Below are 107,197 nucleotides of genomic sequence, written 5' to 3'. Positions count from 1 at the left end.
AAGAATTTTATAACATTATTCAAACTATTTTTCTATCTCATAAAATAATATTCTTTTACATGCTTCACTAATTGAGCTAAGTCCGAACAAATTGAAGATACAATGTCCTACAAATATCAACATCTATCAAGAACTTTATATTAATAAGTAGAATGGGGTATGGTTCAAAATAATTATTCTTAATAAGTTCATGTGTTTTTTTCACAAAAATTTAGTATATTAATCATTTTTTTAAATGTATAAACTCCATACTTTTTATAAATCAAATCCAAATAAGTTAATTTTAATAATGTGTCTATATTTCTTGAATCATTTTAATTTTTACATTGTTTTGTTTTCAATTTATCATTATCACATAATATTAACACAGGTTGTATTAATCCCATTCCTTTTTACATGCAGCCCCATTGTTTTGGCCAATGTTTATCGTGTCAGTTATGGCCGCCATTATTGTTAGCCAAGTATTGATCTCGGTTTCCTTTTCAATTATCCACTAATCTATGGCACTCAGTTATTTTTGAAGGGTTAAGATAGTTCACACATCAACTCAATTTGAGAGACAAATTTATGCGACAGAGATAAATCACCTTCTCATGTTAGCATGTCTTGGTGTCACCATTGGCTTCAGAAACACTTTAAAGATTGGCAATGCATACGGTCAGTAATTTAACTTGCTATATTACTAAATTTTTCCTCCGTATTCTTTTGAATTCTCCAGTTTGAATAATACATTATTCATGTCCTATAACTCATTTTCTATTGATATTTTTTGTGTAGGACTTGCCATGGTCTTTGTGTTTCAAGTTACATCTGGATTTCTTCTTATTGTGATGATTATGATATGGAAAACAAACATTGTCTTCATCATTCTCTATGTGGTGCTTATTTCTTTTAGTGAACTGGCCTTTTTGAGCTCAATCGTTTACAAGTTTGTTGATGGAGGATACCTTCCGTTATTATTTGATATCTTCCTAGTAACCATCATGTACATATGGAGTTATGGCTATAGGAAAAAGTACATGTACGAGCTCGAAAACAAGGTGTCATCAAGAAAACTAGAAGAAATAGAAAGCGATCCTATCATCCATCGTGTACCGCGTGTTGCCCTATTCTACACAGAAATAATCCAAGGCATATCCCCTATATCGAAATCATAAAGATCTCATCAAACAACCTTACACATCTTTTTAACCAATTATAGCATTAATCTATTACAAATTTTTTCAAGTAACTAGACCTTTGATGCAATCACCTTAGTCTCCCCCAATATGTAAACAATCCCTCCATTCTTCAATGCCTCATCCACTAGTCTTAGTTGTTTCTGAACTTCTTGATTGTCGAGATTCGCCTTTTCTTGGTCGCTAACTTCGTTATCTTCGCAATCGCCCACCACGAATGACTCCTTCTGTATGAAATCCTTCAATTGAGTTACCAGTATCTCCTCGAATGACTCCCATTTTGTCCTCGCATCTTTATATCCATACCTCATCACGCATTGGTACAAGGCTAGATCATGAGGCTTTAGTCTCCCAAACAAGAATCTCTCTTCAGGAGGGACTTTGCCAATATGGAGTACCTTAATTGAGACAAAGACTAAAACTATATGTAGAGTCGAGACATTCTTAATATAGCCCGTGAATATAGGGAATATGCCTTGGACTACTTTTGTGTAGAATAGGACAACACCCGGTAAACATTGGATGACATGATTGCTTGCTATTTCTGCTAGTCTGCTTCATGACACCTTGTTTTCGAGCTCGTACATGTACTTTTTCCGAAAGCCATAACTCCATATGTACATGATGGTTATTTAGAAGGCAACAAATAATAACGAAAGATATCCTCCATCAATAAACTTGTAGACGACTGAACTCAAAAAGGCCAGTTCACTAAAAGAAATGAACACCACATAGAGAATGATGAAGTCAATGTTTGTTTTCCATATCATGATCATCACAATAAGAAGACATTCGGATGTGACTTGAAACACAAAAATCACGGCCAGTCCTACAAAGAAAATATCAATGAAAAATGAGTTAAAGGACATGGACAATGTATTATTCAAAGTGGAGAATTCAAAGGAACACGGACGATAAATTTAGTAATATAGCAAGTTAAATTACTGACTGTACGCATTGCCAATCTTCAAAGTATTTCTGAAGCCAATGGTGACACCAAGACATGCTAACATAAGAAGGTGACTTATCTCTGGCGCATAAATTTGTCCCTCAAATTGAGTTAATGTGTGAACTATCTTAACCCTTCAAAAACAACCGAGTGCCATAGATTGGTGGATAATTGAAAACGAAGCCGAGATCAATGCTTGGCTAGCAATAATGGCAATCATAACTGCCACGATAAACATTGGCCAAAACAATGGTGCTGCATGTAAAAAGAAATGGGGTTAATACGACCTGTGTTAATATTATGTGATAATGAGAAATTGAAAACAAAACAATGTAAAAAATAAAATGATTCAAGAAATATGGACATGTGATTACAATTAATTTACTTGGGATTGATTTATAAAATGTATCGAGAACATTTTCGTTATGCTTTCGGAGATACGATATTTGACCAAAATAGACAAAAAGGATGGATGGAAAGACTAGAGAACATGAACTTATCCGAATCGATCGGACATTAAAATGACCCAAATCAGCAAACAATGCTTTAGAACCTACCATATTTTTTAACATAAAATTAAAGGAACCCTATATATTATATAGAATACAGAAACAAAATAAAGCTAATTGCTAAATTAGTCTAATACAAACAGGGTATTATGTAACGCCCGGGAATTGGAAGAGGGGAAAAAAAAAAAAAAGCCACGTCAGCAGCTACGTCAGTAGACCCAGCCAGCAGTCCCGGCCAACCAGGACCTGCCATGTGGCAAAACCACGTCGACCGGGGACGGGCCATGTTGGCGATCCGCGTACACGCGATCGGACGGTCCAGATCAAGCGTACGTACGGACGGCTCAGATGAAATCGCACGGACGGCCCAAATTTAATCAAAAAACGGACGGTCCAGATTAAAACAAAATGGACGGCTGAGATCAAAAGGCAAAAGGGTATAAATAGAACCCCCACACCAGACCACAAAAACCCTAGCCGCTTACCCTCGCCGGAGAAGACGAACCAGACGCCGGAGACGCCGGCCGCCGCCACCCGCCACCGCACCGGGGAGATTTTCGACCGCCGATCGAGGTAAATTTCATACCCCCAACTCGTTTTTCCACGCTGATTTCCCCTGTGGCCAAATCGGAGCCAAAATCCCAGCCAAACGGCCGGAAAACACGGCCGAAATCCACCGGCGCCGTCGCGCCCCTTCTCGGTTTTTGCCTCCGATGAGGCCCTTCCCGGCCTCCGTTTGATGCAATTTTTATATCACCGTGATCACCATTTTTTTCTCTACAGGTTGATCGGAGCCGAATCACCAAAACACGAACTTCATCGGAGAGCCGCCGCACCCGAGAGCACCGCCGCCGGTAAGCTTCGATTTTTCGTAATTTTTTGGCCCCCCGAGGGCCCTAGGGTTGTTTTATCGCAAGGATCGATGCAAGTGTGGCCGAATTCGGCCGAAAACGGCCAAACCGAGGCGAATCGCCGCCGCAAAGCGGCGGCACCGTCGCCGGAGCACGGCGGAGCCGCCATGCCGGAATTGCGATATTGGCCAAAAAGGGGCCCTAGGGCTAATTTGGAATTTTTTAGAACACGTGCAGGTACCAGTAGTGCGTTTCAGTTCCCCGGGAAAAAAATTCAGGAAAAATTAGGGACAGCCTGTAGGCGCACCGTGAAGCCGTGTTCGGACCCCGAAACGAGTAAGGACCCATCACCCTATTTCCTATCACGGTATTAAAGTTCAATAAATGATAAAACGGTATTTCATGAATCAACGAATGTGTGAAATTGCTTAAGGTCGCTAATGGAGCCCGAGTCTAGTGTGTTTGTCGGTTAACTGTTATTTGGCATGTTTTACAGTTTTAAATGCAGTATGAGGTTTGATGTTTTCATTTTATAATTTCGTGTGCATTTATTACTGTTTTACTGATTATGGATTGAATGACTGGGATATTGATGCTGTATGTTGTCTGTTTGGCATAAATTACCGTTTTTCTTGTTTGTATGTGGATTGATGATGCTGACTGAGGGAAAAGAGAATGAAAGATTATGTAAATGGGTAATTGTATAATGTGGTCAGCCTGACTAGATATCCTGGGAGATGGTGGACGGACTGGGTCCGTAGGGAACCCTACCGGGATTGTGGTCTCCCATACCGGACGGGGTATGGAGATCTTATGTGTTTTGGCGCCCATACTGGACGGGTATGGGGACGGCCCGTTTCACCCTCATACCGGACGGGGTAATGAGGTTTATAGTTTTGGCGCCCATACTGGACGGGGTATGGGGACGGCCTTGGAATCTGATTTCAAGTGTTAAGGATTAACAGGTAGCGGGACCCCTATGGATCCCCATGGATACTAGTGGGCTGTTAAATGAGGAAAATATGTTGTGTAACGATTGAATTACAAAAGGCTTGATAAGTATTATGTTATACAGTTCATATATGATTTCATGATGATGATAATGTTATTGCTTTCGTATACTGTTTTATGGATTTCACCGAGGTAAGTGGATGGTGAAGGATTTATTATTGATAAAAGAATTTGTTGTAAATTATGCTCCATTAGTCTTTTTGTGTTTTCTACCCGCCTTTACCTCCGTGACGGTGAGATATCGTGATGTCTTTACTGGGTTAGTGTAGTTCATTCCTTATTTAATCATTTTAGATCAGGAAGACATCGTTCCCGAGCTAGTTCCACAGGAGGACGACGAAGGGGACGCCTAAAGACTCCATAGTCATATTCGTAGCTTTTACTTTCAAGTTTCTCCTTTAGGTAGTGTTATCTTTTATATTTTGTGACCACGTTTTTGGTTTTAGTGTAAGGGATGTTAATCGAATTTTTGACTTCGCTTCCGCATTTGATATTTTTAATATATTTCATTTTAAATTTTCGGGGCCGTTACATATTAACACTGTTGCTGGAATTTCAGAGAAGTATTCTTAAACATAAGACACGAGTAAGAGTCGATATTCAGCAACAACGTCCACCAAGATCTTGTATGATCATATGTTTAGAACTCATATTCATCAAACAAGAATGTCCGTCAAAATAAATATAAACAAAGAACATAAGAATCATATTGTACAATGTACGGATCCTATAATAACAATATTTGTGAACTAATGATGTTAGCCAATTATTTTAAAACTTTGTAAAAAAAAATTCAATTTATTATTTATATACTTAGATTACTCTCACATGCAAATCCATTAAATTAAACTTGTAAATTATGCAGAGATCTAAATATCTTGTATTAGTAAAGATTCAAATACTAGATTTCTAATTTTTATTTTGATATCACATTAAACTAAAACCCTTATCTGTGAGACACAAAATAACTCCACCCATAGAAATCCAAGCGTCTTTTTTGTTCCTCGCAAAATACCTAACTATGTACCATGGATTTATGGCCTTGATTACACCAGGATCGTACTTGAAGAAGTTAAAGATACCTATGAGTGCAATTGAGACGAACCAAAGAGCAAGGATCGGTGCAAAAGAGTAGCCAACTTTATCAGTTCCAAATCTCTGAAGTTGGAACAAGAAAATCAAGATGATCACTGAAACCCACACAATCAAATCTTCTGTCATGTCTGGTGCAGCTACCTTTATTCCACCCATTGCCGACAACACTACATTAAAAAAAATCAAAATGTAACTACATAAAAACATAGAATGGTATGTAGCCCTTTTCCAAAATCACACTTCCCCTAATATTAGCCAAACTGTAACTTACCTACGTAGATATAAATCAATATGAATTTCTATATTGTTCCATGTGGGATTAACATTTTCTCCTAGAATTAATCAATTAATTAATTAACATGAACGAATATGTATAAACTTATGGAAGAAAATGTACCTGAAATGCAAGGTGTTAAGATGCCACCGCCAAGGACCATTGAGGTACCAAGTAGAGTGACGAACAAGAGAGTGTACTTGGCAACTTTGGTATTCTCCAGCATAGACTTGACAAATGAATCTCTTCTGAGGCCGGTACTTGGCACTTCAAGCTTGTAATTAGACACTTCATTGTCTTCTTTGTGGTGGTTTGGCATCAAACTAACCTTGCAATATCGGCATGTAAGAGAATACAGAGCAAAATTTCCTCCTACAATTCGTTCAACCAATCACAGCAACATAGCATCAATAATCCTAAATAAAAAACGATTCTCTGTAGATTTTACTTCTCTGATTTGATTTCTTATTTTTTTTTACATCACACAACCGAATTATTAAGAAAAAAAGTAATTAATCGATTAAGGATATATAGGAATGATAATTAATCATACCTTCGCCATTATCATTTGCAGCCAAAACGATGAACACATACTTGATTACGGTGATGAGTATGATGGAGTAGAAGATTAGAGACAATGCACCAAGAAGTTCTTCATTGTCTTTGATTCCATCTGGAAAAATTCCAGGCAACGCATACAGTGGTGATGTCTCTATATCACCGTACACAATTCCAATGCTCTGAAACGCAAGCTTCAACACGGTCCCCCAATCACTCGCCTGCAATTTATTTTAAAAATATTTTAAAATTAGAATGGTTCAAATTAAGGGGCAAAATAGTAGATTAAAAAATATTTAAAAAAAATCAACAATAATGATTGAAACTTAAGTAGTGTATTTACCAAATGACTCAAAAATTCGAATGAAAAATTCTGAATAAGAAATTTTGAAATTCAAGCAGCAATGACCCGAACAGAACTAAACAAAAACATAAAAGGAGAAACAAATATAATAGCTACATTATATATGTATATATATATATATATATGTCGTGAAAGTAAACAAAACATTAGTCGAGAGAGAGGGAAGCAAGAAACCTGGCGACGTTGATGATGATGAGCACTGCTGGTTTCATCAGTGAAAGAATCATAGCGACTGGGGGTTTTCTTTGAGATGGATTTATCAAATCCTTTGTCGCCATTGTTATGGTGATCCGGTGATCCAACGTCTTCTTCTTCTTCAATGCAATCACCAGCTTCAATTTCTTTCTCTTCTTAACATATACTTTCAGATTCGTTTGAATTCCATTTTTTATAGCCAACACAAGAGAGTTCAGACAGAAGAGGGAAAGACGCGTGAGACAGGAAAAAGAACGTGTGAGACCATAAATGGAAAATTATGATTTAATGAACTTTTTTCTTTTTATAATAATTAGGTTCAATTCAATTACGCTTTTGCTGTAAAAAGAAAGTAAAGTTAAACTTAGCTCACTCTAAATTTATGTTTGCATCACGGTAAATAATAAAATTTTAATTTATATTATTTTACGATAATAAAAAAATTATATTTGTTTCAATTTTTGACGGTAATAATAATATTTGACTTATAAATTTTAAAATAAATTTTTAAACAATTAAATTGTTGGTATTTGATGGACATTTTTATTTGTTTTTTTATTATACGCACGTCTAATTTAATTAATTTTATATATATTCTGATAATTAAAAATTTATTAAATTAATTTAAAAATTTATTAAATTAATGTGATAATATAAATAATTATTATTTATTTTATTAAATATAAAATTTTAATTTTATTATGTATAATAATTATTTATTTAAATATAAATATAATTATATCGATAAATTATTTTTTTTTCTTACATACTTCTTTTATACTATTTACTATTACATATAGTATGTAAGAATAAGTTAGTAATTTAACTAAAAATACAATCATATCATTCTATCATCTAAATAAAAATATGTCATTAACATACATTAATATACTATCATCCAAACGTAAAAATATTTTATCATTACAATCCTGTATTATTGTCATTCAACTTCTGTCATTACTATACATTAATTAACCATCACTTAAATTTATCCAAATAAAATCTAAGTGTATTTGTTATTAATAATTACTTAATTAATTAATTAATTAAAACTAATTACTTAATTAATTAAATCTTGATGATTGAGATACATGTCAACAAATTGGAATATGTAATTTGATTATTATATGTTATTGTTATCGTTGAAGTAAAAGTTCAGTGAGAATATTTTTAAAATCATTAAAAGATTAAGTTATATAAAAATCTAATTAAAAAATATATCTAAAATTACATGAGTTTATATTAAACTTTAAAAAGATACAAAAATATAAAATATAGATTATATTACTACTTACCAAGAAACAAAAAACTTATATATCTAAAGCTGAAAAACCAATACAAGTTCTCTATTTGAAGTTAGTTTTGTTAAGGATACGTATACATATATATGTGTGTGTGTGTGTGATGTAGATATGGCCATGAAAATTCAATCCCAAAATAAAAGCACAGGGTTATTATGGTTAAAATTGATAATATATTACAGACATTTACAACACACAAAATATATATATATAAATCCCTAAAACACTATAACATATAAAAAATTATGTCGTAGAAAAAAAAATTATCCATTCGAAGTGGTGACACATTAATCATTATACCCTCTACATAATAAAATGAAAAAATTCATAATTTTTCGAAATAACATGTCGTGCCACGATATATAGATATAATTGAACAAAGTATAAAAAGATATTCATCGAGAAAGCCGAGACATACATAAAAAACTTATTAAATAAAATACATTCTTATTTCTTAACAACAATTTTACCCAATTGATTTTAGAAATGATATTTTTGAGATAAATTCTTCAATGGTGTTAAACCTAACACAGGAGGAAAATGTTTATAAGAATCAAAATGGTAAACACTGTAACCCATCTCAAAACATCCCTACTAAATAAAAGACAAAATGTCATTTGCGTATATACATTTCAGAAAATATATATATATATATATATTAATGTACTAAATTTTTGTGAGAAAAACACATATGAACATACTAAGAAAACTTATCTTGAACCATACTCCATTCTACTTTATTAGCAAATTAGTGAAGCATGTAAAAGAATATTATTTTTTGAGATAGAAAAATAGTTTGGGTAATGTTGTAAAATCCTTTATACAATGAAGGATAAAAGAGTACTTTTACATTTATTTATATTTTTATAATTTAGCCTTCTAAAAATTTCATAATCTTCAGGATATGATTCTCATGCACTCATTATGATGGTTCAACTAAAAACCATCCATGAGCCAATCACAATGATCCTCATCCTTGGTTTGTCCGATTCCCTGCAAGGGGCCTTACCAACAATTGTTTTAAGTTTGCTAAAATACTTTTTTAGGAAAATTATTAAAAAAGTATACATATATATATACATACAGACATATATATTCGCACAGACCCAGAAACCTTTGGAACTCATTGATCATGATCAGTATCCAAATCCACTTGAAAAAAGAAAAGATTGTTGATTCACAAGTCAGATCGTGTAAAATCACTTGCAGGGATGGACATTAACCAGGCCACAAAGATAAGGAACAAAAATGGCCTTGGCACCTTTCTTCTTGTCCTGGAAGAAACAAAAAATAGACCAAGTGATCTCTTTCCAGAGCATCGGAACTCAGAAAACTACAAGCTGGGGACTCGCTCAAATTCATTTCATATACACGTCAAGAGAGATTTACACTAGAGAAGGGAAGGCCAGCATTTGCTCCATCATTGGAACTTACTTTTCGCCATTGCATACAGCTTTAATCATACAGAGAGCTTCAGTTGAATACAACCCACATCGAACATGAAGCATGTAAGCTTGAATCTTGAACTGTGCATCCTTTCCTAAAAAATCTTGACTTGTGTAATTCCCCCATTGATGGTCAGAGATCTTCTGCGTTAGCAACGGTTTCTTTCAGCTTTGATCGCAAAGAATTCATTGGTCTATAATCCTCATCTGGCATGCTGGCACGATTACATAGTTCTAGCATGCAGGTGTAATGTTCTAAAATAGGTTCAATTCCATAATGCTCTATCATATACCTGTAATATCTAAAACCCTCATCTACGTTGTTTATATGTACACAAGCAGATAAAACACCTACGAAAGTGATTGCATCTGGTTTTTCGTTTGCCCTTTCCATCTGAGCAAACAGATCAAGTGCTTCCTTTCCACATCCGTGGATTCCCAAGCTGGTGATCATTGCATTCCAAGTGGCCAAACTCTTTCTTTCCATTTTCTCAAACACTTGTTTGGCATCCTGCAAACTGCCACATTTGCTATACATGTCAACAAGAGCTGTTCCAAGGTAAACCCCAAGTTTAAACCCATTCTTGAGAGCAAAGTCGTGGATCCAGCAACCCAAATCCAGACTTCCCAGTTCAGCACAAGCTTTCAACAAACTAACAAGTGTAAATTCATTTGGCCTCACATTATTGAGCAGCATTCTTTGAAACAATTCAAATGCCTCCTGAGGGTCTTGATTTCTAACATAACCACCAATCATTACGGTCCAGGAAACAACATTTCTCACCGGCATTTGCTCAAAGGTTTGACGGGCAGCACCCAGTTCTCCGCATGCAAGAAGCCCGGTAATCACAGTAGTCCATGAAACCACATTTGTAACACGCATTTTCTGAAATACTTTAAACCCAGAGTCTAGATCTCCGGACTTGAAATAGAGATCCATGAGAGTATTCTGCAGAAAAGTATCTCGGAACAAACCAGTTTTGATAGCCAATGCATGGACTTCTTTCCCTTTATTAAGGTTAGATAAGGCCACACAAGCTTTTAAAACAAAGGGGAAAGAAAACTTATCAGGCTGGAAGCTCTGGCAGATCATGAGATTATAGAAAAGAAGAGCTTGTAGGGGTTTGGCATTGGTGGTAAAGGCCCTTATCATAAGATTCCAACTAAAGGTGGATGGTTGGTGGAGTTGGTGGAACACAAGAGTTGCATAATCCATTTTCCCATAAGAAGAACAAAGGTGAAGCAGTTTCCTAACAAGCAACTGATCATGAGAGAGTCCATGGCGAATGATCTTAGCATGAATCTGCTTCAGATGACTGCAACTGGAGCATTTCTGAAGCCAGAGGAGAGCTTCTTGGGAATCAAACCGTAGTCTAGAGGCAGAACATGCTATGCGGGATGGAGATTTCCAGGGAAGTGGATCATGATAGCAAGGAAGACATGCCAGCATAGATTGTGTTCTTCTAAAGCCCAAAAAAGTTGCAGTATTTTGCAAGATAACTCTGATAAATGAGAAATGAAAAGGAAAAAAAAAAATCAGAGTTTTCCAGATACAAACAGATAAACCCAACTAAAATTCATAAATTCAGATTAAAGCATTCAAAATTTCAACAAGAGAAGAAAATGAATGACTTTTGATTTCTTATGCACTAAAAAAGTCAAAATCCTAATTATTAAATTTATAAAATTTATCATAGTTTAGCAAACTCCACCCATTTCTTCAATTGTAAAATTATGAGTTTGCATTTCTTCTTGTCAAGTTTACTAACTTGAACTCTATAGGCTGTTGAGATAATATTTTCATTCAAATTTTTAGTCTACTTTCAAGGTAAAGTTGCAGCAAACTAAAGAACCCACAACTACAATGCATCAGCGGAAGAAGATCAGTGAAGTGAAAAGTGGGATTTCGATGAGTTGACGAAGAAAGAAAAGGAAAAGAAATACCTGCTGGTATGCTACCCGTCAATTTAAATACATTGCTGCCGTATCGGTTCCCAGAAACGACGTCGATTCGTTTCTGCAAGTCTAGAACATCCCTGATATTTTTGCTTATTCTCGAGATATTAACAGAAAATTTTATGGGAAATGGTGAGTCTCCGCTTCCATAATTCCCGCGTCAAAGGCTGCGGCTTCTTTTCATTTCCTGAAGCAGATGGGAGAGACGGAGGGAAGGAGAAGATGGTGCTGGACTTGGGGTTTTCGAAAATAGAAGAGATGCTCCTCTGGTGCTACTGGTCGAGTGAGAGAGATGAGAAATTGGTAAGCAGGAGGTCGAGCAAGGTGATTGAAAAGGTCGAGGAAGATGAGATTGAGATGGGAGAGGTGCAGAATGCAGAAAGGGTAATGGGCTTGAAGTTATTAATTTTGGGCTTTAATGGAGGATTTGAATTTGAATTTAAGAAGAAAGATCTGGGCTTGAAATGGATTTCTAAATAGAAGTTTAGTATAACATCATCTCATAATATATATACATGTATCTTAGTTATAAGGTTTGCAAATATAAATCAATAAACTTACTAATAAAAATTTATCCATCACTTGAGAAAACAGTGTGACATAAAGAACTCCATTTTGAAATGATATATACATACATACATACATAAAAAGGTTGACTACTGACTAGGTGGTATCACATTCATATTGGAATATTCAATTTGCTATGGCTATATAAATACTGAATCTAATACTTTGGGCGGCAAATCTTGAATGATATTTTAATTAACTTTTTATCATATAGTACATAATGTGGATTGTAACGTCGTATAAAAAATTTGTGTGAATATGATATGTATATGAATGTATAATATTTAAGTTAAAAAGAAAAATAGATGTATAATTATTTTATTTTATTCTTTCATTAATAAAATATAAAGAAAGAAAATGAAACTGGATTAGGGTTTCCTCATAGCTCTTCCTTTGTTATTTTGTTTCATAAAAATTCGTTGAAATCTATGTTTTTTTCAGAACTCAAGTAAGTATATTAAGTGAATATTCTTGTGTGTATATATATATATATATGAATCAATGCTGACTTTATAATGTGATGAAATGTAAATCTGTATAAAAGTAATATGTATGTATGTATGTATGTATGCATACACAGGGTGCCCCCACATGTCAAGTTTTTAAACTCCCCATTGACATATGTATATATGTATATGTATATGTATATGTATGTTCAACAAGGGTTCGACCTGTCCATAATAAAATATACACAGATCCAACCATAATCTTAAAAGTTAATTTCAGTTATGTAATTAATTAATTAATAACTAACCATTATTTTTGCTAAACAACAATTAATTAACTGTTTGAAAACACTTTTGCTGTCGCAAAGGATGACGCAAAACGAGCAAGTAAAACCTAGGAATTAATGAATTAATTATATCCCAATTTGCACTAATTGCTATCCTGATTTTAGGGTTTATGGTCGAATCCACTTATAATTATTTATCTTATTATATAAATCACACACCATCCCTACTCTAATCTCATTGCTCAACATTAAACTAAAGCTTAAACATCATACTCAACATCATTGGTGCTTATATATATATATATACATATATGGTGTGTGTGTGTGTGAGATATTTTAAATAATAATACTAAAGAGATGCCCTCAAGAAGCCTTCTCAGCATCCATTGTTTCAAGCAGATCACCTTCTTAACCCATATAATATATATGTATGTATGTATACATGTATACATACATATATATATATAATGATTACAAGCAATCTCATTTCTAGTTGGCTACTCAACCAACCCACATAATGACTATAGTTTAAGTGTGTACGGAATGAATGTCTCCAAAAATTTTTGGATACAAAGGAAAACAATTAGATACGGTTATTACACAATTTAAAATAAAAAACACTAAAAATATCCTCACGTAGAATACTCAGAAGTCCAGAAAGGAAATGCATTAAAAAGTGGCCCCCTCATTTTAGCGAATGGCAATTTATTTCATTTAATAAAATTGAAATTTAGTACATTAATTAATGTTAATAAAATTATAGTTTTTAAATAAGATTAAATTTCAAAAAATCTATTATATTTTTATACAAAATAAATATTTTATAACATTTAAATTATATAAAATTAATAACCCAACTTAACATTTTGAATATAATTAACACATTTTAAATTTTATTTACGTGTATTTTGTTTTACAAACCAAAAATTTAACTCTTGTTAATTGTTATATAATATATAATTATACTACATTATTTATTATAATATATACATAAAAAATAAAGAAACTATGGATCGTTCTTGATTGCCAGAATATTTTTAATATTTTTATGTTATGAATTAAGTTTTTTTTTTTTTTTTTTTCGTCCAAGTTTATTTATCAAAATTTTTATTATGTATTTTAAAATAAATTCATGAATTTTATGAGGAAAAAGAAGAGATTCAAACATTGTTCTTATATCTGTTTATTTCAATGGAGGCTGAGATTTTAGCTTGGAGTCTGATTTGGTCGGCATTATATACAGTGCATAAGAAAGCACACATCACCAACCATCATGTGATTAAATATTATATGTATATGTACTGCTAACCATTGGGGTAGACATCTTTACAAGAAAATATAAATATATATATATATATATATATTATTAACGTATAGTACAGCATATATTTAAAAAATAAATTATATATTTATAGGGGAAATGAGAGAGCTTTTGACCTAGAACTATCATCATTAAGTACTCTTGTCTCAAAGTAGAGTGTTTGCATCTAAACAAAATGGCAGACTATAGTAATAGCGGTGATGGTGGTGGTGGTAGCATCGGTAACGGTGGCGAAGATGGAGTTGTTATAGAGCACGAAAAGTTGTTGCCAATCGCCAACGTGGGACGGATCATGAAGCAAATTTTGCCTTCCAATGCGAAAATCTCGAAGGAAGCTAAGGAAACTATGCAAGAATGTGTGTCGGAGTTCATCAGCTTTGTAACCGGGGAAGCCTCAGAGAAGTGCCGGAGGGAACGGAGGAAGACTGTGAACGGGGACGATGTGTGCTGGGCGTTGGCGTCGTTGGGCTTCGATGACTATGTTGGACCTCTGAAAAGGTATTTGCATAAGTATAGGGAAGCAGAAGGAGAGAGATCAAGTAATAATGTTAGTCAAAATCATAAGGCTACCAATAATAATAATAATTTATATAATTAGCAATGTGCTTAGAAGTTAAATGAGGAAGCTGCTTATTGGTACAGCTCCTTTGATAATCAAGTTTAATTCCCATGACGATTTTAGTAAGTCTAGATTAGGTTGATTTTCATTATCTTTCAAAAAATTCTCGCTCTACCCAGCTAACTTTATAATCATTTTTAACCATGAATGACACATGCATATATATATATATATACATAAGGAATAAGATTCTTGAGGTTTAATTATACTTGTAATTCAGTATATGCATATCTGTTTTTACTTGTTATATATGTCTGCGTTTCGATTCATATATACAGATGCATATGGCTTTCTATTAATTTAGATTCCATATGAGTATTTTTCAAGTATAAACTGTAACAGGGTTTGATGGATACTGATTGATTTTTCAAATGGCAAGTATAATGGAACATATCTATATATATATATATATGTATAGATTCCATAAGGAGAAATTTATTAATCCTTCAATTATTAAGGAGTGTGGAGGCAGCGATTAACAATCTTGATTAATAATCTTCAATTGAATAGCATTAAGTTGGTACGAGATCAAATACGCAAAGTACCAATGAAGATGATATTAGTAAAACCTATTGGCATGTTCGTATTTTTAACTTAGAAACATGATTATCTCTACTGCCAAATTTAGTTGCATTTAGCATGTTTATGCATATATAGCGTACTAAAATGAAGTCTGGGTTCATATATTCTTTATATATATATGTGTGTGTGTGTATTCCCCTTATATATGATGTGTTTTTGGATTGTTTGGATCCAACCCATAATCAAATCTCTGTTCCCTTTGTTAGGGAAGAGTTTATATCTCCATAGCTCCAAGCTTCAAACTCTCTGTATATACATCAAATAAATACATATAAGTATCAAGTCATTGTTTACGGCTTCTTTCAGGTTCACATATATTGTATTGTTTGGGTTTTAGTGTGTGTGTGTGTGTATATATATGTATATATATTATAGTACAAGTTGACAAAGGATTAAAAGTATCTGTCAAGATCTAAAGTTTAGTTAACCCACATTTCTGGGAATTTTTGGACCACCACAATACACACACACATAGAAATCAATAAGCTAATATTGTTTGTATGTATATATATATAAAGAAATCCAAAGAAAAAAAAAAAGAAAAACAAAATTTTGAAAGATATTCATTGAATTAAAAAAATATATAGATGTCTTTCTTTCTCAGTAATTAACCATGAAGATCAATTGTTAATCTCGAAAAGAGAGAGATGGGGGGTTAGGGTTAGGATTTCCATATATATGTCTGTGTATATGTATATATATGGCACAACATTATATTATGTCTTTTATCACTAATATACATATTTGTATATTTTAGGTAATAAATGATTGTTATTTGCTAAGATTAGTATATATATGTATTTATATTAATATTTTTGGTGCATTGTTTAAGAAGTTGAAGATCTATATGCATATCTTTAATTTAAAATACAGGTAGAAGCAAACATATGTATATTATATAAATAAATTTGGGGTGTATAGCTTAGGTTACACATGTAAAGATGAGACAAAGAGAACCTTGAAAGCATCAGCCAACCAAATTATTGGTTTGATACTAAGTGACATTGTTTTCTTCTATGAGAAGAATATTTGTTTTGATGTAGTGAACACCAACATCAAATTGAATATTCCTCTTTAAATTTTTACATTCTTCCTCTCTTCTACCCTCATATTTCACACCTCTATTCCTCTTTCTCACTATATATATATATATATACACACGCACACACACAAATATTTATTTATAAAAATTTACCCAGTTGGGTATTATTAGTATGATTCATGATCAGTTGATATAAGTGAGAAAGTATATAATAATTATTTAATTTCAAACTCATGCATATATCTATAAGCTCGTGTAATAAAAAAATCACAGATACATGCCGTACAAAAATATGATACAAATTAACTAATGAGAAACATGTCTTATTTTCATAGAACCCACTAGAATTTATAACCAAACCTTCTCATTAAGCCCAAAACTATCACTCTTTGACATAAACGGATCCTTACAAATGGTCCCAGGGTTTGGCTTTTTATATGTAACTAAACATTATAGCATAATAATGTGTAAAATTTTATTTATTATTTATCTACTCGGATTTTAACATATAAAAATAAAATTAAGGTAATAATATATATATATATAATAGTCATTTATTTAAATTTTTTAAATATAAAAATAAATTTTTTTATTTTTAATTTATTACAAATTATGCACTATGTAAATTTTTAAATACAAAAAAATAACTTTGGTGATATATAAAAATAACTAGCTATCTAAATTTTTTAAATATAAATAAGATTTAATTTTTAGTTAATTATAACTCATGTAACAAAATGCAAAGTTTAATATCATTTATTATTAGTTCTGTATATGTATAAACGAAGAAACATTTTAATTAAAGAAATCCATTTCTGCATTTTGCCCATGTGCTAAGGGGTAAATATTTTATAAAAGAGTGCAAAAATTCTAATTACATTATGTACCGTAATAAACATTTAATAGGCAAAAAAAAAAGAAAAAGTCTGGCAGACTAAATAGCCATACATAAAGCATGAGAAAGTTTACAAAATTAACTTGAAAAATCCAGAAAAAGTCTATAAATTTTATCAGTACAAACTAAAGCCTATAAAAAAACCACGTAGATATAATACTTACTGGTGGTTACTGCAATTTACCTTATTTGTTTCTAAAACACCATGGGAGATCAGCTGAACATCATAATCGGAACTTAAACTTCAGCAGTCATTGCAACCTTGAGTAACCGCCTTCTCGGAATCATGAAGATCTCATCGGACTGCCTCACACATCTTTTTAACCAATTATAGCAGTAATCTATTACAAACTTTTTCAAGTAACTAGACCCCCGAGATGCAATCACCTCAGTCTCCCCCAACATGTAAACAATCCCTCCATTCTTCAATGCCTCGTCCACTAGTCCTAGTTGTTTCTGAACCTCTTGGTTGTGGAGATTCGCCTTTTCTTGGTCGCTAACTTCATTATCTTCGATCTCGCCCACCACAAATGACTCTTTCAGCATGAAATCCTTCAATTGAGTCAGCAGTATCTCCTCGAATGACTCCCATTCTGTCCTCGCATCTTTATATCCATACCTCACCACGCATCGGTACAAGGCTAGATCATGAGGCTTTAGTCTCCCAAACAAGAATCTCTCTTCAGGAGGGACTTTGCCAATATGGAGTACTTTAATCGAGACAAAAACTAAAACTGTATGTAGAGTCGAGACATTCCTAATATAGCCCGTGAATATAGGGGATATGCCTTGGACTACTTCTGTGTAGAATAGGGCAACACCCGGTACACGGTGAATGACGGGATCGCTTGCTATTTCTGCTAGTCTGCTTGATGACACCTTGTTTTCGAGCTCGTACATGTACTTCTTCCGATAGCCATAACTCCATATGTACATGATGGTTACTAGGAGGGCAGCAAATAATAACGGAAGGTATCCTCCATCAACAAATTTATAGACGACTGAGCTCAAAAAAGCCAGTTCACTAAAAGAAATGAACACCACATATAGAATGATGAAGATAATGTTTGTTTTCCATATCATGATCATCACAATAAGAAGAAATCCGGATGTGACTTGAAACACAAAAGCCACGGCAAGTCCTACAGAGAAAATATCAATGAAAAACGTGATAAAAGACATGGGCAATGTATCATTCAAAGTGGAGAATTCAAATGAACACGGACGAGAAATTTAGTAATATAGCAAGTTAAATTACTGACCATACGCATTGCCAATCTTCAAAGTGTTTCTGAAGCCAATGGTGACACCAAGACATGCTAACATGAGAAGGTGATTTATCTCTGGTACATAAATTTGTCCCTCAAATTGAGTTGATGTGTGAACTATCTTAACCCTTGGAAAGCAACCAAGTGCCATAGACTGGTGGATAATTGAAAAAGAAGCTGAGATCAATGCTTGGCTAGCAATAATGGCAGCCATAACTGCCACGATAAACATTGGCCAAAACAATGTTGCTGCATGTAAAAGGAAATGAGGTTAATACGACCTGTTAATATTATGTGATAATGAGAAATTAAAAATAAAGCAATGTAAAAAATAAAATGATTCAAGAAATATAGACACGTGATTACAATTAACTTACTTGGAATTGATTTATAAAAGGTATCGAGAACATCTTCGTTGTGCTTTCGGAGATACGATATTTGACCAAAATAGGCAAAAAGGATGGATGGAAAGACTAGAGAACATGAACTTATCCGAATCGATCGGACATTAAAATGACCCAAATCAGCGAACAATGCTTCAGAACCTATCATATTTTTTAACATAAAGTTAAAGGAACCCTATATATTATACAGAATACAGAAACAAAATAAAACTAATTGCTAAATTAGTCTCATACAAATAGGGTTTAACATTGCTGCTGGAATTTCAGAAAGTATTATTAAACATAGGACTTGAATAAGAGTCGATATTCAGCAACAACGTCCACCAAGATCTTGTATGATCATATGTTTAGAACTCATATTCATCAAACAAGAATGTCCGTCAAAATAAATATAAACAAAGAACATAACAATCATACTGTACAATGTACGGATCCTATAATAACAATATTTGTGAACTAATGATGTTAGCCAATTATTTTAAAACTTTGTAAAAAAAAAATTCAATTTATTATTTATATACTTAGATTACTCTCACATGCAAATCCATTAAATTAAACTTGTAAATTATGCAGAGATCTAAATATCTTGTATCAGTGAAGATTCAAATACTAGATTTCTAATTTTTATTTTGATATCACATTAAACTAAAACCCTTACCTGTGAGACACAAAATAACTCCACCCATAGAAATCCAAGCGTCTTTTTTGTTCCTCGCAAAATACCTAACTATGTACCATGGATTTATGGCCTTGATTACACCAGGATCGTACTTGAAGAAGTTAAAGATACCTATGAGTGCAATTGAGACGAACCAAAGAGCAAGGATCGGTGCAAAAGAGTAGCCAACTTTATCAGTTCCAAATCTCTGAAGTTGGAACAAGAAAATCAAGATGATCACTGAAACCCACACAATCAAATCTTCTGTCATGTCTGGTGCAGCTACCTTTATTCCACCCATTGCCGACAACACTACAATAAAAAAAATCAAAATGTAACTACATAAAAACATGAAATGGTATGTAGCCCTTTTCCAAAATCACACTTCCCCTAATGTTAGCCAAACTGTAACTTACCTACGTAGATATAAATCAATATGAATTTCTATATTGTTCCATGTGGGATTAACATTTTCTCCTAGAATTAATCAATTAATTAATTAACATGAACGAATATGTATAAACTTATGGAAGAAAATGTACCTGAAATGCAAGGTGTTAAGATGCCATCGCCAAGGACCATTGAGGTACCAAGTAGAGTGACGAACAAGAGAGTGTACTTGGCAACTTTGGTATTCTCCAGCATAGACTTGACAAATGAAGCTCTTTTGAGGCCGGTACTTGGCACTTCAAGCTTATAATTAGACACTTCATTGTCTTCTTTTTGGTGGTTTGGCATCAAACTAGCCTTGCAATATCGGCATATAAGAGAATACAGAGCAAAAGTTCCTCCTACAATTTGCTCAACCAATCACAGCAACATAACATCAATAATCCCAAATAAAAAACGATTCTCTGTAGATTTTACTTCTCTGATTTGATTTCTTATTTTTTTTACATCACACAACCGAATTATTAGGAAAAAAGTAATTAATCGATTAACGATATATAGGAATCATCATTAATCATACCTTCGCCATTATCATTTGCAGCCAAAACGATGAACACATACTTGATCAGGGTGATGAGTATGATGGAGTAGAAGATTAGAGACAATGCACCAAGAAGATCTTCATTGTCTTTGATTCCATCTGGAAAAATGCCAGGCAACGCATACAGTGGTGATGTCCCTATATCACCGTACACAATTCCAATGCTCTGAAACGCAAGCTTCAACACGGTCCCCCAATCACTCGCCTGCAATTTATTTTAAAAATATTTTAAAATTAGAATGGTTCAAATTAAGGGGCAAAATAGTATATTAGAAAATATAAAAAAAAAAAATCAACAATAATGATTGAAACTTAAGTAGTGTATTTACAAAATGACTCAAAGATTCGAATGAAAAATTCTGAATAAGAAATTTTGAAATTCAAGCGGCAATGACCCGAACAGAACTAAACAAAAACATAAAAGGAGAAAAAAATATAATAGCTACATTATATATATATATATCGTGAAAGTAACAAAAACATTAGATGAGAGAGAGGGAAGCAAGAAACCTGGCGACGTTGATGATGATGAGCACTGCCGGTTTCATCAGTGAAAGAATCATAGCGACTGGGGGTTTTCTTTGAGATGGATTTATCAAATCCTTTGCTGCCATTGTTATGGTGATCCGGTGATCCTACGTCTTCTTCTTCTTCAATGCAATCACCAGCTCCCATTTTTTTCTCTTCTTAACAAATACGTTCGCATTCATTTGAATTCTGCTCTTATAGCCAACACAAGAGAGAGCTAAGACGAGGGAAAGACGCGTGAGACAGTAAAAATACGTGTGACAGAGTAAAACCATAAATAGCCTAGAAAATTGTAATTAAATTAACTTTTTTATTTTTATACTAATTCGATTACCTTTTTACCTATAAAAAAAAAAAAAAAAGGAAAGTAAGGTTCAACTCAGCTGGACTATAGTTATTAATCATTAATTAATTAAAAGTAATTAATTAATTAATTAATTAATTCTTGATGACTAACATATATGTCAACAAGTTGAAATCTGTAATTTGATTATTATACGTTATTGTTATCATTAAAGTAAAAAAATCAGAGAAAATATATTTAAAACAATTAATAGTTTAAATTTACATAAAATCTAATTAAGAAATATATCTGAAACTAAATAAGTTTATATTAAATTAAAAAAAGATACAAAAATATAAAATATAGATTGTATCAGTACTTAACAAGAAACAAAAACCAACGTAATTAAGGATATATATACATATTACTATAGATTTAATTACAATTATTAGAATTTATATCAACGTAATTAACACTATAGTAATTTAATATATGAGTATTAATACGTAATATTACTCGATATATCTGCATATAAACTTTATTTAATATAAAAGCAAATTTGAGATTTACTACATGGTATATTTTTTTTAATTTTAATATTTTAAATAAAAATTCTATATGATAATTTATATATTTTCTAATATAATTTTATTTTTAATTGGCTATAATAGTATGAATATAATAGATAAACTACAAGTCAAGTACAGTTTATTTAAAAATTCTAATAATAAAAATAGAACATTAATTTTTAGTTAACTATATATATATATAATAGTTATGTATTAAAAGTTTAATTAATTATAAAATCTAAAATTATATACTATATAAGTTTTTTGCTCTACGTATCTTCCACCAAAACATAAAGTGAAATAATTTTTTTATATATTTATATTATTTTTTATAAATAGAGGAGCAGCACATTTGATTATTATATGTATACAACATTAATCATAAAAATAGTATTATAGTTAATTAATATTTTTATGTTGAAAATAGTTAAGGAATATATGTACTATCAAATATATAATAAAAAAAATATAGATTTACTGTAAAATATATCCATCATACCTTATTATTTCACCTCCTCTTTCTTACTATACTTCAGATTTTTCATTTCAATTTTTAGTACCTCATGGCTTAATTTCCATAAAAATTATTTGAAATTTATATCCTTTATAACTGTAACGATCCCAAAAATTTTAAAAGAAATGAATTATAAATTAAGTGTGGAAGTGAAATAAATAGTTATGATTTATATTTCTTACACAATAACTTAAAGTACCAAGTAGGGATACGGGAATGACCATTTTTAGAAAAATACGAGAAATTAAAAAAATTGTAACGGCCCCAGAAATTTAAAATGAAATGTGTATTAAAAATATCAAATGCGGAAGCGAAGTCAAAAATTCGATTAACATCCCTTACACTAAAACCAAAAACGTGCTCACAAAATATAAAAGATCAAATTAACTAAAGGAGAAACTCGAAAATAAAAGCTATGAATATGACTATGGAGTCTTTAGGCGTCTCCTTCGTCGTCCTCCTGCGGAACGGGCTCGGGAACAATGTCTTCCTGATCTGAAATGATTAAATAAGGAATGAGCTACACTAGCCCAGTAAAGACATCACGATATCTCACCGTCACGGAGGTAAAGGTGGGTAAAAAATACAAAAAGACCAATGGAGCAAAATTTTCAACAAATCCTTTTATCCATAATAAATCCTTTACCATCCACTTACCTCAGTGAAATTCATAAAACAATATACGAAAGCAATAACATTATCATCATCATGAAATCATATAAACTGTATAACATAATACTTATCTCGCCTTTTGTAATTCAATCATTACACAACATATTTTCCTCATTTACCAGCCCACTAGTATCTATGGGGATCCATAGGGGTCCCGCTACCCGTTAACCCTTAACACTTGAAATCAGATTCCAGGGCCGTCCCCATACCCCATCTGGTATGGGCGCCAAAACTATAAACCTCATTACCCCGTCCGGTATGAGGGTGAAACGGGCCGTCCCCATACCCCGTCCGGTATGAGCGCCAAAACACATAAGGTCTCCATACCTCGTCCGGTATGAGAGACCACAATCCCGGTAGGATTCCTTACGAACCCGGTCCGTCTACCATCTCCCAGGATATCTAGTCAGGCTGACCACATTATACAATTATCAATTTACATAATCTTTCATTCTCCTTTTCCTCAGTCAGCATCATCAATTTACATACAAATAAGCAAACAGTAATTTATGTCAAACAAGACAACATACAGCATCGGTTTCTCAGCCATTCAACCCATAATCAATAAAATAGTAAAATATACACGTGAAACAATGAAATGAAAACATCAGACTTCATACTGCATTTAAAACTGTAAAATATGTCAAATAACAGTTAACCGACAAACATACTAGACTCGGGCTCCATTAGCGACCTTAAGCAATTTCACACATTCGTTGATTCAAAAAATACCGTTTTATCATTTTTGAACTTTAATACTGTGATAGGAAATAGGGTGAGGGGTCCTTACTCGTTTCGGGGTCCGAACACGGCTTCACAGTGCGCCTACAGGCTGTCCCTAATTTTTTCTGAATTTTTTCCGGGGAACTGAAACGCCCTACTGGTACCTGCACGTGTTCCAAAAAATCCCAAATTAGGCCCAGGGCCCCTTTTTGGCCAATATCGCAATTCCAGCACGGCGGCGATTCGCCTCGGGTTTGCCGTTTTCGGCCGTTTCCAGCCGAATTCGGCCACACTTGCATCGGTCCTTGCGATAAAACAACCCTAGGGCCCTCGGGGGGCCAAAAAATTACGAAAAACCGAAGCTTACTGGCGGCGGTGCTCTCGGGTGCGGCGGCTCTCCGGTGAGGTTCGTGTTTTGGTGATTCGGCTCCGATCAACCTGTAGAGAAAAGAATGGTGATCACGGTGATATAAAAATTGCATCAAACGGAGGCCGGGAAGGGCCTCATCGGAGGCAAAAATCGATGCGGGGCACGGCGGCGCCGCTGGGTTTCGGCGGTGTTTTTCGGCCGTTTGGCCGGGATTTTGGCTCTGATTTGGCCACAGAGGAAATCAGCGTGGAAAAACAAGTCGGGGTTATGAAATTTACCTCGATCGGCAGTCGAAAATCTCCCCGGTGCGGCGGCGGCCGGCTTCTCCGGCGTCTGGTTCGTCTTCTCCGGTGAGGGCAGGTGGCTAGGGTTTTTGTGGTCAGGTGTGGGGGTTCTATTTATACCCTTTTGCCTTTTGATCTCAGCCGTCCATTTTGATTTAATCTGGGCCGTCCGTGCGCATGCTTGATCTGGGTCGTCCGATCGCGCGTACGCGGATCGCCAACATGGCCCGTCCCCGATCGACGTGGTCTTGCCACGTGGCAGGTCCTGGTTGGCCAGGACTGCTGACTGGGTCTGCTGACGTGGCGCTCTTTTTTTTTTTACTTAATAAAAATACTTAATAATAAAATACAAATTTTTCAAATTTTCCGGGCGTTACAAAAATAATCAGAAAATAATTAAAATTGACATCTTACTCGCAACCCTATTGTGAATCGGGCTATGGATCCTGGTCCTCTTGATTTGAAATTGTTAACAAATGAATGAGTTATACTATCCTAACAAGAATATCACGCTACTCACCGACACATAAATGAAGGTTGGTAGAAAAATCAAAACAACTAATTGGTCTCTTAATTAAGCAAATTCGTTTTGTAACAATCCTGAAATGTCCAAAGAAAATAAATTATAAATTAAGCGCATAAGCAAAATAAATAGTTAAGGTTTACATTCATTACACAATAACTTAAAGTACCGAATAGTATTACGAGAATTACCCTTTTAAAAGAAGTACAAAAAAAATAAGGAAATAAGCGAAAAATATATGAAACTAGCATCCTACTCGCAACCCTCTTGTAGATCGTGTTCTGGATCCTGGTCCTTTTGATCTGAAATGGTTAAATAACAAATGAGCTACACTAGCCCAGTAAGAATATCACGCTACTCACCGACACATAAATGAAGGTTGGTACAAAATCAAAACAACTAATGGAGCACTTAATTAAACAAATGCATTTATTAATAATAAAACTATTTACCGTCCACTTACCGCAGCGAGATTTATAAAAATAACCTATAGAGACAATAACATAGCAGTTACCATGATTTCATATGTAATCGGTAATATGCACACATTATAAATTCATATTCCATAAATTAAACAACAACTGCCCATTTCCATCAGCCCGCTGGTATCCACGGGAGTTCATAGGGATGTTCTCGTTACACATGAACTCTTTCCTTTAACATTCTCAATTAATGGGCCATCCCCATACCCCATCCGGTATGAGTGCCAAATTACTAAATCTCAATACCCCGCCTGGTATGAAGGTGAAACGAGACGTCTTCATACCATGTCCGGTATGAGCGCCAAATTATCAAGTCTTGACTCCCCATCTGATATGAGACAACATTCACAATAAGGCTCCCCATTATACTCGGTCCGTCCACCATCTCACAGGATATCCAGTAAGGCTGTCGTTTCATCCATTCACTTAATCACACAGTTTTCATTTACATTTAATCTCCAGTTTACCAATTCAACCGTAATCACATAAACAAACAAGCATGCATAAGGGAATGCAATTATATCTCAGTTTTCCAATTTAACAGTAGTTAGATAAGGCAGCAATACATGCATTCAAAATCATAAAATCAATAAATCAGATATTATTATGCATTCAAACTGTAACATAAATTGGCAGAGATCAACAGAGAATAATTTCTGGTTCTGCATCCATTAGTAACCCGTAATTAATTATAGATATTTTTTAAATTATACAAAATACCGTACTATTGTTAATTTAACTTTAATTCCATAACAGAAAATAGGGTGAGGGATTCTTACACAAATTTGATGCTCGAAATGCTAAGTTGTTGGCTACGCATACTGGTGGTTCCCAGATTCTCTGAATTTCTCTTTGGGGATTTAAAACATGTTATAAATACCTACAAATATCTCGAAAATCCAAAATCAATCTCATGACCCATTTTTGTCCAATTTCAGAATTTCAACACGGCGGCAGTCCACCTCGGGTCAGCTATTTTCAACCTTTTTTGCCAAATTCAACCGATTTTGCATTAATCTCTACAAAAAAACATGTTAAGGGGCCCCGATTGGCCCAAAAAAACAAAAAATCGAAACTACTAGCGGCGGGGCTCTCCAGTGCGGCGGTTACTCCGACTCACATTGTAGTTGGGTGTTTTACTCCGGTCAACATGTAGAAAAAAAAATAGTCATTCTAATGGTGAAAAAATTACGTAGAACGGGAATCGAGAATGGTCTCATCGGAGGCAATTTTTAAAATTTCCTGCGGCGGCACCACCAGGCTTCGCTTGTGATTTTCGACCAATCAGCCAGTCTTTTTGCTCCGATTTGGTCATGGGGGTGTTTAAAATTGAATTCCGAGAAAAGAAGAAATTTTTTACCTCTTTTGGCAATCGAAAGTAGATCCGGCGCGGCAGAGGGTAGCGGCAGCTCTCCTTCCCGGTGGCTGGAACTTTTTTCTCTGGCGAGAGTGTCTGGCGGCTAGAGTTAGGGTTTGGTGTGAAGAATGTTATTTATATCTATCCTCATTTAATTTGGGACGTCCATCGCGTTTAATCTAGACCATCCGATTGCGATTAAATAGGGAGTTAATCTGGACCGTCCATCGCAATCCAATCTGGATCGTCCGATCGCATTTAAATAGAAAGTAGATCTAGACCTTTGATCGCATTTAAATCTAGCCGTCCAATCGCGTTTGGGAAGGGAATGCATTTAGGTTGTCCGTGCGCACGGGAACGGATTTGGGTCATTCGATCGCGGGCATGTGGATTGCCCGCGTGACCTCTCGTGTGGCACTGCGTCAATGTCCGTTATCACGCGGTGCGTTCTGGTTCGTCGGGGCTGCTGACCGGGCATACTATATGGCACAAATTTTTTAAATTATATTTTGATCCTATTTTCTGATTTTTCTTTCAAAAATGCGCACATAACCCAAATTTTCACTCATTTTTTCCAAAATCATTTTCAATTTCATCTTTCATCAAATTTTCTTTATTTTTATACTAAATTAAAATTAAAAAATTTAAAATTGCAATTATAAATTACTTTAATTTATTATAAATTAAATTTGGGCATTACAACTCTCCCCCCCTTAAAAGAAATTTGGTTCCTTAAATTTATCGCTATCATTCACAATCAAACAGCTGGGGATATTGGGCTCTGAAGTCCGATTTTAGCTCCCATGTGGCCTCTCTGGATTTGTGATTCTGCCACATGACCTTAACAAAGAAAATTTTATGATTATGGAGTAATATGTTATTTCGGTCCACAATATCAACAGGTACTTCCTCGTATGACAGATCCTTCTGGAGTGGAATAGGCTCTTGGGCCAAGACGTGAGAAGGGTTTACGTTGTACTTGCGTAGCATGGACAAATAAAACACATTATGGACCCTGAAAAGTTCTAGAGGCAGTGTCAGTCTGTAGGTAGCAGTACCAATTCTGTCTAAGATCTCGAATGACCCAACAAACTGGAGGCTTAGTTTCTCCTTTTTGCCAAACTTACTAATTCTCTTGAAAGTAGTGACCTTAAGAAACACCCGATTGTCTTTCTTAAACTCCAAGTCCCTCCTCCGGGTGTCCGCATAACTCTTCTGTCTGCTCTGAGCCGTCTGAATATTCTTCCTGATCTTAACTACTTTAGTTGTAGTCTCTTCTATAAGGTTGGGGCTGAACAATTTTTTATCACCCACTTCTTTCTATTAGATCGGTGATCTGTACGGGCGGCCATACAATGCCTCGTACGGAGCTATGCCAATACTTATTTAGTAGCTGTTGCTGTAGGCGAACCTTATCAGGGGTAGATATCATCCCAATGGCCCCCGAAGTTAAAAATGCAAGCTCAGACCATATCCTTAAGGGTGTGGATCATCCTTTCTGACTCTCTATCGGTCTGAGGGTGGAATCCAGTACTAAGGGACAGTTTTGTTCCCATGGCTTGCTGAAAGCTAAACCAGAACTGAAAAGTGAACTTAGGGTTCCTATCGGACACTACCGTCACTAACACTCCATGTAATCTGACTATTTTCCAAATATACATTCTTACCAACTTGTTCAAGAGATCGGTTATCCTAATGGCCAAAAAGTGGAAAGACTTAGTAAGTCGGTCAATAATTACCCAGATGATATCATGCCCTGAGCGTGCCTTAGGTAATCCTGTCACAAAATCTATGGTGATATGTTTCCACTTCCACTCCAGAATTAATAACAGCCGAAGTAGCCCACCTGGGCGTTGATGTTTTGTCTTGACCTGCTGACATACTAAACACTTAAAAACAAAGTCAGTTATATCTTTTATCATCCCAGTCCACCAAAATCGGAGTCGCATACTTTGATACATCTTAGTGCTTTCGGGATGCATGACAAACTTTGAGTTATGGGTCTTTGTCATGATGTCCCTTTTCAACTCACTATCATCTGGAACACATACTCTGTTCTAAAATTTGAGCAACCCATCGACAGAGATTCAGAATTCTGAGTTAACTCCCTGTTCTACATATTTCTTGAGGGCTGCTAGAGTGAAATCGATGGACTGAGCTTCCTTTATTCTCTAGATTAACTCCAGTTGAACAGTCAGGTAGCCCAAACATGTGACCCTATTTAGGTCCTGAAGCCGTACTTGTTATGCGACCCCTATCTGCCTGCATTCTGAAACCATCAGATGAGTTAATGTACCTGCGCTTTTCCTGCTGAGTGCGTCGGGTACCATATTGCACTTACCCGAGTGATACATGATGTCACAATCATAGTCCTTAAAGAGTTCTATCCACCTTCTCTGACGCATGTTGAGATTATTTTGAGTGAATACGTGTTTCAAACTCTTATGATTGGTATAGATCTGAAAGGTCTCCCCATACAAATAATGACGCTAAGTCTTTAAAGCGTGGATAATTAGGACAAGTTTTAAGTCATGGGTGGGGTAGTTTTCTTCATAATTCTTCAACTGTCTGGACCCATAGGATATGACCTTCCCATGCTGCATCAAAATACAACCCAACCCTAGGTAGGAGGTATCACTGTAAACTGTATATCCATCCGATCCGCTTGGCAAGGCCAACACAGGTACGATAGTTAGTAGTTTTCTTTAGTTCTAAAAAAATTCTCTCACAGTCTTCGTTCTACTCAAACTTGACGTTCTTTTTTGTGAGCTGAGTCAGATGAGCAGATAGACTAGAAAACCCTTCTAAAAACCTGCGGTAATAACCTGTCATCTATAGAAAGCTTCAGATCTCCTTAACCAATGTCAATTTTTTCCAGTCGAGCACTGCTTTAACTTTTTCGGAGTTTACTGATACTCCATTCTTTGATATAATGTGTCCTATGAAGGTAGTCTGCTCAAAATAGAACCCACACTTACTTAATTTTGCATACAGTTTCTTTTCTCTAAGAATTTGCAAACCCTGAGTCAGATGGTGAGCGTGTTCCTCTCTACTTTTTGAATAAACCAAGATATTATCGACGAACACATTGACAAATTGATCGAGGAATTGTCTAAACACCTGGTTCATCAAGTCCATGAAGATGGTTGGGACCTTGGTTTGTCCAAATGGCATGACTAAGAACTCATAATGTCCGTACCTGGTTCGAAAGGCTGTTTTGAGAATGTCTTCTGCCCTGATGTCTATTTTGGAGAAAATCTGAACACCCTGCAACTGATCAAAGAGGTCATCAATCATGGAGAGGGGATATTTGTTCTTAATCGTGACCCTGTTTAGACCTCTGTAATCAATACATAACCTCAACGTCTCATCTTTCTTTTCTTACAAATGTGACTCCGGCACTCCAAGGGGACACACTATGTTGGATGAATCCACTGTCCTATAATTTAGTAATCTGTTTCGTTAGTTCCTCCATCTCAACGCGACTCATGCGGTAAGGAACAACCGAAATAGATTGGGTGTCTGGCTAAAAGCCTATGGTGAATTCGACTTCTCTGTCCACTGACAGTCCAGGTAGTTCATCTGAAACACATCTAGAAAGTCTCGGACTACCGAAATCTCTCGAATACAAATTTCTTTCTTAGGTTTGCCTAGTTAGAGAAAACAACTGGGATAAAGTACTTGATAATAAAAAAATTTGCCATGAGAGAACAAATGTTAAACGATTTTATTAATTTACAAATGACTCCTCATTAGGAGGGTTGAATACAATCTTCTTGCTAAAACAATCTACAGTGGCGTGATACGACGCTCGCCAGTTTATTCCTAAAATTACATCAAAGTCCTCCGTATCAATTTCTATTAGGTCCACACTCAGTTTCTTATCTACTATATTTATGACACAAGCTCTGTATACAACCTCCCCTGATAGTGTCATACTCCCAGAAGTAGACACAAATAACACAGAATCAAGTTTTTCAGTTAATACATCTAATTTTGATACAAAAACATGTGAAACAAATGAATGCAATGTACCAATATCAATCAAGACATGAGCAAGATGGTTACAGATAGTGTACATATAGGACATACCTTGTACCACGTCCAGGTTGGCTTCTGCATCCTGTTGAGTGAGATTATAAGCCATGCTCTACATAGGAGGTCTTGCCTGGTTCTGGTTCCTCGGGCACTCCCTTGCATAATATTGAGCACTACCAAATATGCGGTAGGTGTTGTTGAGGCGATAGCAGGGTCGGTCCCCATGATCCTTACCACAATACTAACAGATCTTGTCGCATCCAACTGTTGGTACCTGAGGGGGAGCTTGAGTCATCGGTCTGGGTCTCTTGTTTTGTTGAACAGGTGTAGAAGGTGTTGGTCTACGATATGGGGTTGAGGACGTAAGGTTCCCTATTGCTTAAGGGAAAGTGCGAAGGCTCCTATCCGCTAATTGTGCCTTGGCCAAAATAGCCTCTAACTCAAATAATTGTTGTCTGATCTCAAGACGGAGACCCCACTCGAACCTTCTAGCCTTCCTACCTTCATCCATCATGCTCTTAGGAGAATATCTACCTAACTCTAGGAACTTGTGAGCATATTCTGATACAGTCATGTCCCCCTAGACCAAGTGTGTAAACTCCATCTCCTTCAGATGTCGAAGATGCTTTGGGTGGTACTCTGTACGAAAGGCTATCAGGAATTATTTCCAAGTAATTGGAAAGGGCATGGTGGTTTACTTGAGTTGCCACCAGCGGTCTGCTTCTCTCACTAGCATGTAGGTAGCAAAGATGACCTTCTGTTCGAGAATCACCCCGAGGGTCTAGAAGACCTTCTCTGTCTCAGCTAACCAGAACTCGACCTCTTTAAAGGAGGATCTCCCTGTAAAAATAGATAGATTTAGTCTTTTATACCTTTCTATGTAGCTTGGATCCATCATGAGAGGAGTTGAATCCCGTGGATGAGGGACTAAACTGTGTTGAGGATGGACTGGATGACCCAACAGTGGTATTTGATGATACGATAGAGGCATCGGATTGAACTGTGGTGGTGCTGGGTGACGCAATAGCTGGGGCATCAAATCATACTGTGGTGGTGCCGGGTGGTACTGTGGAGGAGCAGGGTCATATTGGGGTGGCTCGAGATCCTCTCACTGTAAAGGTGGCTCAACCTGTGGCAGCAGGGGAGGGTCAGGTAGCTCCCTTCTTTCTTTCCGGGCCTGCTGGGCAGCAATGAGTCTCTCCACTATTTTAAATAACTGGTCAATATCCTCTCTAAGCGAACCCTCGCAAGCTGCTCAGTTTAGTGGGGGTCTTCCTCTCGTCATCTATTTGTACCTGCATTTCATAATGAATAGTTGAGTGACAATTCATTATTTTTGGTGTCTCCTAAGGATTTATGTAAGGAATGGGCCCGAGGAACGTGGCTCTGATATCAAGTATAACAACCCCAAAATATCCAAAAGAAATAAATTATAAATTAAGTGCATAAGTAAAATAAATAGTTAAGTTTTATATTCATTACACAATAGCTTAAAACACCAAAATGTGTTACGGGAATTATTCTTTTGAAAGAAATACAAAAAAAATAAGGAAATAAGTGAAAAATAAATAAAATTAGCATCCTACTCACAACTCCCTTGTAGATCGGGCTCTGGATCCTGATCCTCTTGATATGAAATGGTTAAATAAAAAATGAGCTACACTAGCTCAGTAAGAATATCACGCTACTCACCGACACAAAAAATGAAGGTTGGTAGAAAATCAAAACAATTAATAGAGTACTTAATTAAACATATGTATTTATTAATAATAAAATTATTTACCGTGCACTTACCGCAGCGAGATTTATAAAAACAACCTATAGAGACAATAACATAGCAGTTGTCATGATTTCATATGCAATCGGTAACATGCACACATTATAAATATATATTCCATAAATCAAACAACAACTGTCCATTTCCATCAGCCTGCTGGTATCCATAGGGGTTCATAGGGATGTCCCCATTACGAATGAACTCTTTTCTTTAACATTCTCAATTAACGGATCGTCTCCATACCCCGTCTTGTATGAGCGCCAAATTACTAAACATCAATACCCTGTCCGGTATGAGGGTGAAACGGGTCATCTCCATACCCCATTCGGTATGAGCGATAAATTATCGAGTCTCGATATCTCGTCTGGTATGAGACAACGTTCACGTTAGGGCTCCTTATTGTATCCGGTCCGTCCACCATCTCTTACGATATTCAGCAAGGCTGCCGTTTCATCCATTCATTTAATCGCATAGTTCCCATTTACATTTAATCTCTAGTTTCTCAATTCAATTGTAATCACATAAACAAACAAACATGCATCAGAGAATGCAATCATATCTCAGTTTTTCAATTTAACAGTAGTCACATAAGGCAACAATACATGTATTTAAAACTATAAAATCGATAAATCAGATATTATTATGCATTTAAACTGTAAAATAAATTGATAAAAATCAACATAGAATAATTTTCGATTCTGTCTCCATTAGTAACCTGTAATTAATTATAGATATTTTTTAAATTGTATAAAATACCATATTATTATTAATTTGACTTCAATTCTATAACAGAGAATAGGGTGAGAGATTCTTACACAAATTTTATGTCCGAAAAGTTAAGATGTTGATTACACCTACTGGTGGTCTCCGGGTTCTGTAAATTTTTCTTCGGGGATTTAAAACGCGCTATAAGTACCTACAAATGTCCTAAAAATTTAAAATTAGTCTCAGGACCCATTTTTGTCAAATTCTGGAATTCTGGCATGACGGCTCCACTGTGCTCCGGCGACAACGCCATCGCTCGGGTCGGCGGTCCACCTCAGATCGGCTGTTTTTTATTGTTTTTAGGCAAATTCAGTTGATTTTGCATCATTTCTTACGATAAAACACATTAAGGGGCCCCGATTGGCTGAAAAAATATAAAAAACTGAAACTCATCGGCACAGCGGGGCTCTCCGGTGCGGTGGCTCTTTTGGTTTACGTTGCGGTTGGGTGTTTTGCTCCAGTCAACCTGTGGAGAAGGAAATGGTGATTATAATGGTAGAAAAATTACGTAGAACGAGAATCAAAAAAGGGTTTCATAGGTGGCAGTTTTTTAAATTCCCTACGGCGGCACCAATGTGCTTTGCCCACGGTTTCTGCCCAATTGACCTGTTCTTTTGCTTCTACTTGGTCATGTGGGTGTTTAAAATTGAATTCTGAGTAAAGAAATTTTTTTTTACCTCTTTTGGCAGTCAGAAGTTGCTCCAGCGCAGCGGCGGGTGGTAGAGACTCTCCTTCTCGGCTGCTGGATCTTCTTCTCTGACGAGGGTGTCTGGCGGTAGGGTTAGGGTTTGGTGTAAAGAGGGTTATTTATATCTGTCCTCATTTAATCTGGATCGTCCATCGCGTTTGATTTGGACCGTCCGATCGCGATTAAAAAGGGAGTGAATCTGGGCCATCCGGTCGCGTTTAAATAAGAAACAGATCTGGACCGTTGATTGCGTTTAAATCTGGCTGTCCGATCTCGTTTGGGGAGGGAACGCATCCAGGCTGTCTGTGCGCGTGGGAATGGATCTGGGCTGTTCAATCCTGCGTGGCCTCCCGCTGACACTGCGTCAGCGTTCGTTGCCACTCAACGCATTCTAGTTTGTTAGGGCTGCTGACCAGGCATCCTATGTGGCATAAGTTTTCTAAATTATATTTTGACTCCCCATTTTCTGATTTTTCTTTCAAAAATGCTCACATAATTCAAATTTTCACCAATTTTTTCCAAAATCGTTTTCAATTTCATCCTCCATCTTCCTTCATTTTTACACTAAATTAAAAAATTTAAAATTATAATTATAAATTAATTTAATTTATTATAAATTAAATTTGGGCATTACACATTTATCATAACAAAATTGTTTACCGCCTATTTACCGTAGCAAGATTTACAAAAACAACCTATAAAGTCAATAACATAACTATATCATGATTTCATATGCAATCGGTTGGAATAACAATTTTTCTCGTTTATCAGCCTACTAATATCCATGGGGGTTCATGGGGATGTCCCCACAATGCGTGAACATTTTCTTTTAACATTTTCAATTAATGAGTCGTCCTCATACCTTGTCTATTATAAGTGTTAAATTACTAAACCTCAATACTCCGTCTGATATGAGGGTGAAATGGGCTGTCCTCATACCTCGTCCGATGTGAGCACCAAATTATCAAGCCTCGATACCCCGTCCGGTATGAGGCAACGTTCACGATAGGGTTTCCTATGTACCCGGTCCGTCCACCATCTCTCAGGATATCCAATAAGGCTGCTGTTTTATCTATTCACTTAATTACATAATTTTTCGTTTACCTTTATTTCCAATTCAACCGTAAATACATAAAACAAACAATACATGCATTCAAAACTATAAAATCGATCAATCAGATACTACATGCATTCAAACTGTAAAATCAATCAACTGAATCAACAATCAATAATTTCATGTTCTGGCTCCATTAGTAACCTGTGATTAATTATGGATATTTTTTAAATTACAGAAAATACTGTATTATTGTTAATTTGACTTTAATTCCATAACAGAGAATAAAATGAGAGATTCTTACTCAAAATGATACTCGAAATGCTAAACTTATTGAACTGCGCCTATTGGCGGTCCCCGGGTTATCTGAATTTTTCTCTGGGGATTAAAACGTCCTACAAGTACCTACAAATATCCCAAAAATCCCAAAATCAGTGTTAGGAGCTCTTTTTGGCAAATTTCAAAATTTTGGCACGGCAACTTCGCCATGCTCCAGCAACGGTGCTACCGCCCGCGATGGTGGTTTGCCTTGAGTTGGCTATTTTCGGTCGGTTCCGCATCAATCCCAGCGAGAAAACACGTTAAGGGACCTTGGTTGGTAAAAAAAAAACGAAAAATCGAAACTCACCGGCGGCGGAGTTCTCCAGTGTGACGGCTCCACTGTCTCACCTTTGTGGTTGTGTGTTTTACTTCGGTCAACCTGTAAAAAAGAAAACAGTTATTACAATGGTGGAAGAATTACGCAGAACAAGAATCGGGAAAGGTCTCATCGGAGGCATTTTTTGAAATTTTTCGCAGCGACACTGCTAGGCTTTGCCCGCAGTTTTCAACTAATCTACTGGTCTTTTTACTCTAATTCGGCCATGGGGGTGTTTAAAATTGAATTCCAAGCAAATAGGTAAATTTTTACCTCTTTTGGCAGTCAGAAGTGGCTCCGGCGCGGCGGCAGGTGGCAGCGACTTTCCTTCCTGATAACTGGCCGACGAGGGTGTTTAGCGACTAGGGTTAGGGTTTGATGTGAAAAGAGTTATTTATATCCATCTCCTTTTAATTTGGACCGTCCATCGCGTTTGATCTGAACCGTTCGATCGCGTTTAAATTTGACCGTCCGATTGTATTTAGAGAGGGAACGCATCTGGACCGTCCGTGTGTGCGGGAATGAATCTGGGTCGTCTGATCGTGGGCACGTGGATCTCCCGTGTGGCCTCCAGCGTGGCACCGCGTCAGCGTCTCTTGCCACGCAATACGTTCCGATTCGTCGGGACCACTGATTGAGCGTCCTATGTGGTACAACTTTTTTAAATTGCATTTTGATTTCTAGCTTTTGATTCTTCTTTTTAAAATACTTTCAGAACCCAAATTTTCACTTATTTTTCTTAAAATTATTTTCAATTTCATGCTTTTCCTATTTTCCTTCATTTTTATATTAAATTAAAATTTAAAAATTATATTTATAAATTAATTTAAATTATAATAAATTAATTTAGGTATTACAATAATATTTAAATTCTTTCGTCAATTAGGATTATTTAATTATTAACTAAATCAATTAAAATTATTGATATTAATTTCCATTAATTTAGTAAAATTCAATCAATTAACATGATCTGAAAATTTTCTTTATATATAATCTTATGGGACTGAGATTATTTAGTTATTAATCGAATTGATTAAAATTATTTAGTCTCATATATTTTGATTAATTTAGTTAAGTTAGATTAACTTTGATTAATTTTTAAGAGTATTGAATTGTTTGAATTTTTTAAATATAATCTTATGACGGTAAATTAGGCTAAAAAGAGAAAACACATATTATTTTCCCATTAAATTAAGAATTAAATCCTGGATATTTTTTTTTAAAAAGAATTTAATAAAATTGAAAATTTCATGAAATTACTTCGAAGATCGAAAACTCATAAGCGGCATAGTACATCTCACGTTTTCCCATCAATATCCTGTCGGAATTCGTCTTTCTTCCCCTTCATTGCTTCCTTTCAATCAGGTTCTATCTCGTTCCATAACGAAATGATTTGTGCGTTTATAGATGCATGCGACTTCTGTGTATAATTGTGTTACCGGATCTCTTTCTTTTCATTCTTTTTCGATTTTGGAAAATCGGGTTTTGTTGATTGTTTTATGGTTGTCTCCTAAGCTGTATTTCATGGTTTTTCCTTTTTCGCGAATGATTCAGGTCTTTCAGCCCTTTGATTTCCGAGAAATCGTGGGAAATGGATGTGGAAGAACCACATTTTTAGCTTTATGTTTGGCTTTATGGTGCCCTGTTATGTAAAATAGACGTTTCCTTTTGTTTTCTCAGCTTCCAGCAGAAATTAGGGTTTGCGGAGGCAACGTCTTTTTTCCAGCTTGTGATTTTCTGTTTGAGGAGTAATTGGCGTTGGTGAGTCTGATTGGGTTTGGATTGTGAAGCTGTGATTATCATTTGAGCTTGAAAGTGAGTTGAGCAGTCATGATTTGAAAGTTTAATTTGCAGATATTTAGGTTTTGCGGGTTGATAATTGAACTAGGGTGTGGCGATATGACAATGAATGAAAGGAAGACAATCGACTTGGAACAAGGGTGGGAGTTTATGCAGAAGGGGATCACAAAACTCAAAAACATTCTTGAAGGACTGCCTGAGCCTCAGTTTAGCTCAGAGGATTACATGATGCTTTATACGTATCCAGTTCTATAAAACTTTTCTATTTCTCTGTACCTTCATTCTTTGATAATGTTTTTCATCTAATGGTTTTATTGTGGACATTTTTTTTCCTTGATTATGTTTGTAGCACCATCTATAACATGTGTACTCAAAAGCCGCCTCATGATTACTCTCAACAACTCTACGACAAGTATCGGGAATCCTTTGAAGAATACATCTCTTCAACGGTGAGGAAGTTTAGATCACATTACATGGTCACTTTGCTTTAAAAAGTTCAATTAGACAACTACTGTAAATTGGAATTTGAGATGCCACATTTAGTTTGAACTTTTTTCCACCATGCATCTGATATTCTGATTCTGTTTCTCTAAACGATTGGATGTTACTGTCGTTTAACTCACAAATAGCAATGTGTATCCTTGCAATTCTGGCTCGAGTTTGTTTTGTTCTGTTTGTTTTCAAGGACTAGATACTACTTTTTAACACAATTATGAATCATATACGTGTTCATTTATTTCTTCATAAGTTTTCTAAAGGAGTGGATATTACTTTTAACACAACTATGAATTATATATCTATATAAGGAATTCAATGCATGTTCATTTATTTCTTTGTAAAGTGAGTCAGATGTATGTTTGGCCTTATCTTTTTTTTTTTTGGCTTTATATATTCTCCTCAAATTTTTGAGCATGCTGTTTTCTTTTGGAAACTTTCTCTTTTCTTGTTGATTCTGATAGTTTATTCCTAAAAAGTGCATACTCGCTTTAGGTTAATGAGAGAAGATGCTTATGAGGCATAACTTCCTCTTCTATTAGTAGGGATATATGAATAATCTTGATGGATATGTTCTGTACATGGGTCTCAAGGTACTTTAGCTGTGGGTTTGGGTTCAATGTCACCATTTAGTTAATGCATATTTAAATAGTTTTCATTTTTGAGATAAAAAGTATAGATTGTATATTCACAAGGTACTAAGCGAGTACCACCCATTTACAAAAATTTTATAATTGTGTTAGTATATCAATGGCATTTGCAAAATTGTCCAACCTATAAATGTCATGACCCAACAATAAGGAGGCAAAATAATGAAACCATCTACCTTTATTTCAGGCATCTCACCCTCAATATTCTTAAAAACCCTACTATTCCTTTCTTTCTATAAAAACCAAAAAATAGTTAGCAAAATAAGCTTTTTTTTTTCCTCTTTTTACATAACCCTTCCCAAGCCCAATCTTATCTCTCACCGTTCCCGCAATAACCCAGTTAATCCCTAATAGGTTGTAGACCATTGCCCATAGTTTATAAGTCAAAGGGCGCCAAAGACAAACGTGATTACAGGTATTTGTAGCCTTTTTGCAAAAGTAACACCAATTCACCATAATTTTTCCTCTTGTCATCAACTTGTCAATTGTCAAAATGCATTCACGACTCATCTGCTAGGCAAAGAAAGCAAACTTGGAGGTGCCTTCACTTTCTAGATTTGATAAGCCGGGAATTTGGCAATCCCGTTTGACTCTCTTCTCCCCAGATAATTGTAGTAAGACTTAAGAGTGAGCTCTCCATTTTGCTTCAGTTTCCATACAATCTGGTCCCTCTTTTTATTAACATGGATAATAGTTGAAGAGAGCTTCATATTCTTCAACTTCCCTGTGATGGATTGTAGTAAGATTTAAGAGTGAGCTCTCCATTTTGTTTCAGTTTCCATACAATCTGGTCCCTATTTTTATTAACATGGATAAAAGTTGAAGAGAGCTTCATATTCTTCAACTTCCCAGTGATGGATGATCTGGTTAGCAAAAGGAGGGTTGGTATTCCTTGTAAACTAGATATGGAAAAAACTTTTGACCATGTCTGTTGGGCTTGGAGAGACTTGTTTTCAGGCAGAAATGGAGGAGATGGATTATGGCTTGTATTTCCACCACAAGCTTTGCAACTTTGGTGGATGGAGGACCTTCCTCTTTCTTTAAGTCGTCAAGAGGTTTGAGATAGGGAGACCCTCTTTTTCCTTTACTGTTTATTATTACTGTGGAAGTTTTGAACAAGCTCTTGGAACAAGGGAGGGAAAAAAAGCTACTAAGGGGTATCATTATGTGGAGAAATGGAAAACAATTAGAAATCCCTCATCTTTTCTTCGGAGAAGACGCATTGATCTTACGTCAACCAGAAGCTGATATGCTACTTAACCTGCGATGTGTCTTCCTATCTTTCCAAGCTGTTTCAGGGTTGAAAATCAATTTGAACAAGTCTGAGTTAGTGGGTTTTGAGGAGAGTAGAATTAGAAACTCTCTTGCTTGGGTCATGGGTTGCAAAGCCGTAAAATTACCAATTAAATATCTTGGCATTCTTCTGGGGGCTAAATTCAAAAATAGGAGAGAAGTTGGAATCCGTTGGTTGAGATGTTTGAGAGAAAACATGCTGGGTGGAAAAGAAAATTCCTTTCTAAAAGGGGTAGACTGACCCTTATCAAAAAGAGACTGTAAAATTCGAGTCCGTAGAAATTCTTACAAAAACAGAGTGAAAATAGAGGAGCCATGTTTCTGATACATGGTCAACACATACTAGATCATATTACTAAGGTGGCTGAACAGTCAAACTGTTGGAATGAATGATGAATTTTTAATTATCTTTCAAAAATTTAAACTCATAGGTCTGATGTATTCACTTTTAGTAAGGCAACATTTTTGTTAAATAGCTCCGTTTTTTCTCCAAATTTCTATAAACTAAAATGCCTTTCCTTTCTGATTCAGGTATTGCCATCTTTAAGAGAAAAACATGATGAATTTATGTTGAGAGAACTCGTGAAAAGGTGGGCAAATCATAAGGTCATGGTTAGGTGGCTTTCTCGCTTCTTCCATTATCTCGATCGCTACTTTATTGCTCGGAGGTCACTGCCTCCCCTTAATGAAGTTGGACTCACTTGTTTCCGCGATCTGGTATGTATGGTTGAAAACCTGTATCAAGATATTCTGTTCTTCTTATGGTTGAAACCTGTATCATTCATTAACCCTGGGATACGGTTTCTTTGTTTTCAGGTATACCAGGAATTAAATGCAAAAGTAAGGGATGCTGTTATATCCCTGGTAAGTTTGTAGTTCTACTTCAATTTATACTGTAGGCTTCTCTTAAGGAATGCCCTGATAAGATTACAAAATCATCTTATATCAGATTGATCAAGAACGTGAAGGTGAACAGATTGATCGAGCTCTACTCAAGAATGTTCTAGATATTTTTGTTGAAATTGGAATGGGACAAATGGATCACTATGAGAACGACTTTGAAGCTGCTATGCTAAAAGATACCGCTGCATACTATTCTCGGAAGGCTTCAAACTGGATTTTAGAAGATTCGTGTCCAGATTACATGTTGAAAGTGTGCCTCATGTTTCTGTTGTTAATCCAGTTTATATGTTTCCCATTTTAAGTGATGCCTAATTATCTTGCTGCTGTTCTCTAGGCCGAGGAGTGTTTGAAACGGGAGAAAGATAGGGTTTCTCACTACCTGCACTCCAGTAGTGAGCCAAAGTTACTGGAGGTTTGTGCTTGTTTTGCGATGAAATCCACTTCATCTTGTCTTTATTCTTATATGTCCTCTCTCTATAATGTTTAGAGGCTAAAATTAAGATAGAGCAATTTGTTTGTGTTTTTATTTATCTATTTATCTTTTTCCTTTTCTATAGAAAGTCCAACACGAATTGTTGTCTGTTTATGCCAACCAACTGCTTGAAAAGGAGCATTCTGGGTGCCATGCATTGCTCAGAGATGACAAGGTGAATGCTTAATAAGGATTTATGGCATAAATTCTGAAGTTCATGTTTGATTTATTTGTAATTAACAAGCAGTTGTTTTCTTCTTCTTCGGAAATACTATTTTAGGTGGAGGATTTGTCAAGAATGTTTAGGCTCTTTTCTAAAATACCAAGAGGATTAGATCCCGTTTCTGCTATATTTAAACAGGTCAGTGCCATGCAGTATGGTAGTATACGAATGAGATCTTACTGCAGTAATATATTTTTCTTGCATTTATATGTTCTTTGTTATAAGATGTGATCCGATGTTCATGCTGCAGCATGTTACTGCTGAAGGCACAGCTTTGGTCAAACATGCTGAAGATGCTGCAAGCAACAAAAAGGTCTGTTTGCAACTATCTTGATTTCAATTGGCTTCTAGGGTATGGTTATGAGGGGTTGTTTTTAACTTATTATCTCATCCGCACAAAATACTGCCCATTTGTTTTATGGATGTTGGCATTTAAAATTGTAGTATTGAATTTCCATATGTAAACTCATCCGCAAAATATTAGCTGTTGTGGTTTTGTTACTTGGGCCCCTCCATGTCACCTGCAAAACCTGCAAAGCATGAGCAGCAGCAGAACTTTTTCTGGCAAAAATCCTCTATTGGTGAAGTCATCAGAGGAATTTTAGGAGAGATGGATAATAGATTCCGAAGAACGAAAAAGATGAGACTGGGTATGCCCAGAATTGAGGCTGGCACTTACAAAATGCCAAAGCTACCTTTCATAGGATGCTGTGTTATATATAATTATTGCCCTTAAAGTTGAGGTTTGGCATGTCTCTGTTGCAAGGTTGCAGGAGATATGCTGTGGTTTTACAATTGATTTGACTTAGAAAATGACACTTGATGGTATAAAGAGTTTCACCATTGTGTCCTCCTGGTCAGTAGCTGACTTGCCTAGTTCTACTGGATATATCCACCATCCAAGTCGTCAGAGAGGCAAGACCCCTAGGGTGTAGATCCACTCATGCTAGGGTAGGCATGGGTGCCTATGGGTGATGTCAGATTCAGTCATTTGAGGGTTGTCCAGCTTGGCTGAGGAGGTGGAAGGATTCAGATGTAAATTGCCCAGGGTCCACAAATTTGGTTGTGTTATTTGGAAGATGTGTTGGGTAGACTTGGTCGTGTTTATTGGGGAGAAGTTTTGGGGAGACTCAGGGGATGTGATTCTCTAAGAGGGATTTTGTTACATAGTGCTTTCAGGGTAGGTGGGGCATTTATGCCCTAATGGTAGCTTATATGAAATCTCTGCGATCACCGGCCACTCAATATACACTGACCATTTCTAAATCTTAAGTTTCACTTTTTTGTTTTATTTTATTTTGATGGAGGAGAAAACCACCCTGGTAAGGCTTGAACATAAGCACCTTATAAGGGGGCTGGGATGGATGACCACTAGGCTACTAGCCTGGGTAAATCTTTTGTTTCACTTGTAACAGAGAAACCTTCTTCCCTTCCCTGAAATCAATGATCACTCTCACTGTGTATGAGTGTGTACATCACTATCAACATGTCCATATAAATCAGTATGCTATGAAGTTTTTGAATATTTTGTTGTGTTTGGTTCAAGTCTACTCTATTCACATTTAATTACTTCATCTTAATTATTTAATTTAAACTTAATTGTAGCAACTCCACACATTTATTCAATTTCACAATAATAGATTTATATTCTTACTTATCAAGAAGAATTACATGAACGTGTAATTCGAATTGGACAATGAACTTATTGGAACTAGAATGCTTTCTATTTAAATATTTACTCCATTTGTTATTCTGTCCTCATTCCTAATATTTAGAATTGAAATTTGAGTAAAGCTCAACATGTTGTATATGGTCAATTATGTAGATGGTGAGTGGGCTATGTAAATTTTCTGCTTTTCATGTATCTAGCGAAGCTGTGGTTCTCATGAGAAATATGTATATTTTTGAAACAGGCAGATAAAAAGGATGTGGTTGGGCTGCAAGAGCAGGTAAGTTTTGCTTATTTATGTCGGTTTGATTGGTTGACTTTGTACCCACATTGAAATTTGACCAAAAGTTGTGGTTTACAGGTTTTTGTTAAGAAAGTGATTGAGCTGCATGACAAATACCTGGCTTATGTTAATGATTGTTTTCAGAACCACAGTCTTTTCCACAAGGTTGGTGGTGGAGAACTGATTCATGATTGTTAGATTGTTTTTCCGGTATATTTTGACCGCTATCTTTCCCTCTAGGCTTTGAAGGAAGCTTTTGAAGTCTTTTGCAACAAGGGCGTTGCTGGAAGCTCAAGTGCTGAGCTACTCGCAACTTTTTGTGATAATATTCTAAAGAAAGGTGGAAGTGAGAAACTTAGCGATGAAGCTATTGAAGAAACACTTGAAAAGGTCTGTGGTTTCTACATTCTGGTGCTTTTTTCAGATATTTAGATGTGATGTAAGACTATAATTGTATTTGTTATTGATTTGCAGGTGGTGAAGTTACTTGCTTATATAAGTGACAAAGACCTGTTTGCTGAATTCTATAGGTAACTCTATGTTGTTGGATGGATAGTTGCATTGGATATGATTTAGGCCTGTTTTTCTGATAATTTTTAGTTTTGCATTAATCCTGGCAGGAAAAAGCTTGCTCGGCGTCTTCTTTTTGACAAGAGCGCTAATGACGACCATGAGAGAAGTATTTTGACAAAACTGAAGCAGCAGTGTGGTGGTCAGTTCACCTCAAAGATGGAGGGAATGGTCAGTTGCCTTCAATTGTCCTAGTCCATTGGAAGTTATTGCTTGTTTGCTTGAGCTGTTGACTTATTGAGGTCTTATTTTCTAGGTTACTGATTTAACATTGGCGAGGGAAAACCAAACCAGCTTTGAGGAGTACCTAAGTAATAATCCAAATGCAAATCCAGGGATTGACTTGACCGTCACTGTCCTGACTACTGGTTTCTGGCCAAGTTACAAGTCTTTTGATCTCAACCTTCCAGCAGAGATGGTATGCAATTTTTGTAACAAAAATCTTTGGACAGGAAACTTTAGATTAAGTTTTGGCCTTTGAAGTCCAGGCAGTATTGCTGACACCTACACTTCTGCATCACTGTGGCTTCAGGTTAAATGTGTTGAGGTTTTCAGAGAATTCTACCAAACTAAAACAAAGCACAGAAAGCTTACTTGGATATATTCTCTGGGAACTTGTAACCTTATTGGGAAATTTGAACCAAAAACCATGGAGCTAATTGTCACAACCTATCAGGTAAAAAATGGGGGTATATATATGATTTTTATCTTTCCTTCCCTGTTCCTTCCTGTAGCTTTAGCAGAGTAATGATCCTGTCCGCTAGAATGAATTTCAAAATTGCTAATTTTTTCTGTAATTTGGGTTATAGGCCTCTGCATTGCTTCTATTCAATTCCTCGGATAGATTGAGTTATTCAGAGATCATGGCTCAATTGAACTTGAATGATGATGATGTCGTTAGACTGCTCCACTCCTTGTCGTGTGCAAAGCATAAGATTCTTAACAAAGAACCAAACACAAAAACTATATCTTCTACTGATTCCTTTGAATTCAACTCCAAGTTCACTGACAAAATGAGGAGAATCAAGGTATCCAAATCTTTCTCCCAGTTGAATTGTTTATTCTGGCAATACCATCCCGCGTTACCTAATGACGTCATTTGACTTTGTTCAACATGCAGATTCCTCTTCCTCCTCTTGATGAGAAAAAGAAGGTAATTGAAGATGTTGATAAGGACAGACGGTACGCAATTGACGCTTCAATTGTGCGCATCATGAAGAGCCGAAAAGTTTTGGGTCATCAACAGTTGGTTATGGAATGTGTTGAGCAGTTGGGACGCATGTTCAAGGTTTGTCACTGCACTTAGTTTTCTTCTACTATTTTCTTCTTTGTGGTACTTGGTTCTTAAAATTAAACTTCAAAATTGCAGCCTGATTTCAAGGCAATTAAAAAGCGGATTGAAGATCTGATATCTCGAGACTATCTGGAGAGGGACAAAGATAATCCAAACCTGTTCAGATACTTGGCATGAGGTGACTTAGATGATTATACAGACTAAACAGCGACAGTTGCCACTGCAAATAGCCCAAAAAAATCAAACTTTGTGGGAAGTAGCTTGAACACAGAAGATTCCATCGTAAGTGCATCTCTGGTGTTTGCAGGGAAGCATCAGGAGCTTATATGCTTGTACATTTTGCCTTCAGAGCCTGGTATGGACATAAGTGTGAGCCATGGCGGAGAAACTGTAGTTGATTCGATAAGGAATTCCAATTCGCCAAGGGGCCCTCGGTGGCTGTTTTAACAAAGCCATATTTCATAACTTATATCCTGCTTCTTGTTTATTAATTTGTTGTTTTCCTGATGCAAGAAAATCGAAAATTCTATTTTGGCTTGGCCGTCAATGTTTGTGTGAGATATATCTCGTTGAATATGAAATCCATGGCTCTGGCTATGTTCTATGCGTTTTGTGTATATTCTTATGTCAGAAACAGAATATGCCTTCGTTTAATGTAATGAAGATGCTATAGGATTGACAGATTGCAAATGTTGGATTCTTCATTCAGTGCATTAGATTTTACAAGGAGATTTTCAATGTCCCGAGTTCATGATCTCTAATTATTTCTCAATCCATTGAGATTATTGATTCAGTTCCTCCAATCATCTTGCCAAATAAGATTCTTCGTCTTGTCTACGTTCCAAGAAATGATACTCTCTACCCTTTAAAGACACCACGTGACCATTATTTATGGATGAAGTATATTTAAGATACTCTGTACAGGACATGGATATATATATATATATATATCTATACATACATGCTAGAGAGTGTGTGTGTGTGTATATATATATATATCTATATGTGCATTAACAGCAACTTGTGTGGTCCTGATTCTGCAAGTAAGCTTTATGTAACTGGGCCACAAGCGTTGTTGCCCGTTCTTATCTTTATAAGGGTTTTAAGCTTAATTGTAATTGAGTTTATTGGTTGGAAAAAATCTATGATTAAATTTTTGTACTTTGAACAAGCATTACAGATAGCTTTATTTAAAGTTATTACTAAGAAATACTGTGTTTCTTTTCTCTTAAAAATTATCAAAATTTTTTAGAACTGTGATAAGAGGAAATAATATATTCTCTTTAGAAAAGATTTATGACTTAAAACATTTTTCGTGGACATACCATAAGACACTTTTGAATCTAATAAAAAAGAAATTAGTACACCGTTTAGGTTAAGAGTTAAGTATCGACTGTTTTACGCAAGACACATTTTAAGACATTCGAAATTTTAATTTCTTAAGAAGAGATAAAGTACATCATTTAGATTAAAAGTGAAATACCGATTGTTTTATAAAGAATATATCTCGAGACACGTAAATTTTTAACCATTAAGAAAGAAAGACGTAAATACACCACTTAAATGAAAAAGGCGAAATTTGATGTTATCATGAGTTGTAATGCTTAAAACACAAAATTATATTGGAAATGTATTAGATGAATACGGTTGGAATTTAGATATAAAATGTAGGAGTTATATGAATTTTTTTGATCAAATATATATTTAAATGTTTTATTATAATATAATATAAGGTCGTACTTTTCATAATAATTTGATTTGATAGTTGGAATCAAATGGACGGAAAAATTGGAGTGGTTTTCATTATTAATTCCAATTTCACACGTCATCATTACTCATCGCTGGACGATGAAACTAATAATTGCTGGGTGCCCAACAACACCACTTGCTCATTTATTCATTATATAAGGATCTTAATTTTATAATTAATTATACAGTCTAATTTATAATTAAAATTTATTTTTATATTTAAATAATTAAATTATAAAATAAAATAAATTTAAATAACTTATGAATTGACTATAACTTAACCTAATTAAATTGTATTAAAAAATAAAAAATAATCATAACCTTATAAATAAATCCTCCTCATCATCTTTCTTCCCACGAGAAAAAATAATCATAATTAAATGAGTTGGTCGCACATCAATGGTGGAAGAAGGTTGCGTCTCGACTTCTTCTATAGTTACAAAAGTAAAAGTGATGTCTCGAGAAGAATAGAAAGATAACTTTAAAACTAATTTTAAATTTTTTTAAAAAACTAAATTTAAAATCTTATCTCTTATATTTTACATTTAGTATTCGTTGAATTTACTAATTCTTTCATAATATATATTTAAATTATTATATGTTGATATTCTGTCAATTAAAATAATCGATCCAATAAACTCCATTTACAACACCAAATACATTCAATTGAGAAGATTCCAAACCCGAGCTTTTTATGAACAAAGAACGAGTGCCTAGTTAAACCTTGAATTATTTTCCATCCTCTAAAATTTATTGGTTAGCTCTCGAGTATGTAACTTTATTTAGTAGTCAACACTAATTATTAGTAACATTACTTAATTAATTGATTAAGAGAATTATTATTATTAATTATTTGGAAAATGGAGTTTATGTGTGAGGAGACACTAAAAAGAAAATGCAAGTGGGTAAAGAAAGAATTGTAAAGTTGGAAGCACTCCTCCCAAAACACTAAATTAAGAAGAAAGGAGTGAATGAAGCACAAACAACGGTTCCGTATAATAAACTATTTAAAATTATTATTGCAATTAAATGAATAAAATGAAAAATATTTTTAATAAAATACAATTTTAGAATTTATTTTTTATAAAAGGTAAAATTAAAATATGTTTTTGATAGATTTAAAGTTATAATTTGTAACTTTAGAAAATAATTTTTAATTTTTAATAAAAAATTACGCTTGAAATATTAAAAATTATTTTTATTAAATAGGCCGTTTCTATTTTTTAAAGTGACAAACTATAGTCATTGTCATTCTCTCTCTCTCTCTCTCTACGAACGCTAACTTAGTTAAGTTTAGATTCTTTTTCTTTTAAAATAAAGTTGTGGATAAATAGTTTTATAAATATTCTTATGTTCGACATGAATAACATAATTTCAAAAAATTGATCTAAAATACTTTAAATAATATATATAAAAAAAAAATTTCTTGAAAAACATTTGTTATCTTAAGTTGAAAGAGCAATTTTCTAACTTGAATATGAATGAATGACTTAATGGAATTTTTTGTTAGAAAAATTCTTTTTAGTCTCTAATTTTTTTTTTGGGTTTGATTAGCCGATTAATCATTCATTAAAAGTTAATCATGTGATTTAATCTCACTTTAATTAAAAACAATATTATTATTAATATTATTTGTGGTTGCTATACATTACTCTTTCTTAGTCATGATCTCCACTAGATTGCATCATCAGTATTCAGTAGTCTAATTTGTCAAAACCTTTCAAAGATTTTTATTTTCTATAACAGCAATTTGTGGTGCACCTCTAAACCTATTAATTTTAAATAGTTGATTTTATATAATAATTAAAAAATTTTATTTTACTTATTATTAAAATTTAACTTATTAACGTGACTGAAAGTTTAAGTTATTAATATATTAGTGGGACTATAATAATTAAATTTAATTTAATTTTTAACAAATTTATTATGTTTTTAAATCAAATAAATATTATGTGGCGATTAGATCTCTTTATTACGGATAATAATAACGAGTTAGAACCTCACCTATCTATATCCACTTCATATAGGGCTGAGTATGAACTTATGTTTTTATTAGCAGAGTGGATATGAGATTGACATAACAATTCTATAATAATTAGAGTATCCGTGACGGTGACTGGTGCGTTGATCAGTTGGACGAGACGATGGTGCGTTGATCGGTTGGAGTACACGTACCGGTGTCTGGTTGAACTAGAAGGGTAGAATTCGTGGATGGAATAGAGGAGGAAGCGTGTGCGGGGGAGGATTGTGAGTCCATAATTGCAACGACACTGAGCTGACATGAATATATACAACATATATTCTCTAAATTATAAAAGCTTATAAATACGAAATATAAATCATTGTCCTAATTTAGAGGAATCAAGGAGAAAATCAAATTATACACTAAACATTTTATATAGGCAATATTCAAGATAAGATGTAAGGTAGATACTCTGATATTTTATTGCTATCTCATACTCATTCCATTATTTATGGAACTAGTCTCATCCTTTCAGTTTTAACTTCTAGTAGTTTTATATGATAGAAATTACTACTAAAAAAGTTCTAAAAAGCTTTTTACTTCAACTTTTATATTCCAGAAATATTTGTGTAATCAAATAAGTAAAATGTAAAGTATTTTTAATAAAAACTAAAGTCAAGATTCGCATGATATGTTTGAATATAAACACTATAATTTGTAGTTTTTAGAAAATAATTTTAATTTTTAATAAAAATTTATATATGAAATTTCAAAAGTTATTTCACCAAATACAATTTTTTTTTTAAATAATAATATTTCTACCGTTATTTTTACTAAACACTAATTAACTTTTGAGTAAAAATGCTTTTAATAAATAGTTATTTTGAACTTATAGCACAAGTTATAACAATTACAAATACTCATTAATATCACGAACAATATTTTGAGTGACATTTAATGAATTGATAATATTTGAGTTCAGATAGGAATTATATATGTTCCTCTTTGTTTAGTTGAGAGCGAATGACTTAAATTGAGACTTACGTTTTTATTTACTCTAGAAAGGTAAAAAAAGATTACAAATACAACTATTTTTTATAGAAGAGACACCTCATCATTCACCAGAATAGAAGAAGTATGTTTGATAAGGTCCACTCTTACAACTATATATTTTTTAACATATTATACTAATTCAAGTTTATGAATTATTTTTTAATTGAATTGTTGATATTTCTATATTTCTTTAGGAGAGTATGGATTCGGCTCAGATTATGGATCTGGTATGTTTTTATTGAAAGAAAATTTTGTTATATGAACTTATTTTTGTTTCTTTATTTTAGAATGGTAAAAAGAAAAAAAGATTATAAATATAAAGAAATATTTTGATAGACAAGACACGTTATCATCTATTAAAATAAAAGAAGTATGTTTCATAAGATTTATTCTTAAAAAAATATATATATATATATATATTAATATATTAAATTAGTTCAAATATATTAGTTATTTTTAACTGAATAATTGATATTTTTACCATTCTTTATAAAGATATGAATTCAAACTAGACAATATATCTTTTTTAAAAGGAAGCTTTGTTATATCAACTTTCACTTAAAAAAAGTAAGCTAAAGAGATTGGTTTTATGTGTTACTCAAATTTTAATAAAGTGCATGGCTATGGCGGCCCCCCACCCTTCAAACCATTATCACGATTTGCACCCAAACAACTAATAATAAACAATTTATTTCTTTAGAAAAAGTACAGTTAGGCTGCTCTCAACTTTCTTGTATAAATAAGTACAGAGCTTATTCTTGTTCAAGAAACAGAGGAAAGCTTTCTCTGGTTTTCTGTCCATTCGTCTCCTCCAAATCCCTCTTCAATGGCGCCAGTACCTCTTTCACCCATCAAAGTAGGTCATATATACGATGTTCAAGAACTCAGAAAGTCAAAACCAGCCACAATCCCTCGTAGATTTGTTCGTGGTATAGCCGAGAGGTCAACACTTGAACAACCCACAAAACATCCTCTTGACATTCCCATTATTGATTTCTCCAAGCTTAATCAACAAAACCCAGATGAACACTCCACTGAAATTTCTCACTTAGCAATCGCCTGTCAGGAATGGGGATTTTTCCAGGTTAAATATCATTCTTTCTCTCTGTTTTCAATTGGATATATAATATTAATACTGTAATAAGAAGTTGAAGAATATTTTTTGCAGGTGATTAATCATGGGATTGACCTGAATATGCTTGAAGCTATTGAGAAAGTTGCTAAAGAGTTCTTCATGCTGCCATTAGAGGAGAAAAAGAAGTACCCAATGGCGCCAGGGACAGTTCAGGGATATGGTCAGGCCTTTGTTTTCTCAGAGGACCAAAAGCTTGACTGGTGCAACATGTTTGCCCTTGGTCTTCATCCTCCAGCTATAAGAAACCTAAAGCTCTGGCCAACAAATCCTCCAGATTTCAGGTTCTAAATTTCCACCTTCCCCTACTCTCTCATTACAACTTAATATTCTGACTGGTAACATAAAATTTTCTTGTGGATTTTTTATGAATGTTTTGCAGTGAAACTCTGGAGAATTATTCACAGGAAATTAGAAAACTTTGCCAGAACCTATTGGAGTATATAGCAGAAACTCTTGGGTTGAAGAAGAATGTGTTTGAGGAAATGTTTGGGTTGGCTGTGCAGGCAGTGAGAATGAATTATTACCCTCCATGTCCAAGACCTGATCTTGTTATGGGTCTGAGTCCTCATTCTGATGGAAGTGCCCTAACAGTTTTGCAGCAAGCAAAGGGTAGCTATGCAGGACTCCAGATCCTAAAAGACAACAACTGGGTATCTGTTCAGCCTGTTCCAAATGCACTTGTCATCAACATTGGAGACACCATTGAAGTAAGAAATTAAATAAATATGAATTTTCTAATTAATTAACATTTACCCTTTTCATTTTGTCTAATTAAATATCTAATCACTTTAGATTAATATTATTGTGTAGGTACTGACAAATGGAAAGTACAAGAGTGTGGAGCACAGAGCAGTGACTGAGTCGGAAAAAGACCGACTCACACTCGTAACATTCTATGCACCGAGCTATGAAGTCGAGATTGGACCAATGGCTGAATTGGTTGATGAGAATGATTCATGCAAATACAGAAGATACAACCATGGAGAGTATAGCAAGCATTATGTGTCAAACAAGTTGCAAGGCAAGAAAGCTCTAGACTTTTCCAAGATTTAGACCCAACAGTAACTCTACCTCAGGAGGGTTCCACTAATTTTAGATTTTCTATACATACAAGTTAACTAAGAACTGTGCGTTGTGTAGGTTATAGAATTCAAGACAGAAACATAAGAATGATGATGCCATGAGAATGTTTAATATATTTATGTATCTGTATACAAACTCATGTGTAAGGAGCATATAACTATAAGCTTATTGGTTAATATTAATTGAAGCTTTGTGGGGTTCAATTAGCGAAAGAGAGAAATCAAGAATCAAACACAAGGAAATTGTAAAATGTTCCTGTTGCTTTTTTCTTGAGGGGTTTCTGATCAGATTCCTTGTTAGGAAAAAGGCAGGATAAATGTTGGGAAAACTGACACAATCATCATCTCCAATATTTTCCCAAAGAAACAAACAGAAAAGTTGGCAAAAGGAATCTTCAGTATTCATTCCTGTTCAAGAAAATGAAAAGCTTTTTCTTTCTTTCTTTCTTTCTCGCTAGTGGAGCTTAGAGAAGAGAGAGAGAGAGAGAGAGAGAGAGAGAGAGAGAGAGACCCACGATTATGTATGCACGTTTTAGTACATAAATATATTATTGGTGGAGAAAGAAGCACTAGTCAAGCAATTTGCAATGGCTTTTTGATGGTCCAAATTAGCTGAAATTTGGTGTGAGTGCAAAATTAAGAAGAGCTTTATGATGATTTCCAAGCTGAAATATGGGTCCGAGTGATGACAAAGTAGAGCACAGATTTACTCGAGCTTAATTGTAGCGCTGGCTCTACCGAGTGGATCAGGAGGGTACACAGTTTATAGTGATGCCTCCTATCTGGGCCTGGGTTGTGTCCTAATGCAGCGTGGAAAGGTTATAGCATATGGGTCTAGGCAGCTAAAGAATCATGAGAAGAACTATCCTACCCATGACTTGGAGCTTGCCGCCATCATACACGCCTTGAAAACCTGGCGCCATTATTTGTATGGAGAGACCTTTCAGATCTACACCGATCATAAGAGTTTGAAGCATATCTTCACCCAGAAGGATCTCAACATGCGTCAGAGGAGGTGGATGGAACTCCTCAAGGACTATGATTGTGACATCCTATACCATCCAGGTAAGGGCAACGTAGTGGCCAATGCCCTCAGCAGGAAAAGTGCAGGCACCCTAGCCCATCTGATGGTTTCAGAATGTAGGTCCATTGGGGCTACACAGCAGGTTCGCCTGCGAGACCTGAAGAGAGTCACATGTTTGGACCACCTAGCAGTCCAACCCGAGTTAATCCAAAGAATAAAGGAAGCTCAGTCAGTCGACCCCGCCCTAGTAACCCGCAAGAAGATTGCAGAACAGGGAGTGAGCTCAGAATTTCAGATCTCCGCCGACGGATTGATTCGTTTCAGGGACAGAGTGTGTGTCCCAGACGACAGTGAGTTAAGAAGAGACATCATGACAGAGTCCCATAGTTCAAGGTTCGCCATGCATCCAGGAAGTACGAAAATGTACCAAATTATGCGACCTCGGTTCTGGTGGAATGGGATGAAGAGAGATATAGCCGACTTTGTATCTAAGTGCTTGGTATGTCAGCAGGTCAAAGCAGAACATCAACGCCCAGGCGGGTTACTTCAGCCTTTACCGATTCCAGAGTGGAAGTGGGAACATATCACCATGGACTTCGTATCGGGACTACCCAAGGCACGATCGGGACATGATGCTATATGGGTAATTGTTGACCGACTCACTAAGTCTTCCCACTTCCTGGCCATTAGAATGACTGATCCCTTGGACAAGTTGGCAAGAATGTATATCCGGGAGGTAGTCAGACTACATGGAGTTCCAGTAACAGTGGTATCCGACAGGGATCCCAGATTCACTTCTCGGTTTTGGAATAGTTTCCAGCAAGCTATGGGAACAAAGCTGTCTCTTAGTACTGCTTTCCACCCACAAACCGATGGACAATCAGAGAGGACAATTCGTACGCTGGAGGATATGCTCCGAGCTTGTGTCCTTGATTCCGGGGGCCATTGGGACGACCACCTACCCCTGATAGAGTTTGCTTACAACAACAGTTACCAAGCAAGCATCGGCATGGCCCCATACGAGGCGCTATACGGGCGTCCGTGCAGGTCGCCGATCTGTTGGGAGGAAGTGGGCGATAGAAGATTTTTTGGCCCGGATTTGGTAGAAGAAACCACGTCCAAGATAGTTAAGATCAGGAAGAACATCCAGACAGCTCAGAGTAGGCAGAAGAGTTATGCCGATACCCGGAGAAGAGACCTGGCCTTTGAGAAAGGCGACCGGGTGTTTCTTAAAGTCACCCCCTTCAAGGGAATTAGTAGGTTCGGCAGGAGGGGTAAATTAAACCCCAGATATATTGGACCCTTTGAAATCTTAGACAAGATTGGTACCACTGCCTACAGACTTGCACTGCCTCATGAACTCTCCCGGGTTCATAATGTGTTTCATGTATCTATGCTACGTAAGTACAATCCGGACCCTTCTCATGTCTTGGCTCACGAACCGCTTCCACTCCGAGAGGACTTGTCTTATGAAGAAGTACCGGTCAGTATCACGGACCGAGAAAGCAGAATACTCCGCAACCGGGAAATATCATTTGTAACAGTCATGTGGCAGAACCACACGCCCAGGGAGGCGACTTGGGAACTGGAATCAGAATTTAGGGCCCAATATCCCTATCTGTTTGATCAAGAGTAATGAGGCAAATTTGGGGACCAAATTTCTTTATGGGGGGGAGAGTTGTAGCGCCCGGACCGAGAAAAAAAAAAAAAAAGCCACGTCAGCAGGCCCGGTCAGCAGTCCCGGCCAACCGGGACCTGCCACGTGGCAAAACCACGTCATTCCAAAAAGGGCCACGTTGGCGATCCGCGTGGGCGCGATCGGACGGCCCAGATTTAAACGCACGGACGGCCCAGATTCAATCAAAAACGGACGGCCCAGATTAAAACAAAATGGACGGCTGAGATCAAAAGGCAAGGGGTTATAAATAGAACCCCCACACCAGACCACAAACCCTAGCCGCCTGCCGCTCGCCGGAGAAGACGAACCAGAAGCCGGCCGCCGCCACCCGCCGCCGCGCCGGGGAAATTTCCGACCGCCGATCGAGGTAAATTTCATACCCCCGACTCGTTTTTCCATGCTGATTTCTCCTGTGGCCAAATCAGAGCCAAAATCCTGGCCAAACGGCCGGAATACGCGGCCGAAGACCAGCGGCGCCGCCGCGCCCCTTCTCGATTTTTGCCTCCGACGAGGCCCTTCCCGGCCTCCGTTTGATGCAATTTTTATATCACCGTGATCACCATTCTTTTCTCTACAGGTTGACTGGAGCCGAATCACCAAAACACGAACCTCGCCCGAGAGCCACCGCACCCGAGAGCGCCGCCGCCGGTAAGCTCCATTTTTCCGTGATTTTTTGGCCCCCCGAGGGCCCTAGGGTTGTTTTCTCGCAGGGACCGATGCGAGTGTGGCCGAATTCGTCCGAAAACAGCCAACCCGAGGCGAATCGCCGCCGCAAGCGGCGGCGCCGTCGCCGGAGCACGGCGGAGCCGCCGTGCTGGAGTTGCGATATTGGCCAAAAAGAGGCCCTGAGCCTAATTTGAGATTTTTTGGAACACGTGCAGGTACCGTTAGTGCGTTTCAGTTCCCCGGAAAAAATTCAGGGAAAATTAGGAACAGCCTGTAGGCGCACTGTGAATCGTATTCGAATCCCGAAAACAAGTAAGGACCCCTCACCTTATTTCCTATCACGGTATTAAAGTTCAAAATGATAAAACAGTATTTCTTGAATTAACGAATGTGTGAAATTGCTTAAGGTGGCTAATGGAGCCCGAGTCTAGTGTGATTAGTGATTTACTGTTATTTGGCCTGTTTACAGCTTTAAATGCAAAATGAGGTTTGATGTGTTCATTTTACAGATTTGTGTGCATATACTACGTTTTTATTAATTATGGGTTGAATGACTGAAAAACTGATACTGTATGTTGTCTGTTTGGCATGAATTACGATTTGCTTGTTTAAATGTGAATTGATGATGCTGACTGAGGAAAAGAAAAATAAAAGATTGTGTAGACTGATAATTGTATTATGGGGTCAGCCTGACTAGATATCCTGGGAGATGGTGGACGGACCGGGTCCGTAGGGAACCCTACCGGGATTGTGGTCTCACATGCCGGACGGGGTATGGAGATCTTATGGTTTTGGCGCCCATACCGGACGGGGTATGGGGACGGCCCGTTTTCACCCTCATACCGGACGGGGTATTGAGGTTTATGGTTTTGGCGCCCATACTGGACGGGGTATGGGGACGGCCCTGGAAACTGATTATGAATGTTAAAGGTTAACGGGTAGCGGGACCCCTATGGACCCCCACGGATACTAGTAGGCTGGTAAATGAGAAAAAGATATGTTGTATAATGATTGAATTACAAGAGGCGTGATAAGTGTTATGTTTTACAGCTTATATTATTCCATGATTATGATAATGTTATTGTTTTTCTTATATTGTTTCATAAATTCCACCGAGGTAAGTGGATGGTAAAGGTTTTATCATAAATAAAAGGATTTGTTGTAAAACATACTCCATGGGTCCTTTGTGTTTTCTACCCACCTTTACCTCCGTGACGGTGAGATATCGTGATGTTCTTACTGGGCTAGTGTAGCTCACTCCTTATTTAACCATTTCATATCAGAAAGACATGGTTCCCGAGCCCGTTCCGCAGGAGGACGACGAAAGGGATGCCTAGAGACTCTGTAGTCATAATCATAGTTTTATTTTCGAGTTTCTCTTTTAGTTAGTTTAATCTTTTATATTTTAAGTACGTTTTTGGTTTTCGTGTAAGGGATGTTAACTGAAATTTTGATTTCGCTTCCGCATTTGATATAATTAAATACTCATTTCATTTTAATATTTTCGGGGTCGTTACATTAATACATAACAACATACATATATATATATATATATAGATCGAGAGATATATAGAAATTATAAGTATCTAACATTAAAGACTAATTTCAATATAATGAAGTATATGAAAAAAAAAAATGTTTTTAGATATACATGCATATTGATGCAAATTTCTTTTTTCTTTTTTTTTTTTGTCAAATAAAACCTTTTTTTTTTTTAGTAATGCAAACAAAGTCTTGAACATTGAAAAAGCATCTTTTTGGGTCCCCTCCAAGTTGTATCTACATATATATACACATTAATATATACGTATATGTGTTGTAAGGTCTTTCATCTTTTAATGTATTGGATTCTCCATTCTTTAACATGGGAAAATTTCCTCCCCTCTAGTAAAATATACATATATGATTTCTAAATAACCTATATATACATTATATCATATTAGATATAACTTAACCCATGCTAGAAGAACGAGTTAAATTTTTATTGTCCTAGTTTAATATACTCTCGAATAATATGAATATATACATAAATTGCAATCTTGATTTCATGAAAAATCTATCTTCCACACTCAAGACAATGACATCATCCTCCTTTTTTGACTCTCACTCTTTTATTCCATCATCTACACCAAAGAGTCAAAGAGGACTTTTAATTAACTGGTACCCCCAAATTCAACACAGTACTCATATATATATATATATATATATACTAAAATTTAACTTGTACAGAAAATTCAATCATGGGAATTAACCCAGTTATGGTTTTTGGTTTTAGATTCTGGCAAAGTCAAGGTTTTTCTTGCCTCGTAGCTTGTTAGCCAAATAGTGCCTGCTGTATTCTCCATGATTATATTTTCTGAACTTGCATGGATTCTTCTCATCAACAAATTCAGTCATGGGTCCAATCTCAATTTCATAGTTCGGTGCGTAAAATGTTACGAGTGAAAGTCGGTCTTTTTTCGAATCAGTCACTGCTCTGTGTTCTATACTCTTATACTTTCCATTTGTCAGAACCTACACAGTGATATTATTATGAAAATTAATCTCAATCACACATATAATCACTTAAAATAAAGAGTAAAAGAAGAAAAGATAAATAAGATTTACGTGGTTTAACAGAAATGCATATACAATTGCGGATGAGAATGATAAATTTTTTTTTACTATAATGATAAAAAAAGTACAATCACTAATTAATTTGTAAACTTCAATATATCTAAAATACTAAAGTTTTTACAAACCGATTAAATATGACCTTAAGTAAAACCAAACCAGTTTAATATGACCTAAAACAAGTTAAACCAGTCAAACTAGAATTTAAAGCACATCAACAAATATTAATCTAAGTAATTATATATTGAAGAAGACAGAAAGAAAAGGGTAAGTATTAATTAATTACAATAATCAAATTTATTTAGTTTCTTACTTCAATGGTGTCTCCAACGTTGATAACAAGTGCATTTGGAACAGGCTGAACAGATATCCAATTGTTGTCTTTTACAATCTGGAGTCCTGCATAGCTACACTTTGCTTGCTGCAAAACTGTCAAGGCACTCCCATCAGAATGAGGGCTGAGACCCATAACCAGATCAGGTCTTGAACATGGAGGGTAATAGTTCATTCTCACTGCCTGAACAGTCAACCCAAACATTTCTTCAAACACATTCTTCTTCAATCCAAGAGTTTCTGCTATATACTCCAATAGATTCTGGCAAAGTTTCCTAATTTCCCGTGAATAATTCTCCAGAGTTTCACTGCAAAACATTCATCAAAAACCCACCAGAAAATTTTACGTTACCACTCGGAATATTAAGTTGTAATAAGAGAGTAGAGGAAGGTGGAGATTTAGAACCTGAAATCTGGAGGGTTTGTTGGCCAGAGCTTTGGGTTTATTAGAGATGGAGGATGAAGACCAAGTGCAAACATGTTGCACCAATCAAGCTTCTGTTCTTCTGAGAAAATAAAGGCCTGACCATATCCCTGAACTGTTCCTGGAGCCATTGGGTACTTCTTTTTCTCCTCTAATGGCAGCATGAAGAACTCTTTGGCTACTTTCTCAACAGCTTCAAGCAAATTCACGTCGATCCCGTGATTAATCACCTGCAAAAATTACTCTTCAACTTCTTACTACAGTATTAATATTATATTATATATCCAACTGGAAAACAGAGAGAGAGAACGATATTTGACCTGGAAAAATCCCCATTCCTGACAGGCGATTGCTAAGTTAGAAATTTCAGTAGAGTGTTCATCCGGGTTGTTTGCAGCTGCAAGCTTAGAGAAATCAACAATGGGGATTTCAATGGGGGGAGATGCAGTGGCGGAAAGCGTTGACCTCTCGGCTTCGCTGCGGAGAAATCTTTCGGGGATTGGAGATTTTGTCTTGGTGAGTTCTTGAACATCGTCAATGTGGCCTACCTTGATCGGGAAAGTGAGTGCAGACGCCATGAGAGAAAATGAAAATGCTCAAATATTCAAATTCACTCTTTCCTCACTTTCTTCCACAACATGCGCAAGCTCCATCTGTATTTATTTGTACAGGAAACTTGTGGGTTGGACAAACAAAATTATTGACTCCTCTAAATCACATGTCACTAAATTAATAGTTTACATCAAAATTACATATACTAAGTTTTCATATTTTTATTTAATAAAAAATTAATGTTATATTTGACGCGTATATGTTATATAATTAATAAAAATTATGTTATATAATTTTTTATAAAAAAAATTAAAAACAAAATAAAAAAATATACTCAGTATTTAATAAAATATGTCGACTATTTAGTGGCTAGACGGTTTGCTATTTTCATCTCTTCATATGAAATTAATTTTTTTTATGTGTTTTAATTAAAAATTTATGTTATAATTGATATAGATTAGTCAATTAATTATTAGTGTATTAAATAACATTAATTTCTACAGGGTAATCCTTGTAAGTAGTGCTTCATACTATATGGCTAACGGACAAATCATTTGACAAATATGTATTATATACTTTATAAACATAATAAAAACATAATTAGCTAACTAATTTTAATAAAATCATATATATATATATTGTAAAATAGAAATTTATCATGTGTTAATTTTTTATTTTTAAAAAAAATACTTTTTGGTTAATATATATATATATATAATAGTTACTTATTTAAATTATATTAATACTTAGTGGAATATATGTAAATAACTTAACGTAATAATATATAATAATAATTTTGTTTATAAAAAATAAATAATCAAAATTTGATTCCTTAATTTTAATGTTAAGATATTATTTGATTCTTCTTTGTCGTCATTGAAGTTCTCCTTCGTCATCTTGGCTGTTTGGAATCGGATTCCAATTGTCTTCTAAGTTATTATAATTTATTCTTTAATAAATAAAAAAATAATTAATTACTATAAATATAAAATAACTAAACACATGAATATTCAAATGCACATTTTGTTTGATTAATCCAAGTTGCCAAACTTAGATATATATATATATATATAATGACATCATTGGTAGACAAATGTTTTTTTTATTACCCAAAACTTATTAACTTTTCGTCAATTTTCATGTCTTAAGTTGTTCATTAACCGTTGGGACTCACAAAAGAAGAACATTAGGAATTTATTACTTCATTTTTCTACAAATTTGATAATTCTTTCTTTCATAACATTTTGTTTCTTTTAAATTTTCTCTCAATGCTTCATAATCTAACTTAAGCATCATAGTGTTTTTTGAATTAAAAAAATATCTTGAGAGAAGATTTGTTTGTGATTATAAGAAGAACCTCGAAATATTGACTCAACTTTTATATATATATATATATATATATATATATAAAGAGAGAAGAAACAACACAAGCTTGAGTATTACACATTTTAGGACAAGACACACTGACAAAGTCATCACTAGTGAGTGGAACAAGATCGGAAAAAAGCTGACGATGGAAGTGCAACCCAGTAGATTCTAAAAAAACGTGATTAGCTAGCAAGTCATCACAGCAGTTGCCTTCACGGTAAATATGCTGAATCTGAATCGTCCAACTCCTAGCCAAGCAGAGTTTAATAGTTTGAATGAGGTTGGAGCAAACATTGATCTGAATCGGCTCTTGTTGGATAACTCTGTTCAAAACTTGCACTACAAGCAGGTTGTCCATCTCGAGGATGACCTTGCGCACCCCCCAACTCCAAGCCATATTTAGGCTATCCAAAGCACCCAACAGCTTAGCTTGTAAAACAGAACATGTGCCGATATTCTGACTGAAACCCCCCAACATGTACCATTCGCATCACGACCCAGGTCACTCGCACAAGTCATGTTAACACCAGCACGAAACACACCATTAACATTAATTTTAATCCAGTCCTAGGGGGAACACGCTAGCCAACAAATTTCTCCGTCTTCTTATAAGACCGACCGTCGATCATAGCAACAACAAGAGTAGCCTAGAAGGTGTCATCAACCATACGAAAAATAACATGCTTCATCTCGTCGATACTCCAAGGATTACCCCCAAAAACAAGATGATTTCTCTGGTTCCAAAGCGACTAGCAAGTGATCCCAGATTTAATCCTCTAGTCTCTAAAATTCTGACACCACGACATCTATTTCTCGGGTTTTTGATTAGCCAATCATCCATATTCGACTAAAAGAAGTTAGTGGACTCATCAAGAGGTATGCTCTTCATCCAAAGCAGTCTCGCTTGATGACAATCTCTGAGCACATGATTGATATCTTCAAATCTCATAGCCCGAGTCAGTGGTCATATGCCTTCTCACACATTCACTATTCGTAAGGAGATGCTTCCGAATTGTCAAACAGATGAAATGTCTGACACATTGTGTAATGACCCAGCTTGCGTAAGTTAGAATTTGAATGTAAATTCATGTTGTAGAGAGTTTATTTAAGCATTAGGAAACTTTTTAGAAGTAAAAAAAGAGGGATCCTAAAAATATAAAATATAATCTAAAAATAAGTAAATAATAAATAATAAAATTAGGAAAATGATCAAATTGAAAGTAAATTTGGGAGTTTAGTCTACTATATAAATAAATAGAAGCCTAAATTATTGAAATTACAGAATTTGGGGTCATTCTGTAATTTTTAAAAAACAACCTATTTGCTTCAAAACGACACCGTTTGAACAGACGGCCACAATTTGATCTCATTTACCATATAAAAGTTCCTGTTCAAAAAAATAATAATAATAAGAAACTCTAAGAGCAAATGAGCAGCGGCAAAAATGAGGAGTAGAGGGGAAATGCATGAAAGTGAAAGGGAAGAGAGAAGATTTTTCGGTGTCTTGTCCGTTGAAAGGCTATGACTGTAACACCCAAATAAAAATAAAATTTTTTTATTTATTTATTTTTATTTTTATTTATTTATTTAATTTTTTTTAATTTAATTTAATTTAATGAAAATAAAAATAATAATAATGATAAAATTGAGTAAAAATATTATTTGGATTTAATTGAAATTGATTTTGGGAAAAAGGGGTGAAAATTTGGATTATGCGAATGTTTTTGAAAAGAAAATCGGAAACCGGGGGTCAAAACACAATTTAAAAAAGTTGTGCCACGTCAGCAGCCACGTCAGCGGCCCGGTCAGCAGCCCCGGCCAACCAGGATGCGCCGCGTGGCAAGGAAACGCTGACCAGGGGACGGGCCACGTGGGAAATCCGCGTGCGCGCAATCAGATGACCCAGATCCGTTCTCGCGCGCACGGACGGCCCAGATCAAACGTGCGCACGGACAGCCTAGATTCACGCGTACAGACGGCCCAGATTCAATCAGGCACGGACGGCCCAGATTGCATCGCGATGGACGGCCCAAATTTAATCCCAATTAAATCGCGATCGAACGGTCTAGATTTAATCTTGATGGATGGTTGAGATTAAAAGGCAAAGGGTATAAATACCCCCACCCACACCTGACCAAAGAAACCCTAGCCGCCAGTGCTCGCCGGAGAAGAAGAACCAGACGCCGGAGGAGCCGGCCGCCGCCACCTGCCGCCGCACCGGGGAAGTTTCCGACCGCCGATCGAGGTAAATTTTCTCCCCCTTGCTCATTTTTCGATGCTGAGTCCGCCTATGGCCAAACCAGAGCCAAACCACCGGCCAAACGGCCGAAAAATCCAGCCGAAACCCAGCGGCGCCGCCCCACCCCTCCTCAATTTTTGCTTCCGATGAGGCCCTTCCCGGCCTCCGTTTGATGCAAATTTTATACCACTTTGATAACCGTTCTTTTCTCTACAGGTTGATCGGAGCCAAACATCAAAACTCGACTCACGCCGGAGGAGCCGCTGCACCTGAGAGCACCGCCGCCGGTAAGTTTTGGTTTTTCGTGATTTTTCGGCCCACTGAGGGCCCAAGGGTTGTTCTATCGCAGGGACCGATGCAAGCGTGGCCGAATTCGGTCGAAAACGGCCAACCCAAGGCGAATCACCGCCGCAAGTGGCGGCGCCGTCGCCGGAGCACGGCGGAGCCGCCGTGCCGGAATTGCGATATTGGCCGAAAGGGGCCCTAGGTCTAATTTGAGATTTTTTGGGACACGTGCAGGAACTAGTAGTGCGTTTCAGTTTTCTGGAAAAAATTCAGGAAAAATTAGGGACAGCCTGTAGGCGCACTGTAGAGCCGTATTCAGACCCCGAAACAAGTAAGGACCCCTCACCCTATTTCCTATCACGGTATTAAAGTTCAATAAATGCTAAAAATAGTATTTCATGAATTAATAGATGTGTGGAATTGTTTAAGGTCGCTAATGGAGCCCGAGTCTGGTGTATTTGTTGGTCAGTTGTTGTTTGTTCTATTTTACCGTTTTAAATGCAGTATGATGTCTGATGTTTTTATTTCATAGTTTCGTGTGCATATATCACTGTTTTATTGACTATGGGTTGAATGACTGAGAACCCGATGTTGTGTGTTGTCTTGTTTGGCATAAACTACTGGTTTGCATGTTTGTGTGTGATTTGATGATGGTGATTGAGGAAAAAAGGAATAAAAAGTTACGTGAATTGATAAATAGATAATGTGGACAGCCGACTAGATATCCTGGGAGATGGTGGACGGACCGGGTACGTAGGGAACCCTACCGGGAACGTGGTCTCTAATACCGAACGGGGTATGGAGACCTTCTGTGTTTTGGCGCCCATACCGGACGGGGTATTGGGACGGTCCGTTTCACCCTCATACCGGACGGGGTATTGAGGTTCATGATTTTGGTGCCCATACCAGACGGGGTATGGGGACGGCTCTGGAATCAGGTTATAATTGTTAAAGGTTCATGGGTAACTGAACCCCTATGGATCCCCATGGATACTAGTAGGCTGATAAATGAGGAAAATGTGTTGTTTAATGATTGAAATACAAAGGCGTGGTAAGTATTATGTTATACAGTTCATATGATTTTATGATGATGATAATGTTATTGCTTTCATATGTTATTTTATGGATCTCACCGAGGTAAGTGGACAGTAAAGGTTTTTATGTTAATAAACGAGTTTATTATAAATTATGCTCCATTGGTCTTTTTTGTGTTTTCTACCTACCTTTACCTCCGTGGCGGTGAGATAGTGTGATGTCTTTACTGGGCTGGTGTAGCTCATTCCTTATTTAACCATTTCAGATCAGGAAGACATTGTTCCTGAGCCCGTTCTGCAGGAAGACGGCGAAGGGGATGCCTAAAGACTCCGTAGTTATATTTATAGTTCTTATTTTCGAGTATCTCTTTTAGTTAGTTTGTTCTTTTATATTTTGAGCACGTTTTTTGTTTTTATGTAAGGGATGTTAATCAAAATTTTTATTCCGCTTCCGCATTTGACATTCTTAATACACATATTTCATTCTAAATTTTCGGGGCCGTTACAAAGGCAGGTCGTGGTGAGGCTAGCCCTCAGTTGGTGAGCCATAGTCGCACCCTTTCCTCTCGATCAATATCTTCTTCTTTTGTAAATAAAGACGAATCGATGATGGGTTTTACAAGTTAAGTAAAAAAGAGTAGTTGAAACTGTCGTGAATCACCTCATTAAGGGTAAGAGTAGTTTGTACTCTAAATTCCTAGATTTAAGCTAATATATTTGATTTAGATCATTATTTGTTATAGGATCGTAATAAGGATTGACTGTTGATATTGTTGAAGGAATATGTGATGATTGAGCAAAACTTGAATTGGTTGTGTTATGTGATGAAGATGGCAGCTGGAATTGAATGTGAAGTTCAATTAGGGTTTTCAAAGGTTGAAGAAGATGAAAAGAGGCTTCATGTGGGTCAGGTTGATTGTACCGTGAGGCCCAAGCTTGATTTACCCTAACGGGTCTGAGCCCATAAGGATTTGTAGAACGGATTTAGTAATTAATTTGGAAGAGGAAAATGAAATTGAAATAAAAGGGTAAAAATATATCTAAATATATGATAAATGTGTAACCCATAAAGAGAGTCGGGTATATGATGTAATACCTCAAATTAATGTTAAAATATTTAAAATTAATGTATAAAATATAAATTTTAAATTTATGAATTTTTATTTAATGTAAAAAATTAGCAAAAATAGGTGGAAGATGAAATTGACAAATATTTTGGAAAAAAAGAGTGAAAATTTGGGTTATAGGGGTGTTTTTTTAAAAAAGAATCAGAAACTGCATGTCAAAACGCAATTTAAAAAAAATGTGTCACGTGGGACCGCCCAGTCAGTATCCGCGACGAACCGGAGCACTCTGCGTGGCAAGGCACACTGACACGGTGCCACGTGAGAGGCCATGCTGGCAATCCGCATGCTCGCAATTGAACGGTCCGAATTTGTTTCCGCACGCGTGGACAGTCCGGATCCGTTTCCTCCTCAAGTGCGATCGGACGATCGTGATTAAATGCGATAAACAGTTCAGATTCGTTTCCTCTTTAAACGTGATAGTACGGTCTAGATTAAATTACGATTAACGATCTAGATTCATTTCCTATTTAAACCCGATCAGATAGTCGAGATCAAACCCGATGGATAGTCGAGATCAAACCTGATGGACAACCCAAATTAAAGGGAGACAGATATAAATACCTCACTTCACACCAAATACTAACCCTCGCCGCCAGCCCCCCGCCGGAGAAGAAGAACCAGTCGTCGGAAATGGGAACCGACTGTCACCTACCGCCGTGCTGGAGCCACCTTCGACCGCCAAAAAAAGTTTTATTCGCTTGAAATTTGATTTTGAATACCTTCATGGTCAAATCGAAGCAAAAGGACTGGCAGATGAGCTAAAAATTTCTGGTAAAGCCTGACAGCACCGCTGCAAGAAAAATAAAAAATCGCGTCTGATGAGGCCCTTCCAAATTCCCATTTCGTACAATTTTTTACTATTGTATTCACCATTCTATTTTTCACAGGTTGACAAAAAAAAAACGCTTAACCGCGAAGATGAGCCAGCGGAGCCGCCACACCAGAATACCCTTCCTCTGGTAACCTTCTATTTTTCATCTTTTTTTGGCCAACCGAGACTACTTAATTTTTTTCCTCACAGGGATGAGTATAAAACTAGCCGAAATCGACCGAAACTGGCTGAAAATAGCCAATCCGAGGTAAACCGCTGCCATGGGCGGCGGTGCCGCCGTGCCAAAATTTCAAAATTGGTCGGAAAAAGGTTTTAACACCAGTTTTGGATTTTTTTTTGGGTATTTCTAAGTATTTGGATCGTGTTTTAACATCTGAAGAAAAATTCAGAAAACTTGGGGACCGTCAGTAAGTGTAATTGAAAGTTTAACGTTTCAGAAATCGATTCGAGTAAGAATCCATCACCTTACACTTTATTATAGAATTAAAGTTTAATTATAAATAATGTGGTATTTTGTGCAATTTAAAAAATCTCGATAATTAATCACATATTACTAATGGAGTCAGAACCGGTTATTTATAATTGTTTATCCTATTTTAACTTATTAATTGATTTTATAGTTTTAAATGCATGATAATCAGCTGGAGTTGGTAAAATGATTCAGTTGTGGTTTCTTGATGCATGTATTTTTTGTTTTGCGTGATTTACAATTAAATGGTGAAACTGGAAATTAAATATTAACGGAGAATTATTTGATTAAGTAAATAAATGAATAGTAGCCTTACTAGATATCCTGAGAGATGGTGGACGGACCATGTGCATAGGGAATCCTACCGTGAACGTTGTCTCATATCGGACAGGGTATCGATAATTGGTATTTTGGCGCTTATACCGAACAGGTTATGGGGACGGTCTGTTTTACCCTCATACCGGATGGGGTATTGAAGGATGATATTTTTGACACTCATACCAAACGGGGTATGGGACGGCTTGTTAGTTGTCAATGTTGAATAAGGGTTCACGTATAGTAAGAACATCCCTATAGACCTCCATGAATACTAGTAGGCAGATAAAAATAAAAAGTTGTTGTTTTGGTTAATTGAATATGAGATTATGATATTGTTTGTGCTATTGTCTCTATAGGTCAGTTTTGAAAATTTCACTACAGTAAGTGTACAATAAATAATTTTACTTATAATAAATAAATTACTTAAATTAAGAGCTTCATTAGTTATTTTTATGATTTTTACTAACATTCATTTTTGTATCGATGAGTAGTGTTACATTCTTACTGCGTTAGTGTAACTCACTCTTTCATTAACTATTTCAGATCAAGAGTACCAAGATCCAAATCTCGATCCATAAGAGGGTTGCGAATATGATGTTCAGTTGTTTACTTTCCATTTATTTCTTTGATTTTTTGTTGTTCTTTTAGGATGATCATTTCCGTAGCCCTATTGGGTATTTTGAATTATTATGTAAGGAATATAAACCCTAATACTATTATTTCGCGTTCGCATTCAATTTATAATTTATTTTCTTTTATGTTCTGGGCTGTTGTATATGAAGTTCATAAGTAAAGAGGGCCTAGTGAGGGGTCCAAACTTTTAGTGGATTGAATCTAATGAAAGGAAAAATAAATAAATAAATATAAAAAGAGGGAAAGGAAAACCCAACTCGAATGGGTTGAGCTCGTAGGAAGAATAAAGGAATTCCAATGATGAATTAGGCCAAACTTGAAGAAATTAAGCAAAAAAAAAAAAGGAAATTAAATCTAGTGGGCCTAGCCTATAAGAAGGGAGGGGATAAGAGATTAAAAATTTCAGTGAGCCCAACTCTTATGAATGGGTTAAGACATAAGGAAAAGATTTAGTTTGAGGAGGCACCGTCGTAGGCAACGGAGCCAGTGCCGAAGCACGGTGGCGCCGCCGTGCCAGAATCCTAAACCAGCCCCATAAAATTTTTAAACCCTTATTTTTTGCATTTTTTTGGATATTTCAAGATATGTGACGTATATTTTCGATTTTCGCAGAAAAAATCTAAGAAATTTGGGAACTGTCGAGAAGTGCAGTGAAAAAATGGTGTTTTGAACACCGATCCGAGATAAAAATCTCTTACCATTTCTCCCATTACGGTTAATTAAAGTTTAAATGATAATAAACGGTAAAATTTGTGAATATTGGTAACCCTTAATTAATTAAATACAGGTTACCAGTGGAGCCGTTAACTGGTCAGTATGTAATTGCTTATTTTATCTATATTGTTCATTTATTGCTAAGCTGTCATTGTTTGCTTACCACATGCACTTTAATTCATAGATTTAATTGGCTTCTCGTTCATTAGCTTACTTAACTGTTTTATCCTATCTGTTGATTGGTTAAAAATAAATGTCACGACAACGTTTTCTTAGTGATTAAAGTACCAAATTATATTGATCGTTCAATTGTCGTTATAATGTCCTAAAATTATAAAACAAGATTTTTATATGTAATTGATGATTAGCTGATGATGAAGATATATAAGTGGAAGGCTGACTGGGTGTCATGGAAAAGAGTGTACGGACCTGGTACATAGGGCAAACCCTATCATGAACATTACTTCAGTCGAACGGAGCTGAAAAATCTCATATCGAAAGGAGTTTGGAAGTATTTATTCACCCTCATATTGAATGTAGTATTGAAGCGGTGGTATGTTTGGCGCCCATTACCAGATGGGTATGGTGACGGTCGGTTGTTTAATAGATTGAATATTAGATCCACGTGTAGGAGAAACCCCCTATAGACCCCCATAGATACCGATAAGTAAATAAAAATGCAAAGTTTGACTATTATTTTTTCTTAGAATGTCTAATGAATTGTTATCTTGATTATTCCCTTTACATGTCGTATTTGAGAACCTAAAAGATGAGTATGAACTATGTTTCTAAAATTAAATGAATTTACCTAAAAAAGTAAATGGCTCCATTAGTTGTTTTGTGATCTTTACCAACTTTTAACTTTCCGTATCGATTGTTAAGTGTTGATATTCTTACCAGATTAGTGTAACTTATTCTCCTTATTTAACAATTTCAGATCATGATGATCAAGATCCGGATTTTGAACAACAAGAAAATTAACGACTAAAGGCTGCCTCTCATTGTTCATCAGAGTTGCGCTGTAGAGGTCGACCCAATAGGTTATAGTTGCAATTCTATTTCTATTATTTTAGTCTCCTTTAAGAGATATTCCGGTAATCTTATTGTGTATTCTAATTTAACTGTGTAAGAAATGTGAACCATAAATTCTTAATTGCTTCATCTTATATTTTATAAATTCAAGATTACCATTCAATTAAATTTTAGGTCTCTACACATTGGGCTCCGTGCCACTTCCACACAAGATCCTACATCCCACCTGCATAAAGAGAAACATCATTAATAAGGAGAGAATAAACAAAATTGACCAAAAATATATCGCTCGAGGAAAGACCCTAGTAGGGTTTATCAGGTCCCTTCTCTTTATAAGGGACAACAACAAGAACCAACTTAACCAAAACACTAGCAAGAAGCCTGGTGTGTAACAAGTCCCAAATTTATTGATCTTCTAGAGTAACCAGTTCCCGAACACTTTGGGAGAGTAATGAATCCTCAATAGGTTGTAAGGTCAGTAGTTTAAAAGGATCACAATCCCCCAACTAATTGTCAACCCAAAATTTAGCTCTAGTGCCATCACAGATATGCCAATAAATACCCTTCCTAAGATTGTCTCGCAGACTATTAAGGTTTCTCCAAAAGCGGCACCAGTCATTCAACTTCGTCGTGTGTCTAAAAGCACTATCCCAATTATACTTGTGCCTAAGATGTAAAAGTAAAGTTTCATCTTTTGCAATTGATAATTAACCCTTGTTAAAATTCTTTTCGGTAACTTTAGTACTATATATTCTTTAATTATTTCGTAAAGAAATAAAAAAACTTATTTTAGAGTACACATACATGTGTCTAAACTTCTAAACACCAACACATGAAACTTTAGGTTTAACAAAAATAAAACTAAAAATTAAGAAATATAAAATAATAATCTAAAAAAAAAAACTATACTGATTTAACACAAAACGGCCAATTATATGTGAATTAAGAAGAAAATTAGAGGTTATAATATCAATTTGAGAAGTCAACTAAAACAATTAATTAAGAAGTCAAAGAATGGTTCCAGATGTATGATTCATAAGTTTATTTTATAATTCCCCATCACAATCTTGCCAAATCATGAACATCTAAAAATAAGAAAAATCTTTGATTTATATATCTTGAAATAAAAAAAGTAAATTAAATTAAACCAATTAATTAATTAATCTTTTCTAAAGTACAGAAAGTAACCTAATTAATTTAGAAGTTAAAAAAAAATCATAAATGTGTGTGTATATATAGCGTTACAGATTCATTGGTAATATCATGAATCTCATATATATATATATATGAGATTCATGATATTACCAATGAATCTGTAACGCCCCGTTTTTTTTTTCCAACGGCGTGAGATAAACAATCCTATGACCCAACACGTAAATTTCATACCCATAGCATCCCACATAAACAAAACTTGTCCACAGTTCATTGTTCAAACCCAATGTAAACTTGCAGTCTACATATACATCAAATAACAACACCATATCATACATTTCCAACAAGTCAATATCCATACTAAGATAAACTTTTACAGACGGCAACCCGCCACAAAGAAACTCTTGCCCTATGGCGCTAAAGACCCTACGTAACCAGCAACTCAGATCCTGGCTCCATTCCTACTTTATCTGTGAATGACAAGAAGTGAGTTCACATAACTCAATACGATAAAAATCAAGTTGCAGGTGTAATATGCAGTGACAAGAAATTTAGTATATCTATATGCATTTCTCTTACACCACCCAAGTCATGCCTTAGGACCACCCTACAACTAACCGTCATTTACCTACCTCGAAAAACCAGCTATTCAATAACACATACAACAACAGTAAATCCAATACCCCCATAAGTACCCTGTCTATACCAACTACCTCCTGCCTCAAAACTACCCTAGTATAACACCAGCCCCACTTATCCCGGTAGACTATTTAGGTTGCCTATCAAACGTGACTCCCCGGCCGAAGTCACACCCTAAGCGCCCCTGTTCACATTCATCACCAATATCGACTACCCATACGCCATTCTCTACCCCTCAACCCTATTAGGCCACACACACACACCATTATCTCGTGTCACCAACATCGGCGACTCACATCCCACACCTCGACCCCAAGAGGCCACACACGCACACGAATACTATTACTGCACGTCACCAACATCGGCGACTCATACTCACACCTCCACCTCTCGACCCCAATGGCCACTCATACACACAATACTGTTCTCACATGTCACCAACATCGGCGACTCATGCTCACTCCTCCACACCTCAACCCCAATAGGCCACGCATGCACACAAATACCATTATCTCACGTCACCAGCATCGGTGACTCATACTCACTCCACCTCACGGCCCCAATGGCCACTCACACACAATATCGTTCTCACACATCACCGACATCGGCGACTCATGCTCACTCCTCCACATCTCGACGCCAAAAGGCCACGTACGCACATAGATACCATTATCTCACGTCACCAGCATCGGTGACTCATACTCACTCCACCTCTCGGCCCCAATGGCCACTCACACACACAATATCGTTCTCGCACATCACCAATATCAGTGACTCATGCTCACTCCTCCACGCCTCGACCCCAATAGGCCACGCACGCACACAAATACCATTATCTCACATCACCAGCATCGGTAACTCATACTCACTCCACCTCTCGGCCCCAATGGCCACTCACACACACAATACCATTCTCGCACGTCACCAACATCGGCGACTCATGTTCACTCCTCCACACCTCGACCCCAATAGGCCACGCACGCACACAAATACCATTATCTCACGTCACCAGCATCGGTGATTCATACTCACTCCTCCACCTCTCGACCCCAATGGCCACACACACACACAATACCGTTCCGCATGTCACCAACATCGGCGACTCATGCTCACTCCTCTACACCTCGACCCCAATAGGCCACGCACGCACACAAATACCGTTATCTCACGTCACCAGCATCGGTGACTCATACTCACTCCTCCACCTCTCGACCCCAATGGCAACACACACACACCAGTACTATTATCTCACGTCACCAACATCGGCAACCCATGCTTACTCCTTTACCTCTTGACCTTATTAGGCCACACACACCAACACTTCACGCATACGCGGGCGATGTTCCCTCGCCAACCTTTAAATTTATAGCAACTATACCAACCTATCTCCCCTCACCACACTCCCGCTACACCACTACCAATGCGCCCCTACTCTCCCACCCTAAACCACACTCTATAATCCCCTCATGTGCCATCCCCATCTCTAGCAACTACATTCTCATCCCCCTCTAAACCTACCTCTCCCTACTATTTCATATGCCTCTTCCCTCACCCGAAACTCCTCATACATATCGATTCATATTCCATGGTCCCCACACTCCTCACACGACCTCCCCTCTCTCCCACGGATCTCTCATACGCCCCAACAACTCCATCCTCTCCTTCCCACGGCTTCCTCCGCGAACGTCTCTGCCATTCCATCCTACACTCCACCTCTCAGCTCTGCCTAGCTACCTACGGACTACCTGGCCTCTGCAACCTGCAAATAACATCACAACTCACATAACACCTACACAACCAAAGTTTTTACCGTACCTCTCATTTCCATTTTCCTTCCTCTTGCCGATCGCACCGTTCGCCGTCCGCGACCCTCTTCTCTCTCCTTTCTGCTCCTCTCCGCTCCGATTCCCCTCTCTCTCTCTTCTGGAACCTTCTTCCCTCTCTTATTTCCTCCTTCCCGCTCTCTTCCTTCCTTGCTTTTCTCTTTTCTTTTTTTTTTTCCTCTTCTTTTCTTTCCTTCCCGACCCCCATTTATATCCTACCAGCTTACTCAAAATGACGTCATTTTTTCCTCTTCAAAACGGCGTCGTTTCCTCCAAACAAATTTTTTTTTTTCTTTTCCCTTTTTCTGGTTACTACAGAATCATAACTTATTAGTTGTTTTTTTCTATTAAAAACGAATAATCAGATTGTCTAAAAAAATTTAAGTTGAATTTTTAATTCATTATGATTATTCATATTACTATTTATTTAATTATTTATATATTTTAAATCTGTAAAATAAAGTATAATAATGAGATATATAATAGTGAGATAATCATTGTATACATCATTATTGATTGATACCAATTAATTTTTTTAATTATAGTATTATTGCAAGAGAAAAAAAAAATATATATATATATACACTATTATAACATATTTTAAAATATAGACAAATCTCACAGAGATGTCATAAAAATAAGCACTTGATACTAAGCATTCATGTATGTCAATTTTGTCATTCATTTAAAAAAAAAAAAAAAAAATTCAATGCAAACTTTTGTAATTCCAGGATATCTTTATATTATAAACGAGATAAGTTCAACTCTGTTCCCACAACCAAACAGCAGGCAATTTCTTGATTTATGCATTGGATCCATAAATTGTAATTCAGACTTCAACCCACCTACCCAAATTCCATTTCACTAGCACTACGATACTCATTTTGTCCTGTCATTGCTGCTTTGGCAATGGTGGACAACCAATATACATATATATATAAAATTAAAAGGATAATTTAAATTTTTTTAATTCATTCTAATTACTCTAATTAAAAAAATTTAATTGATAGAAAATATTTTTTTATTAACAAATATAATAAATTTATTAAAATATAAAATAATTTAGTTATTTTAACTCATTAACTAGAGTTATAATAACTATATATTCTATCATAATATAATATATATAATGTGGGATTGAAGGGTATGAAAATTTTGAAGGTGGGTTTGGTTTGTTTCTTATCCTAGAGTTCTGCGTGAGTGATAGAGGTGTGTTGTCTATATATATATATATATATATATATATAAAGTAGTACTAAGAGGGGGCCATATTTTGAAATTGTGCTATGTTAAAGTGTCTTCATTTCTCTAGACCAAATCTAGTGAGGTTGTCTATTTACCATCCAACAAATCTTTTCTCTCATAAAAAAAAAAAAAAAAAACAAGGGAGAGAGAAAGCTATCAAATCCTTCTTTTTATTATGTTTATCAAAATTAACCAAACACAACATATAAAAATCTAAAAAACCTAATCAGAATTTTCAAAGATATTTTATTTTCTTGAATATTTATTCAACTATATTTATATATTTTAATTATTTGATATATATCAAACTTAATGTGTATTATAAATCATTATATTATGTGTGCATTTATAAATATAATTTATATAATCTTAGAAAGTTTCAATAATGAAAACCGAAGGCCTTAGTTTGAGCCTCATGGCAGTTGCAGGCCCAAGGAAAATTCAGCTTTCGACAGATGAAGAATCTCTTTCGTACTCTTCCCATTTCTTTTCGTCTTTACCCAGAAAACCAATTCCTGGGTTTGCATACAAAAGCCCACTTCACTGATCAGCTTCAGAATTGCAAAGATTTCGTCTCTGCCACGTTTTTTCATACCAAAATCCTAAAATCTGGGCTTTCAACTGACACCTTCATCGTCAATAATCTCATCAATTGGTACGTTAAGCTCCAAGAAACTGAATATGCACGCAAATTGTTCGATGAAATGCCCGCACCAAATGTGGTCTCCTGGACTTCGCTCATGGCTGGGTATGTCCACGAGGGTCAACCACAGATTGCTCTCTGGGTGTTTAACAAAATGCGTCAATCTACCGTATTACCTAATGCTTTTACCTTTGCTACTTTGGTTAACGCTTGTTCCGTCTTGGCTGACCTCAAAACTGGGAGAAAGATTCATGGGAATGTTGAGATTTTGGGCTTGCAAGGCAACCTCGTTGTCTGCTCTTCTCTTGTTGACATGTACGGAAAGTGCAATGATTTGGAAGGAGCTCGGCGGGTTTTTGATTCGATGGGTTATAAAAACGTGGTTTCTTGGACGGCGATGATTGCGGTGTATGCCCAAAATGCAATGGGGAATGAGGCGCTTGAAACTTTTAGGGCATTCAATATGATGTTGGGTAGGCCAAATCAATTTATGTTGGCTAGTGTGATTAATGCTTGTGCTAGTTTGGGTAGGCTTGTTTCTGGGAAGGTAGCACATGGAGCTGTGGTGCGCGGTCAACATGGCTCGAATGATGTAGTTGCTAGTGCACTCGTAGACATGTATGGGAAATGTGGGTGCATCAGCTATTCTCATAAGGTTTTTAGTAGGATGGAAAGTCCTTCTGTAATCCCCTACACTTCTATGATTGTGGCTGCAGCCAAGTATGGATCCGGAAAGTTATCGATGGAGCTCTTTAAAGAAATGATTGATAAAAGAATAAAGCCAAACGAAGTTACCTTTCTTGGTGTTTTGCATGCTTGTAGCCATTCTGGACTTGTTAATGAAGGCCTTGAATACTTGAATTCTATGGACAAGGAGTATGGGATAACGGCAGATGTAAAGCATTACATTTGTGTCGTGGACATGTTAGGTCGGTCTGGTCGTCTTGATGAGGCTTATATGTTAGCCAAATCTCTCGAAGTAGGCTCTCATGAAGTGGCACTTTTGTGGGGTACACTTCTTTCTGCTAGCAGGCTTCAAGGAAGAGTAGATATTGCTGTTGAAGCTGGCAACCGGCTAATAGAATCCAATCAACAAGTAGCAGGTGCATATGTTACACTGTCCAACACTTACGTGTCGGCTGGGGAGTGGGAGATTGCTCGTAGCCTTCGCACTAACATGAAGCTTAAAGGTGTCTACAAGGAACCTGGCTGCAGTTGGGTTGAGATTAGGGACACGATTCACGTGTTTTTTGCTGGGGATGTATCACACGAAAGAGAGGATGAGATTGTGAGATTGTTAAGGGAATTGGAGAGGAAAATGAAGGAAAGAGGGTACAGCAGAGGTACCAAAGGATTGGTGTTTGTTGATGTTGAAGAGGAGGAAATATTGGGCTTGCACAGTGAGAGATTGGCATTGGCTTTTGCCTTGCTAACAGTACCAGAAGGAACTACCATTAGGATAATGAAGAACTTGAGAATGTGCATGGATTGTCATGAGGCGTTCAAGTTGATTTCCGAGATTATGGAGAGGGAATTTGTAGTCAGAGATGTCAATAGATTCCATCATTTTAAGGACGGATCATGCACTTGCCTGGATTTTTGGTGATAATTAAGTTCACTTCACATCGTATTCATGCAGTTATTTCCCACCAAAGGAGTGTAAAGAGAGAGTAGCAAACTCATAAGTTGAATCCTCTCGGAATTGAGGAAATCATTTTATTTGTACATCATACTTGTATATTTTGGATGATATACTCCGGCCGGGCTTTAAATTCTTGGACACCAACTTCTTCAACGAGTTGGTGACTACTTCTGGGAGAAATAACGCAAAAGAAAGAAGTGGAAAAAGGAGAGATATAACAAGCTACAAAAATTCTTAGCACAATTGATGGCTACTAAGATTATTTAGGAAAAGAATTTATAGAAGACAATCATTATGAATTAGCATATACTGACAAGAAGCGATGATGAAGAAACATAAATCCATATCAACACATTTCGTACGATGGTAATTCAAAAAGGGATGAGGCCCAATATAAACATTTATCATATTTTCACTAAAATATAAGAAATGGGAACATAAGTTTTATGTTTAATATTACCTCTACTCCAATATTGAATTTCCTAGGAATGAGAATTTTAAGTATCATGAATTCAACTAATAGTTAAGAGTAAGAATTTTCAAAGTAATGAACAATGTTCTTGTGATTTACAACGGGAAGAATTATATTTTATTATGAGTAATATTGTTTTGAGATATCACTTTATATAACCATATAACATTAGACATATTTATTTGCGTTGCTTTATATATAGCTAAATAGCATGGGGCACTTAAAGTTGAGAGGAAGACAAACAAAGTATCATTAAATAATGCTTAGATAAGTAGACAATATTTAAGTTATAATTTATAAAATCTAAAATTACATAACATGAAAATTACCAAGAAACACATTCTCTAATACTATTTACAAAACTTTGATTTCCAATTATCATTGATCTAAATAATTTTTTAAGTACAAATTGCTAACCTTAAGAGGTCTATATCAAATTATTAGTAATATATAACTTGAGATTTTATATAAAGTTAAATAATTATATATATTTTTTTTGCGTGAGTTTCATGTATTCTAATAAATTTTAAATATTATTATATCGTATTATAAAAAAAAATTAATGTAAGCTAGAGTGTGATAAATTTTAATTAGGTATTACATAAATACAAATGAATTCTTAGATCAATTCAAATATTTTTTATAAAAAAAATTAGTTCAAATATTTAACTTATCGTGACTAATTCAACTATTATAATATATTTTAAAGTTTAAATAATATTTATAATGTTGACATATAAATTATTTTAATAATTTTGTTTTTTTTTGGTTCCTAAGAGAAAAAAGATATTTTTGTTTTTGATTCTTGCTGCTGCTGATTGACCCGCGCGGGCAGCTGTACGTACGTGTCCTAAAAGATACCAAAAGTCCAAAACTTCGTAGTTTCTGACTCATCGTCGTTTCATACCGAAAACTGCCCTGGGTGAGACACAACTTTGGGAATTCCATTTTCTTCTTTATTTTTTTTCCCTAAAAAAAAAAAAAAATCTGTGTCTGGGCAATAATTAATAATCCCATTTAACAATCAAAATTTGTCTTTTTATCAATTAGGGTTCGAGATTTAGATTCGATCATATCACACTACAATCGAGATGTTCACAACCCCAAAGCTTGAAACAAATTGAAATTATATTATTTTAACTTCTTCGTTAGGGTTTCGACTAGCCCTACTGTTTATGTTTATCCCCGTTTTAGACTCGAAGGATTCTGCTTTACCAACGATTTCTTTATTCCGTCGAAATTTGAAGTTTGCTTTTACCTCCATTCGGTGAGTTTCTGCTCATGATAATGAGAAATTAGGGTTTTCCGGTATAATTTCATAACACATGCATTATGTACTAATGCATGTTTTTATCTTCCTGTCTCTAGTGAAAATGATGCCTAATTTCTCTAAGTTTGAAAAATTTTGCTGTGTCTGTTACTAAAAAGAATAGCACATTTCGGTGTTAATTTTTAATTTTATTTCGTTATTTCTTGTTCTGATTATCTTATGATTATCTTCTCAAAAAAAATTTATTTTGTGAATTGTGTTTGGTCGACATGTCGCCCTGGCGAATTTGTTTTGCAGTTATCAAAATAAGAAAGGAATAGTGGATTGATGTGAGAAATTTTTGTCTTTCTTGGTGGGAATTTTCTTACAATTGTTTTTACAACATTCGTGGTGAATGTTTACACCGGGTATGGATTCTGCGCGGGAAACTGGCATAGTTGAAGCTGACACAGTGCTAATCCCAACACTGTTCGTATGGCCGCATGGTGGAAGAGTTGTGTACCTAAGTGGCTCCTTCACCAGGTTAGTCCAAAGGTTTTAGTATATTGTTTTCGAAGGAGACTTGAACCGCATGTTTGTTGGTTCCTTGATCTTTGCAATAATTTTGGGTGGTTGTTTTCATGAAGGTGGTCTCAGCTGGTTCCAATGTCTCAGGTTGAAGGATACCCTGCTGTATTTCAGGTTATCTGGAATGTAACTCCTGGTCTACACCAGGTCAGTTTTGTCATACTACTAATACTGAAATCTGTTGAATGTTTAATCTAATAGGTCAGAGTGATTCATGTATATGAAAGTAACTGTTAAACGTTACAAATATTAACTTGCCTTAGTCCACCATTCAAGGGGATGGGGTTGGTTATATCGAATGTTATTAGAACATTGTCAATGGAAATAACAATTGTCTCTTGAGCAAGTCATGGCAACACAGATGAGGGATTGATTCCTGCAAGGCAGAGATAACACATTGAGGTATAAGTTAGAAGATATGGTCAATCATTTATGGTTAACAGTGAAGAGAGGTTTCGTTTAGGACGAAAGAACATATGCAAGAATTATGCATGGTTTTGGGGAGAAACCCGTTACTGTTTTTTATTCTTAAGAAGACTCAATTTATGGGTTTGAAGTATTTCAGCATGGTTATATTCATTTAAACCTTAAATTTTAGAAGTTTCTTGTAGTGCCCATAGCTAGAGACTTTTTTATCAATTTGGTGCATCACCTTGGGACCCACAGTAAACATAAGTCAGAGATAGAGTTGACGTTGACTCCAAATTGCAAACCAGTAGCAAATTTGACTTCAACTACAAAACTGGTTTCTGGATAGGATTTTAGTATTCTAGTCGGATGGGGCTTCTTTTCCTTCAAATTATTGTTTTTGTTAGATGGTGTAGAGTTAGAACTCGAGCTCAAGTCATCTACTCCATAAAGATAATGTCTTACCATTGAAGTTACATGTACTTGACATTCTTCCAATTGTTGTTGATGTAAGACTATTAATGGTTAATATTTTTGGAGTTTGTAAGGGAAGTATTTTGGATCCTAGGATGTAGGACCATTAGCTCCCAAAATCAGTTTACATCAGTGAATAAAATCATCTGATAGTTCAACTCAAAATTAGTGTTTGTCCAGAGGGCAAAGGTTCTCTCTTATTAAACCAACCATATGCCTTTAGCTTTAGGTGTTGAGGGATAAACAAGAAGACCAGGTTCTCAACATCTCAGAATCAAAAGAAAAGGTGTTTCCAGGGTCTTAGCTCAGGTGAGCAAGTTTTGCACTTACTAGAAAACTTTAACATTAGTAGACCTTTGACCTGATCCTAGTCATAGGATCATAACAAAATGATATCTAAGAGAAGAGATCATAGGGGATTTCAAAAATTCTAGCAACAATTAGAGACTTCCTCAAAACATGCATGGAGGACTTGGTGTGGGTGGAGGACCAACAATAGGAACTAACAAAAAAAATAGATGCTCCAACGAGCTTTTGGCTACTAAGTTTCATGGGACAGAAGTCAGTAGGAAAATCATTATGATGAGCAACCAATGGATGTGGTGAAAAGGTTCCAAATGCGACGGAATGGTTCCCCTCTTTGCAAAAATGGACTTCCCAATCTTCGATGGGAATACAGATTGCTAAGCTAGGTGAACCACGGTGAGCATCTTTTTTTCAACACCAATGCACAAGATATGAGGATATAACATATCGCTTGCTTCCTTTCTTTAAAAGGAGGTGATAAGTTATGGTTCCTTCAACTAGAACGAGATCAACTTGACATCTATTGGATTACTTTAGATCCCAATGCAACCATTCTTCGGACCTCTTATTTGCAACAAGAAGTTGGGTGATTTGGTCAAGCTATGTTAGCACAATAAAGCACAAAGAGTACTTGAAATATTTTGAACAATTGATGACATGCACCTTGTCTCTCACAATTGAACATGAGGTGGAGATTTTTTAAGGAGTCTGCAAAATTATATTGCTTTTGAGATGAAATTACTGTGACCACTAGACCTTATTGCAAAAATAAATTTGGCATGACTTTATGTGCGGAGGTGAGAGCTTCAACAACCAAAACATATCTCCACAACTAGGCAGTTGATACCATCAGTGCCATCCAAACCTTAATTTTCCTAGAGACATAATTGTGTCGAGATGCCAGAGAGAAGACAAAAGGGTTGTGCTTGAATTTGATGAGCCCTTAGTGCTTGGTAAACCTGAAAAAAAAATATTTTTTTGTTGGAGCTTATGAGAATTCACAAGAGGAGGACATCCATGACTTGTTCAAGCTTGAAATCCCCATTCACGCCATTATTTGGATGCTCACCGATCAAACTTTAAAGTTAAAGCTTTAATCAATTTTATGCCTTTATTTGTCTTTATTGATATAGGAAGTACTGACTACTTTTTCTAGAGTAGGAAATATGGATTACATCATATAATGTTATGCCTTATCTGGAGTTTTGAGTTGCACACTGATGGTTGGTGGTCTAAGTTGGGTAGAGGTGCTCTTGGTCAGAGTTTGTGGAGATGGACTGGCACTTTGCTCTCGAGGGTATTTGGTTACTAGTATAAGATGTTGGCATAATTCATTGTGCTAAAGACTCATTCTCCTTTATTTTCTCAGTTGCGAGGTTCAAGGATGCTGAACTGAGGGATTGTTTTATGGTGTACAATGGTGGAATATAGTGGAATATTCACCTTCTTTAAAATTTGGATGACTAAAAGATGGGTGATTGGGCGAATCTGTTATTTATTTAGATTCTAATCCAATTTATTTTGATTGGGTCAACCTGCCGGTTTGGATACACACAAAAGACAGTAGATCCATGATTAAATTCTGCGACAGCCTTATAAATATGTGCAATGCTGTGCTGGATTAGAATCTAATTTTGATAGGGTCAACAAAGGCTACCCCAGGATTGCTTTTTTACTTGAGAAACAACTTGGGCATAATTTTAACTTTTGACAATCTCATGTGGTTATATCATCTGGTGCTTTCTACATCTTAATGACTCAGTCTGCCTGTCCATTTCCTTCTATGGTGCTTGGAAGTTAGAAAGCTTCAAGATTCTACTATTAATCTTCTCAATATGTTTTGGATTGTTAGTTCCTCGGTTAAGGATGAACTATGGGCCATACCCAAAAGAAGTTTCTATTTCGCATTATTACCATTTATGGGTCATATGGAAGGAGAGGAATCAAATCGTTTTTGGTCACTCTTCTATCTCTTTTGTTTCCGTTAAGGATTGTTGTTCAAAATTCTCAATCTCATCTATAGGAACCTACTTTTATTGGATGATTCAAATGCTATTGGCCTTTCAGACAACTTTTATTTGTGATTGTTGCAGTTCATTGGTGCCTTATACTTGTTCTTTTGAAAAAAAATGTATGCCTCTATTGACTAAATGGATTTGATTTCTAATAAGAACTTAATTGTCCTCCGTCCAAAATCTCACTACCAAACTAGCCTTCCCTCGACCTTGAGCCATCAATTGTCCAATCTAAAAGGAACTAGTCTTCTCCACCAAACTTCTAAAACCCTCTACCTTGAGCCATCTATTGTACAACCTAAAAGGAACTAGACACGATTGAATCCCGTCAACCATGATAGATATAGGGAAGTGATCATAGATTGTTTTTTGTGAAACTTTCTGACATATACCTGAAAAATCAAGAAAAAGCTCGCTAGATATTAAAAAACAATTGATCCTCGAGCAAGCAGAAGGATCCCTTCCTTTTGTCCAGATCCATCTCCCTCCTATCAATGATAAGTCCACCAACTCCAAATAATCAATTTCTTCCCTAAATTCCTCTGCACTTCTTCTAGAAAATTGCTCCCCCGATTCCTCTCTCCGCCTTAACACCATATTGAAGTCACCCCCACAACCCATTTACCTCCCCATTTGTTCTTACACCCCTTCAACTCTCTCCATAACTCACTTATTTCCTCCCTCAATCCCCTACAGTATACCCTAGTGAATACCCATTGAAACCCACAACACTCAAGCAAGTAAGAAATAGAACAATCTTCCTTAACCACATCCTTGCAAGAAAACCGATTCTCTCTCCAAGCCACCACAACACCACCTGCAGATGCAGGATCATAGTATTGCTGCAACTTGATATGTATCTGGAGAAGCTCTTTTGTATAAATAGACATGCAATGTTTGACCTTGATTCTGAATTCTGATGTTTTTATGTCTTCCATGCAGTACAAGTTTCTTGTTGATGGAGAATGGCGGCATGACGAGCATCGACCTTTCGAAAATAGTGAATATGGAACAGTGAACACTATCCGTTTGTCTGCAGAGGCTAATTATGATATACGTCCTGAGACTCCTTCTGGCATGGATTTGGATACCAAGGCCTTTAGTGATACTGATACCAAGGCATTCAGTGATATGGTAAGAGTTTATCAATGCTGGAAATTGGTATTCTGTCCTGGAGATTTTGTATTCTTTTATGTATTTGACTCTTTGTAGTTTTAAGGAATTAGTATATCCAAATTTGTGTTTTTCTATTATGGTCAGATCAAGGAGAGATGGATTTAGGAAGTAGGATAGGATTCTGGTTCTATTTGATCCTATGAGTCATTATTTTTAGGACTCTAGTCTTAAACTTTTTAGTTGAATATGGTAAACTGCATTTCTGTTACAAGACTCGAGCCTGCCTAAGCCTAACCTTCTACAGATTTGGTGCTTATTACATGTCAGTAAGCAATAATTCTCATATATGCACTGAGTTATTAATTCATTCGTTTTACCTTAGCTATCCTTTTCCTTCCTTACGAGCTATGTAAGTGGTCTGCTTCCTGATTTGGTGCTCATTACATGTCAGTATGCAAGTCATTCTCATATATGCATTGAGTTATTAATTCATTCGTTTTACCTTGGCTATCCTTTTCCTTCCTTGTGAGCTATGTAAGTGGTCTGCTTCCTGATTTCTGATGCAGGTTCGGATTTCTGAAGGTACATCATCTCCCCTGGTACCAGGGATATCAGAGGAGGACCTCCGTGTTTCTCGTCACCGTATTTCTCTATTCTTGTCAACCCACAATGTTTATGAATTATTTCCAGAGTCAGGCAAGGTTTGGTTCTCTCATATTGGAGTTGTCTGTCTGATCCTGCTTACTGGATTAGTTGAGCGTTTTCTAATTTAGATAGATATAGCTTACAGGTTGTTGCTTTGGATATTGATTTACCTGTGAAGCAAGCGTTTCATATACTGTACGAACAGGTAGTGATTTTAGCTTCTTTTATGGTTTAATTTTTTTTGGAGTGCCACATCGACTTAATCCTTTTTATGCAATGATTATAACATTGAGTTGATTTACTTATGTTTCATGTAGCATGTTTCCAATTATTTCTGTGAAGGCTAACTTATATCATGCTAAATTGCAATTTCTAGGAGGAAAAATTGCAAATTTTAGATTTTGCATTTAGTGATTCTTTATATATAGTGATATTATCGAAAAACTTCCCTTTATTTTATCAACTGTATCAAATTGGTATCTGATAATTTATTTCAATTAAATAGTAGCTTGTATTTTTAATATGTATCAAATTGATGCTTCAGAAAAACGATTAACTTAAATTGATTTGTTTCTGTTGTTGGACAAAATAGTTTTTTCTTTGTTCCTTTTTTCTTTCTTCCCATCACCATATCTCACCTACTCTGCACTTCTTCTTGTTTTGTTTTTCTCTTCCTAATTTCTACTTCTTCATTCTTGTCTTAGCTGAGACATTTAGCTTTTTTTTTTTTTCTTTTCTTCCTTCACTTGATTAGTTTGTCTTCATAATTTCTATATTATTTTGCCATAAATTAATTAACAAGCAATATATGTGTTCTCTTCTCAATGCAAATCTTTTTTAAAAAATGAAAGGGACCTTGCTAATTAAATATAACAAAGAATAATATAGGAATAATGAAAATAAACTGATCAAGTGGAGGAAGCCAAAAGATTCAAGTCTTGGCGAAGGCAAGAACGGAGAATAAGAAATTGGGGGGAGAAGAAAAAAAAACAAGTATATAGAATGTGAGGTATGTTTTGACAAACGAGGAAGTGAACAAGGGAAAAAAGATATTTCTGTCCTTTAACAGAAAAAAATGTTAAAAATCAGAAGATACTTTTGTTTAAAGTGCCAATTTGATACATTTTGACATTATAAGTTACTATTTTGTTCAAGTAAATTATTAGGTGCAAGTTTCTTAGGTGCAAATTTGATACAGTTGAGAAAATACAAAGATTTTTAGGTGATACCCCTTATAAATATAAATATATATATATATGATTATCCTCCTGCAAGCCAAAATATTAAGAAAGTGTTATTCTGCAAATGCTGAGGACAATGCCTTAATGAGAAGAAAGTTTCTCCATACTTTGGCTTCACATTGTTTAATTTGTTTGTGACCACTCTGTTCATTAACTTTTTTTTTTTAGATAAACCTTTCTCCTCCATTAACTTATAACTGATAAAGAGCTTGGACATCTATAGTTTCTAAGTGAACTTATTTTCAGGGTATCTCCATGGCTCCTCTTTGGGACTTCAATAAGGGGCAGTTTGTAGGGGTTCTTAGTGCGTCGGACTTTATATTAATTCTAAGAGAGGTATGAGCTTATACATGGTATTGAGTTCTTTTATAAATTAGATTATTGCTTTCTAAATTATTTCAACCAGACTATTTGCAAGGGACTGTTTTTAGTTCCTTTGTTTTTTTAAAGAAATTAGACTATTTTTGGTCAGGTCTCTATTCTCATTCTTTCTGTAGTTGTCTCAACTAATTTTTTGCTGTCAGTTGTCAAATATTAAATTCCCTGAGTTACATAAGTGGAGTACTCAGCCATATGAGTCACTAATTTATGACTAAATATAAAATTAAAAATTCTCATATGATAGAAAACAAGTTCCGTATCGGTGCATTTCATATCTAAGTTCAGAGAAGTAGTACTTTTCATTTTATAGTTTGTTCAGAGAAATAATACTTTTCATTTTATAGTTTCCACAAGTATTTTGTATTTTATATGGAGATGATCTTGGTGTAGTATGTTTTTTGCAAAATCAATAATTTTTTATTCACTTTTGCAGTTTGCATTGTTATAATCTGATTGTTGGACTTTATCTTTAAGGGACTATTTGAAACCGTCTTGAAGACTGAGACTTACTCCGTGTAGAAGTCATTTCTTTCTCTATCTTTTGATATATATATATATGTTTTCAGGATGAAGCAAAATGTTCCTGAAATATCTTTTCTTTCCTCTTTAAACTTTAACAATGTCTATTGCAGTCTAGGTCGCTTGTTCTACCTGCCAAAAGTATGTTGGATATTACAATAATTAAGCAAAATCTTTTTGCTAGGATGATTCAACTTTCCTGTTTTTGTAGAAATTTATTGTCTTTTCCTTGCAGTTTGGAAATCATGGCTCAAATCTGACAGAGGAGGAGCTTGAAACACACACCATTGCTGCATGGAAAGAAGGAAAAGCATATTTGAACAGACAAGTTGATGGGTATGGCAGGCCATTTTCCAGATGTCTCATCCATGTGAGTGATTTGTGTCAAGAATGTTTGTGTGAATATTTTACTGAATATCACATCTCTATGTATATGCAACCTTTGTAGAATAGAAAAGGAAATAAACCGTTAATTACATTAATTACGTAAAGTGTATTTTACCCTAATTATATATTTTCTTTAATGCTCCCCATCAAGCTGGAGAATATATATCAATCCTCAGCTTGCCAATTATAAAGGTATCAAAATGTCAATAATGTTCCTGTTGATTTTAGAGGAAAAAAAATAATTTTATTTCTCCCATTTTAGATTGTTACACTTAGGGTATTTATAAAACTTTTAATTTAAAAATACAAAAAGTCTTATTGTACTATAATTCTATTTATAGGAGATAATTATTCTTATAGAATTCTAATTGCATAATATCAAATAATAAATTAAAATAATTAAATGATAAAATATGGTAGTCAACTCCTCCTCTCAAGTTGCTGCAGAGAGATTGGACATGTCTAATTTGCAGACCAAGTTCTGAAAAGTCATTTTGTAGTTTACCAGTGTCAATCATCTTCCTTGTTTGAAGATCCTGATTTTACTAGATTTGATGCACCTATAGCTGATGAAGAGTTAAATTGAGACAGAATACGCTTCAGGTTTTAAATTTTTTCGATTGAAAATGCTCAAACTGTTGGTGTATCAGATGTTTCACTTCCGCAACCAAATTTTTTTGAGTTCTTGTAGGTCCACATTTGCTTTTTTAAAGACTTCTAGTTAGTTTTTCGTACAACTTTCAATAAGTTTTCTAGTGTGTTTTGGCTTGTCACAGTAGTCAAACTTCCGTAGATCTTTGGATTGGTCAGAGTGAGTAATTAATTCAGCTTTTTCAACTAGTGCTATGTAACTCGTATCTAATCATATTCGGTGTCCAAACCAGCTAAAAAATCATAAAGCTGTTCATTTTCTATCAATTTGTGAAATTTGATTGTTTCGGCTAGATATTCGGTGTCCAAATCACCATAATCCACCCAGTTTGAAAAAATATTGAGAAACAATTATCTCTTCTTGTCTTGTGCCATGAATCTTATTTCAGAGTTTATAAATTTGAGTATTATTATCGCGTGTGAGTATGTAAGAGATGATGCATTTCATATTTTTTCAACAATATCAAGCAACAGATATGTTCAGTCAATATAAGATTACATGAAATTAATGAGTTAGGACATTATCAAGGAGTTTTCAGAATCTCATCTGTTATATTCCAAATTAATTACATCAAATTTTTTCATATCATCTGCAATGTACGTCTGCAATTCTCTAATTTTGATAAATAATAAATAATATTTTGACTAACTAAGATAATTATTTCCATCAAGTTTTACGAAATTAATTTGTAATAAGGGGTTATCCGAATAAAAAATCATCAATTTTTTGCTTTTGTCATTTTAGAGTCTTAGAAACAGGGAAAAATAATACCCAGTAAGGAAGAACAAACCTCTAATCAGCACAAAGGATGCCAAAAAAGTGTTGTAAATTAGAATTAGATTTGTTAGGCATCAGCTCCACTCGGGCTTGGCTCAAAACGACTCGATCTCAACTCAAAAATGGCTAGATCTCGGTTCAAACAAGGCTCAAAGTCGGCTCAAAAATAGCTCGAAATCGGTTTAAAACGGCTCAATGTCGATGTCCGCTAAAAGAACAACTCAATCTTTGGTAAAAAAGAGCTCGAAATTGGCTTAAAAACGGCTCAAATTTAGCTCAAAATGGCTCGGTCTCAGTTTGGAACTGCTTGGGCTCCACTGAGTATCACACGAGCTCTCACACACTGCCGCACTGTCGCCGGACCACCACACGCCACCACAGGATACCGCCACGCGGCATCGTGAACTTACTCGAACACCACAGAAACTCACTACTCGTCAGATTCGGCACAAATTTGGTGAGATCGCGCTAGGGAAAACCAGAAAACACTTTTGCACAGAATGGGTCGCGGCGGCTGGTTCTTCTTCTCTGGCCTGCACGTATTCTCTCTTCGGCTCTGGTTTCGCGCACAAACAGCTTCGTTTGTCCTCTCTCCAACCATCCTCACGTAGATCTGATCAGATGTGCCATGGAAAGTCGTTAGTGCGCTCTTGCCGGTTGGTGGCCGCTTGTGCGCGAATTTGGTCGCCAATCGTTCATCTCCTTTAAGCCGTTGCGTCCTCTTCCTCCCCGCAGACCTCCCGCAACAGTCATCGGAACCGGTTCCACTGCACAGATCTGGTTGCGCCGGAGACGTTTCGTCTTCTGGGAAGCCGCAACCACCGCCGCCTCTGTTTTCAAATGGTGATCGGAAATGGAAGAAAAAACACCAGATCTATTTTTCTTTGGCTCTCTCTCAGATCTGATACTAGGGTGGTGATGAGTGTAAATCTAGATGAGTGGGTACCAACCTAACCTATTGTGTTATTTTAGGGTTTGAAGGAAACCGTGAAATTAGAAGACTAAAGTAGCTTTATTTGGTTCTGTTACTATGTTGATTTTGGAGAAAAAAAAAATAATTTTATTTTTCATCTTTTAAATTGTTACATTTAGAGTATTTATAGAATTTCTAACTTAAAGATAAGAAAATTTTTATTCTATTAAAATTTTAGTTATAGGAGATAATTCTTCTCATCCAATTCTAATTATATAATATTAAATAATAAAATAAAATAAAATAATAAAATAATAAGATATACTAGTCAACATTTCTCAATCAAAAGTAAGTCCTAAAGAAAAGAGAGGACGACCTTAATCAAAAAGCTTAAGGAACCATGAGTCCTTCAATATATTGTTAGAAGTAGTGCATGTGTAAGTTAATTTGTTTAAGGATATAGTAGTAAAGTACTCTGTATCTAATTAATTAAGGTTTCTTTTTCTGCATTAAGAATCATGTATAAGACCTTTTTTTTTTCCAATAATATTAATTCTATTCTACCGCATGGTATAAAAGTTGTAGGAAAAGTATTTAAATTTTTTCATACCCTAAACTGGTTCTTATTATTAGAACTAAAAGAGAAAAACCTAAACACCCAGCTATCCTACTACTGTCCAGCTGGCCTTCATAGTCAGGAAACACCCAGCCAATCTGTTTTGGAAGATCTGTTTTCAGCTGTCGTTGATCTGATTTGCCGAACTCTGTTTCAGCCATCACTGCTCTGTTTTGCATCTGTTTTTGCTTCAGTCATTGCTTTGTTTCGGCTTTGTTTCTACGCACCTGATCTGCTGCTTTCTGTCTGCTGCGCACCTGCTCTGTTTTGCTCCATTTTGCCCTGTTCTGAGTTGTTGTTTTGTTCTGTTTCACACAGCCAAAGGATCCTCCGTTTCGGCTTTGTTATGCACAGCATCTATTCAGCTCTGTTTTCCTGCATACTCTGTTTGTGGCAGAATAAGTGATCTGTGGTGCTCTGTGTCTGGCCTTAACTGTCAGCAGTGTATAGCCAGTAGCACAATCTTCTTTTTTTATCTCACCTTTTCATCTTCACCTACACCATCACTTACACATGATGTAACAGTAGATGACCAAACACAATTACCTCAAAACCAAGAAACTACCCCGACTCCAGAAACCATACATGACCTAAAATTTACTCAGGTGTACTTAAGAAGTCAGAAACTGGATTCTGAGAACTCTTTGCATTCTGATATTGATGTGTCTATTGTAATTCGTAAGGAACGAGAGATATACAAACATCCTCTTAACCCAATCTTACTGTTTGTATCATTTGATAAATATTTACCATCTCATAAAAAATTCCTCACAAGTGTGAATAAGTAGTACATTTTTTGAGGTATTATCCTATGAAAAGTGAAAAAATATTTGAAGTGTTGAAACGCAAACATTAGAGAAGAACTGATATAGGAGTTGGTAGATCTACTAAAAGGAAAACAATCTGAGGTGCAAATGGGTGTTCACCATAAAATATAAAGCCGATGGCATGATTAAAAGGTATAAAGCCAGATTGGTGGCTTTGCAGATTTAAAGAAGGTCCTTTGTAGACTCAAATAGTTACCTAAAGCATAGTTTGGAAGGTTTGGAAAGGTAATGTTTATAATAGGATACAAGCTAAATCAATAAGATCACACTTTGTTTATCAAGCACTCAAACTCAGGGGTAGTGATTGTTCTCTTGGTATATATTGATGATGTTATTATGACTGAGAATGATGAAAAAGAAATGATGATACTATAACAATGTCTAGTCAAGGAATTTGAAATTAGGAACAAGGGAGGTTGAAATGCTTTTACGGTGTTGAAGTAGCCCACTCAAAGCACACTTAAAATAAGAAATTTTTATTTCTCCAAAAGTACGTTAGTTATCTTGTAGAGGATACAGGTAAGATGACATGTAAACTTGTTAACCCACTAATTGATCCCAACCACAAGTTGGGATTGGCAAAGGAAGACACCAATGTTTGAAGGGAACACCGAGAAACAATGTCTTATTCAAAAAGAATACTAGACTAATATTGGAGGCCTATACTGATGCAGACTACGCCAGGTCAATGGTTGATAAGAGATCCATTACAAGCTATTGCACATTCCTTGGAGGGAATCTAGTCACCTGAAGGAGTAAGAAACAGATGTTGTGGCACAATCTAATGTTGAATCTGAATTTCGAGCTTAGCTCAAGGGGTTTGTGAATTGTTGTGGTTGAAGTTGATTTTGGAGAATTTGAGGATTAAGTGGTATGGCCCAGTAGACTGTATTGCAACAACAAATCAACTATCAGTATCACCCATAATCGAGTCTAGCATGACGAAACAAAGATATTGGCGTTGACAGACATTTCATTAAGAAAAAATTAGTCAGTGATTTAAATTTGCCTACATGCCTACCCGCACACAACTTGCAAATGTGCTCACTAAAGTTCTAAGTAATCCGACTTTTCAGTCAACCATACCCAAGTTAGGAATAGATGATATCTATTCACCAGCTTGAGAGGGAGTCATAGAAGTAGTGTGTATGGGTAAATAAATATATAAGGGTATAATAGGACATTTTGCTTAAGAATATTAATTCTGTTCTCCCACATGTTAAAAGTAGTTTTTATGCCCTCCTTTTTCTTGTCGATTAAAATCACCTGTAAGGTAGCCAAAGGATATGGGTTAAAATCTTCTTTTAGTGCTTATCACCATAGATACCTCTCCATGCCCATAACTCATCCTCTACAGACCAGCCATCACCTGACTACCCTCCCAAAGAACAGAGGGTGACACCAAAGAACAAGATGATCGCCTAACTCCGCCATTCCCTTGCAAAAATAACACGCCTTTTGCAATAACTTTCCCTCTTTTAGTCGGGTCGTATATGGTTAGTATGCTTAGTATGCTTCCCCTTGCCGCTTTCCAAATAAAATAAGCCACTCTATGGGAGCTATGAATCCTGCCATATCTATTTTCAGCAAAACTTTCTGTTGGTCTTCATTGTTAATCAAACAAAAGTAAAAGGATATCACCGAAAAAAACACTCTTCAAATTTAGCTTCCAAATTGGCTCATCCAAGGTTCCTTGCAGCCTCGTAAAGTGGGAGAGAAAGTGAAATAGACTAAGAATCATTCCATCACTATGTCCCTCCTTATATCGAGCTAAAGAATAAATTTTGGTTAAGCACTTCTCAAAAGTCACGCGTTAACTCTATTCATCCACTCCCAAAACGTCAACCTCTGGCCCAATCTGACCCAACCCTCCATCTAATATGATGGTGAAACTCATCTCACTCTCTGCTGGTTCTCTTCCAAAGTCCCATGCTATGGGAGTCTAGATATCCTAAAACATCATTCCATTGTGTCTGTCACGAACTTCGGTTCCATCACTCTCCATGAAGATTGCATAGCTCTATAATATTCTAGAGCCACTTTCCGAGAAGAGATTTCTAGAGCCCTCTGAATTGGAAGCTTAACAAAGCGTCAAGCCACCTAGTGAAATCTCCTCTCATCAGAATCACCTTAGAGGAAACGGTAGAGTGGACTCCAGCTTCTTCCGCACATTGGTAGGAATAAACAACGACAGATGGTATATTGATAAACTAGAAAGAGAGTTCTTAATGTGAAATATGATTAAGAAATAAAACATGAATAAGAGGGTATTTGGTGTTGCCGAAAGAAATGTGCTTGTATGTGCTTTATATCACTTAAAATACTAGAATGTCGATTTAGGAAAACAAATAGTTACATGTTAGGGGTACTCATTTTTTTTCCTTGCGTAAAGCTGCTTATTGAAACTTAGCAAGCACCTTGCTTATTACATTATTAAATGGGGAGAAAAGTAAATAGGTGCTTAATTTTGCTTATAACCACCCAACAAGCAAAATGAAATAACCTCTAAATAAATTTTAAGTTAGATATTGTGCAATTTGTGTAGATATTGTGCAATTTGTGTAATAATATAATGCTGTAAAATTTAGTATCAACTTTGTAATTATGCTGTAAAATTAGTACTTGGATGATAAGCCCATTCTTATGGTTCCTCAATAAATCTTAACTTTGTTATATCAATAAGTAATCTTTTTAACAAGAAAATGTAGTATCATTCATAAGGCACAACTCCAGTTTTTCAATGTATGTTAGGTTCAGCTAACATCTTGTTAAAAAGATTACTTATTGATATAACAAGAAAATGTAGTATCATTCATAAGGCACAACTCCAGTTTTTCAATGTATGTTAGGTTCAGCTAACATCTTGTATGAGTGGTTCGGATTTTTGAAAAAAAAAAAAAAAGGAAAGCTTGTATGACTCACTGTTGACCACTGAGCCTAGTGTTTGCTGATTTTGCAGGCTGGGCCATATGATAATTTAAAAGATGTTGCGATGAAAATTTTGCAAAATGATGTGGCTACAGTCCCTGTTATTCATTCATCTTCAGCAGATGCTTCATTTCCCCAGTTATTACATCTTGCTTCACTTTCAGGAATACTAAAATGTGAGCTTTTCCTTGATTCATTAAGCAATTGTTATCAACTTTTTTTTTGTTTGCCTGGAAATACATGGCTTGTTAACAATGATAAATTTCAGGTATTTGCAGATATTTTAGGAATTCTGCTAGCTCATTGCCCGTCCTGCAGCTACCGATTTGGGCAATACCTGTCGGTACATGGATTCCAAAATTTGGGGAATCAAATAGACGGCCTTTGGCAATATTGAGGCATCGAGCTTCTCTTAGTTCGGCATTAAATTTATTAGTTCAAGGTATGCTTGTTTCCATCAACTTCAAGAAGAAAAATATGGAGTAATTAGGAAACAAGATCAATTTATGATGTTTCTGGAATTTACTTCTGATAATGCTGAGAATATATTATCTCCAATGAGAACCTGAAAACTGATTAATGGAATTCATGAACAAGGTTTTTTCTGCATTCTTCTTATCTATTTCTGTTCAACTAATTAAGAAAGAGGAAAAACAGTTTATAAAAAAAAATCCTTGTTGGTGTTAGAAGCTTTTGTAGAGAAATTATGGAAAGTTATGCTTTTGTGATATTTCTTCATAATGATATTTTTTTTCCTTGTCTTCTTTGCAGCTCAAGTAAGCTCAATACCAGTTGTTGATGATAATGATTCTTTAGTCGATATATATTCTCGGAGGTAACTGTTGTTTTAGATGCAGTATACTTCAAATATTTAGAGTTACACTCCACTTTCTGGTGTAATAGTTCTTTTTTCTTTTTGGCAGCGATATAACAGCTTTGGCAAAAGACAATGCTTATACACATATTAATCTTAATGAAATCACTATTCAGCAGGTACCTAGCTCTATTTTTCTTTACAAAGTTATACTTCTTCTGTGCATTTGAAGTTAGACAAATTGTTAGAAATTTTAATATCTGGCTTTTTTAAGATAAAATTTAATATATGTTAGTTCGTGGTGAAGTCAGTTTAATTGTATATAAAAAGAAATCTTTGTCATGATAGTGGTCATCAAAAATTTGCATCACCCAAATTTTGGGGCTTTCAAAAGGTGTTTAGCTTAGCTATTGTTTTGGGCTTTCTGTGGCTATAAGCTTTACAGCAGTGTTTTAAATCTTTTTACATGTTTGGTAAGCACGCAAGAGCTTAGAAATCAGAGATTTATAAATCTTTTCGGCTATGTTTTTGGAGAGCTATTGGCCTCTAACTTTTATCTTAAAGAGATTATAAGCTCTGTAAAAAAAATCTTGTTGCTGCCAAGTAAAGTACTAACCGTCATTTAACAATTTACAAAATCTAAGTATATGTCATTTTCCAAAAAAAAAAAACAATTCATAAAATTATCACTTTTGTCATTTTGATACAATTAACAGCTTATAAGTTATATATGTAAGTAAATAAATACAGCTTATAAGCTCGAATTATCCAAATATTTGAACAACTTATTTTTTAAAAAAATTGTATCAACTTCTGCACTGTTAAAAAGCTTATAAGCTTAACAGCTTATAAGTTCTTATAAAATAAATCAGTAGGATATTTTATCCACTGTTTTTGCATTAACTCTTCTTCATTCTCAATAAAATTTCTTTCTTTTTCTATTCAAACAATTGTTATAAAATAAGACGAATCAAACATGAAGGCGAGTCAAACATCCTCTCACTATCTTAGGATCTATGAGATGTTTAAGTTTCTCCTAAAATATGAATTTGATTGATAGTAGTTTGATTGGGTGAATTTCTTGAGCATTTTAAGACTACTTCTTTGGCCTGTTGGGACTGTGGAAGGAGGTAAGGTTGGATGAATATGAGAAAGCATTTCCCGAAGTGGAGTTGTGATGGTATTGGTGAAACTATCCACCTTTGGCATGACAGTTAATGGTGAATTTTCTCAAGAACTCTTCTTTCTGAATTTGGAATTACGAAGCAACAGTGAGTTTCACAGTTGGAATAGGGGAAGATGGTTTTAGATGTGATTCTCCCACAATATGCAAATAAGATGTCCACAAGATTTAAGTTGTACAACACTAATAGCTATCAGGATATGGAGGATTCGAACTTATGGGAACTTTAAAGCTAGTGGGAGGTTCCTTTTATGTGATGAGCACCCTTACCTTCCCTTGGATGGCTTTTTGGAGGAAAGAGGTTCCTCTGGTGGTGGTAGCATTTGCTTGTAAGGCACCTGAGAAAAGTTTGATTATTGATAATTTGAGAAAGATAGAGTGAGGTTGATTCAGAATAGGCTAGCTACCATCTGAGGAAATTTTGATTACTGATAATTTGAGAAAGACGAGTAAGGTTGATGCGGAATAGGCTAGTATTATATTAAATGTAAAAGTGCTATACTATTTAGGAGGCTATATTATTGAAGAGTATCATTATAGTTTTAGTAGTTTAAGATTTTTATTCTTACTGGTATTTTGCTATTTGTATTAGGATTAGTATTTTTGATGTTAGTAATATTAATTTTTCATTTTTTGTTAGGATTAGTATCCCTAATTCTAGTAGTTTATTATTTCTTATTTTAATCTATTTAGGAAGGTTGTGTCCAGATTATTATAAATAGCTTATAATTTCACTCGTTGGAGCATTTAGTTATTCAATAATATTTTCAGAATTTGTCAATTTACTAGTTGTGTTATACAATCAAACTCTTAAATGTAATGCTTAAAACTTATTAAATGTGATGTTTAAGAAATCTTAGGTGTGATGTCTAAGTTTTTTTATCCCTAAATCCCTAATTGAACAAATCAATCTTATTTGGCCTACGTCAAAGGTATTGTTTCTTTGTAAAGATATACTTGAGACCGCCATTCATCTCATTTGTGCTGTCCTTCCATTATGGGGGATGACTGTAGCTTGCTTTGGTTATCTTGGGTGGTAGCTGGATCTGTTGGTTGGAAGTTGTGGAAGTGTTCAGGTTTTTGTGCTCCTAAAGGCTTTTTTAAGGCCGTAACTTGGGGTAGCTCTTGCTCATCTCTAGGTATTGTGGGGGGAAAGAAATAAAAGTATTTGGTGGAATGGAATTGTCTAGTCAGTTAAAGATGTAGGAATCTTGTAGTTTTGTGCTAAAGGATACTGCTTTGTTAAACAAACCCATGAAAACTCCTTAAACTACATGTAATTTTTCTCTCGTAATATATATAAAGATATTTGGATGGCGCTGTGTACAGTACTTTTTATGAAAAAAGATGATTCTTGCTAGTTATAATTCAGTTTATCTTATTTGATATTTGATGATTGGTCTGTTTATAATCTGAGCGGCAAAATTTCTTCAGTGTTTTGAGACCATTGCTTTCTAGATATAATTTGATTTATCTTTTCTGATTTTTTTTAGAATAATATCTTTTCTGAATTTGAGTATTGTTAGTTGTTTTTTTAGAAAAAAATGTGTAGTATATATTAATAAGGTACCAAAAAGGAGGTACTACTCATGCACAAAAGATTTACAAGTATGTTAGCATATCAATAACTTGAGTATTGTTGTTAGTTGTATAGTTTCATTGATAGTGGATATTGAATATGTTTGAAATTCTGTTCACTCTGGCAGGAGGCTTAAGAGTTCAGGACTCAGAAATTATAGCCAATCCATGTTTTCATTATGTTTGGTATTCTGGAAGTGTGTGAGGCTGTTGGGATTTATGGATGAAATGGAAAAGTTGAGAAGAGAAGAGAGGAGCAAGGTTCGCAAAGACTGCCCTCCCAAAAGATTATGAGCAGAAATGTAGGAAATTACATGGATGAAAGGTTTACATAAGCAATTGCAGTTCTGGAGAGGAATCCTTTATCGGGTGATTATGTCATAGCTTCATAAGAGTTACATGATCAGGCTGTTCAAGTTCTATATAATGGCTTTCTTAGAAAAGCTGATTTATGCTCAAGTGAGTTTTAGAAGAGAAACTGCATGGAAGATGATCCTTTAGGACTTAAAAGCCACTTAATGGTTTTGCTTTCCTATTATTGCAGAAGATGCATCCTGCAAAATGTGAAACAGTTCCGCAATCTGTATGATTGTTATATAATTTTTGTAACGATACCAGATAAATACTTTGTGCATAGTGAGCAACATTAGATCAATGATCCTGTGGAATTGTGCATTTAAGCATTCCACCCTTAGGTCCTTAGGAAGTATGGTCCATGGAGGAGTGCTTTCTTGGAAGTCTTACTTTTTTGTTGTTAGAACTCTGTTCTTCTAATTGGTTGCTTCATATTCCATGAGATAATTTTGAAGATATGTACTGCATCGGAAAGCAAATAGTGGTGAAACTTCTTCTGCACCTCTAAAGTATTGTACACTAGACTTCATTGAAGTCTTGGACATATGTGCCTCATCGTCTTCCATCCAAACTTTGATGGGACAATTAGCAAAGAGAAGTTGAAAAGGGGAAAACAACATTTTAAAAATTAGTTTTGCTAGATACCCATTTTCCTGTTTTCCTTTAGAATGATTGCTTGTCATCCTATTTTCTACTCGTGCAGGTTAGTTTTGAAGAACCTTGTTTGTTGTTTGTGTCTACGAGAATTTAGTTTCTCCTGTTCTCTTTTTAACTTCATTATTTTGTGTCTCTGCCATGATCCCAAAATCATCTAGGCTTTGCAGCTGGGACAAGATTCATATTCTTCTTATGAGCTGAGAAGTCGAAGATGCCAGATGTGCTTACGTACAGATTCATTGCTTAAAGTGATGGAGCGACTGGCAAATCCAGGTAATTTCATCTTTGTTTTTAACTTGCATCCTCTTAATTTGTTTTGCTAAAGGATATAGCGGTTGATCTTATTGAAGAACAAGAGCAAATTGTAAATTTGTGAGCCATGCATGACTTGTTTTGTTTTGTTGATAAAATGATGTACCTTATTGTAAGATGCCATTTGTTTAATGAAAAGTTTTGCTCTCTGCTGATAACCAAATAGAATTTTCATGAGTCTGCAGTCACCACCATGTTGTATTTTTGATATTTTTATGAAATTGTCGTTTTGTATGGTTGAATTTATTAACTTTTAGATTTTATTATTAATGTTTAAAAATTAATTACATTTTTTGTATGTAACTAAATCAATTTCACCCATATGTTCAATTTCAAAATAATGAATTTGCATTTTCACTTTTCGAGAAGTCAATTACAAAAATACCCAATTAAAACTGAATCTGAAATTAACTTGGAATTAAAAAATATTTGCATTCAAGTTATTCTACTTTTATGTTATTTTCATTTCGTGAAATTTAAATGTAAATGAAACTCAAATTCGTGTTCTAACTGGACCTCTTATGAGGAGTTCCCACACTAATATAGTTGTTCCTATAATTTGAGCTCTCAGGTGTTAGACGGCTTATCATTGTAGAGGCTGGAAGTAAACACGTGGAAGGAATCATCTCAGTTGGTGATATTTTCAGGTTCTTGCTTGGTTAGTTTTGTAAGTGATTGTTGAATATTGTTGTCGAAGAGGTTTTGTGAAGTGGCTTTGGTGTTCTCGCATCTTGTGGGCGGCATCATCTCCTACCTGGCTTATAGTTTTGAAGAGACTCCGGAACTTCTCACGGGGTCTGATCCATTTCTTCACGATACCATTGGTTTGGCCTCTTTCTTCTTAGCCTGTTGCCCGGTTCTCTTCGACTGAATTTAGGCTAATGGGAGCCACATGTAACTTAAGGAGAGTATTTCATTCTCCCGAAATTTGTTCATCTCCACATGACCATATTACTGTCTCAAGTACAACATGTTACACTGTAGATGCCCTGTCCTGGGGAGTTAAAATAGCTTTTTCATGGTACACAAATTTATTGGAAAAGAAATGGGAATTCATAACATTTAAATGGGCATTCTGTTTATATTTCAATTTGCATTACAGATTTGGAGATCCATTGACTGAACCAGCAATCAGGTGTGTGTGTGTGTATATATATTTTTGTAGGGATGATGATATCAACAGTGTTGTTGAGGAGGTTGTTCATAGAGAGAATTCGCGTCTAAAACCGGAACTAATGTGGTTTTTTTTTTTTTGTGTTAAAGTGCGGGTTCGGATTGGGTTAATATGGCCGGAAGGAAGGGGTAGTAGACTTGGATTTGGCATTCCAAATTTTATCCGGACGCAGCCTTTTTAACTTTTTATTATTGTATTTAAGTATGTTTATATAAATAAATAAAATGTATTATATTTATATTGATAGATATAAATAGTATATGTTAATATGTATTAGTAATTATATTTTTATTAATATAATAAAATTACTGAATTAATTCTGGATCACTAATGTAATCCAAAAATAATTTTAAAAAAAATTTAAACTCACCTGGGATTCGAGTTTACATTTTTGTAAAAGGAGGTCGAGTTTGAATTTAGTAAAATTTGTCGAAAATCTGTCATGTTGATATCCTTATTGCTCAGGATCATATGTTCAGGCAGCGGATATATCAAGGAGGAGCAAAGCTCCCACTTTGAATTATGAATTGTTATTTGCTTTTGAGAATTTTAAATAAGATGGATCATAATATTTATAGTAAATTATCAAATTAGTTTTTAAATTTTAATATTTATTATAATTTAATTTTTAATTCTTTTTTATTTTAAATGCTTATTTTTTATTTTTTATTTAACATAAATACTAAAATGATTAGGTCATATTTTGATGTGATAAATATTAAACATTTATTTTACTCTAGTTATTAATAAACCTTTAACTATATTTTGATATCACAATTTTCATTGGTTCTTAATTAATTTAATTATTTTATACCAAAACTCTTTTTTAAAGTGTAGAAACAATTATCATCCTAGTTCCCAACTCACTCATTTGAAATTTGTTGTTGCTTTATTAACCCTTGTAAGATATTTCACTTAAAACTATTCTTTCTTAAATTTTAGATAATAATAATAATAATAATGGAAAAGAAAAATCAAGAGCGGTCCAAAAGATGAGTAATAAAATAATACTGAAATTTATTAATTTGCAGAAACAATTTAGAATTTAGGGTTACGTTCTTTGCACACTTTGGTTAAAATTCCTAATAGAGCTACATGAATACCTTTAAAGAATATAAAAATATATATATAATTCGAAAAACCTATGTGATCAACCTCCACTGCACAATTGGAAAAAACGGGAGGCAACGTTCTACCTAGTTTTCTTTGTTGTTCAGGATCCGAATCTTAATTATCTTGATCCGAAATGGTTAATAATAAAATGTTGAAATACACTAACTCATTAAGAATATCAATGTCTTACCACTGATACGAAAAATTAAAGGTTTATAGAAATCGTAAAACAACTAATGAAGTTCATTTTTCTTTCTTAAATAAATTCATTTAACTGAAAACATTAATTCCTCACTCACCTGTAAGTTTTCAAATGCCATTTATGGATATAAGAATCAGAATAGTAATTCGCTTTATGTATTCTAAACAGCCAACAATAATTAACCTTTATCATTTTTACTTGATTACCGATGTTGTTGGGGGTCTATAAGGGTCCCCACTACACGTGGACCAAACATCCATTCAATAAATCAAACTACTGTCTCCATAACCCGTCCGGTAATAGGCGCCAAACATACCACCGCCTCAATACCTCATCCGGTAACGAGCGTAATCAAAACAATTCCCAACCCCTTTCGATATGGCACTTCTCAGCCTTGTCTGACTGAGAGTAACGGTCACAGTAGAGTTTACCCTATATACCAGGTCCGTACGCTCTTTCCTATGACAGCCAGTAAACTTTTTAATTTAACAACGTTGCTTACACATACAAATTTTCATTACTATCTAGTCACCAAATATGTACAAAACTCATATTTCGCAATTATAAGAAAACGAAACGATCAATTAATAAGTGATATAAATTAAAATCCAACGGTTCAAGAAACGTAATTAAGGCATTAGTTGTAAACTGATATAACGGAACAAAAATGAAAACAATTTGAGCAGACTGAATTGATAAAAAAAAAAATTAAAGTACACTAAGATAAAACGAAATAATGGTAAAAAAATTAAGATAACATAACATTAAATAGACAACACGGATAAATTAGGGACAATTATAAACTGACCAGTTACTGTCTCTATCGATAACCTATGTTCAATTAATAAAGGGGTCACCAATAATTTATAATTTTTTTATTATTAATTTGACTTTAATTTAACCGTAACAAGAGAAGGGATGAGGAATTCTTATCATGAGTTGGTATTCAGAACACCCCCTTTTCCATTACGCTTTCTGTTTCCTGGATTTCTTGAATTTTTTCTGCTAAAATCAGAACTTAAGTCAAATAACGTGAAAATACACAAAAAATGACCAAAATTCTCACATGGGCCAATTTAGGTTTCGGCACGGCACCACCGCCAGTTTCGCCTTATGAGGTGGCTCGTCCTCTCGGTCATGCCAGTTTCAGCTAATTCTTGGTAAAAACCTGCTCAATTCGTTGTTAGATGTCTGTTGGTGGAAAAAAAATGAGAAAATCGAAGCTTACTGGTGGTTTTGGCTCTCTAGTGGGGTGGCTCCGCTGCTTCTTCCTTGCGATTGCGGATTTCCTTCGACTACCCTGCACCAAAAAGCATGTTAGATGGCCTAGGGTCGAGATATAGAAGGAACAAAAAAAGGGTTCGGTCGGGCTCACCAGAGTGTTTTTTGATTTTGGGTATGGCACCTAAGCCGAGCTCCGCTCTATGCTTCTAGCTTCTCCTCAGGTTTTCCTGCATCAAGAAGGGTTTTGGGTAGCTTAGAATGGAAACACAAGATAAAGAGGAGAAAATTGCGCTTACCGGTGTCAATTTAGGTCTCCGATGCGGCAGCAACAGTGGTCGGTTTCTTCTCCGGCCGCCTTTCTTCATCTTCTTCTCCAGCGAACTGTTATGCGCCTAGAGTTAGGGTTTCAGTGGAATAGGAGTTTAAATACTCCTCTTCTCTTAATCTGGGTCATTTGTTCGGGGACACATGGAGCAGTGAAGGTCGTCCCATCATGCCTAATAGGGGAACTTATCTGGACCATTTGATTGGAGACACGCAGACCGTTTGATTGAACCTATTTGAAGAATCGATCTCGATCATTCATGCGCACGGGAGTGGCCCTAAGTCGTTCGATCAGCCTTGCACACAGGTTGCCCGTGTGGCTTTCCGCGTGGAACTGTGATGGTATGTCTGTCACGTGGCGCACGATGATTCGTCGTGCTGCTAACGTGACCATTCTACGTGGTCGTATTTTTCTTTTTTATGATTTAGCCCATGTTTTTTAACTTTTCTTTTAAATACACTCTTTTTTTATTTACAGTTTAGCCTTGACTTTTTGAAAATTGTTTCAAACACGTCCAAAATGCATATAACTAAAAAATTCTTAAAAAATTGAAATTAACAATTTTCATAATTATTATTTAGAATAAATTTTGCCATTCTGAGTCTAAATTCTAGACTCGGGGTGTTATAATACAACTCTCTCCTCTTAAGAAAATTTGATCATGCAAATTGCTGCCCTCTCCCTAGTCGAACAATTAAGGATATCAGGTTCTAAAGTTTGATTCCAGCTCCCAGGTAGCCTCGTCCTGCAAGTGATTTTGTCATAGGAGCTTGATAAAGAAAATTTCTCTATTGCAAAACATTCCACTCTTTCGGTCTAAAATACTAACTAATACCTCCTTATAAGATAAATTCTTTTGAAGTAGAAGTGGTTTATAGGACAAGACATGTAAGGGGTTAGGGTTATACTTACATAACATTAACACATGGAAGATGTTATGGACTCTGGATAGTTCTAGAGGTAGTGTTAGTCTGTAGACAGATATCCGAATCCTATCTAAAATCTCAAATGGTCTGATGAATCGGAGGTTCAACTTTTCCCTCTTCCCAAACCTGGTGATAACCTTAAAGGCAGTTACCTTAAGAAACACTCGATTGCCTTTCTCGAATTCAAAATATCTCCTTCGGGTGTCTGCATAACTTTTCTGCTTACTCTGCACTGTTTAAATATTTTTTCTGATCTTAACAATCTTCACTGTGGTTTCATCTACAAGATCTGGGGCAATCAATTTTCTATCGCCCACCTCTTTCTAACAGATCGCTGATCTACAAAGTTGTCCATACAATACTTCCTACGAAGTCATACTAATATTTTTCTGATAACTGTTATTATAGACAAACTCTACTAGGGATAGGTGGTCATCTCATTGCCCTCTGAAATCTAGAACACAAACCATAAACATATCCTCTAGTGTGCGAATTGTTCACTCTGATTGTCCATTTGTCTAGAGGTAAAATGTTGTGCTAAGAGACATTTCATCCCCATTGCTTGTTGAAGACTTGTCCAAAACATAAAGATGAACCTAGGGTCCCTATCCGATACACTGTCACCAGAACTCCATGTAGTTTGACTATCTTCCGAACATAGATTCTAACTAGTTTTTCTAAGGGATCAGTCATTCTGATGGCCAGAAAATGAGAGGATTTAATGAGTCGGTCAAAATCACTCAGATCTCATTGTCTCCTGAGTGTGCCTTAGACAATCTTGTTATAAAGTCTATAGTGATATGTTCCCATTTTTACTTCGGAATTGGCAACGGTTGAAGTAGCCTACCTAGGTGTTAATGCTCTACTTTGACTTGTTGGCATCCAAGGCACTTAGAGACAAAATCAGTAATTTCCATTTTCATCTCGCTCCATCAAAATCGGGGCCGTATGCTTTGGTACATCTTAGTACTTTTCAGATGCTTGGTGAACTTCGAACTGTGAACCTCTGTCATGATATCTTTTTTCAACTTGCTATCACTAGGAACACACAACTATCTTAGAACCTGAATAACCCATCGGCAGAGACTCAAAGTTCTAAATTCAAACCTTGTTCTGTATCCTTTCTGAGAGCTGTTAGATGAGGATTAGCTAGTTGAGCCTCCCTTATTCTCTGATTAACTAGGATTGGACTGTTAAATTAACTAGACATGTAGCCATTTTCAAGTCTTGGAGCTGTATCTGCTGTGTAGCCTTTATCATCATGTACTCAAAAATCATTATGTGAGCTAACATATCTGTATTCTTCCTACTAAGGGCGTCGGCTACCACATTACCCTTATCTGGGTGGTATAAGATCTTACAATTGTAATCCTTAATTAGTTATATCCAACGCCTCAAACGCATGTTGAGATCTTTCTAGGTAAATATATGTTTTAAGCTCTTATGATCTGTATATATTTTAAATTTTTTCCCATATAAGTAATGACGTCAGGTCTTCAAGGTGTGGATAATGGCGGCAAGCTCCAAGCTATGGGTAGGGTAATTCTTTTCATGAGTTTTTAACTGTCTAGTCCCACAAGTTATGACCTTCTCTTGCTGCATCAGAATGCAACCCAATCCTTGGTAGAACACATCACTATATACTGTATACTCACCTGTTCCATTCGGTAGAGCCAAGACTGGTACGGTAGTTAATCGTCCTTTAAGTTCTGTACAATGTTTTTCACATTCCTCATTTCATTCAAACTTAACATTCTTTTTCGTAAATCGTGTGAAGGGGGTGGTTATACTTCAGAATCCTTATACAAACCTATAGTAATAGTTTGCCATACCCAAGAAGCTTCAAACTTTCTTAACCAAAGTCAACTGCTTCTAACCCGTCACTGTATCAATATTGTCAGGATTTACTGACACTTTATCTCTTAATATTATGTGATATAGGGAGGAAATTTACTCAAGCAAAAACCCACACTTACTGAATTTGCATATAGTTTTTTTTCTCTAAGAACTTGTAAGACCTGAGTTAGACGCTGAGCATGTTCCTCTCTGCTCTTAGAGTAGACCAGGATATCATCAATAAATACTATAATAAACTAATCCAAGAATGGCCTTAAGACCCTGTTCATCAAATCCATAAAAATCACAGGTGCATTAGTCAATCCAAGCAACATGACTAAGAACTCATAGCGCTTATACTGGGTCCTGAATGCCCTTTTAGAGATGTCTTCTGCTTTGATCTTCATCTGATGGTTTCTTGAATGCAGGTCGATCTTGGAAAAAATCTGAGCACCCTGTAATTAGCCGAAAATATCATCAATCCTTGGGAGGGGGTACTTGTTCTTGATTGTGACCTTATTCAGTTCTCTGTAGTCAATACATGACCTCAAAGACCCATCATTTTTCCTTGTGAACGTGACTTTGGCACCCCAAGGGAATATGCTATGTGGGATGAACTCATTATCTTACAACTCCTTGATCATCTCGACACGACTCATTTGATATGGGACAATCGAGATGGGTTAGGTGTAAAGCTGAAGATTTATAGCAAATTTGACTTCTCGATTTACTGACAGTCTTGTTCATTAGGGAATACGTCCGAAAAATCTCAGACAATAGGAATATCTTGAATGCAAATCTTTTTCTTAGGTTTGTCTAACGTGAAAAAGAATAGCTGAGTTAAGGGTATTTGATAAACAATGCAGTTACCACATTTAAACATTTTATTAATTTGTGAAAAACTATTTGTTAGAAATGTTGAATACAAGCTTCTTATGAAAACAGTCCACAATAGCCTGATATGCTGCTAACCAGTTCATTTCTAGAATTACATCAAAATTTCTTGTGTCAAGTGCTATCAGATCTACGTTCAATTTTCTACATACTATTTCTATGATACAAGCCTTGTATATAACATTCTCCAGTAATATCCCGCTCCTAGGTGTTGACACAAACAGTATATAATCAAGACTTTTAAGTAACACATTTAAATTTAGAGTAAAAGCATATGAAACAAAAGAATGTGAAGCACTAGTATCAATTAAAATATGTACAAGGTGGTTGTTAATAGTATACATATCTTATTTCACATCCGGGTTAGCTTCAGCATCCTGCTGGACGAGTGTATAGACCATACCCTAGACTGTGGGTCTGGCTTGAATTTGATTATGCGGACACTCTCTCGTGTAGTGCTGAACACTCCCGCATATGTAGCATATGTTGTTGAGGCGATAGTAAAGTTGGTTTCCATGATCTTTGCCATAATGTTGGCAAACCTTGTCGCATCCTGCACTAGGGCCTAGGAAGGAGCTTGAGTTGCGGGCCCCGTTCTCTTGTTTTGCTGGTTGAATACAGTAGGTGCCTGCAATGTGGGACTGGGGGCATGGAATTTCCCATTGCTAGGGAAAAAATACGGAGGTTCCTTTCTATTAACTGTATCTTGACCAAGATTGTCGAATAAATGCTAAACTCGAAGACATAAAATTGTTATCTGATCTTAAGACGAAGACCCCGTTCAAATCTTTTTGTCTTCCTACCTTCGTCTGTCATGTTCTCAGGAGAGTACTAACCCAACTTTAAGAATTTTCGGGCATATTCTGATACTGACAAATCTCCTTAGATCAAGTGTGCAAACTCCAACTCCTTCATATGTCTGAGGTGTTCTAGAAGGTAGTC

General features: G+C 35.7%; 8 protein-coding genes and 1 pseudogene across 12 annotated transcripts; 5 read left to right on the top strand and 4 right to left on the bottom strand.

The window, feature by feature from the left end:
• Positions 1 to 855: 855 nt before the first annotated feature.
• Positions 856 to 9,793, bottom strand: LOC148268571 (potassium transporter 19-like; annotated as a pseudogene). The gene is made up of 10 exons (XR_015817849.1): positions 9,737 to 9,793; positions 9,509 to 9,559; positions 9,230 to 9,278; positions 6,964 to 7,136; positions 6,421 to 6,646; positions 5,991 to 6,239; positions 5,443 to 5,760; positions 2,513 to 2,680; positions 2,128 to 2,382; positions 856 to 2,007 (listed from the first exon to the last, which is right to left on the bottom strand). The product of XR_015817849.1 is annotated as a potassium transporter 19-like (transcript).
• On the bottom strand, positions 9,412 to 12,046 carry LOC110826038 (pentatricopeptide repeat-containing protein At3g26630, chloroplastic-like). The gene is made up of 2 exons (XM_022056616.2): positions 11,675 to 12,046; positions 9,412 to 11,232 (listed from the first exon to the last, which is right to left on the bottom strand). The coding sequence occupies exon 2, from the start codon at positions 11,178 to 11,180 to the stop codon at positions 9,864 to 9,866; it is 1,317 nt and encodes a 438-aa protein (XP_021912308.2). The 5' UTR covers positions 11,181 to 11,232; positions 11,675 to 12,046; the 3' UTR covers positions 9,412 to 9,863.
• Positions 12,047 to 14,421: 2,375 nt separating this feature from the next.
• Positions 14,422 to 15,166, top strand: LOC110826035 (nuclear transcription factor Y subunit B-5-like). The gene has a single exon (XM_022056614.2). The coding sequence runs from the start codon at positions 14,483 to 14,485 to the stop codon at positions 14,903 to 14,905; it is 423 nt and encodes a 140-aa protein (XP_021912306.2). The 5' UTR covers positions 14,422 to 14,482; the 3' UTR covers positions 14,906 to 15,166.
• A 2,297-nt stretch (positions 15,167 to 17,463) lies between these two features.
• Positions 17,464 to 21,479, bottom strand: LOC110826037 (potassium transporter 5-like). Of its 2 annotated transcripts, XM_022056615.2 has the most exons (7): positions 21,277 to 21,478; positions 20,746 to 20,971; positions 20,318 to 20,566; positions 19,776 to 20,087; positions 19,091 to 19,258; positions 18,708 to 18,962; positions 17,464 to 18,587 (listed from the first exon to the last, which is right to left on the bottom strand). In XM_022056615.2, exons 1-7 carry the CDS (start codon positions 21,439 to 21,441, stop codon positions 17,683 to 17,685), a joined length of 2,280 nt encoding a protein of 759 aa, XP_021912307.1. In that variant the 5' UTR covers positions 21,442 to 21,478; the 3' UTR covers positions 17,464 to 17,682. The 2 variants fall into 2 exon arrangements, with proteins under 2 accessions (XP_021912307.1, XP_088072670.1); XM_088216544.1 differs by lacking the exon at positions 19,091 to 19,258 and having other exon boundaries at positions 21,277 to 21,479.
• Positions 21,480 to 37,235: 15,756 nt separating this feature from the next.
• Positions 37,236 to 46,372, top strand: LOC110824711 (cullin-1). Its single transcript, XM_088216543.1, has 21 exons — positions 37,236 to 37,395; positions 37,711 to 37,791; positions 37,885 to 38,069; positions 38,180 to 38,279; positions 40,800 to 40,985; positions 41,085 to 41,132; positions 41,218 to 41,421; positions 41,506 to 41,583; positions 41,729 to 41,818; positions 41,924 to 42,004; positions 42,117 to 42,179; positions 43,780 to 43,815; positions 43,897 to 43,983; positions 44,059 to 44,208; positions 44,293 to 44,348; positions 44,439 to 44,559; positions 44,645 to 44,806; positions 44,921 to 45,064; positions 45,198 to 45,416; positions 45,509 to 45,676; positions 45,758 to 46,372. Exons 3-21 carry the CDS (start codon positions 37,930 to 37,932, stop codon positions 45,857 to 45,859), a joined length of 2,235 nt encoding a protein of 744 aa, XP_088072669.1. The 5' UTR covers positions 37,236 to 37,395; positions 37,711 to 37,791; positions 37,885 to 37,929; the 3' UTR covers positions 45,860 to 46,372.
• Positions 46,373 to 51,195: 4,823 nt separating this feature from the next.
• Positions 51,196 to 52,868, top strand: LBO1 (2-oxoglutarate (2OG) and Fe(II)-dependent oxygenase superfamily protein). The gene is made up of 4 exons (XM_022036629.2): positions 51,196 to 51,531; positions 51,616 to 51,863; positions 51,962 to 52,289; positions 52,393 to 52,868. The coding sequence occupies exons 1-4, from the start codon at positions 51,274 to 51,276 to the stop codon at positions 52,633 to 52,635; spliced, it is 1,077 nt and encodes a 358-aa protein (XP_021892321.2). The 5' UTR covers positions 51,196 to 51,273; the 3' UTR covers positions 52,636 to 52,868.
• Positions 52,869 to 58,055: 5,187 nt separating this feature from the next.
• On the bottom strand, positions 58,056 to 60,070 carry LOC110810426 (protein LATERAL BRANCHING OXIDOREDUCTASE 1-like). The gene is made up of 4 exons (XM_022036617.2): positions 59,723 to 60,070; positions 59,385 to 59,632; positions 58,959 to 59,286; positions 58,056 to 58,546 (listed from the first exon to the last, which is right to left on the bottom strand). The coding sequence occupies exons 1-4, from the start codon at positions 59,978 to 59,980 to the stop codon at positions 58,304 to 58,306; spliced, it is 1,077 nt and encodes a 358-aa protein (XP_021892309.1). The 5' UTR covers positions 59,981 to 60,070; the 3' UTR covers positions 58,056 to 58,303.
• A 15,170-nt stretch (positions 60,071 to 75,240) lies between these two features.
• On the top strand, positions 75,241 to 77,302 carry LOC148268570 (Tetratricopeptide repeat (TPR)-like superfamily protein). Its single transcript, XM_088216541.1, has one exon. The coding sequence runs from the start codon at positions 75,320 to 75,322 to the stop codon at positions 77,111 to 77,113; it is 1,794 nt and encodes a 597-aa protein (XP_088072667.1). The 5' UTR covers positions 75,241 to 75,319; the 3' UTR covers positions 77,114 to 77,302.
• Positions 77,303 to 78,454: 1,152 nt separating this feature from the next.
• On the top strand, positions 78,455 to 99,651 carry LOC110819890 (sucrose nonfermenting 4-like protein). Of its 3 annotated transcripts, none has more exons than XM_022049217.2 (14): positions 78,455 to 78,543; positions 79,189 to 79,413; positions 79,518 to 79,605; positions 83,604 to 83,795; positions 84,344 to 84,478; positions 84,568 to 84,627; positions 85,910 to 85,999; positions 86,799 to 86,933; positions 93,695 to 93,839; positions 93,932 to 94,105; positions 94,435 to 94,498; positions 94,587 to 94,656; positions 98,408 to 98,522; positions 99,133 to 99,651. In XM_022049217.2, exons 2-14 carry the CDS (start codon positions 79,286 to 79,288, stop codon positions 99,222 to 99,224), a joined length of 1,488 nt encoding a protein of 495 aa, XP_021904909.1. In that variant the 5' UTR covers positions 78,455 to 78,543; positions 79,189 to 79,285; the 3' UTR covers positions 99,225 to 99,651. The 3 variants fall into 3 exon arrangements, with proteins under 3 accessions (XP_021904909.1, XP_088072666.1, XP_021904908.1); XM_088216540.1 differs by lacking the exon at positions 78,455 to 78,543 and adding an exon at positions 78,550 to 78,888 and having other exon boundaries at positions 79,329 to 79,413; XM_022049216.2 differs by lacking the exon at positions 78,455 to 78,543 and adding an exon at positions 78,550 to 78,888.
• The last annotated feature ends 7,546 nt before the right edge of the window (positions 99,652 to 107,197 follow it).

The sequence above is a fragment of the Carica papaya genome, chromosome 3 (assembly GCF_054855325.1).
Source record: "Carica papaya isolate Zhongbai chromosome 3, ASM5485532v1, whole genome shotgun sequence".
In the NCBI taxonomy this organism is placed as follows: domain Eukaryota; kingdom Viridiplantae; phylum Streptophyta; class Magnoliopsida; order Brassicales; family Caricaceae; genus Carica; species Carica papaya.
Note: the sequence above shows the minus strand (reverse complement) of the source record. Positions and strands in the feature narration are given on the sequence as shown.

Bases quoted from the DNA above. Each gene is read 5' to 3' on its own strand.
- LOC110826038 (XM_022056616.2), bottom strand. From the start codon at position 11,180: ATGCTGGCATGTCTTCCTTGCTATCATGATCCACTTCCCTGGAAATCT.
- LOC110826035 (XM_022056614.2), top strand. From the start codon at position 14,483: ATGGCAGACTATAGTAATAGCGGTGATGGTGGTGGTGGTAGCATCGGT.
- LOC110826037 (XM_022056615.2), bottom strand. From the start codon at position 21,441: ATGGGAGCTGGTGATTGCATTGAAGAAGAAGAAGACGTAGGATCACCG. The intron at 19,259-19,775 runs GTAAGGGTTTTA...AAAATATGATAG, and splicing joins AGTTATTTTGTGTCTCACAG to GTTCTGAAGCATTGTTCGCT. The intron at 18,588-18,707 runs GTCAGTAATTTA...TTTTCTCTGTAG, and splicing joins GAAGATTGGCAATGCGTATG to GACTTGCCGTGGCTTTTGTG.
- LOC110824711 (XM_088216543.1), top strand. From the start codon at position 37,930: ATGACAATGAATGAAAGGAAGACAATCGACTTGGAACAAGGGTGGGAG. The intron at 41,819-41,923 runs GTGAATGCTTAA...ATACTATTTTAG, and splicing joins CATTGCTCAGAGATGACAAG to GTGGAGGATTTGTCAAGAAT. The intron at 43,984-44,058 runs GTTGGTGGTGGA...CTTTCCCTCTAG, and splicing joins ACCACAGTCTTTTCCACAAG to GCTTTGAAGGAAGCTTTTGA.
- LBO1 (XM_022036629.2), top strand. From the start codon at position 51,274: ATGGCGCCAGTACCTCTTTCACCCATCAAAGTAGGTCATATATACGAT. The intron at 51,532-51,615 runs GTTAAATATCAT...TATTTTTTGCAG, and splicing joins AGGAATGGGGATTTTTCCAG to GTGATTAATCATGGGATTGA. The intron at 51,864-51,961 runs GTTCTAAATTTC...AATGTTTTGCAG, and splicing joins ACAAATCCTCCAGATTTCAG to TGAAACTCTGGAGAATTATT.
- LOC110810426 (XM_022036617.2), bottom strand. From the start codon at position 59,980: ATGGCGTCTGCACTCACTTTCCCGATCAAGGTAGGCCACATTGACGAT. The intron at 59,633-59,722 runs GTCAAATATCGT...TAATTTTTGCAG, and splicing joins AGGAATGGGGATTTTTCCAG to GTGATTAATCACGGGATCGA. The intron at 59,287-59,384 runs GTTCTAAATCTC...AATGTTTTGCAG, and splicing joins ACAAACCCTCCAGATTTCAG to TGAAACTCTGGAGAATTATT.
- LOC148268570 (XM_088216541.1), top strand. From the start codon at position 75,320: ATGAAGAATCTCTTTCGTACTCTTCCCATTTCTTTTCGTCTTTACCCA.
- LOC110819890 (XM_022049217.2), top strand. From the start codon at position 79,286: ATGTTTACACCGGGTATGGATTCTGCGCGGGAAACTGGCATAGTTGAA. The intron at 83,796-84,343 runs GTAAGAGTTTAT...TTTCTGATGCAG, and splicing joins CCAAGGCATTCAGTGATATG to GTTCGGATTTCTGAAGGTAC. The intron at 84,479-84,567 runs GTTTGGTTCTCT...TATAGCTTACAG, and splicing joins TATTTCCAGAGTCAGGCAAG to GTTGTTGCTTTGGATATTGA.